The sequence below is a fragment of the Globicephala melas genome, chromosome 4 (assembly GCF_963455315.2).
Source record: "Globicephala melas chromosome 4, mGloMel1.2, whole genome shotgun sequence".
In the NCBI taxonomy this organism is placed as follows: domain Eukaryota; kingdom Metazoa; phylum Chordata; class Mammalia; order Artiodactyla; family Delphinidae; genus Globicephala; species Globicephala melas.
The window spans coordinates 42,441,019-42,554,155 of NC_083317.1; the positions used below are offsets into that span (position 1 = coordinate 42,441,019).

Consider the following 113,137-nt stretch of genomic DNA (forward strand, 5'->3'; position numbering starts at 1 on the left):
TTAAATATGCAATTAAATCTTATTCAAAATTTAACTGCTAATCTAATCCCTTTTCCTAGTCCTAATTCTAATCCCATTCCCTCACCCAGTTTTACATTTCTCCATATAATCTTCTACTGGTATATTGTCCCATTTACTTATTATGTCTATTACCTGCATCCTCATCTCTCTCCACCATGCCAACTAAAAATTGGCACTTGCCATCTGCCTCTACAAAGATTAAGTCACTAGTCACTGCAGCCGCTGACCTTCAACACACCCTGAAAGGAGTTACGGGTAATCAGGAGTGAGGCACTCTGTGCTCTGGGAAAAACTGACAGAACAGGCCTTCAGATAGTTAGATAATTTCAGAAGATTTTATGAGCCCAAATTCTTGCATCTTCTCATATCTAGAAAAGCGGTAAAAATCATTAACAGTGACATCTGGTCCTCGTCACTAGCAGCAAGCCTCTGCCAAAATGTGTGCTTGACTGCATGTACCCCCCTTCACTAAAGACATATATAATACTGACCTTCCCCCTGCCTCTTTGGAGCAGTGCCTCAGAGTTATCTGAGACGTTCTTTCCCAGGCTATAGTACTCATTTTGCTCCCAATAAAACCTAACTTGCAACTCGCACGTTGTGCATTTTTTTTCAGTCAACAACCACTAGAATGTAAAATCCATGAGGGCAGGAATGTTTTAATGTTTTGTTCACAGCTATATTCCTGGTGCCTAGAACAGTGACTGGTACATAACATTCAACAAAATTCAGTTTAACAATATAAGTCTGGGAGGGGATTTCCCTGGTGGCACAGTGGTTAAGAAACCGCCTGCCAATGCAGGGGACACTGCTTCGAGCCCTGGTCCAGGAAGATCCCACATGCCGCGGAGCAACTAAGCCCGTGTGCCACAACTACTGAGCCTGCGCTCTAGAGCCCGTGAGCCGCAACTACTGAGCCCATGCGCCACAACTACTGAGCCCTCATGCCACAACTACTGAAGCCCATGTGCTTAGAGCCCGTGCTCCGCAACAAGAGAAGCCACCGCAATGAGAAGCCCGTGCACCACAGCTAAGAGTAGCCCCTGCTGGGTGCAACTAGAGAAAGCCCACGTGCAGCAACCAAGACCCAACACAGCCAATATATATATATATAATATATATATATAATATATATATTATATAGATATGGGAATATTTATGCCCAAATATCAACAGTGATCATTTTCAGTCGTGGGGTTATGGATCATTTTCTTTTTGCTGATTTATGTATTTTACTTTTCTACAATAATCTCTTAATATTTGCTTTGTAAAAACAAATACTAAAGTAGTTAAATCACAGGCATTGAGGACCTGTCTTGTTTTATTTGTTTGTTTGCTTTAGATAGAGTGATTTTTATGGTTGTACTTTAAGAACGTTATTTGTTAAATGCTTACAAAATGGATCAGATTAGAAACCAAGTAACATTTATACAAGAGATAACAAGTGTTGGCGAGGATGTGGAGAAAAGGAAACCCTTGTTCACTGTTGGTGGGAATGTACATATCAGTACAACCATTATAGAAAACAGTACAGAAGTTTCTCAAGAAATTAATAATAAAACTACCATATGATCTGTAAACATGGAGTGTTGCCCACGATTCCAGTTCTACAAGGATCAAGTCATTAGCCACTACACTCACTGACTTACAAATACATGCTGAAAGGAATTCAGGATAAAGTGGTCTGTGTTTTGGATCTATGGGCCCCTAGATAGTTAAGAAGTGTATCTAAGGAAGAATTTCAATGACCCCAGATTCTTGCGTCTTCCTATACATAGACAAGCACTAAAATCCTTAACTGGAGATATATGTTTATGTGATTAGCAGTAATCTTTTACCAAGATGTATGCTTGACTACATGTATTTTCCAGCCAAAAAATTCATATATATATGAACCTCTTCAGAGCAGTTCCTCAGAGCTATCTGAGAGGCTGTCTCCTGGGCTACAGTCCTCAGTAAGTCCTGAATAAAACTCAACTCACAGCTGTTATGTTGTGAGGTTATTTCCCGTTAGCAGATCTGACAATTTCACTTCTGGTTATATATCCAAAGGAAATGAAATCACTCTCTTGAAGAGACATCTGTACTCCCAAATTATTACAGCATTATTTACAAGAGCCAACAATGGAAAAAACAACCGAAGTGTCCATCAACAGGTGAATGGATAAGGAACATGTGAAATCTAACTATCTATGTTGCACATTTATGTATGGCAGTAGGGCATTATGCTAAGTGAAATAAACCAGACAGGGAAAGACAAATTCTGCATGTAATCACTTACATGTAGAGTTTTTAAAAAGTAAAATTCATAGAAATGGAGAGTAGAATGGTGGTTTCAGGGGCTGAGGGGTGGGGAAATGAGGAGAGGCTGATAAAAGGGTACAAACTTTCAGTTATAAGATGAATAAGTTTTGAGGATCTAACCTATAGCATGGTGACTATGGTTAATTATACTGTATTGAATACAGTATAATTTGCTAAGAGAGTAGCAAATTCTCACAAAAAAAAAAAAAGAAGAAAGAAGGAAAGGTAACTATGTGAGGTGGTGGATGTGTTAATTAATTTGATTGTAGAAATCATTTCACAATGTATACATATACGTACACATGTATACATACATTTTCACATATATCAAAGCATAAGATTGTACACTTCAAATATATTACAATTTTATTTGTCAATTTTACCTCAATAAAACTGGAGAAAAAAAGTAACCACGTGACACTTAGGATGCAAATTCAACAATCTCTGGGAGATGAAACAAGAGTCTTAATTAGGATGATGACAGCAAGATTGTTTTTTTCATTCAGAACAAACTAGGTTGTACTGTAGTCAAACAGCCACCAAATTATAGCAGCTTAAAACAAGTGTTTATTTCTTGCTCATAGGAAGTCTACTACAGGACTCTCTAGGCAGCTGTCTTCCATGTGTTGGCTCAGCATTCCATGCTGTTTTTTTTTTTTTTTTTTTTTGCGGTACGCGGGGCTCCAGACACGCAGGCCCAGCGGCCATGGCTCAAGGGCCCAGCCGCTCCGCGGCATGTGGGATCCTCCCGGACTGGGGCACGAACCTGTGTCCCCTGCATCGGCAGGTGGACTCTCAACCACTGTGCCACCAGGGAAGCCCCATGCTGTTTTTATATTGTAGTACTTCAGAGTTAAAGTAGGCTTCCACAGTTACCATTGCAAGGGACGATAGAACATGGAGAATTGTGGACCAGCTCTTAAATGCTTTCACCAAGAAGTGATATAACCACTACACTCACATTTCACTGAACAAAGCAGGTCCCATGACTTCAAGAAGGTGGGAATGACTATCACATGTGCTATCACGTGTGAATGTGGGAATAACTATCACATGTGAAAAAGAGAACTGGAAATAGTAAGCAGCACATATGTCTACCAAACCACTTAATATATTGAAAAACTAATAGTCAGCTAGTTAACTAACTGACCAACTATATGTTGGTACCAGAAATGTTTGGTAATGTATCACTAACAGAATTAAGGAAGACATGAAGTAGAACAGGGGTTGAGTATAGTTCCAGAAATGCTCAAGGATAGTTAAGTGTCGTAGGGCTCTTCAGACACAGAAATAGTTATTAGACCCTCCAAGAGAACATGTTTTTTAAAAGGGAAAGCAGAGGGATAAGGTCAAATCTTAGAGAATACATATAGGAAGATGAAAGAGGAATAACCAGTGAGATGAGAAGATAACCATAAGAGTATATAATTGTGAAAAGCCAAGGGAGGAAAGAATTTTAGAAGAGTTAACTATATTAAATGTAGTTACAGAGGTATTATAGTGTCTGGACAGGACAGTCTGGGCAGAGACAGTCTAGCACTGATGAGGAAGGGCCGGTTTAGTTAGGAAAACCAGTTGAGGTCATACAGCCTTGAGCAACTGGAAAGAAAATTGAAGTTATCAAGGCAGGACAATAAGAATAGTGAACAAGATCCCTAGCAGTTTGGAGACAGAGGTAGGGGGATATATACCATAAATATTTATGGGACAGGTGACACCAACTTCAAAAATCTGCTATCTATTATTTGTTAGAAATTGCACCTGAGCTTTATTTATCTCATTTCATCACCTTAGCCACCCTGCAAAGTAGGTACTTTCATTGTCATTTTACAGATAGGGTACTTGAGTTCAGAGCCAGTAAGCTGTAAGAGATGTATATGTGTTTGAATTAGGGTTACATGAATTAGTAAAAGACAGAAAATAATTTTTTTTTTTTTGCGGTATGTGGGCCTCTCACTGTTGTGGCCTCTCCCGTTTGCGGAGCACAGGTGCCGGACGCGCAGGCTCAGTGGCCATGGCTCACGGGCCCAGCCGCTCTGAGGCATGTGGGATCTTCCCAGACTGGAGCACGAACCCGTGTCCCCTGTATCGGCAGGCGGACTCTCAACCACTGCGCCACCAGGTAAGCCCAGAAAATAATTTTAAAACTAGATCTACCTTAATCCCAAACCATTATTTTCTCGTGGATACACTGGGCTTCCCAGCGCCCTCTCTCCTTTTACCAGGATTTGAAAATATATATTTAAGTGGAGACTAAATGGACACACGGGTCCCTACATATAATGCATTCTTTTTTTTTCTATAGGAATGTACTTGTCATTTACTTATTTCCAAACAATATAAAGGAAAAGCAGATATTACATATCTCTTTAAATAAAATAAAGCATGTTACAAAACAGCCAGTAGATCGTGCTCTCCATCTTGCAGAAACCAAATAGCTAGCAATCTATGTATTTAAAAATCCTGGAAAGAATATACATCAAAATATTAACACTGGTTATCTTTGGGTGGTGAGTGTGAGATCTTATTCTCTTCATCTTGTTCCTTTTTCACAGTTTCTACAATGAGCATATTATTTCTTCTATAAACAACCCCACACACAACAAATATCATAAATTTCCATTTCACAGTTTATGTAACAAACAGCAATAAACGTTATACAGATTAAAACTTCACTCTCATCTGAACTATTGGATAGTTAGCAAATGAGTTTTCCCCTCGTTCTTAACTTAATTGCCCCAGTGTATTGTTTCTGTAGTTGTGCAGCCAGAGTTGGCTGGAATTCTACAGTATCCTCATCCTTGCTTCATGAAACAAAACAAAACAAAACATGCACAAGACCTGAGATCTCTGGATCTCAGTTGGGGTTGGAGACAGACGAGGAGCAGCACTCTCACACAGTTTGGATGGGTATGCAGATCGGTCTTAGCCCAAGATCTGTCGGAAATGCCTCAACTCATCTCTAGACGCTTCCGTTGCCTAGTTACGAGAACCACCTTCAGCTCCCCCTCCCCCTCAGTCTTCAAGACCACTCCCCCTTCTCCCTCCCGCCTCTCCGGCGGGGGCGGGGAGCCGAGCCGCTTTAGCCACTCAGAGCCCTCTGCGGCGGGCCGTCGAGTGATGATTGGAGAAGTGCATGGGCGGTGCTTGGGGAGGGCTTTCCCAACGTCAGCACGTTGACGCGGGGGTTTTCTCTGGTCGGCCCCGCAAACCCTTCTCGGGTCTGTGAAACTGCGCCTTTGGCCTCGCTGTGCCTGCGCGAGGAGCGCAGTATTCCGCTCGCTGGTCGGCGCGGTTATTGGCCTTGGTTCTCGGACTGACCGCCCTCACCTCCCTCCCGGCCTCTCCTCCGGGCCCATCCTCGTCAGGGGCGCGTCGCAGCGACGGCGGCCCCCCAGACTCGGCCCAGGACAACTAGCGGCCCATCTCCGCTCCGGGCTCGGATGGGAGGTGGCGGGAGGAGCGGCCTGGGATGTTCAGTCTGATGGCCAACTGCTGCAGCTGGTTCAAGCGGTGGCGGGAGCCCGTCAGGTAGGCTGGAGCCGGTTGGCCGGGTGTCTTCCTAGGGGAGAGGGACAGCTGCGCCCCAGGGGTAGGACGGGGCGCCGCCTGTCCTCTCTGCGCCTGGACGAGTCTCCCAGGCCGCAGGGGATGCTTTCCCTCCCAGTTTGATATATCCCCTCAGGGAGCGATAGGAGAACGTAGACTTAATGTTTAGTTGCAATTAAGTTCTCATCCGTAATGCGTATTATTGTTATAATTTAAATGGGTCCTAATTTCTTAAAAAGTTGTGGATTTTGTGTGTGTTTGTGTGTTTGTGTGTGTGTGTGGAAAAATTGTGTATATTTTTCCTCTGAAACTTTTGTAATGGGAATTTTTTTTTTAATAGGGAAGAATGGAATATAGTTTTCATAACATCCACAAACCCCTTCCCAACACACACATGTTGTTTGAGAACTTGGGCCTGAAATCTGTCTCCACTACTTAATAATTATATGACTTAACCACTTTTGGCCCCATCCTCCTCGTATTGAATGAGAATGATAGTATTTATGCTTTAGGAGTTTTGTATTAAATGAGAATAACTGATGGAAAGTGTTCTTAACTGTAGTGTAGCTTCAATTTTTATAGGAGATTAAGCCCTTTAGTTGAAAGAGTCCACTTCTTGTTGTTTCATTTTGAATGCTAGATGTATTAATATTTAGAGCCTGCTACTTGTTATTCATTCATTTGCTGAGAAAATACCATGTGCCAGGCACTATGCTAGGAAGAAGTCAGTGAAAATGATGCTTTTAAAATTGAGCTGCTCAACCAATAAAGAAGCCTTAAGTTCGTTGGTCTTTATAAATAATGTAGATTTTTTATAATTCTACTTTAGAATTAGGCCAAGGGTAAATTATAGCAAAAGTTTTGGGTTTTTCAATCATTAGCATTTCAAATAAGTATTTGCCAAAAGGGTGAACTATCCTTTAAAGAATGGCTCTGAAAAGCTACACTTATAAGGAAAACTATATGCCTATATTTGGAAATTTGCTTTAAATGAAACTTTTGAATTCTTCTCCGATCATTAACTCTTAAATGGATGTGAATCTTTTAGATATAAGTGATGTGATCAACTTTTAAGAGTCAAAGATGTGTTTGGGTGTGTAGACTCTGATTTAATTTGTTTTAATCATGTTCTGGTCTGATTGCCTAGTCTCTACGAAGATGGGAGCGTTATTCATAATAGATGGCCCTTTATGTTTTTCTCTATGTCTGGTTTTTAAAAAATATATTTTTTATATTTTAAAAAATATATTTTTATTTTTGTAAGAGAGCACAGTAGTAGCATGTGTCCTTTTAACTAAAAACACTCAAAAACTTTGCACTCCAAAGGGATTTTCAATTTAATTTATCATTCTTTGTGTTTGCTTCTCCCAGTAGCTATAGTATAATAGTCTCTGGGATGATTAAAGAAAAGACAGAGTTCAGAGAACAGAGGATGTATTGATTTCCAAGTAGAACAGATAACTGGATTTGATTAATAAAGCAGAATTGAAATTTAACCCTATAACTCAGTTTATTTTCTTCTTTAATAAGTAGTAGCATCAAGATCTGAGCTGTCCAATAGGGTAGTGACTAGTTGCATGTGGCTGTTGAGCATTTGAAATGTGGCTAGTCAGAATTGAGATGCTGTAAGTGTATAATACAAAGTGGATTTTGAAGATTTAATATGCAGAAGGGAAAAAGGTAAATTATCAGTCTTTTCTTCAGTTTGATTACATGTTGAAATGATAACTTTTGCATATACTGGATTAAATAAAATATAATATGTACTTTATTTTCATCTTTTATTTTCATTTTTTAAAAGGCAGTTACTAGAAAATTTAAACTGGAAAATTTAAACTTATATGTGTGGCTTGCAGTGTATTTTTATTGGACCTCACTGATCTAGATCATGGCATAATATGAAGGACATGGGTAAAATCTCTCAATGTTGGATAGAGCTAACTGTCAAAGGACTTAAAAACAAATTGGGTTACACCTATCTTTTAAGTACCTTTGTTCAATGCCTGGTTCATAATAGTGGCTGAATAATATTTGCATAGTATTTTATGTAGTTTGATTACTCTTTAGCAAATCCTTAAGTAAATATTAAGGAAGTAGTCCATTTACTGGAATAAATAAGAGGTGAGCAAGCTGATTTTAAAAAATATATCAAATTTTGTGCGCTTAGGTATTTGTGCTGTATTTTTTAAGTTTTAGGCTGTGCTGTTCCTTATTGAGATTCCTCTTCATGTTTTTATACATATATATGCATATATATTTTTTGGCTGTATTGGGTTTTTGTTGTGCGCGGGCTTTCTCTAGTTGCGGCGAGCAGGGGCTACTCTTCGTTGCAGTGTGTGGGCTTCTCATTGCTGTGGCTTCTCTTGTTGCGGAGCACATGCTCTAGGCATGCGGGCTGCAGTAGTTGCAGCTCGTGGGCCCAGTAGTTGCAGCACGCGGGCCCTAGGGCGCGTGGACTTCATTAGTTGTGACTCACGGGCTCTAGAGCACAGGATCAGTAGTTGTGGTGCGTGGGCTTACTTGCTCCGTGACATGTGGGATCTTCCCTGACCAGGGATTGAACCCGTGTCCCCTGCACTGGCAGGTGGATTCTTAACCACTGCGCCACCAGGGAAGTCCCGCACGTTTATATTTTATGAAGATATGTTTGTAAGTGTGAGAAGTGAGTGTGTGTAAGAGAGAAGATGATCATTATTGATACACTATGTTCTGAGATTACTTTGCTGACTTAACTACTGTATACTGCACCCTTTGGATTTACCCACCTGTTCTCACTTAGATCCTCTCCCAACGAGCATATTATTCTAGAGACTGGGGTCAGGGATTAGATGGCATGTTCAGAACGTGTGATAGGGACAAGGCAGGAGTCAGAGGTCAAGAGTTAAAAGTACCAGTCTAGGTCAGGAGTCAGACCAGGATGCTAGGGAATTCAGGAACACTGTATCTGCTATTGTTAACCACCAGACAGAACCTAACGTAGGCTCTGCAGCTATGTAAAATTAACCTTGAATAGACTAAAAGCTATACTCACAGATAAGTGGCTTGCTCCTGTAGAAGCAGTGCACTGTAGTGTTTTTTTTTTTTAACTTTTTATTTTGAGATCATAATACAGTGATCAAAGCTAAGGGATTAACTTTGGTACTGTACTATTAACTAAATTATAGATTTTATTCTGAGTTCACTCGTTTTAACATCTAATGCTTTTTTTCTCCCTGTCCAGGATCTAATCAAGGATTCCACATTGCTTTGTTGTGTCTCTGTTCTCTCTCAATCTATAATAGTTCTGTAGTTTTTCCTTGTCTTTCATAACCTTGAGACTTTGAAGAGTACTTGTCAATTGTTTTGTAGAATACCCCTTACAAAGATGTTGCTGCATAAATGGGTAAAGGAAATACCATGGAGGTGAAATGTCCTTTTCAGTACATCGTATCAAGAGGTACATGATTTTGATATCTCTTATTACTGCTGCTGTTAACCTTGGTCACTTGGTTATTGTGGTGTCTGCCAGATTTCTCAATATAGTGTTTTGAGTCAAACAGATTTGCATCTGAATCTTAGGAGTTTTGGCACTTTCCCCCCAGTCAAGTGTGGATAATTTTTGTTTTACAACATTTTGAGAAAGAAAATGTATGCCAGTACTTGATGCTTTGCACATAGTAGTTACTCAGTAAATAATACCTCTGATCTTAGGAGATAAGTGCTGATTAGTAGGTTACCTTCTTCAATTCATTTTATACTTATCAGTATAAATAACCTTCCTTTGCTCTCTTTCTGTTAGTGGAAGAAGGGTTCCTTTTTCTTTCCAAGTCTAATTCTTACACCTGTGCACTGAATTCCATTTCTTCCCATTTCCTGGGAACTTTAGGGGTTCAGTATTCAGTCAGAGATCACAGAACTTCTGGGATACAAGAATAAACCTACACTTTTATCCAAAAATTTATTGTCCAATTTTATCATCAAAAATACAAAATCTCTCTCTCTTCTGTCTTCAGAGCTTCGCTTCTGTTCTTCCTTTCGTACGTAAACATGCTCAAGCCTCTCTTACCTAAAAAATAAACCAAATTAAATGTTTCTTAATGCTGCTGTAACAAATTGCTATCAACTTAGTGACTTAAACAAGTTTATTATCCTACAGTTCTGAGATCAGAAGTCTAAAATGGGTCAGCAAGATTGCTTGCATACTTTCTGGAGGGTCTAGGGGAGAATCTGTTTTTCTTGCCTTTTCCAGCAAAGAAAGAGGCTGCCTGCATTCTTCGCTTGTGACCCCCTTCCTCCATCTTCAAAGCCAACATCATAACGTCTTATCATAATGTCTTCTCTCGTCTGTGCTCTCCTGCTTCCTTTTTATAAGGAAGGACTCTTGTAATTACATCGGGCCTACCTGGATATTCCAAGATAAGCTCCCCATCCAAGATCCTTTAGCTTTATCACATCTACAAAGTTCCTTTTGCCACGTAAGAAAACACAGTCACGGGTTTTGGGAATTAGGATGTGGACATCTTTGGGAGGTTGTTATTCTGTGTCTACCATCCTAAACAACCCTGTCCCTGCAGCCACTACCCTTCCTCCTTCCCTTTACTCCACACTTAACAATTGGCAATGTATGAGTGGTACCTTCTCAGCTTCCTCCCCTCTCAAGCATTCCTTAACTTCCTGCAGTAGAAGGCTTTCACCCAGACCCTTCAGTTTTTCTTGCTACACCAGATGCTGCCTGGTTATTAAATCCAATGGATGCTTTTCAATCTTTTGGCATCAATTGACACTTAAGATCACTCTCTTCTTGGAATTCTCTTATTTCTTTTTCCTGAATTTAAAATTTTTTCACCTTTCCACCTCTTTCCTTTTCTATCTCTTTTTGCCAGTTAGCCTTTCTTCATCTGACTCCCAAGTTGGCTTCAGGTTCTGTCTTCAACTCTCTTTTCTTCTTCTACATATTCTCCCGTTATGGTCAGTCGCACCATATAGAGAGACTTCAGCTACCACCTCAACATTGACTCTCAAGTCCATATTTCCAACACAAAGACTCATCCACCACTTAAGACTTACATATCCAGTTACCACAGAATCTTCAATCTGAACACATCCAAAACTGAATTTACATCTTCTCTCATGCCGAATTGCTTCTGCCTTCCTTTTACCCACATCAGAAGCCAAGAGTAATCCTGCACACCTCTTTGTGCTTTGTTATCTCAAATCATCAAATCCTTTGGTTTATACCTACTTAATACGATTTGTGTGTCTTGCACTCTTTCAGCCTTTGCATACCCACTGCTCCATTTTAGATAAGGTTTCCATTATTTCTCTCCCAGATCTCTTTGACAGACTTTCCACTGTTCCCCTCTGATTAATGCTCCATACTGTCAATGATCTTTTTAGTATGCAGCTGATTTTAAACCTTAAGTCTTTCCTAATTGCCTTCAGGATAACATCCAAACATTACTTACAGAATACTTGCAATTTGACCTGAGCCTGGCTATATGGACTCATCATAAGCCATTCTTTTTCTTCCTGTCATTCCAGATTTGGGGTATTTAAGTTCTCTAGTCCCTCCATTCCTCCCTGAATGCCCTTCTCTCTTTTGACTGTTCCTAATCATACTTAAATCTCACTTGGGAGATTCTCTCCTTCAGGAAACTCTTTGAATTCCAGCCTAGATTCTTTACCTTGCATCGTGTTTGCTTATTAGCCTCTTGTATTGGTCTCTACTTACCATGTATTGTAATGTTTATTCAGTTTGCCTAGTCATACAGGATGTCTTGTGGACAGGAGCTGCTGTTATTTAAAAACATTTAATAAAATAGATAACTAATAAGAGCATGCTGTATAAAAAAAATAAAATGCAAAAAAAATTAAAACATTTAAAAGTAATGTATATTTATTGTTATTTAAAAGTAATGCATGTTTATTGTAGAACATTTAAAGCACAGTTAAGCAGAAAGGGGCAAATTTAAGTTAACTCACAATCTTATCCACCAGAGATTACCATTTTTTGTATTTTGGTGTAGAATCTCTTACATACATGTAAATTTTTTTAAACAATAATGAGAAAATCAAGTGCTATTTCATAGCTTTTTATTTATTTATTTTGCCTTAATGTATAATTAACATCATTACATATTTTCGTTCAACATATTTTTAATAGCAGCAGAGTAATGTGTTGAATAGATTCACCAAAGTGTTCTTAATTATTCCCGTTATTAAATATTTAGGATGTTTAAATTTTTTTTTACTGTTATCAACAATGCCTTGGTGAGCATCCTTATATAAGTGTCTTTGGAAATGGAATTCTAGATCAAATGATATGAAAAAGTTTAAGGTGTGTGATATATATTGCCAAATTGCTCTTCAGAAAGGCTTCTTGTTTTTTTAAACCAATTTCTACTCCTACCAGCAGTGTTAAGAGAGTGCTTTTTTCCTCAAAAAATAGGAGCCATCACTTTTTCATTTTTTCCAGGTTATGGGGGAAATGTTGTCTGCTTTTATTTTCTATTTTCTTGATTACTGTTAAGGTTAAAAGTTTTTTCCTGGGCTTCTTTGGTGGCGCAGTGGTTGAGAGTCTGCCTGCTAATGCAGGGGACACGGGTTAGAGCTCTGGTCTGGGAGGATCCCACATGCCGCGGAGCAACTAGGCCCGTGAGCCACAACTAGTGAGCCTGCGTGTCTGGAGCCTGTGCTCCGCAACGAGAGGCTGCGATAGTGAGAGGCCCGCGTACCGCGATGAAGAGTGGCCCTCGCTTGACACAACTAGAGAAAGCCCTCGCACAGAAACGAAGACCCAACACAGCAAAAATAAATTAATAAACTCCTACCCCCAACATCAAAAAAAAAATTTTTTTTTCCCTTAGACATTTGTATTTCTTCTTTTGAGAATTTCCCAGTGATTCCCTTTGCTGTTTTTCTATTGGCACAGGTCCATTTTCTTATTGATTTTTCTAAAAGAGTTGTTAAGTGTTTATACTAGTAACCCTTTCACTCTAGTATGTGTTGCAGATATTTTTCTTTCTTTTGTTATGTTTTTAAATTTTTTGATGGTTTTTGAAGCATAAACATTAAATTTTTTTAATTCAAATATATCATTCTTTCAGTGTAATATTTAGGAAGTTCATCACCACTCCAAGATTATATTCACCTATACTTTTTTTTCTAGTACTTTTATGTTTTAATTTTTAACATTTGAATCTCTGTTGAAATTTATTTTGTGTATAGGGAGCAGCCTTCATCCAGGCCACAGAACACAAGGTCTGTTAAGTCATGGTTCTCAGTAAATATCTGGACCCTGTCAGCAGGTCCTCACCCTTACATATTATCATTTACATACTCAGAATTCTGATTATTTATACCAAGTAGCATCTAGTTGATGAAATGGTAATATAACATAGGATAGAATATATGAGTTTAAAGATGATTTCCAAGATTCTAGCAAGGGTTGGAAGCAGAATTTTGGAAAGAGTGTAATTTTACCTGGGTCTTGAAGAAATTTGTGCTTCCTATGCTTTCCAGGAGCATGATTTCAGGAATAGCCCACCTAGAGAGGCAGAAAATTAACATCAATTTAAAGGAACTAATTTTGGCAGCAAGAATTACGTAGTATAATTTAAAATAGTAAAAACATATTTTTACCAGTATTTAAAGAACAAGAAAAATATAGTAAGTACTCATGTGCTCACTACCTAGGTTTTACAAATATTAACCTTTGGTCATCACATTTCAGTTTTTTTCTGAAGAAATGGATAAATCCTTGAAGCTCCCTGCACCCTATTTGTCTCACACCATCCCTTCCCTGAGGTAACCAGTAGCTAAAACTAGTTTCTTACCCATCTTTGTTTTTCCTTGTCACAATTCAGCCTACCAACGCTTTAATTCAAGTTTATTAGTAGATTGTTATTCACTGTGGCCAAGTCTAAAAGAAGAGGCTCACATGTCACAGTAAGCAATGTGGATTGGTGCTTTCTGTGTATCAGTATGGTATCTGGTAAAACATGCCATGATGTGGTATGTTATCTCTGCTAGGAATTTTTTCAGTGGGGAAACAGCACCCTATAGCCATCTTTCTTGGTCTAAGTAAATATAACTGTAAATCCTAGACTATTTATAGAAATTGCTGGTTCTTAATTTCTTAATTAAGCTGTACATACAGATTAGCAAGGATTATCTGATGTGCCATGGGCAGAACTGGAATATCTTACACTTCTTTTTATCCCCTTACAGCTTGTTGTTTATTCATAGTAAGAATCTCAGAATTTTAGGAAAGGGCTCTAGAGATATTTTGATTCTACCCCTTTATATTTTATTTTAGTTTTCAATTAAAAAATAGTCTTTATTTTTAGATCAGTTTTAAGTTTACAGAAAAACTCAGCAGAAAGTACAGAGAGCTCCCATATACCCTCCCTCCACCTAGTTTCCACTATTATTAACATCTTTCATTAGTGGGGTACATTTGTTGCAATTGATGAACATAGTGATATATCATTAGCTAAAGTTCATAGTTTACATTATCCCTTTATATTTTAGAAATGAACAAACTGATACTAAGAATTTCACTTGATCAGGACTTCAAAGCTAGCATATAACCCCAAGGTTTGCCCTCTTTTTAGTGCTTCATAAATTTATTTACTTATTTGGTTGCACCAGGTCTTAGTGGTGGCAGGCGGGCTCCTTAGTTGTGGCACGTGAACTCTTAGTTGCGGCACGTGAACTCTTAGTTGCGGCATGCATGTGGGATCTAGTTCCCTGACCAGAGATCAAACCTGGGCCCCCTGCATTGGGAGCACAGAGTCTTATCCACTGTGCCACCAGGGCAGTCCCGGTGCTTCATAAATTTAGAGAGTTATTTTGATGCAGTATTATCCTGGACTCTACAATCTGAATTAAAATGTCAGAAAATAGTGCATTTGTATAATAAAATCACACCATAAATGTTTTTGGTAAAACTTTTTCATTGTATTAATTTTTTTTGTGGTAAGTTTTTTGTTTTCTCACACATATATCATAAAACAGTATTCCCAAGTCCCTTTTCATATGTATTTGTTATTTGTTAAATTGTTCCATGTAGTTTTAAATATTTTAAATAATAAATATTAATTTTGATGTGTTAAATTTTGCTTCATAGTGTTTCAGTGAAGTGTTTTATTTTAACTTGCATAACATTTTTGAAGTTAGAAATAGCTTTAATGTAATTATCTCATTTGAAGTATTGTCTTCCTTAGTTGACAGATGAGGAAGTTTAGAGTTGTAAATGTTCAAAAGATTGTAATAATGTCTTTCAGAAAAGATTCAGAATACAAATGTTTTCTGAATCTAAGTTCAAAATGCTAATATTATGTGGCTTATATTTTAGACATATTAATTTCTATATCTGTTATATAAAAAGGGACCCTGAGATAAAATATGTAAAACAGTCTTTGGCTCTCTTAATCAATCCCTACTTTTTTTTTTAAGTCAGAATTATTTTAGTTTTAAAAATATTTCTCACTGTTAATTATTACCTTGAAACCATAAGCATGTAAATTTATTCAGAAAACTTCAGTCAGTTTGATGTAAGAAAATAGGTAATTTTAATAACATTCTCTAATATTGAACTGTTACTTTGATGTGAAGATTTATATAAATTAAATTCATTATAGTATGTTCTCAGCTTAAAGTTATATATTTTAATTTTACTTAGTGTTTACTTAGTAAATGGGGGATCAGAAAGTATGTTTCTGTTGTTTCATTCAGTAAAGATGCATGATGTATGCTCAGCACATTTGATCCTGGGGCTGCAGAGTTAAGACAAGTTCTAGTTGAGAAGACTGTATGAAAAGTTTCATGAAAAAGTTAAGGTTTATTTGCTGTGTTAACATGCATGGTCAAGAAGGACTGGGGGAAACCCCAGCCTTAAAGCCTTGCTGGGGAGTGGCAGAAGAAGAGGCTGCAGAGTTTGGATTTGATTCTGTTTAAGGATTTTAAACAGAAAAATGCCATTGTTAGATTTTCATTAACATCATGGTTAGGTTTTATTAACAACATGCAATTCATAACCTTAGTAATCTACCTATTACTAGGTAATCTACCTTCTCTTAGCTCTAGGAAGTAGGTTATGATTGTGATAGACTGAAATGTGGGGAAAAAATTCCAAAATATTTTGATGAAAATGAGCCAGACTACCTGGCTATCTGGTTTGTATCTGTGTGTGTGTGTGTGTGTGTGTGTGTGTGTGTGTGTATAAATGTGAGTAAATTTTACAATAAACGAGATGGTTCAAGTTGCCATTTAAAATAATAATTATTATTTTTACAAACCATTGTTTTTAAACTTCCCATGGAAACTGCTGTTAACTAATTTTTATTAGCACTGTAACCTTGGGTAACTTGTATCTGCTCTACTTGCAGGGACAGCATGAAGATAAATGATAGGGTAAAATAGCTTTGAACTATCAAGACACGCCATATAAATTCAAAGCGTTGGTATTGCAGGGTTTGGGAAAAGCTGAGAGCATTTATTTCTGAGGTACTTAATTTGTGGCAATTACTAAAAAGATACTTTTATTTTACAAAACTTTGTAGTATTTGATATTGTTCATCTCTTAACCCTTCCGGAAACTTTTCCCATCGCTGCCATTTCTTTGGTGTCATTTCTTTCTGGCTACAATTTTAAGGGTTTCTTCAAAGGTTCTTGGGGTTCTGTGTCCCCTGTCCCCTGGCTCTTCTTCCTTCTGTGCTCTTTCATCTGTTCTTATAGTTTTAACTACCACGTATATGTCTCATAATCCCAGTCCAGGTCTCTCCTCCAGCTTCAGACTTCAGTGTGAGACAAGCACTACTGTCAACATGTGCAAAACTGAACCCATTAATCCTCCTCTATAATCTGGTCCCTGCCCATCTTGCTGGTCTCATTTGTAGACTCCCTGTCTTGAATTTTATTCTGTAATAAGAACAGCTATAGGTTGAGCACTTACTGTGTGCCACAAGCATTGTGCACCTTACTTACATGTCTTATGTAATTTCACCACATCCCTATGGGATGGATATTTTTATTATCCCATCTTACTGATGAAATTCTGAGAAGTTAAATAATGTGTCCCAGGTCATATAGCTTGGAAATGGCAATTTTGGGATTTGAACACAGCCTGCTCTAACACCAAGTTTGTGGCTATCTATCAGAGTACCCATAATCCCTATGTGTTACTTGTTACTAGTGGAAACATACTGTACATCTTACAACAGAGTCCTTCCATGTCAGCCTTTCTAGTTTGGTATATAATTCAAGACTCAGGGATAACTGTAATAAGAGCTAAGTGATCACTTTCAACTTCTGGGAAGGTCACATTATTACCTATATTATGATACTGGTTCCTTAAGTAGAAGTATATCGGGTTCCTTTTAGACTCAATACACAGCTGTATTGAGTTGTGATTGTGTATGAATGTAACAAGCATGTTCTCCTTTTGCTTAAGCCTGCTTTCCTGAGATGTGCTCTTAATGCCTGGGTTCAGCAACTCAGCACCTTGCCAGTTCTTACCTCCTTGGTGTGGTGTCTTCTCAGGCAGTGTTCTTAGTCTGGAACGTCTTCATCCTTCCTCCTATTTTCACCTTCCCCTTGCTCGGCAAACTTCTACATTTTAAGAACTTAGCTGAGGCATCATCACCTTGTGTAAGAAGCTTCCCAGACCTTCTCCTGTATCTCTAGGCTGAATAAAGTCTTCTTGCTCTGTATTCCTTTAGCGTCTTGTATATATCGATAAGCATTTTAAACTGTCATAGTGTCATAATGTACAAATATTTGTTTACATTTTAGTCATTCTCATTAGATGATGAGCACTCTGGGATAGAAATGATGTCTCAGGCATTTTTGTGTCCATAGTACTCAAATGCCTTATGTACTTTTATTGAATTACTGCCTGACCAAATGACTAAATGATTGCTTTTATTGCTAGTGTCAACTTTCTAGACACTATAAACCTAATAACACTGTTTATTATTTTTTCAATTGAAGGACTAGTGTATTTGATCAATAATCATAAGACTAAAAAACATAGTTTTTTATTTCTCTGTTGTTACGTAGCATCACAGCCAAACTGTTCCCAATCAGTGATAATTTATCTTATTTTAAAAAGTTATAATGACATGTACATTTTAAAATGTGTTAGATTGAATATATTCAGTGGTTAAAGAGTTCCATAGAATTTTGAGTGTTAGGTGATCGTTAGCCTTTTAAACCCATTCTATTCTGAAAGTATAAATTTAATGCTTTGTTATCAGGCATTGCAGTAATTCATGCTGTGATTTCATTTGTACTGCTAATGTTATGTTTTTTCATTAAGGCTTTAATTACCTCAAATATTTAATTAAAGCTGTGTTTTCAAGTATATGGCATAATGATCTTAAAGATTAACTGTGTACTTGCAAGTGTAGTCAAAATAAAAATAGAAATCCAGAGAGACTTATTTCGTGCCAGTCTCAGCATGATTATAATTTTCCAAAGTGATTTTCATGTTTGAAGAACTTTTTTTTGTTTGAACCTAATATTCTGTTTTTAAAAAAGAAAGCTTTTAAGGTAAAATCTAACATTTTTCCTTGATAGCTGCTTTAAGAGTAATGTTTCAAAGTGTGTAAAAGTAATTATTTGGACAGTGTTTTTTTTTTTTTAAACTGAAATCTTGACAAGAATGGAGCGGGGGAAACATAAAATGCTACCTTTGTAGTAGAGAATGAAGGGCCATTTTCCTTAAAAAGGTATATTTGAGATTTTTTACTCTGGCTCATAAGGGATGGGAAAAGGATCCATGATGTTCTTAGGAACTGCTGACCCAGTTGATATATGTTTGCAGTATGGTCTCCTGTGACTTCTAGAATAGGCATGGTCAGCTGCTATCTCTTCCTGTGCCTGCCTGTGCTTTCCCTTTACAACAGTCATCACACATAAATCTCTAATGCCTCTTTTCTTTCTAGGCTCTAAAGTTTATGATGGCTAGGGATTGTGGATGTTTGTTTGGTACTGTGTAATCGGTGCCTAATCAATAGTTACAGAATAAGTGATGCAAACAAGCAGAAAATGGGGATTTGTTCCCCAAAAGTAATTGTTTTGGTCATGGTGATGTTTGAAGCACTGTAGATCTTGAAATAAATTGTTAAAGAGCAATTGAATTAGCTTTACTATTATGGTCTAATTCATTATATATCTAGTAACTTCAGTTATCCAAAATATTGTTTAAATGCTATACAATCCATCTTTTTTGGATAGTCATTTGTTATATTTTATTTAAGAAATTATTTTGTACTTAAATTTTGTTCTTTGATATTTGGACGTTATGAATTCTTCAAACAAAATAGTAGAGTTATACTCTACATATCTCAAAGCTTCCATAAGAAGTAAACATATTTTTCAAAGTTGATAATACAGGTAAAACTTTCCCGTGGATAGAAGTATCCAGACCTCACATTCTACCTCGGATCCGTAATTCATAATCTGCTGTGTGCCTCTTTGGCATTTCCACTGACCCCACCACTGACTGACTGGGAATGGGGTGTGGGGATGCTACTGGTTGTGACTTACCACTGACTCGAGCAGAGACGTACTTTCGTTTATTCTTCACGGTGGATATAGGGATGGTTGAAGCATTTACAAAAGACTAAGGCTCCTGGATAACAAAGGAAATTAACATGAAGAGTAAATTAATTTCACTTACAAAAACCAAAGTCCTCACCATGGCGTACAAGGCCCTACGTTATCTGGCCTCTGATGCGTTTCTGACTTCCTGTCCTTCTTCCCTGCTCCTGTCTCACTGGGTTTTACCACACTGGCTTCCTTGCCTTTGCCCCAGCTGTACTCTCTTGCCCCAGATATTTGCATAAGTAACTCCCTCCTTCAAGGCCTTACTCAGACTTTACCTTCTTTCTCAGTGAGGCCTGCCCTGATCACCTTATGTAACTACAATCCATATCCTGCTCTACTTTATTCTTTTTTCTGTAGTACCTAATCACCTCTAACGTATGATATAACCTATAATTTCCTTATTTCTTATATGTATTATATTGTTTGTCTCCTGTAACTAAAATGTAAGTTTAATAAGGGAAGGGTTTCTCTATCAGTTTTTGTTTTTCATTGTTGTTGTGGTTATTTAAATAAACAAGTGTATCTCAGGTACCTAGAACACTGGTGTATGGTATACAGAAGATGGTCGGTAACTGTTTGTTTAATAAAGAAGTCCAGATCCAAGAAAGCCAGGCCTAGACAGATGAAAAAACACCCTTTCTTGCCATCTAAGTTCTGCTTTTTAACCCTTCTTGGAATGATTGCCAGTGAAGAATGACTGTACTTGGTAGAAACCCTGACTCTACCCCATGGGAATGTGGCCCAGTTATGCTGTGGCTTTCTCTCTATATTGCCAAAATGGTGTTAATAGATGGTCTCATCATTTATACTAAGCAGTAGTTAAGCCTGGAACAGAAATGAGCTTTAGTGGTGGAGTGAATCGCTGAGATAATAGGACCAGTATAGTAGGTTTGTTCCTTTATAACCTGCCCCAGGTTTGAGAAGTTCGTAGGAGTTAAGTGAATTAGGTTCTGGTTCTGACTGTAACCAATTCATTGTCTTATCTTATGACTCTGGACTTATGTTTCTTCAATAGTAAAATTGAACTGGATTGTATTTTTTTTCTAACTCTGTGAAGTTTAGCTATATCATCAGAAACATTTTAAGCTTTATAATTTAGGAACCCTCTTTCAAAATATGTTAGCGCTTAGGTTAATAATCATGTTACTATACTATGTTTAAGATTTATACTTGGTAAGGTGCTGCATATATAAAAACAGTTGAGCATAGTAGTAGTGTCAAGAACCTAACAATCATTCTTTTCTTATGTAATTTCACAAGAAAAAACAAATTTGTGCTAATCCTTAGACTTCAGTTAACTAGAAAATTGAGTCTTTAGACATGATAGATAACTCATGCTAGGATCTATCTCCCTCCTTGCTTTCTCTCTTCTTTCCCTTATTTCTTCTCTATCCTTCAGGTTATCTACTGTACAGTTTTCCTTTTTTTTTTTTTTTTTTTTTGCTTAGAGAACAAAAGGATGACACTTTACAGGTATTTTTCAAGAATTTTGTTTTTTGAATATATATTTTATTCATCATTGTACCCCCTAGCATCCAGCAGATTGTCTTGTACATATAGATGCTCCTTAAGTGTTGCTTGGATGAATGAATTTGCTTTTATTTTTACCTCAATACTTAATTGACTCAAAGTGATTTTTTAATTTTTATTGTTTTAAGAAAGGTGACTCTTGTGATGGTGGGACTTGATAATGCTGGTAAAACGGCAACAGCAAAGGGAATCCAAGGAGGTAAGCTGAAAAAATTTATTATTAAATTACTCTGATTTATTTATTTACATTGCTTTATTACATATTCATTGGGTACATATACTGTGTACTCTATTACTTTATATTCTTAGTATACTTGAGGCTAATGTGGTGAATAGACTCTGGCTTAATAGTACCAGCCTGTTATGTTTCAGATTTGAATGAATGCAGAGGCTCCTCGAGGTTTTTGATCAGCTAAGAGGGATCGCAGCTGTCTTCTAGCCAGTAGGAAGGAAAAAGTAAAAAAAGGACATGCCCCTGCCTTTAACGATCCCTATCTTCTACTTACATTTTCTTGGCCAGAATTTAGTCACAGGGCTACAGCTAAATGAAAGGGAGGTAGAAATACAGTTAGCCAGCACAGTTCTCTTTGCATTTTTTGATTTTTTTTCAACATGATGTGTAATTTTTACAGTTACATTAAAGATACATTAAAGGGTTTTATGTCATTTATATTACATCTCATTGGATGTATTTATTTAGTCTTAATTTAATGCTTTGTAACTACAATATAGAGGTACTATACTAGTGAGTTTGTTGTGTACCCAGAAGATGTAGCACGAGCCAGGCATCTTGAGGGTATGAATTGGGAGAAAACCTAACATATATTTGTTCCTGAAAATGGATTTTGCAACTAGATATCATGCATGACAGATAGGGAGCTTTTATTTATGGAAATTCATGAAAAAAAATTGACACCTTGAAAAATTTGCTGTTGGAGAAAAACATTTTGTCACCCCCAATTAGTTGCAAACTATATATTATTGTTTGAGGAGGCTTCTAAAGCCTTTTTGTACCCCTCATGCTGTCACCTAGGTTATATCCTTGCAAAGCACTCACTGTCACCATCTAAACCAAGGGTTTGCAAACTTCTTCTGTAAAGATCCATATAGTAAATATTTTAGACTTTGAGAGTCATATGGTCCCTTTCCCAGCTACACAGCTCTGACATAGTAGTGCAGAAGTAGCCATAGAAAATATGTAAACAAATGAGCGTGGCCATGTTCCAATGAAACTTTATTTATAGACCCTAAAATTTGATGTGTTATGAAACATTATCCTTGGGGTTTTTTTGGAAATTATTTTAAAATGTAAAACACATGCTTAGCTTGAGGGCCATGTGAAAACAGGTGGCCAGCCAGATTTGGCCTGCCGGCCATGAAACCTTATCTAAACGTTTTCTCTTTCATTCCTTCAAAGCCTTATGTTCAAGGGAGCGGGATCCAGGAATGTGCTAATCAGACTGTCTAATTATTTGTGTGTACTTAGAACAAACTCTTTCGATCAGGCCTTCTTCTTCTGAATTCCACCTCCATTAGCTTCTTTTTCTGAGTTTAGAAAATGTTCAAAGTGTCACATCATGAACAAAAAGTCAAAGCTGCCTTCAACTTTGAGCTCCCCTCTGGCTCTGTTTTTGTTTTTCATTTCATATTTACTCTTCAGCCTACTCCAGTGACTGATTTCTTACCATTTTTCTTTTTTAAAGATTCCAGTTATATAGAACGACTTGAAGTTTTTCAAATTGAGCCTTTTGATACCTTTGTGATTTTGTTTATGCTGTTCCCACTTGCCTTATTAAAGAGAATATCAACTTATCCTTAAAGACGTTATCTACTTATCTCTAAAGATGCTTGTTTGTCGTATAGTCTCCTTCTTTATGAAGTTTCTTCTGATCTCCTGCTGCCCTCACCCCTTACCACCACCGTCAGTACAATTGACCACATCCTCTGTTTATGTCTACTCTTATCTGTATCTACTTGTATAGCTACTTAATTGCCCCTCTTTTTATGTATTACTCTACCTCTCCAGACTATAAATTCCCCAAGGGCAGTTTTACTTATTTTGGTGTCCCAGTTCAGGCCATGCCTTAGTAGGCAGTCTTCCTAAAACATTTCTCCCATGGCTTCTCTTAGCTTATTTCTGTTTTGTTTTTTATTAAAATTTAAAAAAAAATTTTTATTGTATATTTCCTCCTTTCATTTGAGATAATCTTCCTCTCCTACTGTGTTGCCGTTGTCTGTGTCCAATATAATATAATTTTATTATAGCTTCCTAATCTAAGAGTACTTTCCCTATCTTGAGGTTCACTTCCTTCAATCAGCTTCTCTTCTTCATGGCTGTCAAAGTGATTGCATTAATAGGATATAGGTTCAGTTGTGCTAACAAATAAGCCTAAAATAACAGTGGTTTAATAAAATAGTTTATTTCTCTCTCATATTACAGCACAGGGAAAAGTAGTCTAGGGCTGGCATAGCAGCTCTCTGGTATTAGAGACTCAAGTTCCTTTTCCTGTTTGCTTTGCCATTCCTAATGTTCTCCCTTGCCTACCTGGTCCAAGGTGTCTCACTACTACATGTGCATTTCAGCTGGAAGGAAGAAGTAAAGGACAAAGGGAGGCTATCCTTCTCTTTTTTTAAAGTATGTGAACCAGAAGCCACCACATCATTGCAGTTCATAGGCCATTAGCTAGAACCCGTGGTGTTCCAGAGCTGGTTGCTACTTGCTATTATTGGCTCATATTAGGCAACGAGAGCCAGTTAGGCACCTCTCCTCCAAACTCTATGTTCAAGTGCCTCATATTGGTAATTTGAAATAGTCCACAGCGGGATTATTTACACCATGACAATTGGAAAACACTACCTATCAGAGTTCCACAGCCTCCAAAGCCAGTTAAACATTTAACAGTATACCACCAGCACATTATCTAAAACCTGTTCTCATGGCCACCCCTAGCTGCCATAGAGACTGGGGATTACATTCTTTATCCTGAACAGCCATGTGCTCAGCTAAAAAATCCAGGATTCTCTGACTTTCCAGTATTATTTCCTAATAGTTCTAAGGAACTGTTGTTATTTTGGGTGGGAAAATTCTTTGTGTAAATTGGTCCCTAGCATTGTTGACATTAAGACATCTTTATTATATCATAGTTATTTGTTTATGTATATATTTCTTCTTTTTCCAGCTATATAAGTGCTCTATAAGATCAGAAAATATTAATAAATTTTATTAATCTTTGTATATCTAGGACCTTTCATAGTACTTAGCATATAACATAAGCTCAATAAATAGTTATTGATTATATATTTTCATTTTATCTTGAACTTTGTAGGCATTGTCTTAACACATATGCTTTACTGAAATCCTCAGGATTAGGGACCATATGTGTTTGAACGCCTGGTTCTTGTATGATGCCTGATTTATAACAGGCCCTCAATAAATGATTACGAGCATGGATGGATGGGTAAATATATGGAAGAATGGACATAACGATAGCAGCTTCAGCTGTCCTAGCAGTCTGGTGTTGTAGTATTGAGAAGTTATATGCTTTGTACTGAGTGCTAAGGATACAAAGATAGTTACCAGCTATTGGGAAGGTATAGGCTATTGTGGAGACCAGCAAGAACACAGAATATTACAATAGATGGTGTAGGTGATACTGAAAGTAGGAAGGAATCATCAGAGAACGATTTACAGAAAAGGTCGTAACCTGAACATTTAGTCTTGAGTCTTGAAACACAGAATCATGAGTAGGAGCCAGAGGAAAGAACAGAGAAATTGGGGAGGGTGTTCCATGTATCAAAAGAAACAGGCTTTTAAAGTCCTGAATACCTGAATTTGAGTCCTGGCTCTGTCTACCATGTAACCTTGAAAAAATTACTTAATATGAATTGGTTTCCTGGGAATAGTGCCATCATTTTATCTGTACTTACATTGTTCCCCTGCTTGGAATTTTATTCTCCCTTCTTTGTTATAATTTTTTTGTCTTTTAAGACTTTACTCCTATTTCATTTCCTCTCTGAAGGCTTTCTAGGCCATGACTCACTTCTAGCTCCTCTTTACCCTTTTTCTCTTGAATGCCCTCCATCTTAGTTTGGGCTGCTATAATAGAATACCATAGACTTAGTGGTTTAAACAACAGGTATTTCTCACAGTTCTGGAGGCTAGGAGCTGCAGTCAGGGTGCCAGTATGGTCGGGTACTTAGTGAGGGCCCTCTTCTTGGTTTACAGACAGCCATCTTCTCACTTGTATCCTTATGTGGTGGAAAGAGAGAGAGGAAACAAGCTCACTTATGTCTCTTCTTATAAGGGCACTAATTACATCATGGGGGCTCCATCCTTGTGACCTCATCTAAACCTAATTACCTCCCAAAGGCCCTACCTCCAAATACCATCACATTGGGGATTAGGGTTTCAACAGATGAGTTTTGCCAGGGACATAAAAGTGCAGTTCATAATACCTTCACACTGTGCTTTCCAGTCTTGTTTGTAGAACATATAGGTTCTTGTGTTATTCCCATTAATGGGAATAACACAGTTCTCTCTGAATTGTACTGGATATTCTTTGAGGACAGCAACCCTTTTTTATTCATCTTTGCATTCTAATGCCTAACAAAGTCCTGGTACTGAGTAGGTATTCTGTATGTGTTATTTCCCTTATCCCTTCCTCAGGATAGTTGATTTATTTTCACTGATAATTTCCTGGGGGTACCTTTCAAATCATACTCAAAGACAGCTGCCTATTTTAACTGTGAAGCCAGTTCTGGCCTGGACTAGATCCACATTTTTAAATGTCTAGTTTAATTCTGTTTTTGGAATATATGGCTGCTTATATTGCTTCTAAACTTGCCTTTTTCTCCTTCTAGATAAGGCAGGTCTTTTAAAAATTTGACTTGTGATGTCTGTTAACTTCCTAGAGAGCTGTGTAAACTGCATTAAGATGCTTGCTGAAAGGGAATGGTACATTGCAAGTCTGTTTCTCTGTCACACCTAAGCCTAACAGCAAATGCCTCTCAAATTTATCTTTTTTTTTTTTTTTGTGGTACGTGGGCCTCTCACTGTTGTGGCCTCTCCCGTTGCGGAGCACAGGCTCCAGACGCGCAGGCTCAATGGCCATGGCTCACGGGCCCAGCCGCTCCACGGCATGTGGGATCTTCCCGGACCGGGGCACAAACCCGTGTCCCCTGCATCGGCAGGCGGACTCTCAACCACTGCGCCACCAGGGAAGCCCTCAAATTTATCTTTGTAATAGCAAATGTTTTGCTGAATGTGGGAATGATAAGACCCTCTAAACCAGTGTTGTTCAGTAGAGCTATTGCAATGACGGACATGTTCTATATTGGCTGCGTCCAGTAGGGTGGGCCACCAGCCACATGTGACTTTTGAGCACTAGAAATACAGCTTGAACAACTGAGGAGCTGAATTATTTTATTTAAGTTTAATTGATTTAAGTTTTAAAAGCCTCATGTAGTTTGGTGGCCACTGTATTGACCGTGCAGCTGTAAACAAAGTACAGTGGAGTAGTATGTGTTGTGAATTCTAGCGATGAAGAGAGAATGGAAGAGACAGACATGAAGTTTGAACTCTTCTCTGTAACCACTGAGTCACTTGGTTCTGTTAATCTTTCATGAGTTCTCTCTTGCCATTCTTCTATTTTTATTTTCATACCTCTCCAAAAAGTGGCTATCACTCTCATTTTCAGTCCATTCTAGAGACTTTTGCAAAGATGAATCTGAAGAAAGACTACTTAAGTCACCTTAATTATGTTATTGGTCTGCTAAAATACCTTCCGTGGCTCCCAATTCTCTATCTTCAGAACCCTCTTCATTGTACATTCAGGCTTAAGGGTTTGCTCCAACTACAGTGTTCAACTTGTGCGTGCATCTTGCTTTTACCATTTCTATTACTTAGGTCACTCATCTGACTGTCTAAATCCTACCGAGCTTTAAGGCTTAGGTCCCAGCTCCTAGTTCAAGTCTTGAACCTTAGTGATCTTTTTAATCTCTTACTGTCATTACCTCTCTGGCAGTTATAATTGTATACATCCTGTACCTTCTTCTTTGTGCTGTCATATGCAGAAGTCCAAAGAAATTCAATTATAAATTTATGAGAATATCCTGTATTCTATTCTTGTAGAAGAAAATAAAATCTACTCATTGTATTTGCAAGCTGTCCTTAAAAGTCTCTTTATTGCAATTATAGATTTAATTCAGTTAATTAAAAAAGAAAGGTCCTATACTCTTCATAGCTTCTCTCATTATTTGGTTGTTCTAGACTATTCTCTAAATGTTTAGTTTTTCTTTATAACTCCACAGAGGTTGTAATGGTCCTTGGGGATGGCTGTGGTGTTGAAGGTTGAAATTTTTATTGTTTGTAACTTGGGGAGTCAGTGGCCTTAAAGGCAAGAGTTCATTTGTTTATTTATTCTACAGATCCTTATTAAGTACCCATTATATGGTGGGCATTAGTTTAGGAACTGGGGTTATATCAATAAAAGCAAACAAGCAAACAAAAAAAACAGACAGAAATTCCTATCTGCAAGGAGTGTAAATTCTAGTTGGATATTTTATAGTATCTACCTTTCCCCCAAACCAGTGTGCTTAGATGTAACGCTTATTGTGTAAGCAAATAATAAACATTCTATTTAGTACTAGAGTATGATGAATAACACATTTATGTCATTTAAGTGGTGAAGTTAAATTAGTGTTATTAATTTAAGGTCTAAAGATTCTTTCTTTTATATCATTTGAAACAGAGTATCCTGAAGATGTAGCACCTACCGTTGGATTTTCCAAAATTGACCTTAGACAAGGAAAGTTTGAAGTCACCATCTTTGACTTGGGAGGTGGAAAAAGAATTCGGGGAATCTGGAAGAATTACTATGCTGAATCTTACGGAGTAATATTTGTTGTGGATTCGAGTGATGAAGAGAGAATGGAAGAGACAAAAGAGACAATGTCAGAAGTGATAAGACATCCTAGGATATCGGGAAAGCCTATATTGGTGTAAGTAATGTTGGTGTCATTGTAAACCTAGAGACAGCAGCATTAAGTCATTAAATTTACCTAAGTTACAAAATACTGAATAAGGTAAATTGTCACACCCTCGTATGATAAAATGTATGTAATTTACTGGGAGTTGTTAATATACCAAGGCCTTATTATAATGCTATCTGTAGAGGTTAAGCACAGAGGCTATGTAATGAAGAAATCTTATAATTAGATCTCCTGGGTTTTCAAATGTAAACTCTTTGTTTTATTTGATCATTTACTTTTGTCAGATTTTGAAAATGGTCTATTAACAAGGTTCTAAAATGTTTTTCAATTTATTTTCCTCTTTTAATAACTTATTTATGTTTTGCCTCTGTCCTTTTTTTCTTGAAGAGTATTCTTGTTTGAAAGTTATTTAGATGGTTTATTCTTTTAATGCCATGTTGATTTCTCAGTTTTTACTACTATATTTCCGAACTGAACATGTGATCTGTGCCATTATCAACTTAGTTGTATGCTTAGCATCATTTTGTCCAGCTGCCTAAACATTTAAAAAAAATTAAGTGACAAAGGACTTTTGCACTACCCGCCCTCATAGCATTTCTGCATAGTAAACACCAGATGGTGCTATAACTTTGAGACATAGTAAAGTGAAAGTAGTTTAAATTGCTCTTAAAATTGGAGTAAGTGGAATGTGTATTTTGCCTTCTTGTCCCTTTTCCCTCGTTCTTGTGTTTTATTACTAACAATTAAAAAAAAACCCAAACAACCTATCACATGGTTAACTGAGAAATTGCAAGACAGAGTTCCTCAGTGGTCCTCAGTAATAAATGAACATTTTTAAATGAGGCAGTTTGGAAGCTCTGATTACAAAAAGTAAAACTTTATTGTATCATTTATTGTTAAGCTTATACTGTTTAATTTTTATACATTTAACTAATTAAAGAAGTTATTTGATATATATATATAATTAATTCTCACCTTTATTGAATATGAAATAGATTTTAATAGATATGTATACAAAGAGTAAACTTTGTTGAACCCATAGACTAAATTAGTCTCTATAAATGTTTAAGCATAGAACCAGTGACTTCTAAAGCAAAAAGTATTAATGACTGTTGTTCATTTGTAAAATAATTGAGTGTGCTTTTTTAACCCAATAGTTATTTATTTAATTTATTCTTTTATTCATGTATTCTCTCATGCATTTATTCATTCATACATGTACTAATTCGACAAATATTTATTGAACATCCACTGTGTGCTAGACATTGTTCTGGTGATAGGGATACCTTTGGGAACAAAAACAATAAAACTCCATGTATGATCTCAGGAACTTACATTCTAGGGGGTGACACACAATAAATGTAATAAATAAATTGTACATTAGGTGATAAGTGTATTGAAAACAAAGCAGGTAAAAGAAGATCAGGAATCCTATGGTGGTAGTGGTGACAGGGGCATGTTACTCTTAAAATTAGGATAATCATACTAGGTCATATTGAGAACATGACACTGGAGGTAAGAGAGTCAGTCATGCAGATAGATGTATGTGGCAAAGCCCTGAGGCAGAGGCATGCAGTTTGTGTCTGCAGTGTTTACTGAATAATCCAATGTCAGCAAGATATCTGCTTTCAGTTCTGTCACCTCTCTCAGCTAGTGAATTTCCAGAATTGGAAAAAAACCCAACAGCTCACAACTAGGATGATTGCTCACCATTATAATTTCATAGTCAGTGCGATCTCACAAAGACATGGGAATTAATTAGGGATCAATAATATGTTTATGAAATATGGAATGGTTTGCCATTTGATAAGTTTTTCTCAAAGGAGTTTTACAACCATAGAATTTTTATTAATAAAGGTAAACTTTTTGAGATGTGTGTGCTTCAGAAATATACAAAATTTACTAAAAAGTAAATATTCTCTTTTTTTTTTTTTGGCCACACTGCACGGCATGTAGGATCCTAGTTCCCCAACCAGAGATCGAACTCACGCCCCCTGCATTGGGAGCGCAGGGTCCCAAGCACTGGACTGTCAGGGAAGTCCCAAAAAGTACATATTCTTAATAAATTTAGAAGATGTAGGAAAGAATGAGGTTAAAAAAAAATGATTGACCTATCATGCAGAGCCAGCCACTGCTATCATTTTGATGAGTTTCCTGTGCATATTTTTGTAAAACATGTAACGTATGCAGTGTTCATATAATACATAAAATTTTCTATCCCACTCTTTTTTCTGTTTATAAATCCATCTTGAATATCTACCCTAGTCCCATATTTGGAAGTTCTCCTGTTTACCTTTTTCTCTCTGACCTACAATTAATTTGTCTTTTTGATGTTACTATCTTAATATCGTTTGAGTCTCTTTACTCCTCTCTATCCTCTTTAATGTTACCTCCTTTCAGCCTTTCTTCACTTCTCCCTTGTGTTACTGATTACTCTCCTAACCAGTCTCCCTGGTAGCAGTCTTGCCTATTCTCTAAGCTCTCCTCTACATTGTTAGCAGGAGCCCTTTTCTTTATTTGATATTTTTCAAATTACAAAATTGGTACATGCTTTAATAAGTGAAACAATGCAAGAATAAATAAAGTACTTGAGAGCTCTGTTTTAAATCCAAATTTGATCATTTTACTTTTCCTCTGCTCAGAGTCCTTCAGGTTGCCTCCATAGCTCCACACAGATAGGAAAGTCTGTGTTTTAACTGACCCTAGCACATAATAGGTATGGCATTGAAAAGTCCATTGGATAGTAAGTGGGAGGGGCGTCCAGTAGAGCCCTAGTAAGCTGAGTGCTAGGGGCTAGTGGGTGTGGAGATGTAGGGGAGGCTACCTGAATTAGGAGGCTGGCTACAGTGCTCCTTGTTGCACATAGCTGCTTCCTTCCTGCCCACGGACATTTGGACCTCTCATCTGCGAAATTCTATAATGGCATCTAATTTCTTCCGATCACCACTTGTCTGTCTGAGCCTAAACTAGTTGATTTAGGACCTACAAAGCCTCTCAGAACTCACTTCAACCCCTTGATAATTTTCTCTTCCCACCCTCTAATAATGAGCAAACAGAGGAAAACAACAGACCTCTGAGAAGATTCAGTCATTCAACAGAAGGAAAGAAACCTGAAGAATTATTATCTTGCCTGTAATCATGAAATTACAAATTGGTAGAGCAGGATTCATTCATGCTATGGGAAGCAGAGTAGATGACCACGATAGCAGGTCCTGGACACACTAGCTCTGCCTGACCTGATTCTGCACAGCAGTCTGACAGCATGTGTCATTGCAAATGAAGCCTCAGTCACATTTCACTTTATGTCACAGATGTGAGGGTTCTCTTGAAAGGTCAGAGTCGTAGATCACTAGGCTTCGGTGTTTTATTAGCTCGGAATTTCTGTTTGGCAGTTCTCTAGTATTTACTGCTTAATCAGCATAATATTCCAGTCAAAATCTCTGAAATAAATGGTGAAAAGGTGAAAAAACATGGGTTTAGAGAGAAGACAGAGAATCTGAAACCTGGATTCTAAAAGTTGTGTATTTGTTTATGACCCTGACAAGTCACTTTACTTCTTTGGACTCAGTGGTTAAATGACTCTTCTTTAATAAAAGTAACTGTAAAATATAGTAATTCTGGGATTGTATTCAGCTGTGTATTATAATGTGGACCTTAGTATAGTCTATGCCAAGAATCCATTTTGGTAAAGAGGTAAAAGTGATTTGTATTCCTTCTAAAGAAAGTAAAAATGGATGCCATGCAAATATTTGGTCTGTTATCATGCTGAGTTGTTTATTTACCTAGAATAGAAAGTCTTTTTTCTCTCATGTCTACTATAGGTTAACTTGAACCTCTACTCTGGTTAATTAAGGTATGAATTATATTACCTACCCTCACATTCCCCCCACCACATACATACTCTTGCTTTAACCATTTATAATTTAAATATTTATTAAAAGCTCTAATACTAGATAGTCTTGACAGATAAAGAAGACCTTTCCAAGAGAAAAAGTAAACAACTTTTGCAGTGATATAAGTAGCACTGAAATCAGTAGTAATTTCAAAATTTAAGCTCAACATCCACCGTAGAAATTTTCCATTAATAATACAAGGTACTATTTGTTGATTCCTTGTGGAAAGGGCTGAGCTAGGAGGTATTTTAAACATCTTAACCTATTGAAATTTTCAGCAGCCCAAGATTACACCAATGTTATATAAGAAGGCACATGTTCTTTCTGCATCTCTTCTTTCTAGTACAGTCTTGAAAGTTGCCCTCAGAGCGATTGTAAATTACCCTTCATTTTTGGTGGTTGAATCTCCTAATACTTATAACTGAAATAACTCTGGAGATCCATAGGCTAAAATTTCCTCCCAGGATAATAACAATTCTACTTGTGTTAGCATACTTGAACTCTTGGAGTGATGCCACTTTCTCATTATATACTGTCTGCTTTTCTGTGGAGTTATATGACCTAACTTAACTTTTGGTCAGACCTCACAAATTAGATGCTTCACAACAAAAATGTATAGGGGTTTCACTCAGGGAAGAAAACATAATATCTCATATATGATCTGGCTAGATGTTATGCACATTTCAGTAAAAAAAAGTTTGACCTGGAGGTCTTTGCACCGTGGGTGGCTTCCCAAGACCCTCTGAAATCACATACACAATTCTGAGTGCATGTGTATTTTTCTTGGGAGCAGATTCTAGCTCTCATCAAATTCCTAAAGGATTTCATGGCCAAAGAGGTTAAAAAAAAACATGGGAGTGAGTTTTTATATTAGGAGAAATAATAAGCAGGGTTTTATTATTCATAATTTTTTTATTGATATCGGACTTTTGTCTCCACCCTCTATATGCCTATTTGACTCACCTTTCTTCTAGACAGTATTACAGGAAACTGTTAGTTTGCAAGTTTCTTTGAGTCATATTCTTTCTTATAAGTGCCCAAGAGAAGTTAATTAGGTTATGGGTTATCCTAATACTGTTCTTAGAATTTGAGTCAAATGGACTTTCATGAGTCAGACCTTTCAATAAGAAATAGGAGAACCTGGGTCCTTTTCAGAATTCTGGAAACCCATAAGTATGAAAGTATGGACTACCTATGTCACTTAATCACTTGATCCTTAGTTGTAGTGGTGGGTCCCTTAATTTACTATTTTTACCATCTGAAACCCCTACTCACTTTATTTATAGGGTCCATTGGCTTAAGATTTCTTTTCTTTCAGCGCAAACTTACCAAGCTGTCATCTTCATCAACTTTATTTAGTTATACTGTTGACTCACCTCTACATTTCCTTACTGAGGGCTTCCTTTTGTCTGTAATGGCATCCAGCTTCACTAACAGCAGCTGTAGTTTACAGTAAAGCTTCTCAGCTGGTTGACTTCCTAGGTAATTTATGCACAAAGAGCCTGTAGGGGTTCCCATCCTTTCCCTCCCCTGTCCCAGCACACTCTATTGTAAAACAAAATAACGAAGAAAAACCTGTCGACAGTGTCGTCAGGTGGCAAGATGTTATCTAGGGATCACCTGTATCAGCATCAGACCAGACCTGCTGTATTTTTTAGGGTGGGGCCAAGGATGCCTCTGGCTTTTTCACAGGTTCTCCAGATCTCTGTGCTGCACAGCAGAAATTGAGATCTACTGGTGCAGGGGAAAGCATGGGCTTTGAAATCAGCCAGGCCTTGAGTAGGTTACTTAATCTTCCCCAGCTTCTATGTCTCCACTTGTAAATAAGGATTTTAATACTTCTGTTGTCCTGTGAATTCTAAAATAACGTATTTAAAGCATCTCATTCAGTGCTTTACTAGTTTTCTGTGCATGCGATGGTGGATATGAATAGTTACTATTGATGATATGCTGTGTCTAGGTAGAGATGAATTAGGAGAGCTAGTTTTAAAGTGGCATATGTGAATTCAAGCTACATGAAGCTTTTGATTACAGAAAATGACATGGCTTAGTGGGTAAGAATAGGAACCCAAGTGCTCAAAATAATTATTGCATACTTTCTGAACCAGTAGATTCCTAATAGAGTGCCTCCGATGCTTAAGAATTTTTTCTTTTAAGGTAGTAATTTTAAGGAAAAAATGGCTACTTTTAGTGCCTATTGTGTGTGAATAAACAAAATGTTCAGCAGCTAATTAAATATGTTTATGTTGCTTAGGTTAGGGTGCTTTTGAAATATAACAATGAAAATTGTATGTGATATATTGCTCTGCTATGAATCTTTCTGTGATTAAGTCTTGCTTTAAAAGCAGTATGTTTAGATATAACTGCTACTAGAAAATTACTATTTTCTGAACCCATCTGGATATAATTATGCTAATGAATATTAAATAGTACTCGATATTTTCAGTTTTCATGATAAACAATTTAGGAACAATTATAAACAAGTATCAGTAAGGCACTACATTAAAGAATATAGCACAAGTTTAGAAGGGACAGAAGCAATATCTCTCAACCACCTGATTTAGCTGGGGAGTTTATCACTAGTTTTAAATTTATCTTTTTTTATAATGTTCCTTAAACATTTGAAGCTGACCTGTGGGAAACATCTTTTTCTCCGGTAATGCTTGTAACTGACACAGTAGAAAACTCTTCAATTTCTTTATATTTTATAAGTTAAAAATTATTTAATAGTGTTAGAAGACATATATATATATATATACATATATAGTCATATTCCTGTTCACATAAGAATTCTCTCATTTTCCCATCACCGAATTTGCTCAGTTATCTGCTTTTATTCCTTTGTCTTCCCGCCTGTAATATGGAAGAAGTGTTTCTGCTCCTGTCCAAGATCCCACCCCTTTCTACTATTGTATTGGGTTGGCCAAAAGGTTCTTTCGGTTTTTTACGTAAGATGGCTCTAGTAGCGCTTAGTTGTGTTTAACTTCATTCGAAGCAATTTTGTTAGATTGTGTGTGACAGCTGTCATATCAGGGTGCATTTAAAAAAAACTTATAAAAATTGGTGAATTTTTGTGTAGCCATTTTAATATTGAAGACGGAAGGAAAAAAGCAACATTTTCAGCGTATTATGCTTTGTTATTTCAAGAAAGGTAAAAATGCAACCGAAACGCAAAAAAAGATTTGTGCAGTATATAGAGAAGGTGCTGTGACTGATCAAATGTGTCAAAAGTGGTCTGCGAAGTTTGGTGCTGGAGATTTCTTGCTGGACGATGCTCCGCTGTTGGGTAGACCAGTTGAAGTTGATAGTGATCAAATCGAGACATTAATTGAGAACAACCAACATTATACCACTCGGGAGACAGCCGACATACTCAAAATATCCAAATAAAGCATTGAAATCATTTGTACCAGCTTGGTTATTTTAATCGCTTTGATGTTTGGTTTCCACGTAAGTTAAGCGAAAAAAACTTTCTTGACCGTATTTCCGCGTGTGATTCTCTACTTAAACGTAACGGAAACGTTCCGTTTTTAAAACAAATTGTGACAGGTGATGAAAAGTGGATACTGTACAATAATGTGGAATGGAAGAGATCGTGGGGCAAGCGAAATGAGCCACCACCAACCAAACCAAAGGCTGGTCTTCATCCAAAGAAGGTGATGATTGTGTATATGGTGGAATTGGAAGGGAGTCTTCTATTATGAGCTCCTTCTGGAAAACCAAATGATTAATTCCAACAAGTGCTGCTCCCAATTAGACCAACTGAAAGCAGCACTCGACCAAAAATGTCCAGAATTAGTCAACAGAAAACGCATAATCTTCCATCTGGATAATGCAAGACCACATATTTCTTTGATGACCAGGCAAAAACTGTTAGAGCTTGGCTGGGAAGTTCTGATTCATCCGCCATATTCACCAGACATTGCACTTCGGATTTCCATTTACTTAGGTCTTTACAAAATTCTTTCAATGGAAAAAATTTCAATTCCCTGGAAGACTGTAAAAGGTACCTGGAACAATTCTTTGCCCAAAATGATAAAAAGTTTTGGGAAGATGGAATTATGAAGTTGCCTGAAACATGGCAGAAGGTAGTGGAACAAAACGGTGAATATGTTGTTCAATAAATTTCTTGGTAAAAATGGAAAATGTGTCTTTGACTTTTACTTTAAAATGGAAGGAACCTTTTGGCCAACCCAATATATTATTCCTCCCCTTTCTTATATCGAGTTTCTCTCTCTGGATCATTCCCATCAGCAGAATGTGCTCTTGTGTTTCTTTAAGTATTGTGGAATCCTTTGGCTCTACATCTCTCTTCACATGTTGACTCCTTTTTATAGTATTCTATTCAAAATTCTGGAAAGAATTGCCTGTAGTGGATTCTGTACTTATTTATATCACACTCTTTCCTCAACATGCTCCATTTGTGCTTTCATTCCTACAATTCCTTGAAACTGCTCTTATTGTAGTCAACAAATTATCTCCATGATGCCAAATCAATTGTCACTTTGCTGTTCTTATTTTACCTAAAATTGAGTATTTCCTCAACTTTGTTTTCCTTTTAGCACTTTTGCATTACAGCATACTTTTCTTGATTTTCCTCCTACTTCATCGATGGTTCCTTCTTAGTCTTTTTTGTTAACTCCTCTTCTGCTTTAAGTCTAAATTTTAGAATATCCCAGGCTCTTTTCTGGGCTTGCAGTTTTTTGCATCTAGATACTTTTGAGGCCTTAAATACTGTTTATTTACTCAGAGGACCCAAATCTATAGCTTTGACATCTCCCAAGAGTTCCTACTGATATAGCTAATACCTTAGAAACCTCCACTTTGACATTTTATGGTCATCTCAGGTTCTATTGGCCAAAACAGAATTTCTTGATTTCCTTCTCATCCTTAGTGTTGAAACCTTCATCTCCTGTCTTTTCCCATCTCAGTAAAAGCTATCATAATCTAATCGGTATCCTGTAGATTCTACCTCTTAAATCTGTCACATTTTAGTCTAATTTTTTTTTTCATCATTACAACTTGGTATACAGTAGTTAAGAACTGGTTCTGCAATCAGATTGCCTAGGTTCAAATCCCAGTTCTCTGTGTACAGTTTCTGTGACCTGAGTCAGGTTACTTAACCTAGCTGTACTTCAGTGTTCTTGTTGGTAAAATTGTAAAATTATTAGAACAATGCTGGGACATAGCAAGGATGTTTTTTTTTTATTAGTCTTGAGTGTTAGTACTGCTGCTACCACCATCACCACCTCCACTCCCATCCTAGCTCAAGCCTCCATCATCTCTTAACTGGGACTATTGCATTAGCCTTCTAATTGTTTTCTATACCTATATGCTTGTCCTCTACTCACCTGCCCCAAATCCATTCTGACCCGTTCTCCGTACAGTAGACAGGATGATTTTTTCCCAAATATAAATTACATAACATTACTCCCAGGCCCAAAACCAGCTTTGCCTTTATTACACTTGCTGTAAACTTCAGACTTACGGGGCTTTACATCTAGCCCCTGCTGACCTTTCTTAACCTCATCTCTTACCTCACTGCTCTTTTCCCACTATGTACAACTGTACTGCTCATTCTTCTTTGAACGGAGTAAGTTATACCCTCCTCAGGGTCTTTGTACTATTTGTTTCATATGCCTGGAATATGTGCTTCCCTTGTCCTCATCACTCAGATCTTCACTTACATTACCTTTTAGAGAGGCCTATATTTTCCACCCAGCCGAAAGAAGCCACTCTGACAATATCTTATCATCCTTGTTTTAAACCTCTGCCAAGAACTTAACATTGTCTAATATTTGTATTTGTTATATGCTTTCTCCACTAGAATGTTAGTTCCCAAACTCTATCCCCATGTGAGTTCAGACTGTGTCCCTAGCCCATAGTCTAGTGCCTGGCTTCACGATAAAGTGATGGAGAAAATTCCAAGCATACAATTGCCTTTTATTTTTTACTTTATTTGCCAACCCTCTTAATCTGTAATACAGTGTCCTGAATGGACCCAAGTTCAGGAAAACAGTGCCTTAACTTAGCTTTTTAGGCCTTAAGCTAAAAGCAGCTCCTAGTTACCAACTAGACTCTTCATTAAGTACATAGTTGGGTTTTCCTAGGATTTGTTGACCACTGAGTTAACTGACCTATCTGAACATAAAAGATTTGATGCAGGGCTTCCCTGGTGGCGCAGTGGTTGAGAGTCCACCTGCCGATGCAGGGGACACGGGTTCGTACCCCGGTCCGGGAATATCCCACATGCTGCGGAGCGGCTAGGCCTGTGAGCCACGGCCGCTGAGCCTGTGTGTCCGGAGCCTGTGCTCCGCAACGGGAGAGGCCACAACAGTGAGAGGCCCGTGTACCACAAAAAAAAAAAAAAAAAAAAAAATTTGATGCAGCTTCTAGTTTGATTTGGCTTTAATAGAGCACCACTTGAATTCTTGTTTTATACAATTCTTAACTACCAAAATGTTCTTAAATGAACCTAAAGCATTGTTTAAGTAGTTGTCACTTACTGACATTCATCTTGTTAAGGCATTGGAAGTTACAAAAATATGTAATAGAGCTTGATACCTGTCTAGAAACTTAAGATCATTTACCTCATTTTCAATTGTTAACCCATGAGTTTAAAGCTAATATGCTATTTTTAGTTTAATAAATGAAGACTTGTTTTATGTCACTTGCTTTAGAAATTTCTGTAACTCTAGTGGGTAAGGGCGAAAGGGGAAAATTATAACTTAATAGTGATGAAAGTATGTGAATGGCTCTATGAAATGAAGAAAAATGACACAAGACACTAAATTATGGGACATCCTTCATTCTAAAGCTGAAGAAATTTCTAAAATAGCTTCTTTATTTTGAGCCACAACATGGACAACACCAGCAACACAATACCCTGCAAGGATTTCTTTTTTTGTATTTTACAGCTAGTCCAAATTTTTCTTTAGTAGTGTTAACATACTCTTTTATGCCATTCACTATCATTTCAATATTGTTGATGCTTTCTCCCTGTTCCTCTACTAAAAGAGATATCTGAATGAAAAGGTCCCTTAAATCCTTTATTTGGTTCTCCAAATTAACAAATTCTTTGTGTCTCTGTTCCATCTCTGAGAGTTGTGCTTTAGTGATACTGATTTCTCGAAGTAAGCTTTCATTAAAAACTTCCCATTTTCCTTGATGAAGCATATCATTTACCTCTTCTTCCAGCACTTCTTTTCCAGCAACTTCAAGCTGACGGAAAATAAATGTCCTGCACTTCTCTTGCTTTGCTGCTATTGTGTCATTGTATAGAAACATAGTTTGCTGAAAATGGCGGAACATCGCAGCATGCTGAGATTTAAGTATCCTTGTGACCACTGATGATGGACCGTTTTCATCCTCTGACTTCTTAACTTCTTTTACTAAATCATCCAAACGTCTATTAATGTGTTCTGCTTGGACTTTTATCTCTTTTGTAATGCTAGACTCTCTCTTAAGTAGACTAAACCTTCTCATAGAAGCCACCAGACTTTTCTGTTGCTGCCCAAATTTTTGAACATCATCTGTCAAGTTGTTAATACTCTCCTGTAGTTTTTGTATCTCATGTAGGTGTCTCTCAGCTACAGGCTCTCTTTCATAAATAACAGCTTGCTGCAGAAACACCCCTTGTTCCTCTGCTTCTGTAGTCGACACATCCTTGTCTCTAGAGAGCTCAATTTCCTTTGTTCTTTGCTTTAGTTCTTGAAGTCGGTCTTTCATCTTCCCTGTCCTCCTAAAAGCAAAAATGATTGTGTTGAACAAAGAAAAATTTGGTATTTCCTCCCAGTAGCAGTTGGCTTTACATAGCTATGTCTATCTCTCAGGAAAAATCCTCCTAGTTTTCTGAAAAGATGACTAAAAATTAGAAAAATCAATAAGAATTTCCTCATAAAGATCACTGGAATAGCAAAAGTAATGTAAAATATTTTGTAAATCACTTCGCATAATGCAGTGCTTCTATGAGTCCCATACAGTTGAGTAAAGTAGCTGAGTAAGCAGTGATAGAGAAATAATTGCCCCCAAATAAGTTCTCAGTGTCACGATACTGCCACAGAATAGATTTTTCTTGATTTAGGAAGCTATATCTTAGAATGGAAGATTTGACCATATCTTTTTAGGATTAAAAGGTCACTCTGAATGTGTCCTTATTACTGGAGATACGGTTCCCAGTTAATTTGGTCTATGTAATGTCAAAAAAACATACTCCTTTTGCTAAATGTGTGTAGTTCAGCTAAAACCAGTATAGTGACAGGGCAGATTCCATATGAGAGCTTTAAGCAATATAGGTAATGTTGAATTTATCGCAAAATTTCTCAGGCTTCTGGATTGACTAACACATTATTTGACATAGCTTTGTTTTCTTATCCATTGCATATATATAGAATCATATTCTTGGTTTAATCATGCTGATTTCTCATTATTAGCATTCCTTTGCAAAGATATCCAGACTGTGTTAGAAAAAAAATTTTTGTCAATTCATAATAAGTGATATTTTTACAAACATGAGAATATATAAAATCTTATTTGGGGGACACTGATAATATTGACACTTATTGTATGCTGTGTTGGTAGTTATTCATGGAATCAATTTGATGTACATAATTATATAGTGATATACATGAAGTGAATAAAAAGAAATCCTTGTTAATAAAATACTTTCTTTTCACAGCACATCTTGACTTTAGAAAGGCATTTAAAATGCCTTTCATGATATTTTTGTGGATAAGAGGAAGCTGTTAGGGAGTTACAAGTAGCTCATTGAACCACACATAGTATCAACTAGAGAAAAAGGTCTCTAATATGACGCTGTTATGCTATGGGATTCAGTTCTTGATATGTTTATGCAAATATTTTTATCAGTTATTTGGGTGTCGTAGAAGGCATGCTTATCAAACATGTTGATGGCACAACATTTGGAGAGTTCTTTAGTATGTTGAAATACAGAATTGGGATTTGAAAATTAAAATAGAACAGAACACTATACTAAAATAACAAAAACATGTTTAACTGGATAGATGTAAAGTATTGCACCTAGTTGTTTAGAAAACACCTTTACAGCTATAAACTGGAAGACCCTTGAGTTCATAGCAGTGCTTATAAAAATCACTGGAGATTTTAGTTAATTTTGAGCTTTTAATCAGAACTATCAGAATAGTTATTATGCTTTCATGAATAATAATGTGATGTCTAGATTGACTAAGAAAGATATTTGTTCCACTGACTCTATGCTAGTGAAAGCAAATGGGAGAGGGACTGTGTTAAGTATGAGATGAAAATCCACAAATTGGGAATTTCCAAGCTGTCATGGAAAGGATGAGATTGGAAGACCATAGTATATGGAGAGTTGTTGAAAGAAATGGAAATATTTGTTCTGAAAAAGAGAAGGTCGAGGGACTATCTACAACTGTTTTCTAAAATGTGTAGATCTGTATATATGAGGGATTAGACTTACCTGGTGTAACTCCAAAGGGCAGTGTGGGTGGAAATTACATGGAGTGAGGTTCGGTTCAGTATAAAGAAGACTTTTCACACAAGTAGAGCTGTCTGAAGATGGAATGAACTGTTCCATGAGATAAAAACCTTGCCATCACTAGAGATGTTCCAGATGTTCTTGAATGATGACCCAGTCGAGGATACTGTAGAAATGATACCTGTATTACATAAAAAGTTAAACGGATATCCTGATAATATTCCTTTAGTTTTAAAGAACTGACATTCTGTCAAATAATTTTTGAAGCTTACTATATGCAAAGTTTTAAATGCTATAGTGTGTATTCAGTAATACCTGTCCTTGAGTAATTAATATCTGAGGGGAGATGGACAATACACAATTAAACAGATAAATGAGATAATTTTCGATCTTGATAGATCAATTAGGCAAGGCCTCTCTAAGGAGCTATTTGAGTGTAGACCTAAATGTTGAGAAGATGGAGAGCCAAGAAAGTGCATCTTGAGTATTGGAGATGGGGTGCCAGGGCAGTGAATAGGACTGGTATGTTTTAAGAACAAAATTAATGCTTATATAGATAGAAATTAATATGGGCAGTAACATTGGAGGAGTGAAGTAAGGACGGTAGGTGGGGATCAGATCACCAAGGGCCTTGTGGGTCAAAGTAAGGAATTTAGATTTTATTCTAGATGCAGTGGCGGACAGTGAAAGGATAAATAGGGTATTGACGTAAGATTTATGTTTTTAAAAGATCACTGTATAGAGAATAGTTTCCTGATAACCTCCAGGAGACATCTGGATGGAAACTAGATGGAATAAATGGGAACCATCTGGGATATATTTTGCAGGTAGAAGCAATAGGACTTATTGGTGATTTTAACCCTTCAGTAGCACTTAACCACTACTTCTTGAAATTATTTTACGTATGTCTCCTGGCTTTCCTCTTGCCTCTTTGGCTCCTCCTTCATCATTTTCTCCTCCCTGGTTTCTTCTCGTCTTTCCTACCGCTGAATACTGGAATACTTCCACACACAGTCCTCTTTTTATCCACCGTTGTTTTCCAGTCTCACAGTGTTAAATGCCGTCCGTTAGCTGATGACTCAAAGTTATATCTCAAGTCTAGACTGTTCTCATAACACTTGTCTACTCAACAGCTTCATTTGAATGTCTGTGTCTAAAATAATTTCCTGATCTTCCAACTCCCAAACTGCTGCTCCATCTCAGTAAGTGGCACCTCTTCCAGTCTCTTCTTCCAGTCTTCTTCCAAGTCACCCTACCAAAAACTTGGGAGTCATTCTGGACTACGTGACTACTCTGTTTTGTGTCCCCCTCCCCCCTCCCCCCCCACACGCTTATATTCAAACTAACAGGGAATCTTGTCAATCCCTTTTTCAGGGTACATCAGGAACCACCTCCCTGGTTCAAGTCACCATCCTTTCTCACCTGGATTATTGCAGTAGTCTCCTACATGGTCTCCTTGTTTCTTCCTTTGTATCCCCGTCTCCTCTGGTCTTAACACAGAAACAAGAGTTAAAATGTAAGTCAGATCATGTCATTCCTGTGCCTAAAGCCCTCCTTTAGTGTGATCTCTCAGAGGAAAAGCCAGAGCCTACAAGGTCCAATATGACTTCTCCACCTCCTTTTGCCCTTCTGACCATGCCTCCTAGAACTCCCCCTCCCTCTGCCCCAATCACACTGTGCTCCTGGTTATCCCTCACACAAACCTGGCAGGATCCTGCCTTAGGGCTTTGGCACTTGCTGTCTTCTCTGTTTGGAATGCTCTTCCCCATGTAGTGCTGTCTTATTCCTCCAACTTCTTTAAATCTTACTGAGATGACACCCTCTCAGTAAGGCTGTCCTTGGTCACCCTATCTAGAACTGCAACCACCCTTCCCAGCTTTAGTTTTTTTCCTAGCACTTTTCACTATATTTTACTTATTTATCTTACTTTATTGTCTGCTCTCTTCTCCAAACACAAGCTCCATGAGGGCAAGGATCTTTATTCATTCTGGTATTCCCAGCACCTTCACCAGTCTTATTTATTCAAGTTCTGATATTGAGCTCTTTATAGTTCATATTTTCCTGAGTTCTTAATATGTGACAGGCACTGTTCTAAGTGTGTTGTATGTTCTTTTAAGAACTCTGAATTAAGTATTACCATGGTCTCCATTTTACAGATGATGACATTAAGACCTGATCTTAAGTAACTTAACCAAGATATCAGCTCGTGGTAGAGTTCTGATTCAAATTCAGGCAGTCTAGTTTGAAGGACTCACTCTTTAATGTGCTATAAAGCCTTCTTCAATGGTATCAGATGCTCTATAGAGACCAGTTCAGATAAGTTCTGAGAAGAGGCAATTAGGTAAGTGAAGTGGCTGGGAAAGAAGCCAGATCACAAGGGATACTAAGACCTTGAAATCTGTTTTTGATGGAAAAAGTCTTTTATAGATATTAACAGTTTACTCAGAGGCATTTGCTATGTACCTGTGTTGCTGAGCATTTTAAGTACTGGTTGGAAACATTTAACAGCAAGTTTTTGTTGCCTGTAATGCACTTACAGTTTTCTGCTGTTTATTTTAAATTATCTAAATATGTAATTCAAATAGCTTGCAGTCTTTTATTTTACCACTGATTTGCTATATTAAAAGTAAAAGGCTTCAGTCTGTACAATTTATGCAAATAAGAGACTTCTAAGTAGTGGAAGGATTTCATTCCCTCTGTCTCCCCACCTTTCCATTGTCTGTATTCTACCTTACTTGCAAAGAATAATTTCTTTACCTTAGGAACAAAACTAACCAGATCCAGTGGTTTACTAAGATCTGTGGGAAAAAATAATAAGCTATAATATTAAACCTGGAAAATTTGTGAAAAGAAGATTAGTCAAGGAGGACTATGAGAAGGTGGCAGTATAGATTGCAAACTTTGGGTGTTAGGAAATTAGATCAATATAAAACACTAATATATTGATCCATGTGTTGGTCATACCTTCTAGGAAAGTATTGATATTTACTGGCCTTTGTCCTTACAAGTAGGAAATAAGCAAACTAGAGAAAATATAATACCATGTGAGCATACTATTTTTTTTAATAAAATTATTTATTAATTTTTATTTTTGGCTGTGTTGGGTCTTCGTTGCTGCACGCGCGTTTTCTCTAGTTGCGGCAAGCGGGGGCTACTCTTCGTTGCGGTGCACGGGCTTATCTTTGCGGTGGCTTCTCTTGTTGCGGAGCGCAGGCTCTAGGGCACAGGCTCAGTGTTGTGGCACGCGGGCTTAGTTGCTCTGTGGCATGTGGGATCTTTCTGGACCAGGGCTTGAACCTGTGTCCCCTGCATTGGCAGGCGGATTCTTAACCACTGTGCCACCAGGGAAGTCCTAGCGTACTATTTGTTTAAGTCCTTTATTAAAGTGAAAACAAAGTGATTTTAATTGAGAAAGATTTCAGTACTAGAGCAACCAATTAAACGTGCAGAAAGTTTGATATCATTTTTTATATTTTTCCCACCTTTTAAATTATAATAAACAGATGAATTTATATGTATATATAATTTCATATAATTAAGTTATTTATAATTAATTAGTTAATTGTAATTAACCTAATATAATCCTTAATATAAAAATTCAGATTTTAAGAGATACATTGTAAAGATTTTTAGCTTTATAAACTAATTTAGGTTGGGATTTCTTGTGAGTATTAAATATTCAGTTTATGAAAAATTCCACTTGGTCCCATTTTTATCAGTCAAGATATGCTTGGTTATGTCACAGTAATGTCCAGTCACCAAATCTTGATGGATTACAACCACAGAGATGTATTTTTCATTCACATTTCATGTCCATGTTGGGTTAGCAGGGGCTACTGGTTCCCATCTTGGTTTCTCAGAGACCTAAGCTCCACCTTTCTGAATGTGGTAGGCTGGTAGGGCAGTTGGAAGTACTGGAGAGTCTCTCATAGACGTTAAAATGCTGTAGCCTGAAATGATGCGTGTCACTTTCCTTTGCAACTCCTCGACCAACTGAAAGAGGATGGTAGTGATATGTAGTCCTCACCTGTTCTCCAAAGGAGAGGTGAACCTGGTTTCTTCCACATCTATTGAATATTATAATTTGATTCCAAAAATAATCCTTAGAGGTTAACTAATCAATTTCTCATTTTTCTTAAGGGGAAATTGAAAATCAGAAAAGTTAAGTGTTTTACCCAGAGCTTGCTAGTAGTAGTACTGGTATAATAATGCAAACTTCCTGGCTGCTAGACCAGTGCTTTTTTCATTATAAGATGTATAATATAAATTTCCTAGAATGTATATGTTATGTAAAGCTGGGATCATCTATATGCTCTTTTGTATTCAGTATTTTATAAATATTTGATGATTATGCTAGAACAGATTTTTAAAAACACCTACAAACATTGGGAAGTGATTGTAGAAACTTTTTTTTCATGTGATAACTTTGAGAAAGCAGAATTACCACCCATGATTTATTATATGCCTCTGATAAAGACTAATCTTTCTAGTATAGAGGGAGGTAATTACTAAAGTCAGTTAGCCTAATGATTTATCTTGAATAGCTCCATACTGTTCTTTGTTTGGTTTAGTGTTTATCACTTCCTTATCTGTATGCTCCCTCTGGTATTACCATATTGATGCTGAAAATAAATTCCTCCAAAAGTGTTTAAAACGGATGTCATGTTGCTTTTGATATAGCCATAAGCTTTTTCTTTTCTTTCCTTCCTTCCTTCCTTCCTTCCTTCCTTCCTTCCTTCCTTCCCTCCTTCCCTCCTTCCCTCCTTCCCTCCTTCCCTCCTCCCCCCTACATGATTTGAACAAAGCCTTTTCTTTTAAAAATGTTTTTAATGTGATTATTTTCATCATTAATACAGATACACAGTTTAAGAAGTCAGACCACTTCAAGGCTTATGAAGATACACAGCTGACCCCTGCCTGCCCCACCACATTCTATTTCCAGTTCCTCATTCCCAAAGGCAGTCATTTTCAACTCCTTAGCTATATGTTGCTTTTAAGCTCCCTATTTCTTGATAATTTGCTTATGTAGATGTTTACACTTTTTTCAGTTTTAAATAATCTTTGCTATGAAAGATATGAATTTAACTTTTTTTTTTTTTGGCTGCACCACACAGCTTGCAGGACAGTTCCTTGACTAGGGGTTGAACCTGCACCTTGGCAGTGAAAGTGCGGAGTCCTAACCACAGGACCACCAGGGAATTCTTGGATTTAACTTTCTCTTACACCCCCGTCCTTCCCTCAGATTTTTCCTCTCAATGTAATTATATCACAGTTTTTGTTATAGTCAGTATTATATGTTTACGTTATTAGGACTACCCAAATACTATATTTACCAGAATCACATATTATATATACCAGAATCACACCAGAATCATATTATATATACCAGAATCACTAGGGTTATATTTCCTTTCTCAGAATAATTTTTTTCACTGTACCTAGGCTTTTTCAGTGGATAGAGCTAGGAGATGTACATTTTTATTTTAAGAAAGCTTTTCACTGAAGTATTTACGCATATACAGAAAGTGCCCAAAACATAAATGTATACTTTGATGATTTTTCACAAAGCGAACGGACCCATGTAACCACTACACAGATCAAGAACCTTGTAACTTTTAAATTTTTCTTGAAATTATTAATTACCTAAGTTTTTCAGTTGCTTCATTTTGTATATATGCATCACTAATTCATTCTAAAGCTCATTTGCACTGAAAATATTCTCTTAATGTATATATAGCAGGTATTCTTTTCTGTTTCATTTTATTGTTTTATCTTTTGCAGCTTCTTTCTTGGAACCCTGATTACCACACAGCTGTTGTGTTGGAATTTTTCTCTCCTTCTGTGTATTTTCTCCTCGTTCCTTGTTCCTCATCTCTATTTTTGGTTTATCCCCTTGATTTGAGGGCATACCATAGCTTCCTTTTAAAACATAGGTGTGGTGATAACTTGCATTTCTGAAAATGTTTTTATTCTGTCCTTACACCTGAATGATATATTTGCTGCAGATGTAATTCTTACTTGGAAATTGTGTTCCCTTAGAATTTTGAAACTTTTGCTGTGTTTTCTTTTAAGTTTCTTTGTTACCCTTGAGAAATCTGCCATCTGATTCCTGATATTTTGTATAAGATGTGGGGTTTTTTGTTTGTTTGTTTTTAATTTCCTTCCATGAAATTCTTTGCCTTTTCTCTTTATTCCTCATGTTTTGAAATTTTGCAATAACATGACCTAGGAACGTCTTTTTGCATGTATTTGCTAGATGTTTAGTGGCTCTTTCCAATTTGGAAACTCATGTACTTATGGTTTCTTTTGGAGGGGATCCTAACTTTTAAAAGAACTTCATCTTCTCCACTTTCTTTGTATTGTTTTCTTTGAAATTGCCCTTATTTGGATGTTGACTTTATTAACTATTCCTCTAATTTTCTTAGTATCTGAAAAGTAGAGTGACTTGCCTGAGGTCACACAACTAAAAAGTAGCAGAGCCTACATTCAGATGTACATCTACTTGCCTGCAGATCTGTTATTTTTCTTTATTTCATAGTGAATAGATATAGATTATCCTAGTGAAACATGCTACAAATGAAGTTGATCTGTATCAAATATTGTATTATGTTGTTAATATAAATGCTATGTTTAAAAGAAAAAAGTTCTTCCAGCAGGTAATATAGCATATTAGATCTCAAATAATTATGTTAGCAGCTGTATTAGGATTTTTCATACAATCAGACCAAATTAAGCACGTTACAATTTAGAAAAAGAAAAAGTATTAGTTCAGGGACTTCCCTGGCGCTTCCATTGCAGGAGGCATGGGTTCAATCCCTGGTCAGGGAACTAAGATCCCGCTGGCCGTGTGGTGCCCCCCTCCAAAAAAAGAAAAATGATTGGTTCTGATCCCACACACCTGTGTCACGGAAAATCTAAAAAAATTTGAGTCCTATCCTTGGCACCATGTAGAGATAGGGATTCTTGTATTTTCTTCTGCTGTACCTCATAGTCACAGAATGAGATAAGACAAGAAGTGAGGTACACTGCATTCCTATTTATGTACACAGGTTTCTGTTTCCTATTCATATACTAACCTGTTACTATGAATTCTTACAACTATAATGTATATAGCAGATATGATGTTTGTTGTACTATTTTTTTTTAATTGACTTGTGTTCCTCATAATATGGGAAAAGAAAAGAGTGATAGTATTGGAGGCCTAGCTGAGAAATGAGGGAGGTGTCAAAACCAAACAGATTTTGATTTTTTTACTCATGAGATTTAAGTCTTATCTCATGCTAAGTAGCCTGACAATTTTTAAATTTCACAGTTCTCAAGAACTATAGTGTCTCTTACTTTCTCTTTGGTTGCATGGCTTGGAAGAAATCCCAAAACAACCCTCTCTAATATACTTATGGCTAGTTAGGTCTTTCTTTTTTTTCATTTTAATTACACATAAATGAACAATGTCATCAAAAGCCTTTTTCTGAAGCATCATAGTTTAACATTTTTTTAAGAAATAGAATATTTCAAAATTGATATTGTAGCACAGTATACTTTTGCAAAGTGCTTTTGAGAAGGTAAATTTTACTGTCACTGATTTTGGAAATGAAGATATTTGACTCTCCCTTATAAAGGTGGTCTTATCCTGGATTTCTGTTTTGGGATAACAGTTTCCTGAAGGAATACCACACTTTCATATTTGAATAAAAGATACTTTAAAGAACTCTTTAAAATATATTGATATGTATTTTATATTCATTAATCTTAATAAATTTAGTAGCAAAAAGAAAGTAAATATTCTGAATCTTTTTTTTCTATAGATCTCTATATGTTAACTGATATTAAAGGAAAAAGTCAGATTTCCTTTCAGTGCTGTATATCATAGCATGCATATTATAGTTAATGATGTTTATATAAAATCAGCTGTAAAGTTTATACTGTGTTCATCTTGGTGTATGTCTTCATTTATTTCTTTTGAACATTTTAAATATATTTATGTTCAAGATCCTTTTACATTATTAGGTTATTTCTGGTTCCTTTTGTTTATTGTGGCCACCAATTGTTTTTCTTGGTGATGGGCAAGTATATTTAGTAAACTTTGTCAGCAGATTACCTTCAGTGGGGAATTATATTATACAAGAATGTCCTGAGTGCCCTGCATTATGGATACATTCTTAACCGCATTTTTGTGGTTGTCACTACTAGGGCCCCATGGAGTTTGCCCATCATAGCCCAGGTAGTATAAATACAGTTTCCCTCTATATCTGTGGGGAATTGGTTCCAGGACCCCCACAGAGACCAAAATCCACGGATGCTTAGATCTCATATAAAATGGTGCAGTATTTGCATATAACTTATGTACATCCTTCTGTATATTTTTACGTACTTTAAAAGTATACTTTAAATCATCTCTAGATTACATATAATACCTAATACAATGTACATGGTATATAAATGGTTGTAAATAAAATGTAAATGCTATCTAAATAGTGGCTGGTACGTAGAAATTTCAAGTTTTGCTTTTTGGAACTTTTTGGGTTTTTTCCTGAGTATTTTCCATCTAAGGTTGGTTGAATCAGTGCATGTGGAACCTGCAAGTACAGAGGGCTGACTGTATGGGCCTGATCTTTCTCTAGTGATTTCTATAGCCCAGGTAGTATAAATAAGGGCCTGATTTTTCTGTAGTGATTTTGTAGCCTGAGTGAATCCCTCACTCCCTGCTGTACTCCTGGACAAGCCAACAGAGATTTTCCTGTGTCTGTATACAGGCTGTTCTTTTTCTGGTCCACTATTTCAATAGGAAACTCAGTTTTAGTTCCCTATTATGAACAAACTGTAAACCCGAGCCTCTAAGATAAAAGTGTTTTCTTCTTGTAGCCCGTGGAGTTAGCTTTAATTCCTACTCTCCACCTTGGCTATGAATGTGTTCCCTCTTCATTTCTGGCACCTGGAAATTTCCCTTTCTTACTTCACATGTAATGATGTAGTTTAGAAATTTGTCTTTTTTTCCCCCTTAAGATTATATCAAACACTTCTCTACGTTTCTAGCAAGAGGAGGAGTTTCTGTATCTGTGCATCTTCACTGAAAGTCATAGGTGATTATCTTTACAGAGTTAATATAATTCAGAATGTTCCCTAAATCCTTATATTCATCTCTGCAGAAACTGACCTAATGTAGGTATTCAGGTGCATGCTATACATAAATTGCATTTTCCAGTAGTTACATACGCACAGCTACATGTATAACTATTTCCCATTTAACTGTTTAATCTTATATCTTCATAAATTATAAACAAAGTGACATATCTAAGCATATTAAAATTTAAAAGTTGGAAGAGACAGAGTTCAAGAAGGCATAAAATATTGAGTGCATAGTTGTGAAATCATTTAATTGCTTAGGCAAGTGAAATTGATGATACTACCATTTTATGCAATCTTTTCTGTACCTTAAATTTATTTTCTTAATATCCGAAGAGTTCTATCCAAATGTGAGCCATCTTTCAGCATGTTTAACTTACTGCTTTGCTGTACAGTTTTGAATTCTACTGTTAATAACTGTATCTTTGAGCTTAAATGTGATATTTGCAAAAAGAAAGTTAGAACACTAATTTATAAATATAGTAATCAAGTTTGACAATTTGTTTTTGGAAATACGAAAGTAAACTTGTATGACTCAAATAAAAGTTTCTCCACTCTATTATAGACAGGGAACATTTCCAGGAACAGAAATATGAATAAAAATTATCTAGTGCTTTAAGAACTATGTCCTGGGATAGATACTTTATAAATTTATAGATTTTTTAAACTAAGACATTTCTTTTTATAGTTACTATAATGATTAAATATTTTAAGAAATGTAACCAGTTTTTATTTAATGTAAACTAGAATATTCTTTTGCTTTGTGTGTGAAGACATGTTGCAACATTTCCCTAGTTCAAGGTGAAAGCAGCTGTTACTGGAATGTTCACCTCTTTGGCTACTTAAATGAAGAAAACAAACTTAAAAAAAAATTATTACAAATTGTGTAAATTCTATCTACGTTTAAATTATCAGACAGTTTTTTGTAATGCAGCCTTTCACTGCTTTTTAAATTCTATTTTTTGTTTAGTGTAAATAAGTTAATTGTTAAATTAACTCATTTAATGTAACAAGACCATTTTTGTTTAAATATTAAGACTCATGTAATTTTGAACTCTCACTTATCTGATTAAAGTAAGCTGTACTTATGTAAAATTATTTTTATATTAAATTTAAAACTACATAGCCACAAATATAATGTGTTCTAGGTATTACATAGCCAACTTTCAAGTTTACCCTTAAAACATTTATTAATAATAATTATTATTTTGATTTGAAATGGGTTATATATTAAAATCTAACATAACAATTATAAAATAACTTTGAAGAAATATCAAAAAATAAAACATGTTTTGGTTAAGCCTCTATACACTGTTTAATTTTGAAAGTATCAGACCTACCTATGTATGTTGCATTTAAATGATGTTGACTTAAATTTTTTAAATTATCAAATCAAATATAATATTGATATTAAATTTTATAATTTAAGTACTTTCAGTACACTAGCTGAAACATTTCAAAATTGAGTACTTTAAAAAAAATTGACTACTTTGGTATTTTACAGTAGTCCTTTTACAGCAAGATTATTTTTTAATTTCCTCAAGTTAATTTTAAAGATTCTGGGAAACTACAATGAAGAAATTAAGGCCTTGTAGAAAATTATCTTAAATTTTTAAACATTATACATACGTGTCATATTGGGCATTAACTTCTTTTCGAATTAAATGGAAAAGTGTTCTCTAAAGCAAGCATTTTATGAGTAATTTATATAGTCTGTTTATAGAAGAATTTTAAGTTTGTTTTTATAGGGTCTGACTTTCTAGTGTTTCCAAAATGAAAAGATATTTTTTTAAAAGACATAAAATAAAAAGTTGATTTTGTTTATGGTGGTCTATTTCTAGGAATTCTAAACCCAAATCTCATTCAGCATATCAGTAGCATATATGAGCACATCAGCTGCCTGTAGCCTGGTCCAAATCTGAGCAAAACAGGTAACTTTAATTATCTGTTGGGCTCTTTTTAAATGTCACAGATTTCAGTCTCTGGATGTCTCACATTAAAAAGTACAAAAAAGAGTGGTATGTTTACCTTTGTCTTGTTCCTTTTGTTGCTTTTCCACCTGCGCAGTTGGAGTCCTTCCTGTGAGAGAAAAACTGAGTACCATCTGTAATGTTTTATTCAAATTTTATTTGTCTCTGTCTTATAGTTCACAGGATAATTTCTGTACGGTTTTCATTTAGTTAACTTAATTGAAAGCCACATAATGAAGTCAAATAAGTTAAAGTTATCGTTTTGTTGTTAATATCAAATGAGAAGAACAAATTTCTTACCTCACCCCTGGAGAATCCAGTTCTGCCTGTTAGCTGCGTTTTCTTTAGATTAAAGTAAGATTGTTTTCAGTGGAGCTAGTTGGTAACAGGAAGTCCTTGTTAAACTGCCTAGATGTACTTGGCACAGGCTCTGTAGTTCCAGTCCTATATTACATATAAAGTACATTACTCACAAAAGAGGGGGTTCGTAATTAAGCAAAGATTACTTTGTTTTCCTTAGGTATGAAAACTTGCTAAGTGTATGGAATTTGGAATAAATAGGAATGGAAAGAACCTTGGGTAAAGGCTTTTTGTTCAGTTTATTTAAAATGATTTAATTCCATCTTATTTTAGGGAATTCCAAGAACTTAACTCAGAAAATTACCAAATTTCAGAACTACAACAGCCAGAAAAGAGTTCATGTCTTTAAACCTGCCACCTTACCTTTCTTTTTAGTATGCCTGCTATTTTTAAGTTTCTTTCATAGTTTTCCATATCAAAAACTAAAATTGTACAGCACTATATGTTATGCTATTTATTATATCAATATAACAATTCAAAATTAATTTTTACCAGAGTGAAATATTTGTAGGAAAAATCAGAAATAAAATTTCTCTCACACAACTAAATTTTCTTACATTCCCTTTTTCTCTGCCTGAGTTGTTATGATTTGAGGGTGAGAGGAGGGACATTGCTATAATATCTATCAAAATAACATCTGTATTTATTCTTTGGTTTAGTAGTCCTACTTCCTGGAGTCTGTTCCCAAAATAAGAAATAACATCTTCACACACTTTATTCCTCACAGCCCTCTTTGTAAAATCAAGACATTGGGAACAACCCATGATGAAACATCTATATAATGAACATTTTGTTCATTAATAAAGAGTATAGTAATAAATAAGATTTCTTTATACTACTTCAGAGTAATTTTAGGATTTACTGTTTTTAAAAAAAGCATGGTGATGCACAAAAGTGCATCTAACTTTCGAGGAAGAACAGGAGGGTAGAGATACACGCACATAAACACCCCGTAGCCAGCCAATAGCAGTGCATATCCATAGTGCCCAAATTGTGGTCTTTAAAATACCATTTCCCCCATGTACATGTTTATATTATTAAAAAAAACCAAAATCAGTGGGAGGATGAATTAAAAACTAATGAAACCGCTTATACTGTTGGTGGATGTGAATTGGTACAGCCACTATGGAGAACAGTATGGAGGTTCCTCAAAAAACTAAAAATAGAGTTACCATATGTTCCAGCAATCCCACTTCTGGGCGTATATCCAGAAAAGACCAAAAACTCTAATTCAAAAAGATATATGCACCCCCAATGTTCATAGCAGTACTATTTACAATAGCCATGACATGGAAACAACCTAAATGTCCATCGACAGATAAATGGATAAAAAGATGTGGTATGTATATATATATGTATATATAAAAATAAATAATGGAATGCTATTAGGCCATAAAAAAATGAAATAATGCCATTTGCAGCAACATGGATGGACCATGGACCTACAGATCATCATACTAAGTGAAGTAAGTCAGAGAAAGACAAATATAGGATATCACTTATATGTGGAATATAAAAAAAAATACAAATGAACTTATTTACAAAGCAGAAATAGACTCACAGACATAGAAAACAAACTTATGGTTGCCAAGGGGAAGGAGGGGAGGGATAAATTGGGAATTTGGGATTAATAGATACATACTACTATATATAAAATAGATAAAAAAACAAGGACCTACTGTATAGCACAGGGGAGTGTATTCAATATCTTGTAATAAACTATAATGGAAAAGAATCTGAAAAAGTATATATATGTACACATATATGTATAACTGAATCACTGCTGTACACCTGAAGCATTGTAAATCACTTACAATTAAAAATAGTATAATAATAAAGAAAAAAAAACTAATGAAAATGGTTACCTATAGGAGACTAGGAAGAATAGTGGAAAAGAGAGAGAGAGGGAAAATATTTTTTTCTGATTTCATTTTGTTTTTATAGTTTGAATTTGGAACCATATAAGTGTTTTAAAAATTAAATCTTAACATAAAGAATAAAACTATCTTTAAAAAACAAAAGCAGCCTGAAACAAATGAACCTAGTTATGTATCTAGATGGTGGCATAACCGCACAGAGAAGGATTACTTCAAATAATTTTAGAATCAGTATTTTGACTGCATCTCTTGTGGGATATATCTTATAGACAAGAATAACCACAAAGGGATCTTAATGTGCATTAAGTAGTGTTATTTTTAGTAATAATGTTGGTATTATTATGTTGAAACTCATAGGAGAGAGCAAATAGTTAATGATGGCGTTATTAGGAGCTGTAGTTTTCAGCATAAGGAAAAAGATACAAATTAAGAAGCTAAGTAAAAACTTGGTAATGTTTGATTTAAAATGGAAAAATCAGTATGACCTCATGACTTAATTTTTTCTTTCTTAAAAACTATATTTTTCCTAGCTTTGTCCACTGAAATGGTCTAGGAGCAATGGCAAGTCAATAACGATAAATGTCCAGAAGTGCCCAGATTGTGGTCTTTAAAATACCAGTTCATACTAAAAGGAACCAGGGCTCTTTAGGGAATTGGATGAGTTCAGGTCTGGACCATTGTTTCTTACAAAAAAGCAAAGAAGCTATCAAAGACTCTTGGAGTTGTACCAAAAGAAAACAGGAGCCAGCACAAAAGGGACTCCCACTAACCAAAAATGGGTAACTTTGAGCCTCAAAAAGAACAGTAACTATAATAAGTTGAAACATCTAATATATTTTAAAAATCCATGAGTCCATAATGATATCTCCCACAAACCAAAGAAAGCAACTTGATCACCTTTGGAGGTTAATAGGACATCAGTTCATTATTATGAAAATTAGGAAATGAAGGCAAAGGATCAAATATTTATCTTGACTTTTCTCTGAATTGTACTTGAGTCACCAAGTAGTTAATGAAAACTTACTTTTTAGCAAAAATCCAGCTAGTTAGTGCAAATGGAATACAGAACTAAAAAAGTCATGATTTTATAGCCACTTATATGATAATGGTATTAAACACAGGTCATTAATGTTTGCTAAAACCATTAGATGAAAGTTTAACGGAAAACTTTATTTTGGACAAATCAGGCTGACTGCAGCCTGAATCCATGGATCCATTTAACCATCACTGAAAGTGGTGCACTCAGATATTAAATGCCTCCTAAGTACTAGCAGCATCTATGAAATATGCTTGCCAAAATATTTCAACTTGAAAGCCATCCAGCCTGTATATTTAACTACTAGATGCAGGAAATACAGGGTGTGTATGTTAAATGACTTCATAAGGAAGATATCAGCCAAATCCTAAACATGGGAGATTCTATAGAAAAGTGACTTGTTTTGTTTTACAGATAGATGTCATGGGAGGAAAAGAAGTGTTGGTCATAGTGTTGCAGGAATGGGAGGTGTTGGCGTCGGGGGTGATACTGATTCAAAAACAATTAAAAGAATAAATTGTAGTAATATGTATCTGGTTTGGATCTGGATTTGGACATAGCACTTGTAAAAAGATATTGAGGAATATTAATTTTTTTAAGAACTTAGGTGTGATAGTGATATTGTAATATTTTTTAATTTTTAAATTATGGGGTGACGTGATATGACTGATGGGGGGAAGTGGAAGATACGTAGATGAGCAAGAATGGTACAAAACTGATAATTTTTAAAGATAGGTGATAGGGTTCATTAATTTTACTATGTACTTATTAAATAATATATATTTGCCTGAAACATATATCAAACCCTGACCAAGACAGTGTTTTATTCAACTTTTTGACCTCTGCCATCTGATAGGCAAATAGTGGTATTTTGTGGTAATTCCTTTTTTTTTTTTTTTTTTTTTTTTTTTGCGGTATGTGGGCCTCTCACTGTTGTGGCCTCTCCCGTTGCGGAGCACAGGCTCCGGATGCGCAGGCCCAGCGGCCGTGGCTCATGGGCCCTGCCGCTCCGCAGCATGTGGGGTCCTCCCGGACCGGGGCACGAACCCGCGTCCCCTACATCGGCAGGCAGACTCTCAACCACTGCGCCACCAGGGAAGCCCCCTATTTTTTTTAAACTTATTTTGTTTTTTTCATTTGTTGTTCCTCAGTTTGTTCCTAATGAGTGTAAGGTTTTCTATGCACAGTGCTATGCTAAGTAAATTAGATAAAAGTGGCCTCACTTCTCCAGTAAATTGCACATTTATGTGGACACACTCACACGGTGGAAATACAGGTGAGCTCAAATAATACAAGCTCTGAATGAATATTTGGGTATTTAAAGCATGATACAGATTGTATTTAAGAAGAAAAGGACATGGGATAAGAGCCTTTACATCATGATGCAGTGTATTTTAAGGGAAGGATATAATTAATGTGAAAGTTGGAATTGATGGCTGAGTGCTGTGGAAACTAGTCCACTTCTTTTTCTATTTGTACTTGTTTTGTTGGCCTGTTGACCTATTGCTTGTTTTCTTGACACTTCTCTTTACCTGATTTCCCTTTTATAGGCCAATTCTTACAGACTTACTTTAGCGGCAATAAAAAGGAAAAATGAAATAAATTGTACACTACTCTCTAAAACCAGTATGTTCTGTAATGAGTAGGGTTAAAACTTTGGAATAAGAACATGGTCAAAACAATCTTTTAAGTGGCTGTCTGATTATATATTTGCTATAAAACTACTTATGTCTCTCTAGGTTGGCAAATAAACAAGATAAGGAAGGGGCTTTAGGAGAAGCTGATGTGATTGAATGCCTGTCTCTGGAAAAACTGGTCAATGAGCACAAGTGCTTATGTCAAATAGTAAGTTTTGGGGGTTCTGCCCTATGAATTATGTTTGGTATAACTTAGTTTTTGTAAAGGTGATAAGCAATTAGGGGGTAGGTAGCTAACAAAATAATTTATTAGTGTTTTTTTTTTTTTTTTTTTTTTTTTGCGATATGCGGGCCTCTCACTGTTGCGGTCTCTCTCATTGCGGAGCACAGGCTCCGGACGCGCAGGCTCAGCGGCCATGGTTCATGGGCCCAGCCGCTCTGCGGCATGTGGGATCTTCCCGGACCGGGGCACGAACCCGTGTCCCCTGCATCAGCAGGCGGACTCTCAACCACTGCGCCACCAGGGAAGCCCTTTATTAGTGTTTTTAAAAAAATTTTTTAACCTGTTCTCACTGTTTTTTTAACAGTTCTCACTGTTCATTTGATATTATTTATTACAGTGATATTTGTTTTCTATTTAGTTGTTACTGACTTCTATAAGCTATCTTTCATGATTTCAAAGACTTTAGGTTTGCTCTTTGTTTAAGACATTGCTGACAGGACCTGTAAGCTATACAAACATGTCATGCTATAAATTTTATAAAATGGTAAAAGTATAAATACAAAATTTATACTTAGGGGAAGTTTATAATGAATTTTAAAAAATTATATCAGGAGAGTTATCATACAGTCTTGAGAAGATGGACTGAGGATTTAATCATTTATTCTGGTTTCAGAAAATGATTGTTAGGCTGTCAATCGTAAAAGATGGTTACTGGGAACTCCCCGGCGGTCCAGTGGTTAAGATTCCGCACTTTCATTGCCAAGGGTGCAGGTTCGATCTCTGGTTGGGGAACTATGATTCCACAAGCTGTGCGGTGCAGCAAAAAAAAAAAAAAAGGGCTTCCCGGGTGGCGCAGTGGTTGAGAGTCAGCCTGCCGATGCAGGGGACACGGGTTCGTGCCCCGGTCCGGGAAGATTCCACATGCCGCGGAGCGGCTGGGCCTGTAAGCCATGGCCGTTGAGCCTGTGCGTCCAGAGGCTGCGCTCCGCAACGGGAGAGACCACAACAGTGAGAGGCCCGCGTACCGCAATAAATAAATAAATATATATATAAAAAAAGATGCGTACTGCCGTAAATTCCCTGGTATAACAAATTAAAACTTTCTGCGATTTTTAATAAGTAAGAGTATTTTTCTTCTGTAAGTTCAGTTTTGTCAGTGAGTTCGTTTAAAATTTAACTGTCAACTTTTTGTGTCATAATCGCTCTCAAAACTTACAGATATGATCCATAAAATATTTCCACTCCTACGTACATACTAATGTAGTGATCATTTCAAAGGTGTGTTTTGTAAGTTGAAGCAGGTGCTTCATATCATTAATTTAATGGGTTAATTAATTTTGATTCGCCAGTAATTATATCTTAATGGTTTGTCAATAAATTTTTGTAGAGATCTTTTAGTTTTAATCTTTAAGTCAAACAAATTGCTGTTTTTAAGGAACCTTGTTCAGCAGTCTTGGGATATGGAAAGAAAATTGACAAGTCCATTAAAAAAGGCCTTTATTGGCTGCTACATATCATTGCAAGAGACTTTGATGCCTTAAATGAGCGCATCCAAAAAGACACAGCAGAACAACGTGCTCTTGAGGAACAAGAGAACCGAGAGCGGGCTGAGAGAGTACGAAAATTACGAGAAGAAAGGTAAGTAGATTAATTTTGTAGCACAGTGCATATGAAAAATCAAAAACACCACACTTTTATTAATAATTCTTTTAGTTTTGTCTATTTAGGTTCCTCTTTTTGTATGAAGGAAGATACTAGGTAAATTTTTTATTTCTGTAGACCTGCACAAGTTTGGTTGATAGGGTTCTAAGTTTGGTTGATAGCACAATTGGCATCTAGTGGGAAGAGGCCAGGGATGCTGCTAAACATTCTGTGATGCACAGGACAGTTTCCCATAGCAAAGAATATGTCAGTAGACTGAGAAATCCTTCATTAGTCTCAGCAAAGATAGAAGGTAAGCAGTGAGTGGATCAGCCAGCTGAAGCAAAATCTGATCTTCAACACTTGTTTTGTCTGAAAGTGGACTAAATTGCACTATCTCAGGTTTTAAAACATGCTTTTAAAATTATTTTAAAAATATGTTGCCTAAAGGGAAATTTTAAAAATAAGTTTAGCAAACTCTAAATTAAAAAAAAATGTTTATGTAAATTCTACCACAGAATCAGTTATAATAATGTTAATGCTGGAAGAAAGTACTCAGATTTGATTAGAGGTTGAATTTAGTTCTTAATCCCAAGATTTCTCTTTCTTTCTCCACTGACATGGCAGGAGAGGGAAGAAACAAAAAGATTTCTAAGTGAGCTCCTGTGAGATCCAAAGTGGTCTTCCATCTACCTAAGTAATATTGGCCTTCCATTTGCTTTAACAGTTGCAGCCTGGTAGGCAAGAACACACTAACTGCCCTTGGTGAGGTGCTCCTTTATGCTGTCAAGGAAATCCTCTGATTACTGGTATCTTTCATTTAATTCAGAGATAGGACTTAAAGGAAAATATTTGGAGAGATAACTCTTCTGTCCTCAAGGGCTCAATAACATGAGTAGGTCAGTCATCTCAGTCTCTCTTGATAACAATATGAGGTTTTAGTTCCTATGAGAATCTTTATTTTCTATTCTAGTGTATATTTTCATGATATAAAGCTCAGTACAACCAGTCATTCATACAAATATGCCTTCCGTGTATTTATAAAAATAAAATATATGGCCATACTTTTCTAAAGGCTTCTTTGCTTTTTCTCTACTTAGAAGAACAAAAAGAAAAAAAAATTGAGCTGGGTAAAAGAAATCTAATTAGTATTTTTTTTCAAGTTTTTACTTTTTCCATAAAGATATTCCAAGTCATGTTATGGCAGGCTTTTCTGGTACCCCATTCCCCTTTCCTCCTTTCTCCTAGCCATGCCACTTGTGGTCTGAGTCGTCTTCTGTTGAACAGAGACTGCATAATTAAATTTAGACAGGAATAATTAAAAAAAACCTTTTTATTGTTAAATACAATCTAATAGGTTTGGATTTTTTGTTGGTTTGGATATTTTTGAAAAAACAGTAAAACAAGCTATTATTGGTATCTGAAAATAGTATATTAATACCAGATACCTGAAATTGCTTACTAATAAATGAGTAACATTAATGACTGTTGGGACTTCCCTAGTGGTGCAGTGGTTGAGAGTCCGCCTGCCAATGCAGGGGACACGGGTTCGAGCCCTGGCCCGGGAAGATCCCACATGCCACAGAGCAACTAAGCCCATGCACCACAACTACTGAGCCTGCGCTCTAGAGCCCGCAAGCCACAACTGCTGAGCCTGTGTGCCACAACTACTGAAGCCCGCACGCCTAGAGCACGTGCTCAGCAAAAAAGGGGCCACTGCAATGAGAAGCCCACACACTGCAATGAAGAGTGGCCCGTGCTCACCACAACCAGAGAAAGCCCGCGCACAGCAACAAAGACCCAACGCAGCCAAAAATAAAAACAAATTAAAAAAAAATAATGATTGTCCTGTAAGTATGTTTATATACAGAGTGCTTTCACATATATTACTTTACCTGAAATAACCCTATGAACTATGTATTTTATCCACATTTATGGGAAGGCAGAGGCTCAGGTATCCAGATAGATATCCAAGGTCACAGAAGTAGTAAATTGCAGATCTCTAAATTTTGGCTTCCTAGGTTCAGAATGAAAGTATATATCTTTCCATCATAGAACTTAATAAGTGCTGTAGTAATGAACATTGACATTGTTTTACTATATACTATTGTTATACAGTCTAGTTGCAGATCTACAATGGTTATGTTCCTATCTTCAGCTGCTTCTTTTAGTAACTTATTACCTTCATCTATGGGGCAACATTAGCTTTAAATCACAGAGTAATGAAATTCTCAGTAGTAACTAATATAGAAAAACTTATTTAATCTAAGTGATATAGGGCAGCTTATTTCTATAGCCTCTTCTACTTATGCAAAGCAACAGTTGTTATCTAGTTCATTTATGATATATAACTAGACACAGCTCTTAAGATGAAGGTTAACAACAGGACTTATTTATCTGGTTAACATCAGTGAAGAGGACAGCATTTGTTTGGGAGGGTAATTAATAAATTGATAAATATAAACCCTTGTTACATAGAAAAATAATTAATATGCATCACTGATGTTAAGAACTCAATCATAGGGAATGTCATTTTTGTCAGCATTTCTTTTTTTTTTTTATTTCTCTCTCTCTCTCTCTCTCTCTCTTTCTTTTTGGCTGTGTTGGGTCTTCATTGCTGCGTGCAGGCTTTCTCGAGTTGCAGCCAGCGGGGTCTACTCTTCGTTGTGGTGCATGGGCTTCTCATTGCGATGGCTTCTCTTTGTTGTGGAGCGCAGGCTCTAGGCACGCAGACTTCAGTAGTTGTGGCACACGGGCTCAGTAGTTGTGGCTTGCCGGCTGTAGAGCACAGGCTCAGTTGTTGTGGCACACGGGCATAGTTGCTCTGCGGCATGTGGGATCTTCCTGGACCAGGGATCGAACCCATGTCCCCTACCTTGGCAGGCAGATTATTAACCACTGCACCACCAGGGAAGTCCTGTCAGCATTTCTTTCTTTTAAAATTAAAATGATTAATCTTTACATGGGGATAGTGGCCTGTTACCTGCATAAAGATATCTGAAAATCTCTCAGTAATTCAAAGCCATGTCCAGATGTTTAAATTACTGAATTCAATAGCCTTAAACCTATTGGAAATGTTCTTAAACATGGTTCAGCATTTTCTCATAAGGAATTCCGATTTTTTTCCCTCAAACAATAGAGAACAAAGAGAGCGAGAGCAGGCTGAACTCGATGGAACCAGTGGTCTGGCTGAGTTGGACCCAGAACCAATTATTGTTAATCCTTTCCAGCCGATAACATCTGTAATCATTGAGGTATGGATGGTGGCAAATGTAATTTTTATGTCTTAAGTTATAAAGTTGGAAGTTCAGAAAGGAGGCAGGGAGCTAGAAGTATTTCACCAGAGGTTGATTATTTGTAAAAGAAATTAAATGGGGGAGATGGGTTAAAGGTTTGCTGCTTTTTCTTCCTCTTCAAATTTACCTTCTGATCTAGTATAAAAAGGGAAGATGACTTCAGAATTAACTGAGAATGAAAATAAAGATTGAATGTAGCAACTATCACAGTTACTGTTCTGATAAATTTTTTTTGTCACTTATTTCATATGATAATAGTATGTTGACTCATATTTACATTATCTTTATCCCTGTATTGCTATTACTATCCCTTTACAGTAATATTTAGATGCTTATGGTGCATTATAGTACATAAATGATTTTCTAGTTATTTTCCTAGGATACTTAATGTTTGAGACTATAATAAATTCTCTTATATCTGAATATTATTTATTTTAATTTTAAATGTCAGAAGTTTTACCAAAATTAATGTGTAGATTTTAATCATGAAGAAGTTATGGGGTTTTGTGTGTGTGTGTGTGTGTGTGTGTCCGTGTCCCCGTGTCTGTCTCTCTGTGTCTTTGTTTTCATTTGCTACTGGTGTTTGGAGTTTGCATTGGCCCTGCTTTAATCACCTTCAGCAGCTATTCCTCCTCAGTGACAGAGCTTCCTAAATCTCCTCTCCGTTCCCTCAGAGCTTAATGTGGCAGGTGGCTTGCTGGACCCGCCTGTATGTTCTCTATTCCTCTTCCCTGTCACTGCCTCCTTCCACACAGGTACTCATCCGGAAAAGTGGATGATTATTTCTTCCTTGGGGCTGCTGCTGAGGAGGGAGGCAGCTCCACAGGTAAGAAGATGAGTGTAGAGTTTTTGGTGTTGCTTTGTGTTTGCCAAATAGTTGGTGATATGAGATATTTGGTCTGAAGTTAGTTAGATACTAGAAGGTTAACTGTATTTAATCTTTTTATTAACCCCATTGCATTTACCTTAAGCGTGTGCTTTTCTAAGTATAGTAAAGCAGTCTTAATAACTTGAGCTATTGTTTTGTGTCCATACTATTAAATATTGTGTTTGTCAAGTTTTATATTCTTTTAAAAATATTGGTAGAGGAAAAGAAAATCAAGTTTGGTTTTTTACTTTGAAACATTGATTTACTCTATATTTGTAATAAAGCTCACCTTATAGATAATGACCAATTATTTTATAGTACCATGGTTGTAAATTACTTAGAAGGCCTTAGCACTTCTACCAACATTGTATTTTTCATGATATAAAGATATGAACAATACTGGTATACAGCACAGAATATCTTATATTGACGTCCCTGAATTAATTAGTGGCATGGGGAAAGTACAGTTATTATGCTTTTAAAATACAGTAATTTTAAGAAGATCATCAGTAAAGGAATGAAATAAATGGAAATAAATTATCCATAGTCTCTCTTTTTCACCAGGCAAATTTTCTTTTCTTCCCCAAAAAACTTCTCCTTTAAAATATTACCTTACATTCATTCCTTTGATTTTATCACAGACAATAAAAATGGTGAGATATTGGTTCCAGAATAGATAAACAGATCAATGAAACAATAGTAACAAACCAAATTATATATAAGCATTTAGTGTAAGATAAATGTGGCATTTCAAATCTGGGAGAAAAGGATATTGGGACAACTGAACAGTCATTTGGAAAAAAGTAAAATTATTGAACACTGTATACCAAATTAAATTTCAAAAGACTTAAATGTATAAAAAAAGAAGACTTAAAAATACTCACATAATACAGTTAGACATTGGTATATACTTGGAGGAGGTTGAAACTTTCAAAGCAGGACAATGAGGCCACAAATCATAAAGTGAAAAATAGGTAGATCGTATTATATTCAGTATTTAAAGAGATGTTCTACAGAGTTAAAGACAGAAAAAAAACCCCAAGCTAATCCTAATGAAAAATATTTGAGACCCAGGAAACAACAAAAAAAGAACCCTTAAAAAATTACTGTGTAAATAATGAAACTCTAGTAGAAAAACGAGCATTGGGTTATCATGGGTAGTTCTTTAAAGAAAAAATTAAAATGGCAATAAGCATATTTAATAATTTATCTTCAGTTGTATTGATAATAAAAATATTCAATGATAAATCAACACTGAGGTAAAAAATATTTATTAGTTTGGCAGAGATGTAAAAGATTGATAATGATTAAAAAAGCATTAAAAAAGATGTCACGGGGAGCACTTCCCTGGCAGTCCAGTGGTTAAAACTCTGTGGTTCCACTGTAGGGGGTGTGGGTTCGATCCCTGGTTGGGGAATTAAAATCCCACGTGCCGAGTGGCGAGGCCAAAAAAAAAAAAAAAAAAGATATGGGAAAATACACTCTCTCAACCCCTTGCCTGTGGTGTAATTTTACTTTAGTTTTTCTGAAGGAAAGTTTGTAGTATGGCACATTTAAAAATGTGCTTACTCATTGATCCAACAGCTTGACTGTTAGGAATTTATTCTAAAGAAGTAATTCAATGATTATATTTCTTATAATAGTGAAAGGTTGAAAATCACTTCTTTGTCCATTGATTGGGTATTGGTAAAATAAGATGATAGAACCATTCAAAACGATTGCATAATTGATGAAAGTAGTAATGGCTTACACATATAGCATTATATAATATTTTCATAGCTAACACTTTATTATGTGTCATGCAATATTCTAAGCACTTTATAGGTTCATTGACAAAGAAAGAAATGTATATTCTTAAATTAAAATTTCAATTCTTTTTTGTTTAAAAATATACATAAATATGTATATATAGACAATCAATCACATTTATGTATGTTTGTGGATGGTGTATGTCTGTACATGTGTGGGGTAGGCAAAGAAAAGCACCTCTTTGTGACTATACGTCAAACAGTGGTCATCTCTAGATTGTGAAATTACTGGTAATATTTGTTTTCTTTCTTTATACTATCTCTGTTTTCTGAATGTTTGACAATTAGCATGCTTTAATGATAGACTCAACAAATAATTTTTTAATAGAAATATCACATTGCCTGGAAGTTACAGAATGCTCTTGGATTATTTGATTTCTCCCTTAATACTATCTTAGATATGACTATTATATTAAAAATGATATATTTCATTTTTGTCAGAATGAAAAAAAACTTGAAAGAGAGAAAAAGAGGCAAAATGTGGAGGAAGACAGTGATGGCTGTCCCCTGAAACATAAAATGGACCATGAGCAAATAGAGACACAGAGCCAGATCAGTGACAGTAGCCAAAAAAACAATGGGTTCGGAATAGTAGAAAATTATAAGGAGGCATTAACACAGCAGTTGGAAAATGAAGATGAGACAGACCAGCAGTCATCAGAATCAGGTGATAATCTAGTTATTAAAAATATATATACTTATTTATTTTTATATTTATTTTATTTATTTTTAAGTTTTATATATTACATATAACATAAATAATATATATAAAACTTAAAAATACCTCTTTCATTTGTCATGATTATTTTCATAAAAAATGTATTGCAAGATCTTTCATCTCCAAATGCGTTATTTATCATGGTTTTCTCTTGAATTTTAGGTAATCATTAGTCAGTTTGCTAATTTATGTTTTTATTCATGATGCCTTAAAATCTAGTCCTTTGTAACTGAAAAGAATTTCAGCTGAGAATTCATTTTCAAAAACTTGGAATATTGCACAGCCCCAGGAATCTTTGGAACATATTTAAAACCTTTAAAGCTTTTGGAGGTTTGTTTTGTTTTTCTTAATCCTCATAATGTTATGATCAGCATCATTTCCTTTATTTGCTTGTTATTTCTATAGGATGCAGACATAATCAATTGAACATTTTGAAAGTTTTATCAAATAGCCATATTACTCTTATTTTAATATTATACAACATCTTCAATTCATAATTATTTTACTTTTTCTAAGTGGTTATGTAATTTAACAGGAAGTTCACATCTTTTGGTATCATAGAGAGAGCCTCTGCCTTTGGACTCAAGACATCCTGGGGTAGCATCCAGACTTTCTCACCTACTAGATATATGTTACATTATATAGTGTTCTTCAGTCTTCGTCTCCTCTCTAAAATGGGGTTGTCATCTTTTTTTTCACCAGGCTTTTAGGTTTACTTATAATAAAAGTAACTCTATGGTGTTCCTAGCACAGGGCCTGACACATGGGAAATACCCAATAATCATTGCTTCCTTGCCATTCCTAGTTAGCAATATGGTTCCATGGTATATAAGAATTTTTGTACAGTATCAAAGAGTTTATGAAAATAAGATCTCAGTCCCTGAGCTGCAGATTAGCTCAATGGATATTTTGCTATATAGAAATAATTAGATTTGAAAGTTATAGTTTTGTAATTTGGGAAGTTAGGGTAGCCACATTTGTACCCATATCGCTCTATCAACAGTGTAAAACAAAAAGTAGACTTAAAGTGGCCTCTCAATATATTGGAAGAACTCTTTCAAACACTAATATGTTGTTAAAGAACAAAATGATTTGGTAGATGATTTGAAAATATTATTTAACACAGCACTATGCTATTTACCATAGCAGTTCTCGGGTATATTATTCTCATTATACAGAATAGGAAACCAGGGCCTTGGAGAGGTTGAGTAATTTAAGATCATATGTCTCATCTGTGGCTGTACTGAGACACACTTCCCTCAACTTCAAGTCCTCTGCTTCGTATCCTATGCTTGTCCATGACCCTGTTCTACTGCCCATCCGAAAGTACCATATGGTTCTGGAGGTTCTCTTTCCTTTCTCCCAGCTGTAAAGCTTACAGCTTTAATTGTAAAAAGATGTCTCCGTTTCTATCTAGAGTAAAATGTCTCAAGTGATACTAATTTACTTAGAAAAATAATGTTTCTAAATATATTTGTATTTCTCATTGCTTTATAGGTTTCCTAGATGTTGGCTGCTTGTTGTGTAACAGATAATTTCCATTTTAGAAAATGTATTATATATATAAATTTAGCAATTTGGGATTGTCAGTGAAAATATTTCAGTGACTGTGATGTTTGGTTATTTAACTACTGTGCCTTCCTGGTTCACGTTGTTAAAGTTTACATGTTAACAACACAGATGCACTTAAAATGTTCATATGTGCTTAAGTGAGAATCTGTAAATAGTTATTTTTAGAAAGATTACAAATTCAATTCTGTAACGTCTAACAATGTGAGTTTTGGTTACATATATTTATATTGGGCGTATCTTATTTGGGGGTTATTTTCATGGATAATGTGTTTAGATTTGATTGGGGTGTTTTTTCACATTTCAAAGGATTATTTTTGGACTTATACCTAGAATCATTCTGTATATCCTATTGAGACAAACCAATTCCTCTCCTTTTTCTCCAGGTCATTCTGAGTTTCATGGAAATCCCTGCAGCTAGATAATTCCATTTACTTAGTATGATATTTGGGGAAAAAAATATTACTTTTGGAAATACCGACTTTTTTTGTATTCCAAATCACCTTTCATAGAACTTAAAATATGGCTTTTTGCCATTTGTGTCATATTCATCAATCATTCATCCAATAAACCATCACTTAAAAATTTATTCTTAGTAAAGGCAAGTTCACAGTTCATTATTGGTAACAATTTTTAAGTTGAATTGAAGATATATTCCTATGGTAATAATAATATCAATATTCTAATTCTGTTCTTTAGTTTTTATTATAGAAGTAACTTCTTCACAGAGGCATAAAGTTTCATGTTTATATTCTTACAGATAACAGTAAAAAGAAAACTAAGAAGCTAAGAATGAAAAGGAGCCACCGTGTAGAACCTGTTAATACAGATGACTCTGTTCCTAAGAGTCCAACACCACCCCCACCTCCTCCTCCTGGTGAGTTAATTGATGTTGATACTGAATTTAGAAATACTGCTTTAAACATTGAAGAAAAAGAAAGAAATTATGCAGTTTTTATTCAGTATATTTATTATCTTGTGAATTGTGAAAAAGGTAGAATTTTTTGCTCCATCTACTTTGTTCAGAATTTATCAACGTAAATATCTGTTGCTTTTTTAATTCAGAAAAAATGTTTTATGAAAGTAAAAAAATAAGTAAAAATTAATAAGAAAACTTTACCTAAGCACTTCTTATAATGGATTCAAGTCCTATTTGAAATATCAGTACCCAGATTGCTAAAAGGAATTTAAGTTTAAGGAATGGATGGCTAACATGAGCTTTTAAAAAATTAGATCTTTCATCCTGAAAGTTAACATTTGAAACCAAGATGTGTGAGTGTTTCCATTATATTTCCAACATTCATGCTGACCTTCTAAGCTGTTATGAGGATTAAGTGGAATACTGCATATAAAGCACTGGGACATACTAACTGCACAATAATCGTAATTTTTTAGCACTGGGCATAGTACCTCACATACTCAATAAATATCAAACGTATATATTTATAATTTCCTTTTAGCCCTGCTAGAAGGCTTTAGATGGTAACATTTTCCTTTGAGAATTATTTTAAGACTCATTTCTAGTATTCCATTTAATAAGTGTACATTTCTTTTAGTCTCTGTTGGGGGTTAGAATAGTAGCCTAAGGTTATTTATGATGGTAGTGAGGATGTTTATATTTTTAATGAAAGGTAAATAAAAATTTTAAGCAGATATTACCAACCTATAATTACATTTTTAAATAGAAGCCATTTAAAATGGGTTTATGGTTATTCAGTACTGCATCATTCAGTATATATGAATTGATATTGAAGTTATATACATTCCTGTCAAGAAAGGGATCCTCTCAACAGACCTAAAGAGATATTGTTTAACAGTGTTTTTAAATGTTTTTCTTTTTCTTTAGTTGGCTGGGGAACCCCCAAAGTCACTAGACTTCCAAAACTTGAGCCTCTTGGTGAAACACGTCATAATGGTAATGCAAAAGGATCAGTTTTCAAAGCTCTACGTATCACATTCACTTTTCTTTACCTCGTTACTTCAACAAACTTTTACTTTTGGAAGCCTTTCAAATCCACAACCATCCTTTTTCATTATACTACACTTTTTTTCATTTATTTATTTTTTTATTCTTAAGTGCCCTTTGCCTCTATATAATTTGATTTGACCTTTATCTTAGAATACAGAGGTAAAGACCGTCAGAGCTTGTGTTTATCCATTATATATTAATGTAAATAGTTGTGAAAGGGAAAGAGTTTTAAATATCTTAAATATGAGACAGTACATTTATAGTGTTAAAAACTTCATTGTCCTATATATGCTCAATATACTCAATGCTAATGTCGCATAATTGTTCTTTCTCTGCTTCTAATGATACTCAGCTGCTGTATATTACAATGAAGTAAAGAGTAACACAGTTTGTAAGATCAGAGACCAAATCAGTAAGCCAAATAAAGTTCAGCTAAATAGAAAGTTACTAAAGGCTTCATTGACTAAAGAAAACACTTTTTTTTGGATGAAATTAACACAAGGTTTAGTACAGCCAGTATAGGGCATAAGAACTTCACCTGGAAAACTAGAGAAAGGACAGTTGGAAGTAGAGAACTGCCTTATACAATAGGCAGAAGTTCTGATTTCAGACCATCAGCCCAGATTCTTTTAATAAAATATTTCTAAAATGCAGAAGGATAATTTTATATATATATATAGTAACTCAATAAACTTCTTTATCAAAAACATTTCATTTCCTTTCTGATAGCTTTGTTTACCTGATCTAGAACTTGGTTTCCTAAGAAGACCCATTTACTAGGGAAAAAAAAATCAGAAGTTTAATCTTTAGAAAAGCCTTATATATAATTTGAAATTATATTGAACTGTATAAAATATTTTATTCAAAAAGTATATAAATTTAAATGTGCTGGTTGCTTTCTTTTTCTGAATACTGTGTCAATAATGAAATATTTCTTCATAATCATTAGTGAAAATTAAAAGGTTTTTTTCAATTCTAAAGACAGAAAGTTTGTCCTTAGACCATATCAAAATTACAGTGAAATCACATGTCTTTTTGGTTGCTGACTTTACATCATGATGTTTTTATTGACTATAATAGGTTAATTCCTGTTTTATTACCCTCTGAAATTGTGTATGCTAGACTGCATTATCAGTTTAAATATTCACTGTGTTGTTAGAAACAATTAGATAATGCTAATATATGTGTGTATAAATACATGTGTGCATGTGTTTATACACAGATATATTAGCATTACCTAATTGTTTCTAACAACACAGTGAATATACATAAATACACGTATATAGAGAAAAATTAATTTCTCATATAACAGGTACTATTTTTTCTTACTGAATTGGGCATCCAACAAACAACTGTTTTGTATCTGACACCACCTGAAACATTGGTGTTGCCAAGATGAATAAGACGTAAATTCTACTTTTCTGGGGATCCTAGTCTAACAGAAAAGATAATACTCCAGCTTACTATAGTATATGTGACAATTCACAATATACGGTAAAAGGTTCTATGGTGTATAATTGGAGTACTGTGCACAAACTGCCTAGACAGTGAAAGTGGTATTAGGACTGGCTCTTTGAAGAATGAGAAGAGTCAGTAAGTAGAAGGAACAGACTATTCAGAGGTGGAGAGGTGGGAAAAGACATCGCTTATTTGGAAAATAGTATGAAGTTACTTGTGACTAGAGCTTAGTTAGGTTCATGTGGGTAGAATGGATAAGAAAGAGGAAGTTTAAAGTTATAGAGAGTGCTGATCTTTGAATTATGGCTTATAGCCAGATTGTTTAGGGCCTCACATGTATGTTAAGATGTCTGGACTCACTATAATTTTACAGGAGACACTATACATTTTTAGCAGAGAAATAGTATTACAAGGTTTATTGTTTAGGATAATAATTTTTGTCACAATGTAAAGTATATTTACATTGTGAGACACTATACATTTTTAGCAGAGAAATAGTATTACAAGGTTTATTGTTTAGGATAATAATTTTTGTCACAATGTAAAGTATAGACTAGATTGTGGTCACACCTGAAGTAAGGATCCCAGTTAGAAGCTGTTGCAGTAGTCAGAGTGAGAAGTGAAGATAGGAATTGGAATTGAGAATAAAAATGTATGCAAGGAATATATGAACAGTTATAAGTACTATATAATGAATGGATGTATGGGATAAAAGGAGAGAGGAACAGGAAATTATTTGGCTCAAGGAGCTAGAAGGTTGGTGCTATTTCTAAGACTGAAAATACATGAGGAGGAAGGAAACTTTCTCTGGAGGTGTCTGTAGGCTTATCTATTTGGAAATTTCTATAAGCCAGTACAAATAAGATTTTGGAGCTCTGGAGAAAAGGGACACAGGTGGGTGGGAGGGTATGTAGGTAGTTTGTTTTTTCAGTTGTCATCGCACAATAGGAATGCTTTGTTCTGTAATAGATGTTCTGTAATTGGTTACTGAATGAATGCAGTTGAAAGAATGATAGTTTCCTGTTTCTGAGGGAAAGTATGTAGAATAAGGAGAAAAGAACTAATGGTAGCATCTAGGGGGAACATTATAGTTAGAAGCAAGTGAAAAAGAGGTTGAAAATGGGCTAAAAAGGTTGTTTTTTGTTTTTGCTTTGTTTTTCTTTGCTTTCCTGTATTTATTTTTAAATTAGAACTCCTGGGAAAGAATTATAATCAGTTAGTTAAGTTTAAGACCACCATTTTTCTAATATATCAGTTAATTTTAAGTATGTATCAATAAACTTAACTTTTCAGAGCAAAGAATTAGACATCCTAACTTCACAAGTTTTTAAATATCTGTATTATTTTTTCTCATAAATTTTAAGGCAAAGTATACCTTATCTAGGTAAAAAAAGATGTACAATCAACTCTGCTTTCATTAATGGAGAAGAAAGTAGGTATAATAAATTTAAATTTTTAATTAAAAAGCTTAAATTAGTTTTTAGTGTTTATCACGAGATTTTCATCTGAGATGCTGATAGTTGCCAATTTTATAATCTCATTCTCTTCTCTTCCCTAACTTTGTACACATTTATTTGAATGTGGTTGATGGCAAGTAGACAACAGATACATGACAAACAAGGGTAAATAATTAAAAGTTAACTACATTTGGGTTTGGCATTTAAAATTTACTGAGATGAAAAACAATTTGTTGTAGTCAAATTAGGAATTAAGGCAGATTCTTATTTGTTCTTTGATTAGAGACATTTACCTTGATGGCAATTTAATTTTATTACTTTTCTAATTTCTTTTATTTTCTGTAAACTTCACTCTGTGTAACAGGTAAGACAGATGCATTCTTCACTTTGTAAATACTCTCAATCGGTACTTTATCAACATGTTACGTGTTATACGTTATGAGAAGTAAATCCAAGATTCTGTTAGCCAAAAATACCAAGTGCAAAACTAAAGAATATTTTCAAATCTTAAAATATGAATCAAGATTAAATTTTGTATGTTAAAAAGTTTGAAGCCCTTTATAAAAATGGGTGTCAATTAATTTGGTCATATCAGTCGGGCACTATGATCAACTTATATCCCCTACATTTAAGGCAATAAGAAACCTATTTTGTGTAGAATGGTTTAATTCTGGCGGTTAAATACAGAATCACATTTAATCAAAAGAAACTTTTTCTTTGTGATGATTAAATTAAATCAAATACAGAATTAAATTAAATACAGAATTATTCTGAAATAATACAGAATCAACTGCAAAAAAAAATAATTTCTTGGGAGGGAAAAAGATACTTCTTGCCATGTGTATGTGATTTACCTTTTTAGTAGGGTACTTTTAAATTCCAGAAGTAAAACATAATAGAAACGGTATTCATTCTGGTTTAATCTTGAGTTCTGTTATGTGTTATAATTCTCATTAATTTTGAAATCAAGAAATTAGAAAAGGCATACTTTAAATTTATCAAATAATTGTCTCTGTTATAATTTTAATTATAGCAATAGTAATAACTGTATATACTATGTGACTGGCATATTGCTAAGCACTTTAGGTACATTATCTCATTTTAATTCTTCTAATAGCCTTGTAAGATGGGCAATTTTTTGTGTAAGGAACTTATACCCCAAGGTCACATAGCTATAAGTGGCAAAATCAGGATTTGAACTTAGGTCTGTCCAGCTTTGAAATCCATACTTTGAATTCATTATATTATACTATTACATTAAGATTTGTTAGAGCATCATTGCAGCTTAGTAGTTGCTTTAAATTTATAGTTGCTTGAACAATCATTTTCTCCTAATTTTTTTAAAGAGGCAAGAGTATACAGTTTATTATTTAAAAATTTTTTTTTTGTTAAGTAATGATATAGCTGTGGCAAATCAAGTATTGTCTATGGTACACTCTGGTAGAGGCTGCAAACTGATGACACAAGGCAAATCTGACTGTTTAACCAAACTGATGACACAAGAGCAAATCTGACTGTTTAACCAAACTGATGTTCAAAATGTTTGAAATAGGGGGTACATGATGGTGGTATGTCTCATTACTGGTGGTGTTAACCTTGATCATTTGGATAAGGTGGTATTTGCCACATTGTAAAATGTTACTGTTTTCCCTCTTTGTAATTAGTAAATATTTTAGAAGTGATTCTTTGAGATTATGCAAATATTCTGTTCTCCACAAACTTTAGCCTACTAGTTTTAGCCTCCATCATTGGACTGTGTCTGCAATAATTATTACTATGGTATTTGCCTAATGGTAATTTTCTGTTTCTCTTTCTTACATTGAAATTTATTCAGATTCATTATTTAATTTATTTTTTATTTTTTCCTTCCAGTTTTATTGAGATATAATTGATTTAAAGCACTATATAAGTTTAAAGTATACAGCATAATGACTTGACTTACATACATCATAAAATGATTATCACAATAAACTTAGTGAACATCCATCATCTCATACAGATAAAAACAAAAGAAAAAGAAACTTTTTCCTTGTGATGAGAACTGTTAGGATTTATTCTCTTAACAACTTTCATATATAACATACAGCAGTGTTAATTAATTAATCATGCTTTACATTACATCCCTAGTACTTACTTATTTTATAACTGGAAGTTTGTACCTTTTGACCACCTTCGTCACCATACAAAGATACTACATTATTATTGACTATATTCCCCACTCTGTACATTTCATCCCTGTGACTCATTTATTTTGTAACTGGAAATTTGTACCTCTTAATTTCCCTCACCTATTTCACTCATTCCCCCAACAACCCTACTGCCCTTGCTACCCACCTCCCCTGTCCAGCAGCTATCTGTTTGTTCTCTGTATCTATGACTGTTTCTGTTTTATGTTTGTTCATTTGTTTTTTTTTTTAGATTCCACATGCCAGTGATATCATACAGTATTTGTCTGACTTGTTTCATTTAGCATAATACTCTCTAGGTCTATCCATGTTGTCAAAATGGTAAGGTATCCTTTTTTTTTTTTTCTGGCTGAGTGATATTCCAGTGAGTGTGTGTGTGTGTGTGTGTGTGTGTGCGTGTGTTTATATGTGTATCACATCTTCTTTATCCATTCATCTACTGATGGGCACTTAAGGTTGTTTCATATCTTGGCTATTGTGAATAATGCTGTAATGAATAAGGGGGGTGCACATATCTTTTTGAATTAGTGTTTTTGTTTTTTTTGGAAAAATACCCAGAAGTGGAATTGCTGGACTGTATGGTAGTTCTATTTCTAATTTTTTGAGGAACTTCCATACTGTTTTTCATAGTGGCTGCTGTGCTGTTTACTTTCCCACCAACAGTGCATGAGGTTCCCTTTTCTCCACATCTTCACCAACATTTGTTATTTATGTTGTTTTTGATGATAGCCATTCTGACAAGTGTGAGGTGATATCTCATTGTGGTTTTAATTTGCATTTCCCTGATGATAGTGATGTTGAGCAACTATTCACATGTCTGTTGGCCATCTGTCTGTTTTCTTTGGAATAATGTCTATTTAGGTCCTCTAGCCCATTTTTTAATTGGATTGTTTGTTTTTTTGATGTTGAGTTGCATGAATTCTTTGTATATTCAGATGTTAACCCCTTATTGGATATATCATTTGCAAATATCTTCTCCCATTCAGTAGGCTTTCGTTTTGTTCATAATTTCCTTGCTATGCAAAAGCTTTTTAGTTTGATGTAGTCCCATTTGTTTATTTTTGCTTTTGTTTCCCTTGACTGAGGAGACATATCCAAAAAATATCGTTAAGACTGATGTCATAGAGTGCACTGCCTATGTTTTCTTCTAGGATTTTTATGGTTTCACATTTTACATTTAAGTCTTTAGTCATTTAAAATTTATTTTTGTATATGGTGTGAGAAGGTAATCCAGTTTGATTATTTTGCGTGTAACTCTCCAGTTTTCCCAGTACCATATATTGAAGAGGCTGTCTTTTCTCCATTGTATATTCTTGCCTCCTTTGTCATGGCCTTTTTTTTAGTGGCAGCCCTAGAGTTTGCAATATACATTCACAACGAATCCAAGTCCACTTTCAAATAATACTATACAACTTAATGGGTAGTGTGAATACCTGTAATAACCAAAGAATCCTAATTCTTTCCTCCTGTCCCTTGTTTCATTGCTATCATCCATTGATTTATATATAAGCATATATATAAGCATATATAAGCATACATAAGCATTTATATATAAGCATATATGTACATAAGATATGCATATAAGTAAATATAATCAGATACATTGTTGCTATTAATATTTTGAACAAACTGTTATCTGTTGGATCAATTAAGAATATGAAAAATAAGTTTTCATTTTACCTTTACATATTTCTTCTTTGATACTTTTTCTTTCTTTATGTAAATCTGAGTTTCTGATGTTTATTATTTTCCTTCTGTCTGAAGAACTTTTAACATCTCTTGCAAGGCAGGTCTAATGGGAACAGATTCCTTCAGTTTTTGTTTTTCTGAGAAAGTTTTTATTTCTCTTTTACTTTTGAGGAATAATTTTGCAGGGTATAGAATTCTAGGTTGGTGGCAGTTCTTTTTTTCTCTAAATACTTAAAAAATTTCACTCTACTTTCTTCTTGCTTGCATGGTTTCTGGGGAGAAGTTGAATGTAATTCTTACCTTTGTCCACCTACTGGAAAAGTGGTTTTTCCCCCCTGGCTTCTTTCAGGATTTTTTTTTTCCTTGATTTTCTGTAATGTGAAAATGATACACCTAGATGTAGTTTTGGGGACATTTATCCTGCACAATGTTCTCTAAGTTTCTTAAATCTGGTGTTTGGTGTTTGACATTACTTTGAGGAAATTCTCAGTCATTATTGCTTCAGCTGTTGCTTCTGCTCCTTTCTCTCTTCTCCTTCTGGTATTCCCATTACATGTATGTTAGACCTTTGGTGCTTGAACAGTTCTCGGATGTTCTCTTTTTTTCTTTTCAGTTCTTTTTGCTTTTTAGTTTTCAAGGATTCTATTGATATATATCTCTTTTCCCAGCCATGTTCAGTTTACTAATAAACCCATCAAACGCATTCTTCACTTCTGTTACAGTGTTTTTTTCTCTTTTCCCAAAAGCATTTCTTTCTGGTTCTTAGGACTTCCATCTCTCTGCTTACATTTCCCATCTGTTCTTGCATGCTGTCTACTTCATCCATGAAAGCCCTTAGCTGATTAGTCATAGTTGTTTTAAATACCGGGCCTGATAATTCCAGTATCAGTGCCATATCTTGTTTTGACGCTTGCTCTGTCTCTTCAAATTGTGTTTTTGCCTTCTGGACTTTTTTCTTGATAGTCCAGCATGATGTACTTGGTAAAAGGAACTACTGTAAATAGGCCTTTAGTAAGCCATGGTGCTGTGTGGTGGCAGGGGAAGCATTCTATGTTCCTGTGATTAGGTCTCAAGTCTTTTAGTGAGCCTGTGCCTCTGGACTGTTAACTTCTTAAGAGTTTCTCAATTTTTTTTTCTCCCCCATTAAGTGGTGCAGAATGGCTAGGGCCAGCTGGAATTGGTTATTGCTCTTCCCCAGGTGGGTTAGGTTCTGATAATACCCCAGCAGGTTAGACTCTGGTTAACTAGTTTCCTCTGAGTGTGGGCCTTGTTAAGAACAAAATACTCCAAGGTATTTAATAATGGTTCCTTTTCCCCTGCTCTGCTGTGAGCAGGAGGGGATTTTTCTCCAGTATTTACTGTGGGAATTTGTTCAGTCTCCTGGAGCTGAATCTCACAATATCGGGGAGGGGGTCCCCCTTATGACTTAATTTCCCTGGAGTTTTTAACTCTCAGGCTGGTCCACACTGAGCATCCAGCATTTTGTCAATCACATTTCAGGTTTTCCTACCTGGGCACTGGTTCCCTCAGCACTTTCCATTCATGAATGTCTGGCCTGGTAAACTGAGACTTCCTGTGTTTGCCTGTCTCTCCAATACTGAGGGCAGTGGTTTGTTTTGTGACCTCCCCTCTCTTACGGATCCCAGAAGAACTGGTGATTTTTTAGTCTGTTCAGCTGTTTACTTCTTGTTAGTATGGAGTGACTTCTAAGCTTCTTAAATGCTGTTAGGACTTTGCTAAATTAATGTTTGTTAAGTAGAGCCCCTGGCCTCAGTTCAAAAAGACCAGAAGAGAAATTGAAATAGAGAAATTACTCACAGGTCCTGAAGGAAGTACATGACATGCTTCAAGGGTTCCACAGTGAGAAGTGGGAGGTCAAGGCAAGCTGTAGGCAGAGAGAACTGCAGTACCTGGGCCACATGCCTTTATTAGGGTCTGTGGATGGAGTGCTTTGGGGTTCCCAGGCTAAGGCCAGATTGGTCAGTTTAAACCAAAACAGCGGAGTTTTGGTAAGTTCCTCTGGGGTATTATCTAAGGGAAGGTGAGGGAGACAGTTGATCACGAAGGCCATTGGGGAAGTCATATCAGGAACTTAGCATTTACCTGTGATTCTGCAGGCTGTTTTCTAGAGCATGTTCTTGCATGAGGTGCTAGTATCTATTTAAGGCCCCCACAGGCCACTTGGCCAGACAAAATAGATGCTGAGGCAGCAATACCATGGAGTAGCTTAGCTAAACTCCGGCCCATGCAGAACTGGAAATGGGCCCCTGAATATATTTTTAATATATTTATTTCAAGTAATCTTGAACACCTGTGCTTCTAGAATAATTTTTAAGGTAATAGGCCAGAAAATACTTACTGAAGGTTTCCATATGCTATTAAATTGATAAACCTAAATTTATGGTAATTAAGGGCTAGGAATTTATTATGAAGTACAAATTAAGACTGTTTCTGTATCAAATATGCTCTAAATCAATGAACTATATTGAAGCATCATTGTAAAAGATTCCTATGTACCAGAACACTAAGATAATTAATGAATTTTTCTCTGCAAATTCCTAGAAGTAATAGCCATTGGATAAGGATATGGATTGTACAAATACTGATTTTATCAGGGCTTTGGCAATAGGTTCCATAAATTTTAGATGTTTGTTGTTTGCTTTGTTCTAATGTGAACACTTAATTGGAAACAATAATAATAATATATACATTAGGTGCAGCTTTTTATTAAATCAAGTAGAGATTAATTTATAACCTAGAGTTATGAATTTACGCTAGTGGTTGTGTTTTGAATTTATTCAAGTTTTTTTGGATTCTGCCTTTTCTTTCCCTTGTCCTCCCCAACCATTGCTTCACCTGTAAAGTCAGAGTGTCTTACTCTTTTAAAGGTGGAAATTAAAGAATTGTGTCAGAAATCTTGATTTACCATAAGACTTGTATATTTTTGGTACCCCTTCTTTGCACAGACTTCTACGGGAAGCCACTGCCTCCCCTGGCTGTGCGACAGAGACCTAACAGTGATTCTCACGACGTCATATCATAACCAGCTCATATGGACGCGCTCTGTTAAGGTCGGCAAGATGAGCTGGAGGACCTTCTTTCTCAAAGGAGAAAAACCCTGAACATCGATGACTGGGGCAAGACAACCGTAGCAGTATCAGTGAGCCAAAGACCTGACTGTTTTGATAATTACTTACCCATGGTCTTCATGGTTCAAAGAAAAAAAAGAAGCAAAATGACCAGCAAATGGGACAAGCATTTGGACCAAGTTAGCAAAAATAAGTGTTGACTCTGATTTATACATCCCCACTCATGGGCATATTCCTGAAGGAAAAGCTGTTCAGAAAAAGAGCCAATGGACTCTGTACACTTTCTTTACTATTTGTTTAATAGTCTCTATTTCTGTATCTTAAACATTTGTAAGATATATGTGCATGGAAAGGGAATTCTTAGGAATTTATAACCTAAATTTTTAACTTTTTATATTTTTCTAAAACTTTGGTTTAAGAATTTTAATTACTAAGATATTGACTGTGCACTTTTCTATAGATGCTTTGTTTAAACTGTGTCTGGAAAATGGAGTTGATTTACATGACAGACATGAACTATACAAACAGGATATATTTATATGGTTTGAGGTATGTTTTATAATAGTACTGTTCTTGAAATATACATCCTAATTTTACCTTATTTTAAGATATCTTTTTAAAATCGATTCTCAGATTTTTATTTTACCAAATTATGTTATTTGAAAGCACTAATTAATTAATTGAATTTTTGTTGTTTGTTTTCTTTGGTGATGTTCCCAATAAATGAGAGACACTTGCAATACCTTTTGACTTAAATGCTTTTTAAATTAATAAAACTGTTTTCTGAGATATTATTAAAAGTTCCAATAAACACCTCTTTCAAAGATTAGATCTTTTCAGAGATCAGGGTGCTTCTTCTCACTCCCTTGTTCTATCAGAAGCTTCAGTGACTCTTTTAGGTTATTCTAATTCTCTTTTGCCTTGAAATTAAAGGCAAAAAGACCAGAAAAGCTACTGTAGTCCAGAGACTTTATTTTATAACCGGGAAATACTTGGGTACTAAAGAAATAAGAATGAAATGTTGGTTTAAATTACATTTATAAAGAAATAATTCCAAAATAATTACTTAATTTAAAATAATAGTACTTCTCTTGCACTGAAGAACGGCATCTATAGGATTCTTCCTCATCTGGCATTTAGACAAACTTTTAGATATATATTTTGAATAATAGATTCAAATGTTTAATTAAAAGCATCCATTTACATCAAGGTGAAAATACTCTAACCCAGCAGTCCCCAACCTTTTTGGCACCAGGGACCATCCCCCACACACACCGTCTGTGGAAGACAGTTTTTCCATGGACGGTGGGGGGATGGTTCAGGAGGTAATGTGAGTGATGGGGGGCGATGGGGAGCGGTAGATGGAGCTTCGCTTGCTCGCCCGCCCCTCACCTGCTCTGTGGCCTGTTCCTAACAGGCCAAGGACTGGTATCGGTCCGCAGCCCGGGGGTTGGGGACCCCTGCCCTAAACAGTAATCACCTTGTTAAAATTGGTCAGTTTGGCAACTTGTACTGTTAACAGACTTATACTGGTATCTGACAATAACATGATTAAGTATGTCTAAGACAGTTTAATACGATTATTTACTTTTAAAATTTTCCTTTAGAGCATCACATTTTATTCACATTTTTTAACTCATTGAACACGTTTATTAATCAGGTCACTTATTACTGTAGTCAGCATCATATGCAGTTTTTTGGAGTTTTGTACATGGGACCTACTTAGCACACTGAATAGAAAAAGCGTTCTATTTCAGATACAAAATTCATAACAACCTAAATTTGATACGTGACTGAAGTGTAAGGAAAAGCAACACAAGAAGACAATGTAAATTTTGAATTGGATTTTAGAGAAGAAACTTGTTTGTATATCTTTTTTGGTTCCATTTTGTAAAATTTACATTTATTCATTTTCTAAAACCTAAACTAACACTTTTGCCATTTTTAATATTCATCTAGTTTGGGAATAGATATAAATCTTTAAAATTTTTGTTTCCTACCAGTGATTACTGTAGTGTACAATAATTACTGAGTCCATTTAATAAAAATAAATAAAAATCATTTTCAAGATTTTGAAATTAAATATATGATAAAATGGAATAAATGTTTTATATCTCTCTCAAAAATTAATTTGTATTCTTAAAGCATTCTAAAAATATTTTTAAAGTTTTGTAAATCCAGGTGGCTTTTAACAAGTAAATGCCTATTTTGTTATATGCTGCATTTTTATTCTTAATCATTATGAATTATGACATTTTCACACAATAAAAATAATTTCATCAGTATGCTGTTTTGCTTTTCATTTGAGAAACTTAAATGATTTCATTTTGGTAACGAAATAAAACATTTTTTTAAATATGATTGTTGACATTTTAAATTGATAGATTAAAATGATAAATTTTTTGTTACTTTACATGAAAAACTTTTTTCTCTGCATGCATTTTTATATATATGGGAAAGAACATTGTCATTTCAAAGGCAGTTAAACATACATCATATCACCTTATGTTTCTAGATGACTTGATGTCTGTCTCTTGTTAAGATAAAGCTACTAACCAAAAGATAGTTTCACTTTTTTGAAAGATAATTCTCTATACTTTTATGTGTAAAATGCATATATAACATATATACAATTGTGTATGTAGTTGATTTAAGTAGAAAACGTTTTAGAAGCAACACTAGAAAGAAATGTTGCAAAATGCTAATAGTGAATTTTTTAGTTATTGGTCATGTGTTTTCCTCAATTTTTCAAGCTAGTTTTTTGTAATTTGTCTACTTTTATAATGGAGGAAGCAAATTCATAATTTTGTAAAAATTAAGTGCCATGTTTTCTGCAAGTTTAAAATGAAATGCTCTTTTTAGTGCCAAATGATGGAATAGAATTCACCTAATTTGTAAAACTTTCTGTGAATAGTAGAGGAACATTCAACAATTGAATATGCCATTATATTTGAGGCTGATCTCTTACTGTGTTCCTTTACTATGGCAATATTTTATTTTATTTGAAACTTGGTTCTATATGTTACGCTTTTTATGTTACTTAGTTTCTCCCATTCCACACTAAAGAAATACTATGCTTCCAGATGGCAAAACTTATCAAAAGTGAAACTGCTTATACAAATAAAGCTGTAGGTTATACATTTTGTTATCTTTGGCTTTACTATTTAAGTTTTTCTCTAACTGAAGTATATTTTGCAATTGAGATTCTGCTAATACTGACCTTCTAATTTATCAAGAAATACATTCCAGTGGATCAAAAAAATAAATTCATATATTTCAAACTTTACATTAAAAAATGGTGTAAATTATCAAAATAGCAATAATCCATTGTCTTTGTGGAAGCAATAATAGAAGTCTATTTTTTTGAGAAAAAATAGTAAATCAGAAATGAATTTCTTTTAATGAAGGGGATCAGTTTATATTAAAGGGAAAATATGAAGAAAATCATTTGCCAGTTTAGAGCATGAGTTGTAAATTCCTTTTGTGTGCTGATGAGGAAACAATTTGTGTTCTGGGTAAATGAACCAGTGGTCTCCAAATTTTATACATCCTCTTCAGTAAGCATTTTTAGTATACATTAAATATAAAGTTACTGCATTAGTTTGCTAGGGTTGTCATAACAAAAAGTACCACAGACTGGGTGGCTTAAACAACAGAAATTTATTTTCTCATAGTTCTGAAGCCTGAGTCCAAGATTAAGGTGTTGGCAACCTTGTCTGAAACCTCTCTCCTTGGCTTACAGATGGCTGCTGCTAGTGTCTCAGTGTGCCCAAATTTTCTCTTTATAAGGACACCAGTCAGATTGGATTAGGACCCACCCTAAAGGGCTCCTTTTAACTTAGTCACCTCTGAAAAGGCCCTATTTCCACATGCAGTCACATTCTGAGGTGGTGGGATGGGAGAGTGGGTGGGGGAGGGGGGAGTTAGGGCTTCAACATGAATTTTGAGGGGAAAAGTTTCAGCCCTTAACAATTATATACATGTTCTCCTGTATTTTGCATATACTCCCCTAAATTTATTTTAAAGATTAGAAAAAATTAAATAAAAATACAAGTTATTATATTCATTTCCCAGTCCCAGTGGATTGTCTGCTGGAGTTTGTACACACCACTTTGGAGGACTATGATTAAAAAAATGAGAGCCTCAGCTAAGTAGCTACTCACCTAAAGTGAAGTTCAAGATTGCCTATAACTGTGATTTGTTCTCTTGCTTTGATGGTAGGTTTCTCTATTGTGTTTTTCTGCTATTCAATTTAAGGAGCTTACACCCTCTTGATGTCAGATTGTTTTACTACGAATTCTGTCTTTACCTTTTTGATGCATAAACCTGAATGTGAAGGGCTTTGAGAGGTGTTTTATATAAATATGAAAATTCATAAAGTTTATTCTGAAACACTTCTTATATCAAATGACTTCACAATAAAATTGCTTAGGTATGTAAAAATTATTTTCCTGCATAGCAGTAAGCCCTTATATTCTTAAGCTGCCTCAGTCTTTAAAAATAATAATAATAATAACAATAATAACAATAATAACAATAATAATTTTAAAACCCTAGTACAATTTCTGGTGTTTGTGTCAACTTAATTTATCTCATGTCTGCAAAAACAAGCCTGCCTCTAGCCATTTCTATTTTTTTTTAAATATTACATAGTATTTATTTTTATTAATTTTTTTGGAGTATGGTTGCTTTACAATGTTGTGTTAGCTTCCACTGCACAGCAAAATGAGTACACATACGGATATCCCCTCCCTTTTGGACTTCTCTCCCATTTGGGTTACTACAGTGTATTAGGTAGAGTTCCCTGTGCTATAAAGTATGTTCCCATCAGTAGTCTTTTTTGCGGGCCTCTCACTGTTGTGGCCTCTCCCGTTGCGGAGCACAGGCTCCGGATGCGCAGGCTCAGTGGCCATGGCTCACTGTCCTAGCCGCTCCGTGGCATGTGGGATCTTCCCGGACCTGGGCACGAACCCGTGTCCCCTGCATCGCCAGGCGGACTCTCAACCACTGTGCCACCAGGGAAGCCCAGTTGTCTATTTTATACATAGTGTCAATAAATTATATGTGTCAATCCCAATCTCCCAATTCCTCCCTCCCCACTCCTTTCCCCCTTGGTATCCATACATTTGTTCTCTACGTCTATGTCTCTATTTTTGCTTTGCAAATAAGATCATCTATACCAGTGGTCCCCAAACCGGTCCCCAGGGACCGGTTTCATGGAAGACAATTTTTCCACGGCTTGCCCACCTCTCACCTCCTGCTGTGTGGCCCGATTCCTAACAGGCTGAGGACTGGTACCCGTCCGTGGCCCGGGCGTTGGGGACCCCTGATCTATACTATTTTTCTAGATTCCCCATATATGCGTTATTGTACAATATTTGCTTTTCTCTTTCTGACTTACTTCACTCTGAATGACACTCTCTAGGTCCATCCACGTCTCTACAAATGATCCAATTCCGTTCCTTTTTATGGCTGAGTAATATTCCATTGTATATATGTACCACATCTTCTATAGCCATTCCTCTGTTGATGGATATTTAGGTTGCTTCCATGTCCTGGCTGTTGTAAATAGTGCTGCTATGAACATTGGGGTGCATGTGTTTTTTTGAATTATGGTTTTCTCTGGGTATATGCCCAGTAGTGAGGTTACTGGGTCGTATGGTAATTCTACTTTTAGTTTTTTAAGGAACCTCCATACTGTTCTCCATAGTGGCTGTATCAATTTACATTCCCACCAACAGTGTAGGAGGGTTCCCTTTTCTCCACACCCTCTCCAGCATTTGTTTGTAGATTTTTTGATGATGGCCATTCTGACCGGTGTGAGGTGATACCTCATTGTAGCTTTGATTTGCATTTCTCTAATAATTAGTGATGTTGAGCAGCTTTTCATGTGCCTTTTGGCCATCTGTATGTCTTCTTTGGAGAATTGTCTATTTAGGTCTTCTGCCCATTTTTTTTTTTTAACATCTTTATTAGGGTATAAACTGCCCATTTTTTGATTGGGTTGTTTGTTTTTTTGATATTGAGCTATATGAGCTGCTTGTAAAGCAGTTCCTTAAAACTCAGTGTGGAACCTTGTTTATTCTTCAGTAGCTATTTGGTGTCGGTTAGGGGAAATCCATTAATATTCTCATGACACACTGATATTGATTTTAGATAGATTAGAAGATGAAATGAGAAAGATCAAACTAAAGAAAAAAGGGAGAAAGAAAAAGAAGTAGCTCCCCTCTGTGGGAAGAAATTTCCAAGCAATGGAATCACAAACTCAAACAATTGATCGCATAAAAATTTAAAATATTTTCACATTTAAAAAAAATTTATTGATTTTATTTATTTTTTGGCTGCGTTGGGTCTTTGTTGCTGTGCGTGGGCTTTCTCTAGTTGCAGTGAGCGGCGGCTACTCTTCATTGAGGTGCGCGGGCTTCTCATTACGATGGCTTCTCATTGCGGAGCACAGGCTCTAGGCGTGGGTGCTTCAGTAATTGTGGCACTCAGCCTTCAGTAGTTGTGGCTCGCGGGCTCTAGAGTGCAGGCTCAGTAGTTGTGGTGTATGGGCTTAGTTGCTCTGCAGCATGTGGGACCTTCCTGGACCAAGGCTCGAACCCATGTCCCCTGCATTGGCAGGCGGATTCTTAACCAGTGCGCCACCAGGGAAGCCCTATTTTCACATTTAAAATCAAATGATTGTAAGAAAAATTGGCAAAGTAGTTGAAAATGTGATATGGTTAACATCTCAAATATAAATATAAATAGCACTGACAGCTCTAGATAAGTGGATATGAGCAGGTAATTTACAACAGAAATAAAATAACTAATAAGATTTGAAAACCTACCCAGACTAAGGACATAATTAAAAATTATAAGATTATCAGACATGCAAAGATTCATGAGCAAAAATGTCTATCAATAATAGGATAGCGAGTAAGTATGTTAACCTCCATACCTTCAACTACTATGCAACTTCTAGAAATTATGTACTGTATATGAAGAACTTTTAATAAAAGAAAATGCTTATAAAAACAAAGAGGATACATTATACATAGTCTTAGCAAACTTGAAAATGCATAAAATTAGAGAAACACACCAAAATGTTAATAGTGATTATCTCTAGTGGCATTATGCATGATTTTCATTCTCATAGGCTTAAAATTTTTTTTTCTTCAATGAGCATTAGTTTATTTAAAATTCAGAAAACAGAAATGTGCTAAAGAAGTCACAAAACAATATAACAGAACAAATATGACCGCTTTCCAAGCATAACATATCCCCTTTCCCTAATAGAAAGATAGTAAATGATTTCTACTACCTCCTTTAAAGTTTTTTATATGTCTACATTGCAAATATACTACCACATTGATTCACTAAATGCAGCAATCTAATGAGTACAGAAAAAAATAAAGTATATAAAATCTCTGAGGCTAAAAGGTAGACTAATGACTTTTCCTTAAACTTTCAACAAAGTACTGCATTTAATCATCTCACTCCTTAGTACTATATTTTCTTTTGCACCAAATCTAAATTCATTTTTAGATTATTGGGTAACCTGTTTAAATAAATAAATATATTAAGCTTCAAATCACATTTGGGGTAATGAAATTTATCTTTTTACATGGTCCTAAGATTTGCACCTATATTATACACTATACTGATATTTGGAGCATCAAGGGTCTCAAAATTATGATGGGCATTAAATATTAGGGACTGCTTTCCTGAGAACCAGTAACACTTCCCCTAGTAAAGGTGGGTGAGGAGGGTCATTTTTTAGGGTGTAGGGTGTAAGGTCATTTTGGTCGTCAGGCATCTGGTATCAGAACTTGATGATAATCACGAAGATCAAGATAGTGAAAATAATACAGAGTAGCAGCTAACATTTGGGCATTTACTATTCCCTAGTCTCTATGCTAGACGCTTTACCTGTGTATTTCAATCAATTTAATCCTTTAACCCTCCCCATTAAAAGAGAGATATTATCCCAATGGGCCATTTCTAGGAAATGCGTGACAATATCTTTTTCATCATATCCGTTCTTTATCTTGAGTCCTGAATATCTGGGATAACGGGGGTCTTCGGATTTGGTAGATTAACAGTAACTAGCTTCGCCTCTGGGAACATCTTAGAACAACGATCATACAACGTACCTAATAGTGACAAACACTTCCATCCTTTTACTGAGCCTCAAGCACACAGCACTGAGAGACTGTTCAGCGTGAGGCGCGACTTTCTGAAGACAGGCTGCCCAAGGCTCCGCCCACGGGCTCCAGCCACGCCCCCGGAGCAGGTAGGCACCGCCTGCTTCAGCCACCGGCAGAAGTAACTTTGCGCTTGCCTCTCGCGGGACTTAGGGTTTTTGGCGAGATTTCGATAACTCAGGCAAAGCAGAATCTCGCGAGAAGTTGAACAGGAAAAGTGAGGGACGGGAGAGAATTCCGGCGAGACTCGGGAGACAGGCAGAGCTGTTGGTTCCCTGCAAGCTTAAGGTGCCCGGTGGTCTTGACTTCTTGTTTGACCTCTACTGACGGAATGATGTTGACCCGGGTGAGGGCTGGGATCCAGCCGGGTGCCTGTGACTGAACCAGAAACTTTATCGACCGACGGCGTGGCGAGGGAGGGGGCTGGGATGTGGGAACTTGGTGATCTCTGGGTTTCTCTGGCTTCATTCCAAAGCTCTAGAATAATGCCGAGTGTTTTGACGCTTGTTCGTGAGCGTTCTCTGTCGTTTTCTCCCAAGACTCACATCCGCCTCAAATAACCTGTCTGCAGTCCCGCCTGCAGACTTTAATATCCACTCCTTTCAGCTTTGAGCACAATGCAACTCTTGGAGGGCTGAGACTCTGTACTGTCCTGGGAGCTTAAAGGATATCTGTTACATAGGTAAACTTTTCTTGGATTAGTAAATGAAATAGAACTGCAAGGACGTTTCCACAGGAAACTAGAGTGACTTTTCTCCTAAATACATTTTATTTTGGAATAATTTTACATTTCCAAAAAAACTGCAAAGATAATAAAGACTTCCTGGGCCCATTTCACCCAGTTCCCCTAATGTTAACATATAGAGTGGCTTATTTAAATTAATTTTGTTCCTTTGACACACATTCTTGTGTTAACACCGCAATTCTGCTTTACCCTTTGCTTTACATTTGAGCAATAATCATTTGGAGAAAACTTTTTTTCATAAGTAGATAATCAATACAGTTTTGTTATGTGTGAGGTACAACTCCTGTTGTAAGAACTAGTAATTATCAGGGGGAAAAAAGTGTTGTTATCTTAAGAAAAAAGACTGTACTGATAATGTTGAAGTTCAGTAAATTGGTAACATCAGAGTGTGTCAGCAACCTTTTCTTATCATCATAGCTGAAAGCAAAATCAGAGAGGAAGGTTGCAAAACAGATTTGCAAAGTTGTATTGGATCATTTTGAAAAGGAATATTCCAGAGAACTTGGAGATGCCTGGCATACAGTAAGGTTAGTATAATTCATCTCTTGATGCTTTATGATAGAACAAGAAATAAACCCATCTGGGGGAGGGGTGAAGATAAAAGATAAAGGAATCTAAACCTGGTTTCATTTCCTGCTGAGGCTTCAGAAGGGAGAAGGAGGAAGAAATAGATTGCCTCATGGGAAAATGGAAAGGGTAGAAAGAAAACTTCGTAGTGATAATTTTGTTATAAGCAAAAGTTGGTATGCCCTTGCCTTAAGAAATTGCTTTGATCTTTGAAACAGGACTGCCCACCAGTTTGACAAAATTAATTAGACTGTAACAGAAAAATCTGGAAGAAAAATTTTGAGGATATTTAACTAGTTTCTGGAATTCAGGAGATAATGCAACAAGTCTTTAAAGCCAACACTGCTTTATCTCAGCTGAAGTCACTTTATTTGGTAATCACATTTCTTCCCCATATCTATAGCTGGCTGTGTTTTGAACACACATGCCTGTGCGCGCGCGCGCACAAACACACACACACACACACACACACAAATGATTTAAATGTATTATAGAAAACAGAAATGAGAAATATTTAATGCCTAGATGTGAGAGAAGTTCGATTTGTATGTTTAGTGAGTTTTGTGTTTGGTCAGTATGTTGCTCTACGGGTTCTTTACACTGAATGCCTGATACAGTATACCATACACTGTGAAATACAAAGAGCAAAGAGCAAGACAGTCCCCAGGACTAGTTTTCAGACAGTCTGTTCATGGAGGAGGAGGCGCATGATTAAAACTATATAAACTGCTAATTCCATAAATATCCCAATAGAAATAGGCAGGAGTACCTAGTCTTACCTAACAAAGCCTGATGGTGCCAGCAGAGACCTGAGGAGAAGCCAGGTCTTGGTGATTTAATAAAGTATGAAGTGGTTCTGAAATAACTTTAGACAAACTGTTTTAGAAACTTGTAAATACTGTAACGTGAAAATGTAGTTTATAGTTGTAGTTTTATTTCAAAACTAGATTTTTAAATGGGTGTCTTCTTTCACAGAGAAGAAAGGAATGAATAGTGAAGCGTGTAATTAATTCATGAGGTTTTCAGTATGCAGAGTTACTCAAATAGAATAGCCAAATAACCAAACACCTATGGAATGCTTATTATGTGCCAGGCAATACTGACTTTTTTTGACCCTTAGAACAAACCTCTGAAGTTTGTTTCCCACTTTTCACCTGAGGGAACTGCACAGACTTTAAGTAATTTGCCCAAGTTCACTCAGCTAGTAAGTGGCAGAACTGGGATTTGTGCCCAGGCTCTCTCGTTCATGAACTCCCACGGCTAACCCCTATTCTATATGCCTCTCATACCTGGGATGTAATTAGGCATAAATGGATGATTTAAAAAAAAAAATTTCAAGAGGTCTATTGTCTCAGACTTTATCTGGCTACTCAGACCCTGTAATGAGTTATTTTTCTATTTACTATGCTCAGACAGATTTATAAATTATTATTTGACCCTAAACAAAATGAGCAGTCTATTTAATTAGCCATGCCTTCTGCTTCATCTACCTTTTTGTTGGGTTTTCATGGTAATTTAAGTTTTGCATAAACATGTGCTAAATTTGCCATAGGCAGAATAAAGGCTTTCTCAGCTTAGAAAGTAGTCTGAGCATGGAGGATGGCATGGAGAAATAAGAACAGAAATACTTTTGTTTTTTAACTATTTATTTGCAAGACGTAGTCTTGTGCTTGCAGAGTCTATGTACTTCCAGGGAAAAGTGAGTGCATTTTTGTGCTATCTAGAAAGCTAATAATTTACTCAGTAGTTTTAGTTTTCTGTAGTAGTGGGGTAGGTTTAGTGTTTATTTTAATTTTATCGTTTTGTAAAAACTTCTTGCCATCACACTCTTAGCAGCCCTTTGAAGTTGGGAGTTTACCCGGATTCAATTTTTGCCCTACTTGTTACCTACATGTTCTCCTTAAGGTGAGCCCATTCATGGCATGACTCTGAACTTCCCTCAGTGTGCTGTCATCTCAAGTGATGCAGCCCTTGCTAAGCTTAAGTGTTTTCTGATAACTTTACTTAGTTTCGTACCAGGCAAACTCAAAAGCAGATTATTATTTTCCCTTACCAAACCTATGTTGCCATTTGCTGCTTGCATATTCTATCTCAGTTGAAGGCATCACTATCAATCAGTTTCCTTTTTCCTCCTCCACACTTTTACTACCTTTTAGTGAAGAATGAACCTTATTCAGAGATAGGTCTGACATTTGCCCTCAGCTCCTTGGAGGTGATCTCTAAGCTGTTGGAATGCTCTGCCTAAAAGTCTGGGAGCTTGGGCAACATGGGGGAGTGTAACAACGTGATGTGAGGTGGGGGTTCTGGGCCACCGTATCAGCTAGGGCTCCTGCCTCCAACCTCCGGAGGGGCTAGAGACTGAAGGTCAGCTGAGTGGGTAGTCAGTCAGGTTTGTGTTACTGAGCCCCAGTAAAATCTAGACACCAGGACTCCCTGGTTGGCAGTACTCCTGTGCATATTGTCACACATCGTTACGGGGAAAGGTTATCCTTGTCCATGATTCCACTGAAGAGGACAACTGGAAGCTTCATGCTTTGAACTGTCCTACACTCTGCATCCTGCATCTCTTACCTTGCGTGATTTTAACTGTAATAAGCTGTAACCATAACCATGAGTGTAACAGTGAGTTATAGCTTATAATATAGCTAATAAAATCGCTTTTAGCTAATAATCAACCTGAGAGTGGTCTTGGGGAACCCGAACTTAATAGTTGGTGTCAGAAGTAAGGGTGGTCTTGGGGTCTCCCTAACTCTGTACTACCACCACACACCACTACCCTGCCCCCGTCAAAATCTAAATGCCCACCAAGTGCTTTTGCTTTTACCTGAGAAGTTTCTTAATTTGGATCTCCTTTTTATCATCACTGTTACTATTTAGTCAGGCCTTCATTGTTTCTTACCTGACATTGCAACAGCCCTTTTCCATAGTCTCTCCCCTTTAGTATTTGTTTGTTTGCTTAGTTTAGCATCCACTTCTATGACACTATATGCCAGACAGCGTTCTAATCACTTTACAGATGGTAACATAATCCTGTACAACCCTTCGAGGTAGTTACTATTATTTCCATTTTATAGATAGGAAAGCTGAGGCATGCAGAGGTTAAGTAACTTGCCCAGTGATACGCAGCTCACATTTGGAAAAGCCCTGGGAGTTTCTCTTACCCACTCTGTCATGCTGCTTCTCAACGCTGCCGTATTGCAACGTGTCACTCCTGGGATACTAGCCTCCTCTGCTCCCCCACTGTCTGCAGTATTATATTTGGACTAAATGTCTTATCATGACTAGACAGGCTCCGTCGTCTTTTCGGGCCAGGAATGACGCTCTCCTTTTTCCCTCTGTACAGTGGTTAAAGTGGGAGTTCAGATCCCACCTGTGCATCTTGTAGCTTGTGACCTAGGAGAATTCTTTAACATGTCTGTGCCTCACTACCCTTGTCTGTAAAGTGGGAAAAATAGTATCTATTTCATATAATTATTTGGAAAGAGAAAATGAATTTACATATAAAAACGAAGTGTTTAGAATATTGTAAGCCCTCAGTACATCTGAGAATTATTTTTATTACTATTATTCTTCATCAAGCTGTCCCATATGCGCTTGGCAAAATTAGTTCTGCCCTTTGTGTTTCCATTGCATTTTGATGATACAGCTGTTGTAATTTGTTCAAGGTTGTATCGTCATAATTTACTGACTTGTCTCTTCCCTGACATGGGAGGGTCTTGAAGAACCAGTATCTTAAGACTTGTGCAAGTGGTCTACGTATGTATTCGCAACTTAGGCAGTGTTTATATACCAGGCATTGTGCTAAGCATTGGGAATACAAAGAGGATTATATATAGTCTGCCCTCAAATATATATGAGGGGAGGATTAATTGTAAATCTTCATGAACTTTGGAAATTTTGTGTGCACTTTGTGGAAGGCAAAAAAAAAAAAAGCCATAGTTAAGTCTGGCCTGTCTGTAAATATATATATATATATATAAACATTCTCTTCATTAACCCAGAGGTCACATATAGCAGTAAAAAATATTATATAACCAGATTGCATTACCAGAATGAAGGGGGGTGGGGGTGGAGTGGGCTGGTTGAGGAAAACAGAAATGAACTAGTATCTAGATTTCTATTTTGACCCTTATTTGGCTTTACACACATTTTCAACCTTAATCTGTGCACACCTTGTGTAGTAGTAACTTTTAGCCCCTTTTAGAGTCAGAGATTAGAAAAATTTCCAGGTGTCTCAGTTTATGGCCAGTCCAAGCCTGTGCCTTGAAAGTCTGTGCCTTTTCCTCTACCAAGTGTGCTGCTGTGAAGGGTCTGGAGTCCCAGTCTTGGGAGTGTATGCACATGTCTCCTGATATAGGGACATAAGGGACTCCTTGTGTGCAGTCTTTTCAGCCTTTTGTTGTCTCCACCAAACACAAACCTCCACTCAGGACTTCCAATCTGAGGTACTGTGGCTAACAAATACGGACATAGATTGCCCTTCCATGAGAAACAAGGAAGAAACAATGTCAAGAAAGAGTAGGAGGCAATCAGCTCATTATTAGCCACTCTGAAGAATAGAAATAAAATGGCATGAAAACATACCTTGATGCACTTCCATGAGTTGATTTTCTCTTGATTTCTAAACCAGACTTTTAAAATGATTGAATGAGCGCCCTCTAGTGGGTAATAATAGCAATAAAACAAGAGGGATTTCTGTAATCTGTGCATTTATACAGAACTAAGCAGTTGTGCTTAGTGATGTGTAGATAAGATAATATTTTATCCGTATCATTAGTTAGGAAGGTAGAATGGAGTATAGAATAGTAAGAGAAAAGAAAATCACAGCAAAGTTGAAAATCATGTTATCATGTAACAAACATTGTCCAAATAATATATTGTGCAATTTTCAAGGGATGTGTGAGCACAGGCATGTTATAGCAATCAACTTCCAGATCCTCGGCATTCATGTATGCTTTTTCAGGAGATTACTCCGCTCCCCTGTTGCTTGAGGGGGTACTTATTCCCCTTTACTAACCTGCCCTTCTACATTGTCTTTGTCCCACTTTACAAGAAGGGTCACACTTTCACCATCCTGACTCTTCCACACTGCATTCCTCCAGGGTGTCAGAACTCCCCCTGCCAGAGACTATTGGACTATAATTGTAAATGATGAAGGACTACCAAATTCTTTGACAGGTCAGATGGTCTCCAAGTTTTGCTTTCAGCATAAGTAAAGGACCTACAATTGATTTGTCAGCCAACAGATTATTAATATTTTTGAAGATATGTCATTTAGTGATTTGAGATCATAACTCAGAAAGAATTATAACAAAACGGAGACATTGTTTTAACAAAATATATTTAATTCTCACCTACTTATTTAAGTGCAGGTTTTTCTCACCCCTTCTAGAAACTCAAAATAGGAATTGATGTTGAACCCTGATCATTATAGCACTAGGTAGTATTCATTGCTGGATGTATGAGGGAGAAAAAGCTCATTTCATTAAGAGATTCATTTCCTATGGGGTTTCCTATGGGGCAGTGGTTGAGAGTGCACCTGCTGATGCAGGGGACACGGGTTCGTGCCCCGGTCCGGGAAGATCCCACATGCCGTGGAGCGGCTGCGCCCGTGAGCCATGGCCGCTGAGCCTGCGCGTCCGGAGCCTGTTGCTCCGCAACGGGAGAGGCCACAACAGTGAGAGGCCCGCGTACCGCAAAAAGAAAAAAAAAAAATTTCCTATGAATTTTTATGTTTAATTATCAAATTATTTATAGATTATCAAATCTATAAGTTATTTTGATCAATTTTGTACTAGTAATTTTATTGGTGACCAATGCAGAAGTTACCATAAAACACAGAGCTTTAAGGCTACAGTGAAAACAAATTTAGTATATACACGTGTGTGTGTGTGTGTGTGTGTGTGAGAGAGAGAGAGAAATATGATAGGGTAATAAAGATTAAAAGCACAAAAATGTATTAGGTTAAAGTTATATGGGGAAATAAAATGTAAATAAAAGGGAAAGGAACAGTGTAAAATTTCCACCTGTTCAAGAAGAGTCAGTCCATGAATTTTTAAATGGACAGTGCTGGGTTTCAAAATCACTCTGGTATTTAGGTTCCACTGGATAGATTTTAAAAAGTAGTATAATTTGTCTTTTAAAATGTCAATTTTTACAGTATGCTGGAAATTACATCCTTAAACATATGGTGAAGATTTTGATGTCAACTTAAAATGTTCCAGAGGGTACATAGTTGTTTTCAAAATGGTATCAGTGGAAGTACTAGCAAAATATTTGCAGGTCACTGATCTTCTAGGTCCCCGTTCTGCTGACTGATGGTGTGCTTGCACTTCTGGCCTTGAAGTTTATTAAGTGACGCAGCTTCAGACTCCTCCTCATGAATCTTGAGAGGAGACCTGGAGTGTGGCGCCTGGCCAGTGTCTTCTTGAGTCTTCTAATATGTGCTCCCTCCACTGTCTGCTTGGCTACTTGCCCATCCATCAGAGCTTTTGAAGTGAGTAGCCACCAGCATCAGGGCATCCCACCAATGCAAGCGCTGCAGGGTGTGTGTGTGTGTGTTGGGGGAAGACGAGGTTACTGGCAGGTGGGTGCTGAGACCTACGTTAATACACAGCTTTGCTTTCTCCGGGCTGGAAAGTACCAGCCCGAGCAGCCTTAGCAGTCACTTCATTGAATTGATCCTGTTGCAGCTGGTTCCCAAGGGCTGCGTATGTCAAGCTTCAGGAAGAATGGGGCCACTGGCACTAGGTGAGGGTTGGAGTAGAAATTCTCTTCTCCTTCCTGTCATATACCACTTGTGCTACAGTACCAGGGCCTCACACTCCTATTAGGCTTTAAAGCCAGCGGATTTTGAATCAGGGACTTCTCTTTAAACAGTGATGTGACCTTGGGTAAGTTGCCAAATCTCTGAAAGCCTCAGTTAGCTTGACCTCTAAAATGAGCATAATAGCTGCCCCTCACGGTTGTTGTGATGGTGAAATGAGGTAAGCATGCAAAAAGCACATAGTAAGCATCTGATCAGTAATTTTTATTATTATTAATATTATCAGGGTGAGAGGGAGTGGGTGGATTGGGTGGTAGATAGGCTTCCCTGGGGAGATAAAGCCTAAACTGCCCCATGAATAGCAAGTAGGAGAATTAAGTCTGGCTGAAGGGGGTGAGAGAGGAAAGGTCATTCTAGGCAGAGGGAACAGTCTATGCTGAGACTGTTAAAGGCTAAAGAAAACTTGCTCCAGGAAATTCAGGTAGTTCAGTAGGCTGGGTGTAGGTGAAGAGGGATCAGAAAATTTATTTGTTCTGAGCAAGGGCTTATTTTATCTAGTTGTTGAAGAATGAGATAGAATAAATTCTGAAGATTCCTGCCTCACTCTGCCATAAGTACATGTTTTTAAATCTAACAAGGCTCCCCCCCCCAGAGTCTTTCAATGACTTCTCATTTATAAGAATTTTAAATTTATAAGGTAATATTTTAAAACTTTATCATCTTATACTTGACCCATATAACCTTCTGCCGCATTAGACTACTTTTAATTCCCCAAATGCACTGTCCGTCATACCTTTGTGCCTGTACACGTGCTATGGCCGCTATGGCCTTTGCCCTGGAATTTGTATTTTCATTTCATCCTGTGGCTAATTCCTCCTCATCCTTCAAGATTTAACATATTGGATAATGTACAATAATCAGTAGTATTCCTAAACTAACAATCCTTTTATACAGTAAGGTCAAGTGAAATATGCAAGATTAATAATCTTTACTAAGGAATCTGAAAGGAAATGGGAATAAATGGAGAAACATATTGTGGTGAAAGTTGGAAAGAGTGACTACAATAAAATGTTAATTCTCCCCAAATTTAGAGCATTTAATATAATCCTAGTCAAAGTTATTATCTATCTACTTATCTATACAAATATTTTATAAAATATTTTTAATTGACCAATTGATTCTCGTGTGCATCTGAAACAATAAACATTCTAAGATAGCTTTGGAAGTTGTGAAGAAAAAAAGAAAAAAGGATGGAGATTTGCCCTGCCAGATATTAACCAATTGAAAGTATATAAAGCCAATTGAAAGTGTCTAGCCCTTGTTAGCTAAGGGATGGACACATGATTTAAAGCCAAGCCACTTTAGTCTGTATTAATAAAATTATGTTTCTGAGCATTATTTCCCTGTTACTACATGACTCAAAACTCTGGATAGATATTCATCCAGTTTGGAGGGTAAGATTAGGATGGACTGACATAAGGTTTACAACCGTGGCATTCATAGATTTCCTTTTAGGGTCCAGTGTAATGCATTGGTTCCCAAAGTGTGGTCCTGGGGATCAGCGCATCAGTATCACCCGAGAACTTGCTAGAAATGCAAGTTCTTAGGCTCTACCTCAGACCTACAGAAGCCCCGGGTGGGGCCCAGCCATCTCTTACAGGCACTTCATGCACGCTAAAGTTTGTGAAGCATGTTTTTAAAGAGATTGTCATCCTCCGGTATAGCTGAAACACTGGGCTTCTGTGATGCACCATCATAGTAAGAGGCAGTGAAAAGAGCAATTTCACATGTTAGCCTCAACTGAAATTCACATGGCACACATCCAGCTTCGCAGGTGTTACATTTCAATTCAGCCATTCTTCACATAGGCCACACCAGGGTGAGTAGCAGCTGGAATTTACTTAATTGACTGTGGTTAATGAGGCTCCCAAATAACTCAGCTAGAAAGGTCAGCTTGTAAATAAATATTTTCTGCTGTATCATTTGTCAGTTGATGTGAGCTTGTGATTGTCAACAGATCTAACTGTTGGACCAAGTAAAAAATGAGGAAGGTAAGTCTGTTGGAGAGGTGGGGGCAGGGAAAGCCTGCACCATCAATCCATGAGTGATTTTTAAACCATCCTTGGTTTTGTATCATCTGATTCACTGATGGCCTCATTAACTCTGTTACTGTAGTGTTCACTGTAGTTAGCTTTCCATACTTTTATCTTCATCAGAGGAAAACTTGAACACTCATTCCTTTAAACACCCTTTAATGATAGTACTTTTCCCTTTAATATTAATAGACTCAGGTTTTAAATTTTGTCTCCAAGAAAAACTCTTCCTTGCGCAAAGAGTGATAGACTAAAATCTATTTTGATGGATTTCGAGGTATGTTAAAGACAGGCCATGTTTTTTTGGCAAGATAATCTGCAGGGAGGGACTAGACTGAGGCAAGTGAGGCATTCCTCTTTGGTGCAGAGCCCCTAAAACTTTGTAACCAAGGTAAATACTATTTTAATGACCAAAACTGATACAAAAGAAAAAAACCCACGGTGAACAAAATATCAAAGTTTTAAATATAGACAGGAACATAACAGTAATGGGTTGAGCAATATGGGAGCCTGAGGCAAAAGAAAAAGTCTGTAATACTAACTCCTGGCTCTGAAAATCACAGGTAAGTAAAGTGTAAAACTAGGACCACATTCCCTCACTTAGTACTATAAGATTGTATTGCTGTGTATAATATTAATATCCCTCTGTTTTTCTTTTTCTCTCTAGGGATATACTAACATCTCCATCATGTTGGCAATATGCTGTGCTTCTTAACCGATTCAATTATCCTTTTGAACTGGAAAAGGATTTACATTTGAAGGGCTATCACTCACTCTTTCAAGGATCTTTACCCTACTATCCTAAATCAATGAAATGTTACCTTAGCAGAACTCCACACAGAATGCCTTCAGAAAGACACCAAACTGGAAACCTAAAAAAATACTATCTCCTGAATGCTGCCTCTCTTCTCCCAGTACTGGCTCTGGAATTGAGGGATGGGGAAAAGGTTCTGGATCTGTGTGCTGGCCCTGGAGGCAAATCGATAGCTCTGCTACAGTGTGCTTATCCAGGTAATGTACTTTTCTTTTCATAACTGACAACTTTTAAATATCCACATGTTACAAGATACTTTTAAAGTATGCGGGGAGAAATGTAAGACTGAGTTTGCAGACTTTGAAAGCCTAAAATCCAGGATAGTGTGGAAAAGAATGGAAATATTAGCTGAGGAAATAGTGTAAATAACATTTTTTTCCCAGCTACTTAATTGGCAGGTAATTGGGAACAAAACTACAACATTTTGTGAACACAAATCTATCAGATAATGTCATTAGCTGATAAGCTAATGACAAAGATTTTTAAAATTTTATTGTTACTTTTACATTTGAGAGTCTTGTATTGATATCCTTGTCATACTTCTGTGCAACAAAAACATATACATTTAAAACAATATACATTTAAAAACATATACATTTAAAATCAATTTTTGTATCATTGGACCATAAGGTTCTAAGAGAGTTCTGTCCAATAGAAATATAACATGAAGTACATATATAATTGAACATTTTTGAGCAATCTCATTAAAAATAGAAACAAGTGAAATTAATTTTAATAATACATTGTAACCCAGTAAGTCCACAGTATTATTTGAACATGTAATCAAAATAAAAATTATTAATGAGATATTTTGTATTCTCATTTTCTTACAAAGTCTTCGAAATTGGTGTGCATTTTACACTTATAGCACATTTCAGTTTGGACTAGCCACGTTTCAAGTGCTCCTAGCCTCATGTGGCAAGTGGATGTAGTATTGGACAGTGCAATTCTAAAGATTTTAAAAGTTCTTCTGAAATGACTTATCATTACTATTATTAGTAGTACAAAAATGATGAACTGTAGGTAATATGCGTTTTTATATATATTTGTTAAAAGTAATGCATTCATTATATTTTCTTAATGAGACGATGGGACGTTTAAACTATTACTTTAGGTTTCCCTGAATGAAAATTACTTATGATTAGATAAGACAGGGCTCAGCATCAATTCTGTCTGGTTTTTGTTTGTTTGATGGTTTTGTTTTTATAAGTGCAAATGCTGTTCACATAGATAAAAAGATGGTGGGAATTGTGTTATAGTAATCTCACTAGTTCTTTAAACTCCTGAATTATAACCCTAAATCACATAGATATCTTTCACCAAGCATTATTTTAATCATTTACTATGTGAACACTCTTTAGGTCTGTTTTTGATTTTGAAGAAGGCAAAGGATTAGAAACCATCTCAATTTAAAAAGGCTGTGTTGCCTAATTAGGAGACGCATTCACTTTCTCAGCCAAAGCAACAGTGTGTTGAACTGCCTTTGTTTGGAGGGCTATGGAGGTTTCTATGCCCTGGAACAACTTGTAATAAGATACGGGATGGGTGGGAAGCTTGCTCCTCATTTGTAAAGTTGGTGAAGGGCCGTTATCCTAGGAGAAGCCTTGACCAGAGGTGTTCTCCTTTTTTAAGAAGTTGATGATCTGAAAATTAATTCTTTTGAAACTATCTAAGCCTGCTTATCCCTTAAACAGTTGTTACGTATCCCCAGGGCATGCATATGCTAGTTTGAGGACTGCCACTTTATATCTTCCTTTGATAGCATTCCTATTGAAATAGATTACAAACATTTTTATGAGAACTGTGAATCCAGTTGTACCAGGCATTGGTACAAATTTATCAGTTAACTGTATATTTAGGTGAAACCATACTGTGTGTTCTCAAATTGTGGTTAAAACTCTATTATTGAAGCTTGCTGTATTGTTTTGTGAGAAATCACAACGAAAGAGATTATTTATTTTGTAAGGTTATTTTATTTTACAATTTGAGCTGAAAGTGAAATTTTATGGAATCATGTTATAAGGATTATTATTACTTTCACTGTGTGTTCTTTGACAGTACTCTTATTTTGTTTGTTGCATCAGTTTTGAATATAGAATTTTTAGTATTGTGAAAGATGGAAGAGAAATGCCAAATTTGGGTACCATTTTGAAAAGAAGACATTTTAATCCTAGATTATCCTCATTAGTAGGCTATAAATGTTTTACATGTTTATGGTAAGGAAATTCCAGATTAGGAATCCAAAGGCAAACAGACATATTCTAGGAATTTGAAGTGCAGAAGAATCGTCCTGTTCTTACATCAAGGGCAATGAATTACAGGCAGTGTTCCAAGTAAAGTAGCTTTTCATCTATGAAGGGCTAATGATAATGGTTTACTAAGAAGTACAGATGTCTTCATGCTGATGCTCAAAGCCCAAATTAGGTTAGCTACAGTGCTTGAATTTGGAATGCAGAAGCCATCTAAAAAAAGCTTTTATAAGCAAAGCTTAAAATGATGGCTGCACTAAGTGTGCATTTATCCACTGAATTTCTTTAGATCAGTACTGGCCTTTATTCTGGGCCAGGAGGCTCACAGCTTTGAATGATTAAAAAGCTCGTATTTTAGGATGATTAAAAAAATTAGTCTACTTCTCTTCTGGTCCAGCTGCTCCCACCTGTTAGCACAGTGAGGGATTGTCCACTGTTTTTTGTTCTGCTTTTGTCAGCATAGCCTTCATAATGTCCTGGTGTTGATAGAAAAAGAGAAAACAATTCTAAGTAGGAAAGCATTAACATATTAAGAATGACCCAGATTGATGGAGTGGCTTCATCAACTTTCTTGCTGAGGGCTGGCATGAAATTCTCTTTTCTGTCAGTAATACTCTTTTTACATCTAGTTAGCCTTTGGTGGTAGAGAAGATTAGAAAGACTTCTTTCTTTACTGAAATTGCTTTTGCCCTCCTTCCTGCTCCCTCATCTCCTAGAACTCCCTGCATTAGGTGCACCTTCTTTTTGGAAATCATACTAGCAATGACCATTTTGGAACATGTAGTAAAAAAATAAAACATAAAGCCAAGACTCCAAAATGCTATTCCTGAAAAACCACAATGACTTCTTCAAGAATTTTTTAAATTCACCCTCTTTTCTACTTAGCTGAAAAAAAAAGATTTGGTTTATTTTTGACAATTTAAGCATGAAATTCTGTCTCAATGTAGTGTGTCTTAGTATATATATGAATCTTGGATTGTGATGCCTTACATTATATATTTTAAAAAGTTTAACCAATCTAAGCCTATTTCAAATAAAATCTATGTCTAGACCAAACAATAATATAGTATAAAGTTATATTTCGTCTGAGAGTTATTTTTAAATGCTGAATTGAGAATCTTGACTAAAGCTACAATTTAATGAAAAGCTTCCCTGATTTTCAGGTTTAGCAATTTGAATATTCTTTATTATAATGTCATGTTTCACATCAAGTCAGCCACATTTAGTGAACACATACAATGTGCGAGGCATTGGATGGTAGGTGTAGAGCTCTGAAGGATATAGAGATACCTAAGACTTCTGTTTCCTGTGGTATGACAAACTATGTATTTTAGCCAACTCTCCTGCTGAAAATAACTTAAAAATATGGGATATAATATTAAAGAAAAACAAAATCTTTTTAAATGTGTCAATGATCTGCAAATACTCAGTGGCCAAAAATTAAAAGATTGGGAACCTAGGAGGTAAATCGAGCATTGAAGCTGGCTTTTCACTTGAGAGCATTTGCTTCCCCCAAAAAGTTGCACGTTGATTTCTAGTGCTTCATGAACATGTGGGAATAAAAAAGAAGACAGAGCCTGCTCAAATAGAGCATCTACTAGGAGACTAACTTACATAAAGCTGAGACTCCAAAATGCTATTCCCTCCAATAAGGTAAACTAGGAAGAAATTGTCCTTTCCAAGGGACTGAAAGGAAAGCCTGTCTTCAACTTTGGTGGTGGGGGAGGAATGGACATACCCTCTGAAATTTTGTAACCACAGCTAAGCCAGTATAGACCATTACAATGAAGTTGCAGAACGTTGGAAATAAAAAACCATCTTAATAGCAGCCAGAGAGGACAAACTATTTACCTTCAAAGGACAACAGTTAGACTGAGGATTGACCTCTGAGTGTAATAATGGAAGCCAGCTTTCGGAGGAATGATGTTTTCAATGTGCTAAGAAAAGATGACTGTCAGTTCAGAAATATGTTCACCAAAATATCCTTGAAGAGCAAAAGTGAAATGGACATTTTGTTAGACCAAGAGAGAACAAGAGTATAAGGTTGTCACCAACAATTCTAGAGGAAGAGGGAAAGCCATACTAGATGGAAGATAGAAGATGCAAAAAGAAATGGAGAACAAAGAAGTTGGGAAATATATGGGGAAAATCTAACAGTCGTTGACTATGGAAGACAATGATAATAACATTTTATGCACTTAAAAAATGTAAGCCCAGGACTTCCCTGGTGGCTCAGTGGTTGAGAGTCTGCCTGCCGATGCAGGGAACACAGGTTCGTGCCCCGGTCCAGGAGGATCCTACATGCCGCGGAGCAGCTGGGCCCGTGAGCCATGGCCGCTGAGCCTGCGCGTCCGGAGCCTGTGCTCCGCAACAGGAGAGGCCACAACAGTGAGAGGCCCACGTACTGAAAAAAAAAAAAAAAAAAAAAGTAAGCCCTAATAAATCCCAAATACACAATGTCAGTAGAATCTTATTTAGGAGGAAGTGTTATAAGATTCTTACATCTTTTAGGAAAAATGGTGGCGATTGCCTTAATTTAGATTTTTCTTCTACATATACATGTTAAAATCTCTAGGGTTACCACTAAAAGAATAGAAGTAGAATGTAAACTATCTAAATCAGAAAAAGAGAGAAATGGAATGAAATTAAGATGTGATTCTTTCCTTTGAGGCTCCTTAGTATTGACAGACAGGGTGGAGACAGGGTATGACTTTGGGGGTTGTCATGGCCCTGGTTTACACACCATCACAGATATGTTTGGCTTCACGTTTCCTGCTACCCTTCACCTTAAGGCTTGAGCCACTTGAATTGTTTCCACACTGGAGAAACCCTAGCAAAGGCTCAGGCCATCCTGCAGTTTTCTGCTGCTATTGCTACTACTGCCATAGATTGGGGATGCCTTTGGATGGGTGCCAACTGACAAGTAGAGGTCGCCACACCTGAGTGCTTGCTGCACCTGGGCTCGGGACTCTCTGGCTTCCTTAGTACTTGCTGGGAGGGGCCAGATAACACAAACCTGAAGTGTGTGGGAGTTATCAATTCTTGGAATGGACTTTAACCAATGAGAGGCTGGATACAGGAAGAAGCCAGTAGATTATTTGTTCTTCGTCTCTACTTCACTAAACGCCAGTTTCTGACAAGGGTCCGTAATTTCAGACTATGGACATATCCTGAGAGACTGAGCGAAGCTGTAGCTAGCTTTATTACAAACCCTCTTATATTTGTGCTCCCTCCTTGCATGATTTACTTCCTTTTTTTCTCTCACTCTTGTGTCCCTGGGACTGTACCCCTTCTATAATGTAAACTTTTGTCTTAGACTGTTTTCTAGCAATTTCAGGCTAAGACAGAGCTTTCAGACACCTATCCATAAGCTGCATTAGTGAATCCTCCAAAAAACCACCCCAAAAAACAGTGTAAACTAAATAAAAAAGAATGTACTACCTGTACAAATGCAGCTTTAAGGTGATTTTCTACTCCTTTCCCCACCAACAAAATTGATGCCATCTCTTGAGCTCCTTCTGTATAGAAATTTGGAGCCCTGGTAGTAGCAAAGGTAAGCAATGCACATGGACTCTGCTATGACATAAAATATGTTAAGTACTATAGGAGAGGTAAATAGTATGTTTGACAAATAGACGAGTCAGTCAAGTTTGGTGGAGCACAGAATATTTTGGTAAAATAATTGAGTTAGTGGTTAAAATTGAACAATTCTCTTGAGGTCTCACTATTACAGACATTTAATTAAAGCTAGATGTTTGAACTTTATTTAGTGGATGATGGGAAGCCGTTACAAGTTTTTAACAGTGGAGTGACAACCAGAAAAACAACAATATGTGTGTGTGTGTGTGTGTGTATACACACACACACGTATACACAGATACTTCTGAGCAAAGAGTTTACAGAAAGTTTTCCTACTCTGCATTAGAATTTCACCTTCAGTTCTCTTGATTTGTTTCCCTGGTAACCTGACAGAAATTGTCACTTTGTTTCTAGGCTTTTGATAAAAATGACCCTGATGGATAAAATGAATGTGCACTGCGAGAAAGAGTAAATAAACCCTAAAGACCTGATGGGGATGCCATGCTTTGGGCCTGAGTGCAGTGACTCTTGTAAATGGGCATGTCCCTTGTGGGGACCCTGGAAGCTGTGCCTGTGGAGTTGTTAGAAGAGGTATAGGCTCCTGTGGGACGTGAGGCTTTTAAACCAGAACAGCTCCTACACCTGCCCAACATGAGGCTCATCTTCTTGCACCTGAATTACCACCTGTGTGGACCGCCACAAGGCCTTCCAAGAAAAAGCAATGTCTCACCTGCCCTCTTGGCAAAAGACGTAGTTTCTGTCCTGTGTAGGATGATGCCAAATGTGGCCTGTGTGAATGTTTAGTTGAATTAGACCTGAAAATCTAATGGTTGAAAATACCACCTTAAATAAGATTAAAAAAACCTAGAAATTATAAAAATGATATGATTGACTATTAAAAAAATTGTGAAACTTATGTACTTAAAAAGATACTACAAATAAATTCAGAAGACAATTTAGGAAACATTTGCAAATCAGATGGCAGATAAAAGGTTAATATTCAAAATATGAAAGTACATCTTACCTGTTAGTAAGAAAAATATAAATAGTGCAATGGAAAAAAAGGTCAAATGATAAGAATAGGCAGTTGACAGAAAAGCAAAAGCAAATGATGAATAGACAAATGAAAAGAATTGTGTTAGACAGCAAGGATTATACTACAGCATAACAAGCCATATCAGACTAATAATAAAACTTCTGTGAGAGTTTGGTGGTGGGACAGGGTAGTATTTACTAAAACTAAAAATTCCCCTACCCAAACCTATCTATTCCTCTGGTAATATCCCGTTAATAATAAAAGCACATTATGAAAGTACACTTTTATAAAGAGGCTTATTGAATAATAATAATGTTATTATTAGTGACAGTAGTAGTGACAGTAGTGTGAATGCCCAACAATTAGCAATGGTTGAATAAAGGAGGACACATTTTTTTTCTATGTACTATTTAGCAGCCTTTAAAAATGATTTATAGGGCTTCCCTGGTGACACAGTGGTTGAGAGTCCGCCTGCTGATGCAGGGGACACGGGTTCGTGCCCCGGTCCGGGAAGATCCCACATGCCGTGGAGCGGCTGGGCCCGTGAGCCATGGCCGCTGAGCCTGCGCGTCCGGAGCCTGTGCTTCGCAACGGGAGAGGCCACAACAGTGAGAGGCCCGCGTACAGCAAAAAAAAAAAAAAACAAATGATTTATATATCTACTGATTGACTTGGTGGTATTGCCTTTGAAATATTGGTATATATGGAGAGTAATGGGACAGAGAAGTGTGTAAATATAATCCTGGGTATGTAGACAGTTATATAAGCATATGTATATGGGGTAGTTGGGCAGTTGGTGGAGGGGGTAGATGAAGAGTAATGTGAAAAAAAGACACTACAAAAATATATAATTCCATTTATATAAGTTTTATATGTGCATATAGGCATAAAGAAATATGGTATGATTATTTGTCAAAATGTTAGATGGTGCTTATCTGAAGACAATGGGTTTTAGGTAATTTTTGATGTTCTTCATATTTTTATGCATTTAAAAATATGCTTGTCTTTAAATATATATTATAGGAAATTTATGTCACTACATAATAAATATATATAAATATTTATAAATATATATTTAAATAAAGGAAGAACAAAACAACTATTTTATTAGGGAGAGAACCATTTGCTAAATGCCTTCTATTACTGAGAAGCAGCATGGCATGGTGCTTAAAAGTAAGTAGGGCTCTGGAACCAAGTGTCTTGGTTTCCTGCTCTGTGAACCTGGGCAAATTACTTAACCTCTCTTGGCCTCAGTTTCCTTATCAGTAAAACAGAAACCATAACAAAATTATCTCATAGGTTTGTGAGGATTAAATGTGTTACTACATGTAAAGTCTTAGAACAGTGCTTAGCCTTTAATAGGGACTCAAGAATTGTTAGTAATTATTATAAACATTTGTTGTTACTACTTTTGCAGTCCTATGCTAGATATGTTACTAAAATATCACAATTACTTTTTAAATTCCAGTTTCATTGAGATGTAATTGACATACAGTACTGTATAAGTTTAGGGTGTAGCATTTAATCTTAACAACCACTTTGTAAGGTAGAGGTGGTAAAATTTCTCCTGTGTCCTCTTAGGGCTTCTGGCTGTGACCAACATAAGACAGAGTAACAGGAGTCAAGCATACAGATTTTTTTTCTCTTGGCCTTTACTCTGTGTTTCTGGTGATAAGAATGTTTCTTTCCTCCTGGTATAGGGAGGGTATATTTCACATGGGAGTACACCTCCTGCTTTCAGGAAGAAAAAGAAAGGTCAGAATGCCCTTCGTGCATCAGCTGTTATTCAAGTGCCTTTAACTCAAAATAATCAATATGTCAAAGCAGCATATTTTGAAGTGGTGTGTTCTGAACCCCTTCACTAGGGACAGTCCCCATTTTCCAGATAAGGAAACTGAGACTCTTGAGGAGAGCTAAGTAAGTTCCCCACAGTCTCACAGCTCATAATTTGAGCCCATGTCTTTCTTATCGTAAAGCCAATTACACTTTACATGCTTTTTTCCACATACCACATTTCGTTTATTTAAAATGAAGGTGTTCTGTCCTAGAAGGAACTTTATATATCATTTACTCTTAAGAGCTTTAGGAGAGAACTGTGTCTGAGGTATTGGTTGTATAGCATATCTTTGGGAATCCATAATTCTCTAAAAGTTTTCATCTTCAAAATGAAATTTGAATGAGTAAATGGTGAGAGCTTCTGAGAGGCTCTGTGGGCATGACTATGGTAAATGTTTTATGAAGTGTTTGTGAGTGTATTTCTGTTTTTAAACATAAGAGAATCATAATGTTTACCTCTGAGCCCTATTTCTGCATAATTATGATGAACCAATTTCTTTTTGAAATTTATTTGATCAAAAGTGGAAATTTAACAATTCCGTTGTGTTCGTTTTAAAACTTTTTAATCCTTTACATTTAGGTTATCTTCATTGTAATGAATACGATAGTCTGAGGTTGAGGTGGCTGAGGCAGACGTTAGAATCGTTCATCCCACAGCCTTTGGTAAATGTAATTAAAGTGTCTGAATTGGATGGCAGAGAAATGGGAGATTCCCAGCCTGAAACGTTTGACAAGGTACTTTTATTACATTGTGACAGACTGATAGACTCCCAGTGATACCACTGTTATGTTGCTTTGTTGTTGTTGTTTTCCATCTGCTTCCAGACATAGCCTCATACAATTTCTCAGTACCCTGGGAAATTTTGATAAAGTGAACATGGAAGCAGTTTTCATTTGATGGTCAGCATGTTCAAAGGAAGCAGAAGGGGATTATAGAATGCTTTTTATTTCCAGGTACCTCAAAGATACTCAGGAAGAGATCAGATATTATTTGGGTCAGTACTCAAACATGTGCACAGTATTGCTTTAATTCGGTAACATTTCATATCAGAGTATGACAGTTGAAGGCAAAGAAAGCATTTCAGTAAACTGAAGTTGGATTATTAATTCTTAAAAATAAATGCTGAGAATTCAGAAGTATAGTAACATCTGTTTAAAATGAGTAACTTGTAAAAGTTTTTGCTGTCATCAAAATATGAAATATTGGTAGATATTAGTAGACTGTTAGTCCTCTCATTCTCCGCCCACTAAAAAACCCAAACACTGAAAGTGCACAGGAAATTTTTCTGTCAAGTATTAGTGAAGAAATGTCATGAAGAACTTACCAAGGTGTATTTTCGGTTTTAAAATAAATTTATTTATTTGCTACTTTTTGTCATGATTTACTTAGCTTCCCATGTACTTTGTGTCTGAGGATATATTTTCAGTTCATATTTGCATTACGTGTCCTTTTTTTTCTGTAGGTGTTAGTTGATGCTCCGTGTTCAAATGATCGAAGTTGGTTGTTCTCTTCTGATTCTCAGAATGCAGCCTGTAGGATAAGCCAAAGGAGGAATTTGCCTCTTCTACAGATAGAACTCTTAAGGTGAGTGCTGTTAATATAAAAGCTTACTTCGGTTTCTAATATAATTTAAGTAGGCATGACAAAACATGACACAGGGCAGCTCCCAAATGGAGGGTTTCCTGTGTAGGTGTCAATAATTAATCCTCCAAAGTCTGCACCCAGAAAATTCTCAACCTCTTCCCTTTCAGCTCTTGTATAATGTCACCTCTGCCCCCTCTGTCCCCGCAGCCCCTCAATGAAATCTAGTGTTGCTGTGCATTGTCTTTTAAAGGACACAAATGATTTTACTATGGTTTAAAGCTGTTTGCTTATCAGGACCATCTGAGCGTAGGATTCATCACCGTATTCTTTCACCAGAATATGAGCAGCCCCCGTAAGAGTAGCTTTGGACCAGGACACATTTTTTTTTTAGTAATGAACACATTGTTCTGTGTGAGTAGGAAGTTGTAGTTTGTTGTTAGCACTTATCTCTCCTCTAAGAATTTTCCAGAAGGGCATGACCACGAGAGATACTTGGTTTCTTCAGAACAGAGTCATTTTGGGGCATCCTGTCCTGGTTTCAAAAGAAATTTGTACTTACACCCTAGTCCCAAGTAATTCCTACTGTTTAATGTGGAACAAAAATTCTTTGGACTATTTAAAATATAGTTAAGTGATAACTTATCACTCATTACTTCTTACATGTGGAATGATCTTACATGTGGAATGAGAATGAGTGACAGTTTATATGCACTGCTGACAACATGCTTTACTTCCAACTTCTGATTGACTCACAACAGTGAACATATGCCATTACCAAAGTATTACAACCAGTACTAATACATGGTCTTGTTTTTGTACGAGATTGTGTCTCAGCTCATTCTGGTGATTCCAGCTAGCACCAACCAGCGGGTTCTTAAACATTTTTCATCTGGCAGTTAGACTGTTTGTTTGCATTCTTCCAAGGTCAGCCTTTCATTTACTGTAACCCTGAGATAGTTTGAGAGTTCTATGCCACCTTTCCCTTCTACCTCTTGGGGCGTCGCATTGATCCAGCTCTAAGTCTTTTTTTCTTACCTAAACGTTCTTGATCTGGCTCTTTAGTTAATTATTCCTGTTACTTTGGGCTTTGCCATTGTGATGCCTTACACCAACAGACACTAAATCTTATGGTGGCTTATTAGCATTGTGACCTCTAATTTTTTTTTAAGCTGTAAGCAGCCAGGCTTCCTGAGGATACCATTTTTCTTTCCTCTCATGAAAACTATATATATAGAGAGAAATATGTTTAAAAAAAAAAAAAACTGCTGTTATTGTGTGAACATTGTTCTGAAACTGGCTCCTTTTTGTTCTTAATATTTCTTGAAGTCTTTTCCTTGTAAACCTACTTTGTTCTCTTCACTCTCCACAGTAAAGCCAAATCTGATCTGAAATGTAAATCTGATCACGTCGTTCTCCTGTTTGAAGTCTGCAGTGGTTCCCCGTTACTGTTAAGATTTCAGCTTCCTTAGTATGATATTCACATCTTCTTTGAATATGGTTTCTTATTCTGAGGCCAGTGCATTTCCTGTTTCTTATACTTAAGAGTTCTTCTAACTCATTCTCCCCGTTCTCTTGGCTATCTCTACTATTTCTTTGGGAATCAGCTCTGAGATCTCCTTATTGAACCCGTACCTAACTCCCTAGGACTGGGATTGGTATTCCCCTCATGTCCTTACCTTCATTTAAAAATATATTGTTTCTCAGTTCCTCTGCTGGACATCTACCTAGTACTTGTCTCTTTCTTCAACAAGACTGTAAGCCCCATGGGAGAAGGGATTGTCTTATTGTTTTTATTCCCAATATGCAGTTTGGTGTCTGGCATATAGAAGGGGGTTCAGTAAATAATTGTTTAAAAATACTAAATTACAAGGGCTGAATATTTAGAATTTACACATGTAATTAAATTTATAGCAAAGTTAATCTGACAAAAATAATGACATAATCATTATTGTACTGCATGGTAATTAGGCATAAATGTAAAGCAATTCACATAATTTATTTTGATTAGTATTGCATTTACATAACCAAAGCATGATTTTAGTTTCAGTTTAGTTTTTTCCCCCATTTAATACATATCCCTTAACATCATATAGCATTTTGATCATCATCACAAAAATCATGCATCTGAGTAAACCTCACATCCACACCGTCGTGTGCCCTAACAAGTGAGGCTCTTCTTTAGTGTCTACCCCTCTCTCCCATCATCTTACTCCCCAAAAGAAATGGCTTTAGCATCACATCACTTTAGTAGCATATTAACGGGGTGCAAAATTGACATCTCAATCACAATGGTGTAGGTTTTCATGTAATTATATGTGATTGGGAAAGACCATCACACCAGCCCCCTCCCATTCTTTTCCTTGAGCAACTACTCTGCATTCCCTGCCTCTGATGCCTGGTCTGTGTGAGAGGTTTAGGAGCTGCTTGAGGCAGCTGAAACGCTGAGCCCCTTGGCTATGTGATTATGAGGATAAAGAGGAAAGAGCGTGATACACAAGCTATAGTCACAGATAATGGTTCTAATTCCCTAACGTCTACAAATTTGGGGGTTAAAAAGATATAGGAAAAAGTGATAATGCCAGCCACAATCTCTCTTTTATCTCCTGCCCCTGACTCCAAAAAATGAAAAAAAAAAAAAAAAAAGACTATAGAGACTATAGTAATTTTCTGATCAGGTATAGCTCTTTTACTATATCACATACAAAGAAATTTCTCTTATTTTCTTCCAAATCTTCCTCATATAGTTATTGCCTTGTCATCCTTTAATAAAAGGCAGTCCTTTTATTCCGCAGTAAGAAATAGAAGGTTTTAAATGCAAGCATATGCAAGAGAATAAATACATTGATGTGTATGAGTTTTAGTCAGAAGTATAAAGGATTGATAGCAGATCCTTATTTGCATTTGCAAAGAACAATTAGAAAGCAAGCAAGCAAATATTGCCTAGCTTGACAGAAGATGGCACTCAGAAGGGAGAAAAGAAGTGAGAAAAGGATAGTTGAGTGGCAAATAAGGAAAGCTTTTTGTTTGTACTGTTTTGTCGAAGACTCAATTTGTATGTTTCTGCATGTCTGCTGACAGATATGGTGCTCAAAGATATAAACTAGCTTCCATGGTTATTATTCACTCACTTTACCAGAAATCATTCATATTTACATTAAATAGGCAACCTGCATAGTATTCAGAATTTTAGCTTCTGAAAAACCAATATTCTATTACCAAATATTCTACAGCCAAACATTAATCTTACACGTTTTTATGAATGTGATACATCAATGAAAATCAACACTTTAATAGAAGTTTTTTGATGTTAAACTTTTTAAAAGGAGTAATGTAGATATGTAATTGTTTTTTAGAAATTCTTTAAAAAGGTTAATGCATGTATATAATTATATATAATAGTGAAAATAGTAATCTGATTTTATTTTGGCATGAAAAGCGTATTGGAAGGCACACGATGACAGGAAATCCCAAACCATATGAGTTTATTATACACTATTGGGGACTCTTTAGTTTATCCATACAGAGATGGAAAAATTAGAATCTTCTATTAAATTTATACAACATGAACATATAAGTTATATACAACTCTCACATGCTTCAGAAGATGAGAAAGTGGGACAAGGATATAAGGAATATTTGAGTGTAAGTCAGTTCTATTAATGAAGTGCCATTTGAAAGTATACCTTTATTATCTTTTCTCAAAATAATTTCTGAGACCAGTCATTTCTGTTACATACTATGTATGTGCACACTACATAATCAGATTCTCTTGCCTCATTTTTATTTAAATATATTAGGAAAAACAAAGTGGGATAATATGCTAAAAATGATATATACATAGTCTTTTTAGAAAGTGGCCAAGTTTGTGCAAGAGAAGTTTACATGATTTTTAGGTGAGAAAGCATGAACTGAAGAGTATGATTTATAACAAAAATATAAGTATCTTATTGCAGTAGTGTATCATGTCACCCATTTCCAAATCAATCACATTTAAAATACTGACCCCTCTGGTTTTCTTTTCTCACTACTTGACAAGTAAAATCCACTTTGTGAACTCATTGAAAAAGGAAGCTTAGATTATTTGATAATGTTTTTAAAATTTGTAAAAATCATCCAGATAAGAGTCCTTAAAAAGTGTTACTCTTACAACAAGAGTTATGTTTTAAAAGAAACATTAAAAAATCAACAACATCTCTTCTGTCATGCTCTTGAGCTGAGGTACGGGATACTTCGTGCCTTTGGAGCATGGTCTTCATCATTCATCAACACAGTGACCAAAAAGTTTATATGTACATATTGGAAAAGTAATCTTTGGACATAATGTTCTATCAGAATGGAAGATTTCC

The 113,137-nt window shown here is 36.1% G+C and overlaps 3 protein-coding genes across 6 annotated transcripts in view; 2 read left to right on the forward strand and 1 right to left on the reverse strand.

Annotated features, from left to right (window-relative positions):
- The first annotated feature begins 5,512 nt into the window (after positions 1 to 5,512).
- Positions 5,513 to 81,447, forward strand: ARL13B (ARF like GTPase 13B). 3 transcript variants are annotated; one of them, XM_030860983.3, is made up of 10 exons: positions 5,513 to 5,856; positions 21,126 to 21,196; positions 27,747 to 27,996; positions 57,464 to 57,569; positions 59,020 to 59,222; positions 62,365 to 62,479; positions 65,639 to 65,864; positions 68,245 to 68,361; positions 69,331 to 69,399; positions 79,210 to 81,447. In XM_030860983.3, the coding sequence occupies exons 1-10, from the start codon at positions 5,798 to 5,800 to the stop codon at positions 79,284 to 79,286; spliced, it is 1,293 nt and encodes a 430-aa protein (XP_030716843.1). In that variant the 5' UTR covers positions 5,513 to 5,797; the 3' UTR covers positions 79,287 to 81,447. The 3 variants fall into 3 exon arrangements, with proteins under 3 accessions (XP_030716843.1, XP_030716844.1, XP_060153921.1); XM_030860984.3 differs by lacking the exon at positions 69,331 to 69,399; XM_060297938.2 differs by lacking the exon at positions 21,126 to 21,196.
- STX19 (syntaxin 19) lies at positions 38,724 to 52,562 on the reverse strand. Of its 2 annotated transcripts, XM_070045426.1 has the most exons (4): positions 52,510 to 52,562; positions 42,781 to 42,848; positions 41,341 to 41,539; positions 38,724 to 39,621 (listed from the first exon to the last, which is right to left on the reverse strand). In XM_070045426.1, the coding sequence occupies exon 4, from the start codon at positions 39,606 to 39,608 to the stop codon at positions 38,724 to 38,726; it is 885 nt and encodes a 294-aa protein (XP_069901527.1). In that variant the 5' UTR covers positions 39,609 to 39,621; positions 41,341 to 41,539; positions 42,781 to 42,848; positions 52,510 to 52,562. The 2 variants fall into 2 exon arrangements, with proteins under 2 accessions (XP_069901527.1, XP_030716848.1); XM_030860988.3 differs by lacking the exon at positions 52,510 to 52,562 and having other exon boundaries at positions 41,341 to 41,524; positions 42,781 to 42,851.
- Positions 81,448 to 87,750: 6,303 nt separating the features above from the next.
- NSUN3 (NOP2/Sun RNA methyltransferase 3) overlaps positions 87,751 to 113,137 on the forward strand; it is a 52,947-nt gene continuing 27,560 nt past the window's right edge. Inside the window, exons 1-5 of the mRNA XM_030860989.2 lie at positions 87,751 to 87,867; positions 88,684 to 88,793; positions 98,360 to 98,703; positions 107,787 to 107,941; positions 108,670 to 108,791. Coding sequence (XP_030716849.1) covers positions 87,853 to 87,867; positions 88,684 to 88,793; positions 98,360 to 98,703; positions 107,787 to 107,941; positions 108,670 to 108,791 — 746 coding nt within the window. The 5' untranslated portion in view covers positions 87,751 to 87,852. The remainder of the gene's footprint in view (positions 87,868 to 88,683; positions 88,794 to 98,359; positions 98,704 to 107,786; positions 107,942 to 108,669; positions 108,792 to 113,137) is intronic.

What these genes read in the sequence shown, in the direction of transcription:
- ARL13B (XM_030860983.3), top strand. Translation starts at nt 5,798, where the DNA reads ATGTTCAGTCTGATGGCCAACTGCTGCAGCTGGTTCAAGCGGTGGCGG. An exon ending in ACAAGTGCTTATGTCAAATA is followed by an intron (nt 57,570 to 59,019) that starts GTAAGTTTTGGG and finishes GCTGTTTTTAAG; the next exon opens with GAACCTTGTTCAGCAGTCTT. An exon ending in ACCCCCACCTCCTCCTCCTG is followed by an intron (nt 68,362 to 69,330) that starts GTGAGTTAATTG and finishes CTTTTTCTTTAG; the next exon opens with TTGGCTGGGGAACCCCCAAA.
- STX19 (XM_070045426.1), bottom strand. Translation starts at nt 39,608, where the DNA reads ATGAAAGACCGACTTCAAGAACTAAAGCAAAGAACAAAGGAAATTGAG.